Genomic DNA, 134,614 nt, shown 5'->3' on the forward strand with positions numbered 1-134,614 from the left:
CATAATGTGACCGCAGCATGAGTTTTCAGATGATCATGTTGCATTCACCTCTGTTTTGAGAAACTTGTGTCTCCTGACCAAAAGTGATGGTTTCCCCACGAGAAGACGTCAAAAACGTCATAATGTGACCGCAGCATGAGTTTTCAGATGATCATGTTGCATTCACCTCTGTTTTGAGAAAACTGTGTCTCCTGACCAAAAGTGATGGTTTCCCCACGAGAAGACGTCAAAAACGTCATAATGTGACCGCAGCATGAGTTTTCAGATGATCATGTTGCATTCACCTCTGTTTTGAGAAACTGTGTCTCCTGACCAAAAGTGATGGTTTCCCCACGAGAAAACGTCAAAAACGTCATAATGTGACCGCAGCATGAGTTTTCAGATGATCATGTTGCATTCACCTCTGTTTTGAGAAACTTGTGTCTCCTGACCAAAAGTGATGGTTTCCCCACGAGAAGACGTCAAAAACGTCATAATGTGACCGCAGCATGAGTTTTCAGATGATCATGTTGCATTCACCTCTGTTTTGAGAAACTTGTGTCTCCTGACCAAAAGTGATGGTTTCCCCACGAGAAGACGTCAAAAACGTCATAATGTGACCGCAGCATGAGTTTTCAGATGATCATGTTGCATTCACCTCTGTTTTGAGAAACTTGTGTCTCCTGACCAAAAGTGATGGTTTCCCCACGAGAAGACGTCAAAAACGTCATAATGTGACCGCAGCATGAGTTTTCAGATGATCATGTTGCATTCACCTCTGTTTTGAGAAACTTGTGTCTCCTGACCAAAAGTGATGGTTTCCCCACGAGAAGACGTCAAAAACGTCATAATGTGACCGCAGCATGAGTTTTCAGATGATCATGTTGCATTCACCTCTGTTTTGAGAAACTGTGTCTCCTGACCAAAAGTGATGGTTTCCCCACGAGAAGACGTCAAAAACGTCATAATGTGACCGCAGCATGAGTTTTCAGATGATCATGTTGCATTCACCTCTGTTTTGAGAAACTTGTGTCTCCTGACCAAAAGTGATGGTTTCCCCACGAGAAGACGTCAAAAACGTCATAATGTGACCGCAGCATGAGTTTTCAGATGATCATGTTGCATTCACCTCTGTTTTGAGAAACTGTGTCTCCTGACCAAAAGTGATGGTTTCCCCACGAGAAGACGTCAAAAACGTCATAATGTGACCGCAGCATGAGTTTTCAGATGATCATGTTGCATTCACCTCTGTTTTGAGAAACTTGTGTCTCCTGACCAAAAGTGATGGTTTCCCCACGAGAAGACGTCAAAAACGTCATAATGTGACCGCAGCATGAGTTTTCAGATGATCATGTTGCATTCACCTCTGTTTTGAGAAACTTGTGTCTCCTGACCAAAAGTGATGGTTTCCCCACGAGAAGACGTCAAAAACGTCATAATGTGACCGCAGCATGAGTTTTCAGATGATCATGTTGCATTCACCTCTGTTTTGAGAAACTTGTGTCTCCTGACCAAAAGTGATGGTTTCCCCACGAGCAGACGTCAAAAACGTCATAATGTGACCGCAGCATGAGTTTTCAGATGATCATGTTGCATTCACCTCTGTTTTGAGAAACTGGTGTCTCCTGACCAAAAGTGATGGTTTCCCCACGAGAAGACGTCGGAAACGTCATAATGTGACCGCAGCATGAGTTTTCAGATGATCATGTTGCATTCACCTCTGTTTTGAGAAACTTGTGTCTCCTGACCAAAAGTGATGGTTTCCCCACGAGAAGACGTCAAAAACGTCATAATGTGACCGCAGCATGAGTTTTCAGATGATCATGTTGCATTCACCTCTGTTTTGAGAAACTTGTGTCTCCTGACCAAAAGTGATGGTTTCCCCACGAGAAGACGTCAAAAACGTCATAATGTGACCGCAGCATGAGTTTTCAGATGATCATGTTGCATTCACCTCTGTTTTGAGAAAATGTGTCTCCTGACCAAAAGTGATGGTTTCCCCACGAGAAGACGTCAAAAACGTCATAATGTGACCGCAGCATGAGTTTTCAGATGATCATGTTGCATTCACCTCTGTTTTGAGAAACTTGTGTCTCCTGACCAAAAGTGATGGTTTCCCCACGAGAAAATGTCAGAAACGTCATAATGTGACCGCAGCATGAGTTTTCAGATGATCATGTTGCATTCACCTCTGTTTTGAGAAACTTGTGTCTCCTGACCAAAAGTGATGGTTTCCCCACGAGAAGACGTCAAAAACGTCATAATGTGACCGCAGCATGAGTTTTCAGATGATCATGTTGCATTCACCTCTGTTTTGAGAAAACTGTGTCTCCTGACCAAAAGTGATGGTTTCCCCACGAGAAGACGTCAAAAACGTCATAATGTGACCGCAGCATGAGTTTTCAGATGATCATGTTGCATTCACCTCTGTTTTGAGAAACTTGTGTCTCCTGACCAAAAGTGATGGTTTCCCCACGAGAAGACGTCAAAAACGTCATAATGTGACCGCAGCATGAGTTTTCAGATGATCATGTTGCATTCACCTCTGTTTTGAGAAACTTGTGTCTCCTGACCAAAAGTGATGGTTTCCCCACGAGCAGACGTCAAAAACGTCATAATGTGACCGCAGCATGAGTTTTCAGATGATCATGTTGCATTCACCTCTGTTTTGAGAAAACTTGTGTCTCCTGACCAAAAGTGATGGTTTCCCCACGAGAAGACGTCAAAAACGTCATAATGTGACCGCAGCATGAGTTTTCAGATGATCATGTTGCATTCACCTCTGTTTTGAGAAACTTGTGTCTCCTGACCAAAAGTGATGGTTTCCCCACGAGAAGACGTCAAAAACGTCATAATGTGACCGCAGCATGAGTTTTCAGATGATCATGTTGCATTCACCTCTGTTTTGAGAAAACTTGTGTCTCCTGACCAAAAGTGATGGTTTCCCCACGAGAAGACGTCAAAAACGTCATAATGTGACCGCAGCATGAGTTTTCAGATGATCATGTTGCATTCACCTCTGTTTTGAGAAAACTTGTGTCTCCTGACCAAAAGTGATGGTTTCCCCACGAGAAGACGTCAAAAACGTCATAATGTGACCGCAGCATGAGTTTTCAGATGATCATGTTGCATTCACCTCTGTTTTGAGAAACTTGTGTCTCCTGACCAAAAGTGATGGTTTCCCCACGAGAAGACGTCAAAAACGTCATAATGTGACCGCAGCATGAGTTTTCAGATGATCATGTTGCATTCACCTCTGTTTTGAGAAAACTTGTGTCTCCTGACCAAAAGTGATGGTTTCCCCACGAGAAGACGTCAAAAACGTCATAATGTGACCGCAGCATGAGTTTTCAGATGATCATGTTGCATTCACCTCTGTTTTGAGAAAACTTGTGTCTCCTGACCAAAAGTGATGGTTTCCCCACGAGAAGACGTCAAAAACGTCATAATGTGACCGCAGCATGAGTTTTCAGATGATCATGTTGCATTCACCTCTGTTTTGAGAAACTTGTGTCTCCTGACCAAAAGTGATGGTTTCCCCACGAGAAGACGTCAAAAACGTCATAATGTGACCGCAGCATGAGTTTTCAGATGATCATGTTGCATTCACCTCTGTTTTGAGAAAACTTGTGTCTCCTGACCAAAAGTGATGGTTTCCCCACGAGAAGACGTCAAAAACGTCATAATGTGACCGCAGCATGAGTTTTCAGATGATCATGTTGCATTCACCTCTGTTTTGAGAAACTTGTGTCTCCTGACCAAAAGTGATGGTTTCCCCACGAGAAGACGTCAAAAACGTCATAATGTGACCGCAGCATGAGTTTTCAGATGATCATGTTGCATTCACCTCTGTTTTGAGAAACTTGTGTCTCCTGACCAAAAGTGATGGTTTCCCCACGAGAAGACGTCAAAAACGTCATAATGTGACCGCAGCATGAGTTTTCAGATGATCATGTTGCATTCACCTCTGTTTTGAGAAACTTGTGTCTCCTGACCAAAAGTGATGGTTTCCCCACGAGAAGACGTCAAAAACGTCATAATGTGACCGCAGCATGAGTTTTCAGATGATCATGTTGCATTCACCTCTGTTTTGAGAAACTTGTGTCTCCTGACCAAAAGTGATGGTTTCCCCACGAGAAGACGTCAAAAACGTCATAATGTGACCGCAGCATGAGTTTTCAGATGATCATGTTGCATTCACCTCTGTTTTGAGAAACTTGTGTCTCCTGACCAAAAGTGATGGTTTCCCCACGAGAAGACGTCAAAAACGTCATAATGTGACCGCAGCATGAGTTTTCAGATGATCATGTTGCATTCACCTCTGTTTTGAGAAACTTGTGTCTCCTGACCAAAAGTGATGGTTTCCCCACGAGAAGACGTCAAAAACGTCATAATGTGACCGCAGCATGAGTTTTCAGATGATCATGTTGCATTCACCTCTGTTTTGAGAAACTTGTGTCTCCTGACCAAAAGTGATGGTTTCCCCACGAGAAGACGTCAAAAACGTCATAATGTGACCGCAGCATGAGTTTTCAGATGATCATGTTGCATTCACCTCTGTTTTGAGAAAACTTGTGTCTCCTGACCAAAAGTGATGGTTTCCCCACGAGAAGACGTCAAAAACGTCATAATGTGACCGCAGCATGAGTTTTCAGATGATCATGTTGCATTCACCTCTGTTTTGAGAAAAATGTGTCTCCTGACCAAAAGTGATGGTTTCCCCACGAGAAGACGTCAAAAACGTCATAATGTGACCGCAGCATGAGTTTTCAGATGATCATGTTGCATTCACCTCTGTTTTGAGAAACTTGTGTCTCCTGACCAAAAGTGATGGTTTCCCCACGAGAAGACGTCAAAAACGTCATAATGTGACCGCAGCATGAGTTTTCAGATGATCATGTTGCATTCACCTCTGTTTTGAGAAAATGTGTCTCCTGACCAAAAGTGATGGTTTCCCCACGAGAAGACGTCAAAAACGTCATAATGTGACCGCAGCATGAGTTTTCAGATGATCATGTTGCATTCACCTCTGTTTTGAGAAACTTGTGTCTCCTGACCAAAAGTGATGGTTTCCCCACGAGAAGACGTCAAAAACGTCATAATGTGACCGCAGCATGAGTTTTCAGATGATCATGTTGCATTCACCTCTGTTTTGAGAAACTTGTGTCTCCTGACCAAAAGTGATGGTTTCCCCACGAGAAGACGTCAAAAACGTCATAATGTGACCGCAGCATGAGTTTTCAGATGATCATGTTGCATTCACCTCTGTTTTGAGAAACTTGTGTCTCCTGACCAAAAGTGATGGTTTCCCCACGAGAAGACGTCAAAAACGTCATAATGTGACCGCAGCATGAGTTTTCAGATGATCATGTTGCATTCACCTCTGTTTTGAGAAAACTTGTGTCTCCTGACCAAAAGTGATGGTTTCCCCACGAGAAGACGTCAAAAACGTCATAATGTGACCGCAGCATGAGTTTTCAGATGATCATGTTGCATTCACCTCTGTTTTGAGAAAAATGTGTCTCCTGACCAAAAGTGATGGTTTCCCCACGAGAAGACGTCAAAAACGTCATAATGTGACCGCAGCATGAGTTTTCAGATGATCATGTTGCATTCACCTCTGTTTTGAGAAACTTGTGTCTCCTGACCAAAAGTGATGGTTTCCCCACGAGAAGACGTCAAAAACGTCATAATGTGACCGCAGCATGAGTTTTCAGATGATCATGTTGCATTCACCTCTGTTTTGAGAAACTTGTGTCTCCTGACCAAAAGTGATGGTTTCCCCACGAGAAGACGTCAAAAACGTCATAATGTGACCGCAGCATGAGTTTTCAGATGATCATGTTGCATTCACCTCTGTTTTGAGAAACTTGTGTCTCCTGACCAAAAGTGATGGTTTCCCCATGAGAAGACGTCAAAAACGTCATAATGTGACCGCAGCATGAGTTTTCAGATGATCATGTTGCATTCACCTCTGTTTTGAGAAACTTGTGTCTCCTGACCAAAAGTGATGGTTTCCCCACGAGAAGACGTCAAAAACGTCATAATGTGACCGCAGCATGAGTTTTCAGATGATCATGTTGCATTCACCTCTGTTTTGAGAAAACATGTGTCTCCTGACCAAAAGTGATGGTTTCCCCACGAGAAGACGTCAAAAACGTCATAATGTGACCGCAGCATGAGTTTTCAGATGATCATGTTGCATTCACCTCTGTTTTGAGAAACTTGTGTCTCCTGACCAAAAGTGATGGTTTCCCCACGAGAAGACGTCAAAAACGTCATAATGTGACCGCAGCATGAGTTTTCAGATGATCATGTTGCATTCACCTCTGTTTTGAGAAACTTGTGTCTCCTGACCAAAAGTGATGGTTTCCCCACGAGAAGACGTCAAAAACGTCATAATGTGACCGCAGCATGAGTTTTCAGATGATCATGTTGCATTCACATCTGTTTTGAGAAACTTGTGTCTCCTGACCAAAAGTGATGGTTTCCCCACGAGAAGACGTCAAAAACGTCATAATGTGACCGCAGTATGAGTTTTCAGATGATCATGTTGCATTCACCTCTGTTTTGAGAAACTTGTGTCTCCTGACCAAAAGTGATGGTTTCCCCACGAGAAGACGTCAAAAACGTCATAATGTGACCGCAGCATGAGTTTTCAGATGATCATGTTGCATTCACCTCTGTTTTGAGAAACTTGTGTCTCCTGACCAAAAGTGATGGTTTCCCCACGAGAAGACGTCAAAAACGTCATAATGTGACCGCAGCATGAGTTTTCAGATGATCATGTTGCATTCACCTCTGTTTTGAGAAAAAATGTGTCTCCTGACCAAAAGTGATGGTTTCCCCACGAGAAGACGTCAAAAACGTCATAATGTGACCGCAGCATGAGTTTTCAGATGATCATGTTGCATTCACCTCTGTTTTGAGAAACTGTGTCTCCTGACCAAAAGTGATGGTTTCCCCACGAGAAGACGTCAAAAACGTCATAATGTGACCGCAGCATGAGTTTTCAGATGATCATGTTGCATTCACCTCTGTTTTGAGAAACTTGTGTCTCCTGACCAAAAGTGATGGTTTCCCCACGAGAAGACGTCAAAAACGTCATAATGTGACCGCAGCATGAGTTTTCAGATGATCATGTTGCATTCACCTCTGTTTTGAGAAAACTTGTGTCTCCTGACCAAAAGTGATGGTTTCCCCACGAGAAGACGTCAAAAACGTCATAATGTGACCGCAGCATGAGTTTTCAGATGATCATGTTGCATTCACCTCTGTTTTGAGAAACTTGTGTCTCCTGACCAAAAGTGATGGTTTCCCCACGAGAAGACGTCAAAAACGTCATAATGTGACCGCAGTATGAGTTTTCAGATGATCATGTTGCATTCACCTCTGTTTTGAGAAACTTGTGTCTCCTGACCAAAAGTGATGGTTTCCCCACGAGAAGACGTCAAAAACGTCATAATGTGACCGCAGCATGAGTTTTCAGATGATCATGTTGCATTCACCTCTGTTTTGAGAAACTTGTGTCTCCTGACCAAAAGTGATGGTTTCCCCACGAGAAGACGTCAAAAACGTCATAATGTGACCGCAGCATGAGTTTTCAGATGATCATGTTGCATTCACCTCTGTTTTGAGAAACTTGTGTCTCCTGACCAAAAGTGATGGTTTCCCCACGAGAAGACGTCAAAAACGTCATAATGTGACCGCAGCATGAGTTTTCAGATGATCATGTTGCATTCACCTCTGTTTTGAGAAACTTGTGTCTCCTGACCAAAAGTGATGGTTTCCCCACGAGAAGACGTCAAAAACGTCATAATGTGATCGCAGCATAAGTTTTCAGATGATCATGTGGCATTCACCTCTGTTGAAAAAACTTGTGTCTCCTGACTAAAAGTGATGGTTTCCCCACGAGAAGACGTCAAAAACGTCATAATGTGACCGCAGCATGAGTTTTCAGATGATCATGTTGCATTCACCTCTGTTTTGAGAAACATGTGTCTCCTGACCAAAAGTGATGGTTTCCCCACGAGAAGACGTCAAAAACGTCATAATGTGACCGCAGCATGAGTTTTCAGATGATCATGTTGCATTCACCTCTGTTTTGAGAAACTGTGTCTCCTGACCAAAAGTGATGGTTTCCCCACGAGAAGACGTCAAAAACGTCATAATGTGACCGCAGCATGAGTTTTCAGATGATCATGTTGCATTCACCTCTGTTTTGAGAAACTTGTGTCTCCTGACCAAAAGTGATGGTTTCCCCACGAGAAGACGTCAAAAACGTCATAATGTGACCGCAGCATGAGTTTTCAGATGATCATGTTGCATTCACCTCTGTTTTGAGAAAAATGTGTCTCCTGACCAAAAGTGATGGTTTCCCCACGAGAAGACGTCAAAAACGTCATAATGTGACCGCAGCATGAGTTTTCAGATGATCATGTTGCATTCACCTCTGTTTTGAGAAAATGTGTCTCCTGACCAAAAGTGATGGTTTCCCCACGAGAAGACGTCAAAAACGTCATAATGTGACCGCAGCATGAGTTTTCAGATGATCATGTTGCATTCACCTCTGTTTTGAGAAACTTGTGTCTCCTGACCAAAAGTGATGGTTTCCCCACGAGAAGACGTCAAAAACGTCATAATGTGACCGCAGCATGAGTTTTCAGATGATCATGTTGCATTCACCTCTGTTTTGAGAAACTTGTGTCTCCTGACCAAAAGTGATGGTTTCCCCACGAGAAGACGTCAAAAACGTCATAATGTGACCGCAGCATGAGTTTTCAGATGATCATGTTGCATTCACCTCTGTTTTGAGAAACTTGTGTCTCCTGACCAAAAGTGATGGTTTCCCCACGAGAAGACGTCAAAAACGTCATAATGTGACCGCAGCATGAGTTTTCAGATGATCATGTTGCATTCACCTCTGTTTTGAGAAACTTGTGTCTCCTGACCAAAAGTGATGGTTTCCCCACGAGAAGACGTCAAAAACGTCATAATGTGACCGCAGCATGAGTTTTCAGATGATCATGTTGCATTCACCTCTGTTTTGAGAAAATGTGTCTCCTGACCAAAAGTGATGGTTTCCCCACGAGCAGACGTCAAAAACGTCATAATGTGACCGCAGCATGAGTTTTCAGATGATCATGTTGCATTCACCTCTGTTTTGAGAAAATGTGTCTCCTGACCAAAAGTGATGGTTTCCCCACGAGAAGACGTCAAAAACGTCATAATGTGACCGCAGCATGAGTTTTCAGATGATCATGTTGCATTCACCTCTGTTTTGAGAAACTTGTGTCTCCTGACCAAAAGTGATGGTTTCCCCACGAGAAGACGTCAAAAACGTCATAATGTGACCGCAGCATGAGTTTTCAGATGATCATGTTGCATTTACCTCTGTTTTGAGAAACTTGTGTCTCCTGACCAAAAGTGATGGTTTCCCCACGAGAAGACGTCAAAAACGTCATAATGTGACCGCAGCATGAGTTTTCAGATGATCATGTTGCATTCACCTCTGTTTTGAGAAACTTGTGTCTCCTGACCAAAAGTGATGGTTTCCCCACGAGAAGACGTCAAAAACGTCATAATGTGACCGCAGCATGAGTTTTCAGATGATCATGTTGCATTCACCTCTGTTTTGAGAAACTTGTGTCTCCTGACCAAAAGTGATGGTTTCCCCACGAGAAGACGTCAAAAACGTCATAATGTGACCGCAGCATGAGTTTTCAGATGATCATGTTGCATTCACCTCTGTTTTGAGAAACTTGTGTCTCCTGACCAAAAGTGATGGTTTCCCCACGAGAAGACGTCAAAAACGTCATAATGTGACCGCAGCATGAGTTTTCAGATGATCATGTTGCATTCACCTCTGTTTTGAGAAACTGTGTCTCCTGACCAAAAGTGATGGTTTCCCCACGAGAAGACGTCAAAAACGTCATAATGTGACCGCAGCATGAGTTTTCAGATGATCATGTTGCATTCACCTCTGTTTTGAGAAACTTGTGTCTCCTGACCAAAAGTGATGGTTTCCCCACGAGAAGACGTCAAAAACGTCATAATGTGACCGCAGCATGAGTTTTCAGATGATCATGTTGCATTCACCTCTGTTTTGAGAAACTTGTGTCTCCTGACCAAAAGTGATGGTTTCCCCACGAGAAGACGTCAAAAACGTCATAATGTGACCGCAGCATGAGTTTTCAGATGATCATGTTGCATTCACCTCTGTTTTGAGAAACTTGTGTCTCCTGACCAAAAGTGATGGTTTCCCCACGAGAAACGTCAAAAACGTCATAATGTGACCGCAGCATGAGTTTTCAGATGATCATGTTGCATTCACCTCTGTTTTGAGAAAAATGTGTCTCCTGACCAAAAGTGATGGTTTCCCCACGAGAAGACGTCAAAAACGTCATAATGTGACCGCAGCATGAGTTTTCAGATGATCATGTTGCATTCACCTCTGTTTTGAGAAAATGTGTCTCCTGACCAAAAGTGATGGTTTCCCCACGAGAAACGTCAAAAACGTCATAATGTGACCGCAGCATGAGTTTTCAGATGATCATGTTGCATTCACCTCTGTTTTGAGAAAATTGTGTCTCCTGACCAAAAGTGATGGTTTCCCCACGAGAAGACGTCAAAAACGTCATAATGTGACCGCAGCATGAGTTTTCAGATGATCATGTTGCATTCACCTCTGTTTTGAGAAACTTGTGTCTCCTGACCAAAAGTGATGGTTTCCCCACGAGAAGACGTCAAAAACGTCATAATGTGACCGCAGCATGAGTTTTCAGATGATCATGTTGCATTCACCTCTGTTTTGAGAAACTTGTGTCTCCTGACCAAAAGTGATGGTTTCCCCACGAGAAGACGTCAAAAACGTCATAATGTGACCGCAGCATGAGTTTTCAGATGATCATGTTGCATTCACCTCTGTTTTGAGAAAAATGTGTCTCCTGACCAAAAGTGATGGTTTCCCCACGAGAAGACGTCAAAAACGTCATAATGTGACCGCAGCATGAGTTTTCAGATGATCATGTTGCATTCACCTCTGTTTTGAGAAAAATGTGTCTCCTGACCAAAAGTGATGGTTTCCCCACGAGAAGACGTCAAAAACGTCATAATGTGACCGCAGCATGAGTTTTCAGATGATCATGTTGCATTCACCTCTGTTTTGAGAAAACTGTGTCTCCTGACCAAAAGTGATGGTTTCCCCACGAGAAGACGTCAAAAACGTCATAATGTGACCGCAGCATGAGTTTTCAGATGATCATGTTGCATTCACCTCTGTTTTGAGAAACTGTGTCTCCTGACCAAAAGTGATGGTTTCCCCACGAGAAACGTCAAAAACGTCATAATGTGACCGCAGCATGAGTTTTCAGATGATCATGTTGCATTCACCTCTGTTTTGAGAAACTTGTGTCTCCTGACCAAAAGTGATGGTTTCCCCACGAGAAGACGTCAAAAACGTCATAATGTGACCGCAGCATGAGTTTTCAGATGATCATGTTGCATTCACCTCTGTTTTGAGAAACTTGTGTCTCCTGACCAAAAGTGATGGTTTCCCCACGAGAAGACGTCAAAAACGTCATAATGTGACCGCAGCATGAGTTTTCAGATGATCATGTTGCATTCACCTCTGTTTTGAGAAACTTGTGTCTCCTGACCAAAAGTGATGGTTTCCCCACGAGAAGACGTCAAAAACGTCATAATGTGACCGCAGCATGAGTTTTCAGATGATCATGTTGCATTCAGCTCTGTTTTGAGAAACTTGTGTCTCCTGACCAAAAGTGATGGTTTCCCCACGAGAAGACGTCAAAAACGTCATAATGTGACCGCAGCATGACTTTTCAGATGATCATGTTGCATTCACCTCTGTTTTGACAAAAATGTGTCTCCTGACCAAAAGTGATGGTTTCCCCACGAGAAGACGTCAAAAACGTCATAATGTGACCGCAGCATGAGTTTTCAGATGATCATGTTGCATTCACCTCTGTTTTGAGAAACTTGTGTCTCCTGACCAAAAGTGATGGTTTCCCCACGAGAAGACGTCAAAAACGTCATAATGTGACCGCAGCATGAGTTTTCAGATGATCATGTTGCATTCACCTCTGTTTTGAGAAAAATTGTGTCTCCTGACCAAAAGTGATGGTTTCCCCACGAGAAGACGTCAAAAACGTCATAATGTGACCGCAGCATGAGTTTTCAGATGATCATGTTGCATTCACCTCTGTTTTGAGAAACTTGTGTCTCCTGACCAAAAGTGATGGTTTCCCCACGAGAAGACGTCAAAAACGTCATAATGTGACCGCAGCATGAGTTTTCAGATGTTCATGTTGCATTCACCTCTGTTTTGAGAAACTTGTGTCTCCTGACCAAAAGTGATGGTTTCCCCACGAGAAGACGTCAAAAACGTCATAATGTGACCGCAGCATGAGTTTTCAGATGATTCATGTTGCATTCACCTCTGTTTTGAGAAAATGTGTCTCCTGACCAAAAGTGATGGTTTCCCCACGAGAAAACGTCAAAAACGTCATAATGTGACCGCAGCATGAGTTTTCAGATGATCATGTTGCATTCACCTCTGTTTTGAGAAAATGTGTCTCCTGACCAAAAGTGATGGTTTCCCCACGAGAAAACGTCAAAAACGTCATAATGTGACCGCAGCATGAGTTTTCAGATGATCATGTTGCATTCACCTCTGTTTTGAGAAACTTGTGTCTCCTGACCAAAAGTGATGGTTTCCCCACGAGAAGACGTCAAAAACGTCATAATGTGACCGCAGCATGAGTTTTCAGATGATCATGTTGCATTCACCTCTGTTTTGAGAAAACTTGTGTCTCCTGACCAAAAGTGATGGTTTCCCCACGAGAAGACGTCAAAAACGTCATAATGTGACCGCAGCATGAGTTTTCAGATGATCATGTTGCATTCACCTCTGTTTTGAGAAACTTGTGTCTCCTGACCAAAAGTGATGGTTTCCCCACGAGAAGACGTCAAAAACGTCATAATGTGACCGCAGCATGAGTTTTCAGATGATCATGTTGCATTCACCTCTGTTTTGAGAAACTTGTGTCTCCTGACCAAAAGTGATGGTTTCCCCACGAGAAGACGTCAAAAACGTCATAATGTGACCGCAGCATGAGTTTTCAGATGATCATGTTGCATTCACCTCTGTTTTGAGAAACTTGTGTCTCCTGACCAAAAGTGATGGTTTCCCCACGAGAAGACGTCAAAAACGTCATAATGTGACCGCAGCATGAGTTTTCAGATGATCATGTTGCATTCACCTCTGTTTTGAGAAACTTGTGTCTCCTGACCAAAAGTGATGGTTTCCCCACGAGAAGACGTCAAAAACGTCATAATGTGACCGCAGCATGAGTTTTCAGATGATCATGTTGCATTCACCTCTGTTTTGAGAAACTTGTGTCTCCTGACCAAAAGTGATGGTTTCCCCACGAGAAACGTCAAAAACGTCATAATGTGACCGCAGCATGAGTTTTCAGATGATCATGTTGCATTCACCTCTGTTTTGACAAAATGTGTCTCCTGACCAAAAGTGATGGTTTCCCCACGAGAAGACGTCAAAAACGTCATAATGTGACCGCAGCATGAGTTTTCAGATGATCATGTTGCATTCACCTCTGTTTTGAGAAAAATGTGTCTCCTGACCAAAAGTGATGGTTTCCCCACGAGAAGACGTCAAAAACGTCATAATGTGACCGCAGCATGAGTTTTCAGATGATTCATGTTGCATTCACCTCTGTTTTGAGCAAAATGTGTCTCCTGACCAAAAGTGATGGTTTCCCCACGAGAAGACGTCAAAAACGTCATAATGTGACCGCAGCATGAGTTTTCAGATGATCATGTTGCATTCAGCTCTGTTTTGAGCAAAATGTGTCTCCTGACCAAAAGTGATGGTTTCCCCACGAGAAGACGTCAAAAACGTCATAATGTGACCGCAGCATGAGTTTTCAGATGATCATGTTGCATTCACCTCTGTTTTGAGAAACTTGTGTCTCCTGACCAAAAGTGATGGTTTCCCCACGAGAAGACGTCAAAAACGTCATAATGTGACCGCAGCATGAGTTTTCAGATGATCATGTTGCATTCACCTCTGTTTTGAGAAACTTGTGTCTCCTGACCAAAAGTGATGGTTTCCCCACGAGAAGACGTCAAAAACGTCATAATGTGACCGCAGCATGAGTTTTCAGATGATCATGTTGCATTCACCTCTGTTTTGAGAAACTTGTGTCTCCTGACCAAAAGTGATGGTTTCCCCACGAGAAGACGTCAAAAACGTCATAATGTGACCGCAGCATGAGTTTTCAGATGATTCATGTTGCATTCACCTCTGTTTTGAGAAAATTGTGTCTCCTGACCAAAAGTGATGGTTTCCCCACGAGAAACGTCAAAAACGTCATAATGTGACCGCAGCATGACTTTTCAGATGATCATGTTGCATTCACCTCTGTTTTGAGAAAAATGTGTCTCCTGACCAAAAGTGATGGTTTCCCCACGAGAAGACGTCAAAAACGTCATAATGTGACCGCAGCATGAGTTTTCAGATGTTCATGTTGCATTCACCTCTGTTTTGAGAAACTTGTGTCTCCTGACCAAAAGTGATGGTTTCCCCACGAGAAAACGTCAAAAACGTCATAATGTGACCGCAGCATGAGTTTTCAGATGATCATGTTGCATTCACCTCTGTTTTGAGAAAAAATGTGTCTCCTGACCAAAAGTGATGGTTTCCCCACGAGAAGACGTCAAAAACGTCATAATGTGACCGCAGCATGAGTTTTCAGATGATCATGTTGCATTCACCTCTGTTTTGAGAAAACTGTGTCTCCTGACCAAAAGTGATGGTTTCCCCACGAGAAGACGTCAAAAACGTCATAATGTGACCGCAGCATGAGTTTTCAGATGATCATGTTGCATTCAGCTCTGTTTTGAGAAAATGTGTCTCCTGACCAAAAGTGATGGTTTCCCCACGAGAAGACGTCAAAAACGTCATAATGTGACCGCAGCATGAGTTTTCAGATGTTCATGTTGCATTCAGCTCTGTTTTGACAAAAATGTGTCTCCTGACCAAAAGTGATGGTTTCCCCACGAGAAAACGTCAAAAACGTCATAATGTGACCGCAGCATGAGTTTTCAGATGATCATGTTGCATTCACCTCTGTTTTGAGAAACTTGTGTCTCCTGACCAAAAGTGATGGTTTCCCCACGAGAAGACGTCAAAAACGTCATAATGTGACCGCAGCATGAGTTTTCAGATGATCATGTTGCATTCACCTCTGTTTTGAGAAACTTGTGTCTCCTGACCAAAAGTGATGGTTTCCCCACGAGAAGACGTCAAAAACGTCATAATGTGACCGCAGCATGAGTTTTCAGATGATCATGTTGCATTCACCTCTGTTTTGAGAAACTTGTGTCTCCTGACCAAAAGTGATGGTTTCCCCACGAGAAGACGTCAAAAACGTCATAATGTGACCGCAGCATGAGTTTTCAGATGATCATGTTGCATTCACCTCTGTTTTGAGAAAAATGTGTCTCCTGACCAAAAGTGATGGTTTCCCCACGAGAAGACGTCAAAAACGTCATAATGTGACCGCAGCATGAGTTTTCAGATGATCATGTTGCATTCACCTCTGTTTTGAGAAAAATGTGTCTCCTGACCAAAAGTGATGGTTTCCCCACGAGAAAACGTCAAAAACGTCATAATGTGACCGCAGCATGAGTTTTCAGATGATCATGTTGCATTCACCTCTGTTTTGAGAAACTTGTGTCTCCTGACCAAAAGTGATGGTTTCCCCACGAGAAGACGTCAAAAACGTCATAATGTGACCGCAGCATGAGTTTTCAGATGATCATGTTGCATTCACCTCTGTTTTGAGAAACTTGTGTCTCCTGACCAAAAGTGATGGTTTCCCCACGAGAAGACGTCAAAAACGTCATAATGTGACCGCAGCATGAGCTTTCAGATGATCATGTTGCATTCACCTCTGTTTTGAGAAACTTGTGTCTCCTGACCAAAAGTGATGGTTTCCCCACGAGAAACGTCAAAAACGTCATAATGTGACCGCAGCATGAGTTTTCAGATGATCATGTTGCATTCACCTCTGTTTTGAGCAAAATGTGTCTCCTGACCAAAAGTGATGGTTTCCCCACGAGAAGACGTCAAAAACGTCATAATGTGACCGCAGCATGAGTTTTCAGATGATCATGTTGCATTCACCTCTGTTTTGAGAAACTTGTGTCTCCTGACCAAAAGTGATGGTTTCCCCACGAGAAACGTCAAAAACGTCATAATGTGACCGCAGCATGAGTTTTCAGATGATCATGTTGCATTCACCTCTGTTTTGAGAAACTTGTGTCTCCTGACCAAAAGTGATGGTTTCCCCACGAGAAGACGTCAAAAACGTCATAATGTGACCGCAGCATGAGTTTTCAGATGATCATGTTGCATTCACCTCTGTTTTGAGAAACTTGTGTCTCCTGACCAAAAGTGATGGTTTCCCCACGAGAAGACGTCAAAAACGTCATAATGTGACCGCAGCATGAGTTTTCAGATGATCATGTTGCATTCACCTCTGTTTTGAGAAACTTGTGTCTCCTGACCAAAAGTGATGGTTTCCCCACGAGAAGACGTCAAAAACGTCATAATGTGACCGCAGCATGACTTTTCAGATGATCATGTTGCATTCACCTCTGTTTTGAGAAACTTGTGTCTCCTGACCAAAAGTGATGGTTTCCCCACGAGAAGACGTCAAAAACGTCATAATGTGACCGCAGCATGAGTTTTCAGATGATCATGTTGCATTCACCTCTGTTTTGAGAAAAATGTGTCTCCTGACCAAAAGTGATGGTTTCCCCACGAGAAGACGTCAAAAACGTCATAATGTGACCGCAGCATGAGTTTTCAGATGATCATGTTGCATTCAGCTCTGTTTTGAGAAAAATGTGTCTCCTGACCAAAAGTGATGGTTTCCCCACGAGAAGACGTCAAAAACGTCATAATGTGACCGCAGCATGACTTTTCAGATGATCATGTTGCATTCACCTCTGTTTTGAGAAACTTGTGTCTCCTGACCAAAAGTGATGGTTTCCCCACGAGAAGACGTCAAAAACGTCATAATGTGACCGCAGCATGAGTTTTCAGATGATCATGTTGCATTCACCTCTGTTTTGAGAAACTTGTGTCTCCTGACCAAAAGTGATGGTTTCCCCACGAGAAAACGTCAAAACGTCATAATGTGACCGCAGCATGAGTTTTCAGATGATCATGTTGCATTCACCTCTGTTTTGAGAAACTTGTGTCTCCTGACCAAAAGTGATGGTTTCCCCACGAGAAACGTCAAAAACGTCATAATGTGACCGCAGCATGACTTTTCAGATGATCATGTTGCATTCACCTCTGTTTTGAGAAAATGTGTCTCCTGACCAAAAGTGATGGTTTCCCCACGAGAAAACGTCAAAAACGTCATAATGTGACCGCAGCATGACTTTTCAGATGATCATGTTGCATTTACTTCTGTTTTGAGAAACTTGTGTCTCCTGACCAAAAGTGATGGTTTCCCCACGAGAAGACGTCAAAAACGTCATAATGTGACCGCAGCATGACTTTTCAGATGATCATGTTGCATTCACCTCTGTTTTGAGAAACTTGTGTCTCCTGACCAAAAGTGATGGTTTCCCCACGAGAAAACGTCAAAAACGTCATGATGTGACCGCAGCATGACTTTTCAGATGATCATGTTGCATTCACCTCTGTTTTGAGAAACTTGTGTCTCCTGACCAAAAGTGATGGTTTCCCCACGAGAAGACGTCAAAAACGTCATAATGTGACCGCAGCATGAGTTTTCAGATGATCATGTTGCATTTACTTCTGTTTTGAGAAACTTGTGTCTCCTGACCAAAAATGATGGTTTCCACACGAGAAGACGTCAAAAACGTCATGATGTGACCGCAGCATGACTTTTCAGATGATCATGTTGCATTCACCTCTGTTCTGAGAAAAATGTGTCTCCCGACACAAAGTGAAGTTTTCTCCACGCGCAAAGGTCAGAAAACTCATAATCTGACTGCAGCATAAATTTTCATATGATCATGTTGCATTCACTTCTGTTTTGAGAAAAATGTGTCTCCTGAGCCAAAGTGACATTTTCTCCATGAGCAAACATCAAAAAAGTCATAATGTGATACCAGCATAAGTTTTCTTATGATCTTGTTGCATTCTCCTTTGTTCTGAGAGAAATGTGTCTCCTGAGCCATCGTGACATTTTCTCCACGAATAAATGTCAAAAAGTCATAATGTGATTGCAGCATATGTTTTCAAATGATCTTGTTGCATTCACCTTTGTTCTGAGAAAAATGTGTCTCCTGAACCAAAGTGACGTTTTCTCCACAAGCAAACGTCAAAAAAGTCATAATGTAATACCAGCATAAGTTTTCATATGATCTTGTTGCATTCACCTTTGTTCTGAGAAAATGTGTCTCCTGACCTAAAGTGACGTTTTTTCCACAAGCAAACGTCAAAAAAAGAGGCCAAAGTGGGTCTTTGTAAAATTGGTGGCCAAGAAGTGAGTTTCTAAATTAATATTTCACTCTTTAAAACAAATGGCAACAATAATATTGTAATGATTTAACTCTTAAACCAGGATTCTAGAATTGACAGCATAATCACTAGATTAATTTAAATGTTTGACTGAAATAACTTTTACTATTATGATTCTGTGATTCTTCCTGTTTTGTTGTTGCAGTTTGTTTCTCCCATCGGGGGTGTTTCACCTTTTTTCCCTGCAGCGCTGGCTGCTGCAACACCTGTGGCAGATCAGTTTGATTAGGAGTCTTTTTAAGCAGCTTACACCAGCTGATCGGTGTCAGATAGTTTTGCCCGTGTTGTCGGCAATTGAGCGTCTTGAGACTTTAGTACTTACTGTTGGATTAATCCTGTCTTTTCTTCTTCTGTAGTCTCCATGTTGAAGAGCACCCGTGTACCATTGGACTTTGTAAATATTGTAAAACACTTCACTTGGCGATTTCCTGCCTCCTGTATACATTCTGGGTTCAGTCTTTGTAACAGTGACCCTGACATCATAAATCTGTAGAAGTACAATATTTATTTCAAGGCATCAGAAACTGGAAATACACAAGCATAACAGAATTCTACAATATGTATATTCATGCAAATGACACCTTTTCTTTACTAAGGTGGTAATTTTGATTTTCTTTTTTAAAAAAAAAAAAATTCCAGCAGGTCTTTGATAATTGATTCAGCTACCTGTGAAAAGGTCATGAGGTGATGCTCCTGATGAGTCTGGCCCTCTCCCCCCTCTTTTTCCCCCCTTAAAATTACTCAATTTTCAGATTAACAGGTCACCATTTGATTTACTCTTGCAGTGGTATCCTTGTGGAGACACAAGGATTAATCATATGTTATTATTAACGTCGGAGCCAACGACACCCGGCTTCGTCAGTCAGAGGTCACCAAAATTAACTTGGAGTCGGTGTGCAACTACGCAAAAACGATGTCGGACTCCGTAGCATTCTCTGGTCCCCTCCCCAATCTGGCCAGCGATGAGATGTTTAGCCGCATGTTGTCGCTTCGTCGCTGGCAGTCACGGTGGTGCCCTGAAAACCAGGTGGTTTTTATAGACAATTGGAGCACTTTTTGGGGAAAACCTGGTCTGATTTGGAGAGATGGTGTCCATCCCACACAGGATGGTGGCCTCTCTCATTTCTAGTAATTTGGCTAATCTTATTAGACCCAAAGTGACCTGACAATCCAGGGTCCAGACCAGGATGCAGAGTTGTAGTCTTACACACCTCTCTGCTGCTTCCATAGAACCCTCATCCGCCAACAATAACATATTTAACACTATAGAGGTAGTCTCTAGCACAGAGCAGGGGAGCGGTCAATCACCATAATCTTACTAAAATTAATACTTGGAGAAACTAATATCACAATTAAATGTGGACTGTTAAATATTAGATCTCTTTTGTGTGAATCCCTGTTGGTGAACGACCTGATAGCGGATCATCACATTGATTTATTTTGTCTTACTGAGACCTGGCTTGAGGAGGAGGATTATGTTACCTTAAATGAATCTACTCCTCCTACCCATCTTAATTATCATATTCCTCATGTTACTGGTCGAGGAGGGGGAGTGGCAGCAATCTATCACTCCAAGTTATTAATTAATCCTAGACCAAAATATGGTTCCAGTTCATTTGAAAGCCTGACTTGGCATCACCCATCTGAACTGGAAGGCAGAAAAGCCACTTTTGTTTGTCTGCTGGGCCACATTCAGAGTTCCTATCCAAGTTCTCCGATTTCTTATCTGGTCTGATTAGGAGAGACGGTGTCCATCCCACAAGGGATGGTGCCTCTCTCATTTCTAGTAATTTGGCTAATTTTATTAGACCCAAAGTGACCTGACAATCCAGGGTCCAGACCAGGATGCAGAGTTGTAGTCTTACACACCTCTCTGCTGCTTCCATAGAACCCTCATCCACCAAAAATAACATATTTAACATTATAAAGGTAGTCTCTGTTCCACGGTTAAAAGTTCACCAAGCACAGAGCAGGGGAGCGGTCAATCACCATAAACTTATTAAAATTAATACTAAAGCACAAGTTGGAGAAACTAATATCACAATTAAGTGTGGACTGTTAAATATTAGATCTCTTTTGTGTAAATCCCTGTTAGTACATGACCAGATAGCGAATCATCACATTGATCTTATTTTGTCTTACTGAGACCTGGCTTCAGGAGGAGGATTATGTTATCTTAAATGAATCTACTCCTCCTACCCATCTTAATTATCATATTCCTTGTGTTACTGGTCGAGGAGGGGGAGAGGCAGCAATCTATCACTCCAAGTTATTAATTAATCCTAGACCAAAATATGGCTCCAGTTCATTTGAAAGCCTGACTCTTGGCATCACACATCTGAACTGGAAGACAGAAAAGCCACTTCTGTTTGTAGTTGTATATTGGCCCCCTGCTGGGCCACATTCAGAGTTCCTGTCTGAGTTCTCTGATTTCTTATCTGACTTGGTCCTTAGAACGGACAAAGTCATTATCATTGGAGACTTTAATATTCATGTAGATGTTCTAAATGACAGCTTTAGAAATGGCTTCATTTCATTACTTGAGTCAGTTGGTTTCCTCAGCAGATAAACCAACCAACTCATAGCTTCAATCACACCCTAGATCTAGTTCTGAATTATGGTGTTGAGGTAGAACATGTGTCAGTGTTCCCTCAGAACCCACTCCTGTCAGACCATTCTTTGATCACTTTCACATTTATGATTAAGGATTATTCTATGCTCAGAACAAAAGTCTTACTATAGCAGATGTCTTTCAGATAATGCTGTAGCTAAATTTAAGGAAGTGATCCCTGTGCTAATCCCAGGACCACTGTGCATTTCCCCAGGGATAAATCATTATAATCTTAGCCCTGCTGAGGTTGACTCTATTGCTGAAGGTGCAGCAACCTTACTGAGAATTCTGTTGCCCCCCAGAAAAAGAAAATGGTAAATCAGAGGAGGTGTGCCCCCTGGTATAATTCACATATCAGGACCCTCAAGCAGAAAGTGCGAAGACTGACCCGCTGTATAGTGTATTTTTGTGTGTGTTTCTGTGCTCTGTGCCTCTCCTCTCCTCTCTTCTCCTCTCCTCTCCTCTCCTCTCCTCTCCTCTCCTCTTCATCTTCCTCCCCTCTCCTCTCCCCTCTCCTCTTCATCTTCCTCTCCTCTCCTCTCCTCTCCTCTTCTCTCTCTCCTCTCTCTCTACCCAGCCGGACATCAGCAGGAGGGTCCCCCTACAAGCAGCTCTTTATAATTAATCCCAGATTGTGACTTGACAACCTAAATATGTCCAAATTGTAACGTGAGTGTAAATCTGTCTTTGTGCTTGAACTTGGACTTGCAGGAGTGATAGCAAGTGCAGGTGTTTACAGAAAAAGTGGAAAAATCTGACCAATTTCCATGTTGCTCTGACTGCACCGTGGCTGACTCATCTCACTCCGTCTCCTGCAATCCTAAACCAAATTTGCTCTGGGACTAAAAGCATTTGTCCCTGCCATCACGGTACTCCTAAACATCATACAACATGTCCTCACTTGCTGTAGTACTGACAACTGCAGGTATAATGATCCACTACAGACTTTCTGCATTATCGTGTATCCATGGTGTTCATTGATAATGGACACTGCTGTCTGCGGAAACATATGCTCCACTTTTTGTAAGAGAGATAGTTTGATCATTTTCACTGATTCTCATTCAGTTTGTGGAAAGGTTTATTGTAGTTTTTTGCTCTTGGTGTGTCAATGCCAATGAGTACACTGTCTCTACATATAAGAAGGGAAAAATAATATATATCAAAGTCATGGTAATTAAAATTCAGAAGGGCAATAACAGAATGTCAGGGTCATCTAATGTATAGGTTTAAATCTTAGTTATGCTGCTATAAGCATATCACCTGACAGGATTCTGTCACCCTGCTGGTTCATGGCTGCCTATCCTCTCCTGTTTAATTTGAGTTTTTTTCCTTGCCACTGTTTGTTGGGGGTCAGGCCATGGGTTTCTGTAAAGCACCTATAGACAATTTTGATTGTAAGAGATGCCATATAAATAAAGATAAAATGAAATTAAATCAGTTGAAAACCAAATTAAGTATTCATAATATAATTATCACTAGTACTGAAGAAATAGCACAATAACCAAAAATAAGACGATGCTTGCAAAATATAGATGTCTGTCTTCTTTTCATTCGCTGTACGTATTTATTTTTCCCTTCCTCCCCACATAAAATATTGTTTGATTTATTTTTATAATACTGTGTTTTTAATTCGGCTTTCAGAAAACTACGTTACCTGGTGCTCACTAAAACTGTCACACCCTGCTCCAGCCCATGGACTCAGTTCTTTTCCACTCCCCTGCTCACACCACACCCTCTGATCACACACCTGCCCTCACTCACTGATCACACACCTGCCCTCACTCACTGATCACACACCTGCCCTCACTCATCAATCACTTCACCTACCAGTATATATTCTCCAGCCTCACACTCACTTGGTGCCAGATTGTCTCTGCTATGCATGACCTTCCAGCATTTACCTGCCTGTCTTCCCGGAATCGACCCTGCCTGTTTACGACCTGCCTGTTCTACCTAACCCCCGGTAAATTAACTCTGTCTTTTGTTTTGACCACGAGCTCAGCCAGTCTCCCTCTGGATTGTTTGCCTGATTCTGCCTGCCTCCCGGTTACTGACTTTTTGCCTGCCTCGACCAAGTCCGCTGCCCCGCCCTTGAACTGTTCTTTGTTTGCCAGATTGCAGTTAATAAACCTGTTAACTGATCATCAGTTTATTGCCTGTTTTGTATTGCACTTGGGTCCATACCATACCCGTCACAAAAACAAAACAAGTCTGAAATAAGGACAACCCTCTGACTGCAGTATGCACATCTGGGCCGCACCTCAACACAGCCTAGGCAGCCTCATGACTTATATACACTCCAAATGTCTGTTTTGTTTTAAAATATAATTTAGAAGGTTCTACATCTTCTGGGTGATCAGATTTTTTATTTAATCTCGAATGGGGGGGGGGGGGGGAAATCTATTTCCTGAACTATGCCATATTTTGCAAAGCGTCTCCGGCTATTATATTTGCGCAAATTTTCCACAAGATCTCGTGAGAATTTATTTTAGTTGTAGATGTACAGAAATAATTCTGTTCCTGTTACTTAGCAACAAGCATTTTTTTGCTGACACACAAATAATACATTAAAATGGGACTAAAGATATATAAGAATAACATTTAAGTTATTAACATTTAAGCTTTTGCAAGTAAATTAATTTATAACGTTCTAAGCAGAGGAGCTCCTCCACGTTGAGAGGAGCCAGATGAGGTGGCTTGGGCATCTAGTTAGGATGCCTCCTGGACGCCTCCCTGGTGAGGTGTTCAGGGCATGTCCCTCTGGTAGGAGGCCCCCGGGAAGACCCAGGACACGTTGGAGACTATGTCTCTCGACTGGTCTGGGGACGCCTGGGGATCCCCCCGAACGAGCTGGAAGAAGTAGCTGGGGAGAGGGAAGTCTGGGCCTCTGCTTAGGCTGCTGCCCCCGCGACCCGACCCCGGATAAGCGGTAGAGGATGGTATGGTACGTTCTAAGTATATATATATATATATATATATATATATATATATATATATATATTACTTTCAGATGAGTCAGATGAGTTTTTTTTTTCCAGATGAGTCAAGATCATATCGACAACAGAAAATGTAAAATAGTGCAATACACACATCTCCCACTAGATGTCAGGAGAGATTAATGTGAGGATTTAATTCAAATTTGAGAGAATTTCCCCAGAATCTACCCACTCTGTCTAAAATGACGTCAGTTCTCCTCCCATCGCTCCAGTAGAGGCAAAGCTCGTTTATGATATGGATGATGAAACATTAATTCCCAAAACTTAAATAGCAGCTCAAATATTAAACTACTTTGTACTTTACATTCAGTAAACGGACATCCAATAGGGTTAAACAAATGTGACACTTTTTGAGATATAAAATATATTACAATTATATGAAAACCGTAGAAATTTTTTAAAGAAGTGATTAATCCACTGTTCTCGCACAATGTGAGGGAAATATACCGGTTTTAGTGCAATCAAAATATTTACTGTTATTACTGTAGATAAAATACAGGGTCTATAGAATTGAACACAATGATCGCTCACTTAAAATCACGTTATCGACCTGAACAAATAATAGATTTTGACACATATATGTGAGTCCTCTTGTGTTTTGCAACGGTTGACAAAGAGTGGCCCACCCCTTACTCCGCCATATTCGATTCCTGTTATCTGATTGGACAAGAGGAGCCGTCACTCAAAGGATTAGCCATGCTGGGTTAGGTTGTTTAGTGTGCGACGCTACGCTCAGAGTGGGTCTGTTGGTGGAGACGCGACATTCACTGGGCCAGTTTTCTTTTTAACAGCCTCCCTCCTTGCTCGCCGCTATCCCGGTTCACGATGCCTTAGCTGAGAGGAGCGTAGCTCATGTTCGCCCGAGGAAGTGATTTCTTTTAATCCCGCCCACAGCACTTAACTCGCTTGACAATTTTTGTGACGATTTAGGGTGATCGGGCCCTATTGGACCGTGGAGGGCTTGTGTCAGCGAAAGAGTTTTAATCGTAAAAGAAGAAAAATCAAAGGTTGTACATGCAAATTCTCTTCCCCGGCCCAGTGTTTACATGTCATAATTGGATTTTGCATCAATCCGAGGCAGCGGAACGGCCATAAGTGGCGGAACCACCAGCAGCACTAGAAAAACCTCGGACTTCCATCGCAGCTGCATTCGATTCCCCCCTCTCTCCTTTGGAGTGTGTTTGTGCAGCAGCTGATGCTGGTGTGGGTGGTTCTGGAGGTGTGAACGAAAATGGGGTTACCTGCGCTGGAGTTCAGCGACTGCTACCTGGACAGCCCCCAGTTCAGGGACAGGCTCAAATCCCATGAAGTGGAACTGGAAAAGACCAACAAGTTCATCAAGGAGCTCATTAAAGACGGAAAGGCGTTGATCCAGGCTTTAAAATGTAAGTAGAACCCTCATACTATGTTTATAATATTTAAGATCGCTGTGCTTTCGCCAGCAGGCCTTCATGTCTGTATCCTATGGAAGACTAATCAGAATTGTGCACTTGCCTCTGTTTGTCTGGGTCCTCCTGATAAGGCACGAAGTCTTGATTGTTAATAAGAGTCAAGAAGAGAGGTTTATGTTACACTGCAGTTTTGAACAGAAACATGGTTACACATGTGGGTGGTGAGGCCAGATGTTGGTGTGTTTAGGTGACATTTTAATGAGCCAGTCAGGATAAGAGATGGGCCAGGTGTTAAAATTCTACATTCATACACTGCTATCAATCTTAAAGAAATAAGACATTAAAATCTTTATGCAACTGAACTCTTAGATATAAAAGACAGAAACCAAAAAGGGGACTCTGAACTACTATTGGCAACACTCTTGTCCCAATGGGCACATCCTGAAAAGTCCAGGACCAGACCAGCCTCCCATGTCACCTGAATATTCTACCCCTGTAGGAACATTCCGGCTCTGTCACCACAATTTTTTTTAGCTGATGCATGAATGTAAAGACAATTCTGTTTTTGCCTGTTGGTGAGATCTAGAAAGCAAACCTGATTGTCTCTCTTGAATACTGCTGCTCTGTAACTGGTTTTTGCTGCATCTTTCATTGTAACTCTGCCTCCCCTAGCTTTTCTTGTGGTCCAGGGAGGATTTAAACCCAGTAATTGCTGATGGAGAAGGAGACCCAAAATCTTCTTAGAGCTTTTACATCTGTATTTGTTTCCTTTTCATGATCAAATCCATGTTAGACCAGACACAGAAAATGATGAGCCACCATGTGTCACTTTATTTGGGACTTATTTCTGCCCCTACCAGCGATGCATGCATGAAGGAGCTTCTCTCGTGCAACAACTCAGGGCGAAAGCCTGATTTTTGTTCCCTCTCCAGACAGCTCGCACACTAGTTTCAGACAGGTGACTGTTTTAGAAATGTGATTAGGTAGAAAAGCGAGTGGACAGAGGAATTGAAATCAGAACAATGAAGGGCAAAGCTGTGTTTGCTTATTGGTTGGTTTTAAAAATAAAATCCAAATAAGTGACCAATGATTGTGGCTCAGTCTGCATGTGAGTGGTTTTAGCACAACTGCCTCTTGAGTTTGAAGAAATGACACCTTCTGCATCTTTAGCTTGTCTTGCTTATTCAATGATGACATATCTGCCTGCTTGATCAAAGAGCAAATTGTAAGTGTGTTTTGTAGAACTGTTAGAACTGTGAGCCCTTCCAAAGTTTCAAGAATACGATGATTTTGTCTCTATTGAAGATGGAATAAAATAATGTTTTTGCAGTGGAGCTTCTTGTTTCAGCAGTGTGTTTTGCTGCCTTTTTAAAAGCAGAAATTTGCTTTGTATAATCTTAAACTATGACTAAACTCAATGATGTCTGAATTTTTCACAAAAGGTCTCTCTGCTCTTTCACCATAGCTATCTGAGGTCTACTGTTCGGCCATAAAGGCAACATTTCATGACAAGAACGCTCTGCTTCTAAACTCAAGCCACATTCACTTAAAAGCTAGTGGTTTCTGATGCAGATTGTTTATTTTGAGCTTGTCTTATGTGAAACATCACCCAGCAGTAACAAAGCAGACTTTTACTATTTCTAAGAATGTTCCTAGCCCACAGGGTGCATTCAGCTGTCAGTCAAATTTCCAAAGTTGTAGGGGCCTACAGTAGAGAAAAGCTGTGGCTCTGCAGAAAATAAACCTCACAGAACAGCTGTCTATCTGTCCAGACATGCAGCAGGTGTCAAATTAGCAGAAACATTTTAGCTGGGGTAGCGTGAACAGTTGCACTCATGGGATATGTGAATATTAAGAAAAACACTCTGATCTAAATGCAAATTTACCTTTACTTTCTTATAAGAGACATTAGATTTAATGTTGGTGCAAAAGTGAGAACAGGTTGTAGAGGAGAATTTTAGCTCTGTAGAGAATGCTTTCTGTTTGCTGGGTTTGGATGCCATGCATGAGTGTTTACTTTAAAGGTTCTGCAGATGTGAAAATTGGGCTCTGTTCTCACTTCCACGCAGGCCGGAAAGACTCTTGGTTTTGTCATGACCCCTAGGTTTAACAATTACAATCACAACTGCAGTGTGTATGTAAGGCAGTTATGGATAGTTATTACAAATAATATTTAACTTTCATGTTTATTTGAAGGACAGGCAGATTCTGACCTAACTGAGTTCTAAATTTGGGTTTTGCTCCACTTATAAACACTTCTTCGATCCTTGTTAAGCTTAAAATGTATTTCTTTGAACTCATTTGCTCGAAGGCCCGAAGTCTTTTCAATTTATATCAAGGTGAGTGAAGAGACAATGCTTGAAAACCTTTTTAGAATCACAAAGGTTGTTAAGTTTTTGTATTCAAATTCTCCATGCTTGGAATATTTGCCCATCTGCCATTAGTTATCTCTCATTTTGATAAAGAATCAAAACCAGGCAGAAATTAACTTGTGAAATGGTGTGTCCATGTGTTATATAATATTTATAATAGCCCCAATTGATAGATATTGATGATAGATAATGACAGTTATTGATGCTAATGATCATGACACACATTAAAAGGTATATTTTCTAATGGCTGTGACCTTCAGTCAGACATTTACCATTTAAGTTATGGTAATCTAGTTCTGAGAAAGCTGCAGTGGAACAGATGCATTTGATTATTGAAAACGGAGAGAAACCTGCAGACCTAGTTTAATCAAGCCTGCTGAAAAGCTGACAGAATGTGTGTTCATCTTTGTCCTTTTAAGAGTGCTTTTTGGAAACCACAATCGAAGACACCCAGCTAGCATGTACAGAACACTCTGACCATGGGCTGATGCCAGATAGCATCAAATTATAAACCATACATGCAATTTAGAGTGAAGGCACAAATTGTGCCGTACAGCCTCGTCTTTGATATTGAAATATATTGGTTTCGTGAAATCAATGACTGACTAAATTATCTGGGAGAAAGAGGTAACGCGTAACACTATTGCCCGATGGCTGCAAGACCTACAGACTGAACACAGCCAACTCCCAGAACAAGACCCAGTAGTCATCACCTTAGCAGACATCCAAACAAGAGTGTCCAAAATGAAGAGCTTGACGGCACCAGGTCCTGATAAGATCCACGCCTATTGTACCCCAGAAGGGCACAATACCGTCCAACTACCGGCCCATAACCTGCCTCAGCACCACATGGAAGCTCCTATCAGGCATCATAGCGGCTAAGATCAGCAGGCACATGGATCAATACATAAGCAGAGCACAGAAAGGCATAGGGAACAACAACAGAGGTGCCAAGCACCAGCTACTGGTTGACAGGGCAATCGCCCAGGACTGTAGGATGCGGCACACCAACTTGTGCACTGCCTGGATTGATTACAAGAAAGCCTATGACTCAAAGCCAATTGCGCAGGTGAGCATCAGATGTGGCATATATCAAGGAGATGCTCTGCCCCCCCTGCTGTTCTGCATAGGCCTAAACCCCCTCAGCCAGATCATCACCAAGAGTGGCTATGGGTACCAGTTTCAAAGTGGAACCATCATCAGCCACCTCCTCTACATGGATGACATCAAGCTGTATGCCAAGAATGAGCATGACATTGACTCCCTGATTCACCTCCTAGGATCTACAGCAAAGACATCGGGATGTCATTCGGGCTAGACAAATGTGGGCGGATGATATCTAGAAGGGGAAAGGTGATCGCAACTGACGGGGTTGAACTACCTGAAGGGAACATCACAGATGTGCAGGACAGTTACAAATACCTGGGGATCCCACAGGCAAATGGTAACCAAGAGGAGGCAGCTAGGAGGTCAGCCACAGCCAAATACCTGCAGAGGTTAAGACAGGTCCTGAAAAGTCAGCTGAATGGTGAGCACAAGATCCAGGCCATAAACACCTACGCCCTGCCAGTAATCAGATACCCTGCTGGCATAATACCCTGGCCACTGGAAGAGATACAAGCCACTGACATCAAGACAAGGAAGCTCCTCACCATGCACGGAGGGTTTCACCCTAAGTCCAGTGTCCTGAGGCTGTACACAAAGCGAAAGGAAGGGGGCCGAGGACTAGTAAGTGTCGGAACTACTGTCCAGGAGGAAACAACAAGCCTCCAAGAATACATCAAGACGATGGCCCCCACTGACCCACTGCTGAGTGAATGCCTCAGGCAACAAAAGCCCACCAAGGAGGAGGAACCTGAGGGGGCTATCATGGAAGGACAAGCCCATGCATGGAATGTACCACCGACAAATTGAGGAAGTGGCTGATATTGAGAAAACATACCAGTGGCTGACAAAGGCCGGGCTGAAAGACAGCACAGAGGCACTAACAGGCCCTGAGCACCAGAGCAATAGAGGCCAGGGTCTGCCATACCAGACAAGACCCCAGGTGCAGACTGTGTGGAGATGCCCCTGAGACAGTCCAGCACATCACAGCAGGTTGCAAGATGCTGGCAGGCAAGGCATACATGGAACGGCATAACCAGGTGGCTGGCATAGTGTACAGGAACATCTGCACTGAGTATGGGCTGGAGGTCCCAGGGACCAGGTGGGAGACACCCCCGAAAGTGGTGGAGAACGAGCAGGCCAAGATCCTGTGGGACTTCCAGATCCAGACTGACAAGATGGTGGTGGCCAACCAGCCTGACATAGTGGTGGTGGATAAACACCAGAAGACAGTGGTGGTGATAGATGTAGCAATCCCGAGTGATAGCAACATAAGGAAGAAGGAACACGAGAAGCTGCAGAAGTACCCAGGGCTGAAGGAGGAGATGGAGAGAATGTGGGGCATGAAGGCAACAGTGGTCCCAGTAGTGATTGGACACTAGGGGCAGTAACACAGTAGAGGGGCAGTAGATGGCTCCAATAGATACCAGGAACCACACCAGAGATCTCTGTCCAGAAGAGCGCAGTCCTAGGAACAGCTAAGATCCTGCGCAGAACCCTCAGACTCCCTGGCCTCTGGTAGAGGACCCGAGTCTGAAGGAAGAAGGCACCGAGAGAGAGAGAGAGAGATCTTCCTCGCCCTCCTGGGCGGTGCCTCCTTCCTCCATGAGAGCCCCTCAGGTTCCTCCTCCTTGGTGGGCTTTTGTTGCCTGAGGCATTCACTCAGCAGTGGGTCAGTGGGGGCCATCTTCTTGATGTACTCTTTGAGGCTTGTTGTTTCCTCCTGGACAGTAGTTCGGACACTTACTAGTCCTCGACCCCCTTACTTTCGCTTCTTGTACAGCCTCAGGACACTGGACTTAGGGTAAAACCCTCCGTGCATAGGGAGGAGCTTCCTAGTCTTGATGTCAGTGGCTTGTATCAAATCAAATCAATCTTTATTTATATAGCGTCTTAGACAATCAAAATTGTTTCAAGGCGCTTTCCAGAATCCCAGGGCCTAACCCCAGACAAGCAACAGTGGCAAAGAAAAATTCCCCTTTAACAGGAAGAAACCTTGAGCAGGACCAGGCTCATGTAGGGGGACCCTCCTGCTGATGGCCGGCTGGGTAAAGAGAGAGGAGAGGAGAAGGAGGGGGAAGAGGAAGGGATGAGGAGGAGAGGAGAGGAAACGAAACGAAACGAAACCATGACCCAGTGGGGTGACAGAGGCCTGTCAGGTGATCATGTTTCCGGACCCCGGCAGCCTTGGCCTATAACAGCATAGCTAAGATGTGACCTAACGTTTAGACGACCCCCTAAGTATGATAATTTGTCTATGATAGTAACTGGAACTACAGAATTAGCAACAATAAGCTCTTTCAAAGAGGTAGGTTTTAAGTCTGATCTTAAAAGTAGCGATGGAGGACAGGGAGCTGGTTCCATAGCAGGGGGGCCTGGTAGCTAAATGCTCAGCCCCCCATTCTACTCCTAGAAACTCTGGGAACCACAAGTAGACTAGCATTCTGAGAGCGGAGCGGTCTATTGGGCTGATAAGGTATCACTAGCTCCTCCAGGTAGGATGGAGCTAGGCCTCTGAGGACCTTGTAGGTCAAAAGAAGGGTTTTAAAAATTATTCTAAATTTAACGGGCAGCCAATAAAGAGACACCATTACAGGAGTTACTGTAACTGGAGTTAACTGGAGGCTTCTTAAAGAGTTGTTTGGACACCCTGATAATAAAGAATTACAATAGTCCAGCCTGGAAGTAACAAAAGCATGAATTAACTTTTCAGCATCATAGCGCGTCAGTAGCTTCCTAATCTTTGTGATGTTCCTCAGGTGAAAAAAGGCACTTCTAGAGACTAATTTAATGTGTGAGTTGAAGGAGAGATTTTGATCAAAAATTACTCCTAGATTCCTCACAGAGAGACTAGATGTTAATGAGATACCATCTAGAGTGATCATATGATCTAATCTATCCCTGAGAGGTTCAGGACCAAACACCATGACCTCAGTTTTTCCTGGGTTAAGGAGGAGGAAATTTGAAGACATCCAGGACTTTATGTCTTTAAGACAGGTCTAGAGCTTCACTAACTTCTATGTTTCCTCTGGTTTCATGGATAAATAAAGCTGACTGTCATCAGCATAACAATGAAAATTGATCCCATGCTGCCGAATAATGTTCCCTAAGGGAAGCATGTACAAGGCGAAGAGGATTGGTCCAAGTACAGAACCTTGAGGAACTCCATGGCTAACCCTACTGTATGAGGAGGGAACACCATGGACATGAGCAAACGGGTATCTATCAGATAAATATGATCTAAACCAGTCTAGTGCTGTCCCTTTAATCCCAATCACATGTTCCAGTCTATGTAACAGGATGCTGTGATCAACTGTATCAAAAACAGCACTGAGACCCAGCAGAACCACCACAGAGACCAGTCCATGATCTGAAGCTATGAGAAGATCATTAGTAACTTTAAGAAGTGCTGTTTCTGTGCTGTGATGAGCTCTAAAGCCTGACTGAAACATCTCAAACAGGCTGTTCCTCTGCAGGTGCTCCAGTAACTGAGTCACCACCACCTTCTCAAGAACTTTAGAGATAAAAGGAAGGTTGGATATTGGCCTATAATTTGCTAATACGTCAGGATCCGGTGATGGTTTTTTAAGCAACGGCTTAATCACTGCCACCTTGTAGGACCGGGGTACATAACCTGACACTAAAGAACCATTGATCTGGTCCATGATAGAACTGCCTATCAATGGTAAAACATCCTTCAACAGGTGTGTTGGGATGGGATGTATCCAGTGGCCAGGATATTATGTCAGCAGGGTATCTGGTTACTGGCAGGGCGTAGATGTTAACGGCCAGGAGTTTATTCTTACATTCAGCTGACTTTTCATGGCCTGCCTTAACCTCTGTAGTTATTTGGCTGTGGCTGACCTCCTAGCTGCCTCCTCATGGTTACCATTTGCCTGTGGGATTCCCAGGTATTTGTAACTGAATTGCAGATGTGTTATGTTCCCTTCATGTAGTTCAACCCCATCATTTGCGATCACCTCTCTTCTTCTAGATGTCATCTGCCCACATTTATCTAGTCCGAATGCCATCCCGATGTCTTTGCTGTAGATCCTAGTGAAGTGAATCAGGGAGTCAATGTCATGCTCATTCTTGGCCTACAGCTTGATGTCATCCATGTAGAGGAGGTGGCTGATGATGGTTCCACTTCGGAACTGGTACCCATAGCGATTCTTAGTGATGATCTGGTTGAGGGGGTTTAGGCCTCTGCAGAACAGCAGGACGGACAGGGCATCTCCTTGATATATGCCGCATCTGATGTTAACCCACGCAATTGGCTTTAAGATGGCATCCAGAGTTCCACAGCTTCATTGTGTTCTGGATGAACTCTCTTAGTGCCCTGTTGATGTTATACAGCTTAAGGCTCTTCAGTATCCATGTGTGTGGAATTGAGTCATAGGCTTTATTGTAATCAATCCAGGCAGTGCACAGGTTAGTGTGCCGTGTCCTACAGTCATGGGCGATTGCCTTGTCGACCAGAAGCTAGTGCTGGGCACTTCTGGTGTTGTTGCCAATGCCTTTCTGTGCTCTGCTCATGTATTGATCCATGTGCCTAATGATCTTAGCTGCTATGATGCCTGATAGGAGCTTTATTGTGGTGCTGAGGCAGGTTATGGGTCAGTAGTTGGATGGTATTGTAATCTTTGGGGGGTCCTTCCTTATGACGACTGTCCGGCCCTGGGTTAGCCACTCTGGGTGGTTCCCCGATGTTAACAGCTGGTTCATCTGTGCTGTCAGGCGTTCATGCAGTGCAGACAGCTTCTTAAGCCAATAGGCGTGAATCCTATCAGGCCCTGGTGCTGTCCAGCTCTTCATTTAGGACATTCTTGTTCTGGAAGTTGGCTGGAAAATATTTGCTTGACATGATATATGTGGCTCTCCATGGCGAGGCTTGTCTGTATTTGTTTTGTGAATACCATCGAGGTAGATGTTTTTGAGACGGAGCACTTGCCCGGGCAGAAAAGAGTGACATGCAACAGCTCGAAGGGAAATTATATAATAATTTCATGGCCTTACATTTGGTAGTTTATTTATGATGGTTGTTTTTTCTGTCCTGTTTTTCTCATCTGGCTGTTTGTCTGTGTCACACTGATTCAAACAGACAGACCTCTGAGCAGCAGCCGGCCTGGCTGTGCATCCCCCAGGCTGTTCTTATCCAGTGTGACAAAGAAAGGGAGAATTAGGTTGACTGTAAAGCGGGATAAAAGGGACAGGGAGGCAAAGAGGGTAATAGCACCAACACTGAGAGCTAAAATCTGACACACTTTGGCCCTTGGAGGAAAATTTGTGTGAGCTCTCAGTAAGCTCTCAAATTAATAGAATTGTCCTGCTAACCTGATAATATGCTGACCACACACACGAGGCAGAGAAGGAGGGATTATTGAGGGAAGATGAGAGGCACAAGGATGAGGAAAGGGAGATTATAACCTGCAGATACACCTACTGTGTGAGGTCTGTCTGGATGAAGGTTGAGGTTTCAGTGCTCTGGGTAGCATGTATGTTGGCGGTGGGTACTGGTGGAATGCTCAGATAATTTTGATTTGAATGCATATATGTCCTGCCTCTAGAAAGAAAGGACAGAAGGAGGGAGAATTAGCTGGCTGGAGGGAGATGTTCAGAGCCAGACTAAAGCCATTTCTTCTGCTTTAGAAGGTGGATGACTTTAAGCATCAATACAATAAAATTATTTTCTGCTGCAGATGCACTTTAAGCCATCACCATCAACACAAGTAACCATGTGTTGCTTCCTCCTCACTTTGTGGGTTTAAGATTGGGATTCTGCAAAGCACCTGGAGACATTTTTAATTGTAACAGACGCTATATAAATAAAGATTGATTTATTAATTGAACAGGAATAATATTGATACTACATGTTGATGTTTCCTTTCTCATTTAAAATTACTATAAAGTATTGTTTTAAATATAACACAGAGGAGCAAGCTCTATTTTAAAAAACATAACCTCATATAAAAACCTAATTATAATTAATCATCAAATAAAAACCTGTAAATACAATGACAAAAATACATATCCTGAATGAGGAGCATGGCAAAGAGCCCAAGCCTTTGACCCTGCCTTCAAACCCAAATCCCCATTAAGCAAACATTTGTATGACAATGAAAAGACCGGTTCTCCCACTGTTGAAATTTATTTTTGAAAACATTCATTTTTATCATGTGTACTTTAAATCTGTTGACCTCCTATGACACATTCCAGTCTTGTCCTCCAGTAAAAGCTGAGATGTGTGAAGCAATCAATTCAGCATTTATTTGAAAATCCGAAACACAGAATATGAGGCAAGCATTGAACTGGCCAGAACTCATATGTCATCTTCCTGTTTTTGTTTGGCACTTCCTTTTGCAAATTTCCTTGAATTTCTATGTTTATATATATAAATATATAAACATAAGGTAAAAAGGAACCAGACAACATTAAGATGCTATATGTTTTACAAATGAGCATGTAGCACTCAGCTAAGAGAGAGTGCCTTCTCCTTGCTAAACACCTCACAGAGGTCGTGGTATTGCTCGGGCACCCCTGAGAGGTCTGGGGGTGTTGGTGGGGAGCATGGAGCGGCTGAATGCCCTCCGGGAGTCAGTGAGTCAGAGAGTGACAGTGTGAGCTCCAACTCACCACCTTACCCTGTATCCAGTCCATTTGGGGGTTGTGGCGGCGCAACTGGGGTAACTCAGGAACATCAGGAAGCCGGCATCACCAAGAAGATCGGTGCCGAGTGGTTCTCCGAAGTAACGAGCGTGACAGGAAACGTCTTGTGGGTGACCCAGGCGATGATCCTGCCATCCAAGGCCGTGGCGGTGAATGGCGATTGCAGGATTTCCAGCACACAGCCCGCCTGCATCGCCAATTCCTGATCTAGCAGACTGTCCTGGGCTCCAGAATCGACCAGGGCCTGGAGAGGGAGAACTCGACCTCCAACACACAGGGGCAACAGTTGATCCAAGGGCGAGGGTTTGTCCACACTTGACTTCTGGCCCATCAGTACCCCCACAGCTACTGACAGGCCTGCCCTTTTGGCCGAACCGGACAACCCGAAATGACTTGACCAGGTTGGCCGCAATACGAGCACCCCCACCGATCCTGTGGTGGCGCTCCTCTGGTATTAGCCTGGTACACCCAAGCTGCATTGGCTGCTCTGCATCAATCAGCATGCCTGAGGGCACAGTGTAGCCAACCTGGACCAGGCTGGAAGGCCCCAGGTGGGCAAGGGAAAGAACTGGGGCCGCAGATGGAAAGGCAGGATGGTTTGGAGTGGGGGAATCTCGCATCTGGCGTCTCGCCCTCAGGTGATTGTCCAAAGAAATGGCCATGAGACGAGGGAGTGCAGGTCCTGGGATTGCTGCCGGAGCAGGATTTAGTCCTGCAGGCGTTCGCTCAGCCTTTGCAGGAAGACTCCCCGAAGCGGTGGCTTCTGCCACCAAGTCTGCCACCAGAGTCTGCCACCAAGGTCCAGAACTCCACCGAGAAGTCCTCTACGGCGCGGTTTCCCTGGCAGAGGGACAGGAAGCGGGTGATCGCGTCCCCGAAGTGGTCTAGGTGGTTGAAGACCGCCTTCAAGCTTCCCTCCAACTCGACTTAGGACATGGTTTCCAGGCGGCTGTGGGAACTGACAGCCTCCGCCCATGCCAGCGCCTTGCCTCGTAACAGGCCCACTAGATTAGACACTTTGGGGAAATTGTTTGTGAAAAAAATGTGCCTTCTGTTGAAACACTAACTGGCACTGGAGAAACCCCTGACATTTGTTCAGGTCCCCATGGAACAGTTTCGGGTTGCAGATGTGAATGCTGGGAATCCGCGGGGATGTGCCAGTGGCACAACGAGGGAGAATCTGGAAGCCGCTCAGCCCAGCCTGGAAATAAACAGACAAGGGAAACGCAGGTGAGACACAGACAGGGAGGGAGAGAGGGAAACATTCAGGAACTCCTAACAATCTGCACATTAATGCGACAAGACAACAAAATGGTTAAAACAGTCAGGTTCAATGAAATTATCTTTAGGGTTTCAAAACTATTTTCCAAAGTAAATCAATTCCAAGATTCAAAACAGCTAATCAGAGATTAATTAAACAAATGTTCCTGACTCCTTTGTAGTTTTTTTTTAAATGATAGCACTCTTAAACACATAACAATTATAAATATCTCGGCACCATTGCTGTCCTGACAGCTCAGCAAAGAAGGCTGGCATTCAGTCAGAGGCCTGGAACCCACACAGCATTTTATCTAAGGGTTCATGTGAGACACAAGATGGGTTGGTACACTGTGGAGCTGGCACCCAAAATCTAGCTATTAACCATGTAATGTGCTGTAAGATTGACACAGTGGACATAAGAACTGTGTATATGTCTGCCATCAGGGCTGTTTTCCTCCTTGATTTGATTGGTTTGACAAAAGTATCTGGATGGCTTTTAAAGAATAGTTCATGGAAGATCTTGTTAAATTAGTAGAAGCCCAACCAGCCCAACCATTTGAGGACATGTAAAATAACTTAAGTGAGTTGTCATCATCTACATGATGTTATAGGAAATAATCAGCACCTTTTGTTACACTTGGCCTATTTTATTTTTACATTTGGCCTACAGGTAAATCATAAAATTTAATAAAGAACTAGATTTAGTATAATGACAACAAAAGAAAGAAAAGACAAATAGAATGTAATTATTTTATTCACAGCATAGATGGTGTAGTGGTCCAAAGAGGGTCTTAATTTCAGTCCAATCTTTAAATAAGGTGAGAATTTCTAAGTTTTTCATTTGCAGGACAGGTCTTCTTTTCTGTGCTGTTGTATGAAGGTCAGAGTTATGTCAGTTAGGGCTGGGGAAATTTGTTGATTTAATTTACACTGTATTTAGATTTATACAAGAAATGCGCAGTGGTGTGACTGAATGAAATAATCTCTAGATTAATCAACAAAAAATATTGTTATATGCAGCCCTAGTGTAAGGTTATGAGGAATAGCTGGAATAAGAATGACGGTAATGTCATCAGTATGTAGCTAGTCATGTGCACAGAAGGGTTTTCTATTTCTGCTTGGTAATACCAAAAGTGAACTCCCGTGGCAGAGTCAGCTCTCTGTTTTGTCTTTGATATTGACTCATGAGAAATTAAAAATGAGTGTTGCATCAACAAGATCTTCCGGACATCAATAAAACTGGTATTTCTGCAGTTTCTGTTAGAATGTACCCGAATTCTTGTTCAAGCAATGATGGAGATTAGAATATGAAAACACACAGGATACTTGGGTTCTTTGGTTCTCTGGTGCATCTCTGGTGCATACCATAAATTTGGAATCTAACCGATGTTTATAGGGAGGCCCAGGTGGTACTCTACCTTTCCCAGATCCTCACACATGTGTCGAACTCAGTCCTCGAGGGCCACGATCCTGCCGGGTTTTCTGTCCTACCAGGCTGAAAATGCATTCAGTGGGATAGAAAACCCGGCAGGATCGTGGCCTTCGAGGACTGAGTTTGACATGCCTGCTCCAGGAGATCACCAAAATGTTCCAGGGTTCATTTTAATTGCCAGTGTTTTAAACATTATTAGACAGAAACCTGAACAATCATGACACTAAAGTACTGCATTACACAGAGTGAGTAGTTCGCAAAGGTTGACCCATCTGTATTGTGAAGCACCACAGAGCTCAGCTAAATAAAAATTGTTTTGCAAGTCCCAACAGACTGAGATGGACAGAGTTCCAGTAAAGCTTCCACTTTGATGAACAGAAAGGTATTTAAAATCCATCCTTTTGATTCATTGTTTGTGTATCACAACCCCAAGATCCCCGAACAACAACTTTATTTTAAATGATACTGGAGACATGGAGATTTTTGTGGCTTACATTCACTTGCTATAGTGAAAGAATTCAGCATTTTTCTCCAAATTCTGAAGTCTTATTCAGCCGAAGCTGCCTGGCTCTGGCCCTGGGTGCTTCACTCCAAGTCAGATTGTCCCGGATTCCTGTTGTGGTTCTTTGCTGAGGCAGCCAAAAGTTTGCAGAATGATTTCACAGAAGGAAAACCTCCCTAATTGTCAGGTTTGGCTGTGTCATCAGCAGGTGTGATTGAGTGCAATAATAGCAGCAAGAAGAGGGCAAGAGGGGGTTCAAAAGGAAGGGTGAATGAGTGGCGTGAAATTAAGGTCCAAAAAAAATAGTTCAGCCTTCCGTCAGAGGCTGTGACATCTTGATTTTCCTGTTTCTGCAGTTGTTTATTAACCCATTTCCTTCTGTCTCTGGAGAGCTGTTTTCCCCCGAGCTCTTTCCCAAAAGTCATCGCTCATTCTCCATAACCGTCCTCTTGATAGTCAGGACTTTGCACTTTTTTCCTGGACTTTATTTAGCTGTTGGTAATCACTTTATTGCACCCTGACCACAATTCACCCAGTTTCTGATGATCAAATTGGTTTTAAAAGTCCACAAAAAGCCATGATATATATTATTCTCTGCTTTATAATCTGTGTTGAGTCTGGTTAAAATTGTTAATACTGTTTTTTAATTCCTTCCATTAGCTCTGGCCTTTTGATCAACACTCTGTATCTCCACTGGCATGGAAGATCAGGTCCAATTTAATGATGGTTCAGTCCTTTCTCTTGTATTTATAGTCAACATTTACAATACACATACACACACACTGTCTAGCTTAGTTTTCTTCAATTATAAATAAGAGGACCGTTTTTGTGTGTAAAAGATTCAGTGTGCGTGTTTAGGTCTATTTTTTTTTTTTTAAATCCAATGCTGTGTCATTCCTTAGCTCATGCTTGTGTTTGTGGATCCAAATGTTGGCCAGTGACCATCCCCAGTTCCTGTGTGGATGCTTCATTGCAGCTAATGTTTACAGTCCAAAGAGATGATGGTAGCAAAATCACCAAGATCTTCCCAACATTATAATGTAAATATGAACACATAAGCTTGTCCCCTGTCGCTTATGATGCCCTGCATTCAACACGAGTGCAAATGTTTATGACAGTTAAAGCTATTGGACGCCAATGAGGCCCCGAGGTTTGTCACTTCCTTGAAAAAACAAATGAGATATCTGTCTTGATAGGTAAGTGGCAGGTGTAAGTCTTCACCCACTGTTTAATAATCCGGGAAAATGTTTTTTTTAAATCTGCCCCCCTAGAGGACAAAATTATGATTTCAATATTACTTCATTTTCTCCCACACTGCCTTGTGTGGTTCAGCATGTGTTAAAGATAAATGTGCCCGTAAACATCAATTGACTCAAGGTATGGCTTAGCTGTCTTATCCCTGTTCATCCACTAGAAATATTTATACAAGTGGATGTAATTACAGCATCTTACATTCAGAGGCTGTGGCAGTAGTTGTAGACATTTTGATGCAATTGGCAACATGTGGAGGGTACCTTCCAACCTCGTTCCAACCCTTCTCCATTCCCTTCCAAAAGCATAACAACATATGGATAGTTGGACTGATTGTATCGATGGTTTTCCACTGTTCTCCAGCTGTGATGGTGAATCATGTTACATGTAAATGATGGACCTAAAATGTATGTTAGTAACAAGATCTATGTCCATGTCCAGATTGCTTCATCCATTCACGTTTCATTCCAGACATAAAGTTGATACTATAAAATATACACTGCTCAAAAAAATTAGAGGAACACTTTTTAATCAGAGTATAGCAACCATTAGTCAAACTTCTGGGATATTGATCTGGTCAGTTAAGTAGCAGAGGGGGTTGTTAATCAGTTTCTGCTGCTTTGTTGTTAATGAAATCAACAACAGGTGCATCAGGGGGGCAACAATGAGATGGCCCCCAAAACAGGAATGGCTTTCCAGGTTGAGACCACTGATACTTTTTTTCCTCCTCATCTCTTTTGGCTTATTTTTTACTGACTGGCTTTCTACTGCTGTAGTTATCCATTTGGCTTTGATCAGCATCTCTGTTGATAGCATGGTGCGGTACCTGGACGCTATAGAGCAGGGGTCACCAACCTTTTTGAAACCGAGAGCTACTTCCTGGGTACTGAATAATGTGAAGAGCTACCAGTTTGATACACACTTCTGAAATAGCCAATTTGCCCAATTTATCTTTAACTAAATGTCATTATTAATAGTGAATGATATTCATCTCTGCAAAGACACTGATTATGTTAATGATTTCTCACAATGAATATCAACAATGATTTAACAAGATCGGGAACAGATCAATATCAATATGCAACCCTTAATTTCTATATTTTGTCTTAGTGCAAGTGTTTTTCAAATTGAAAAAAAATGTTCAAAAACATTTTAAAATGATCACTTCTACAACAGTCCTAGGAAATCACAATGTCCCATTTTTACTAGCCACTAACATTTTTTAACAAATCATGAATTACTTTGCACCACATTTGTACAAATAATAAATCATGTAAAATACAAAAATAAACTTTTAAAATAAATCTGATTACGTTTTGAACTTCACACTTAAGTCTGCAGAATTTTTTACATTAACATTTTAACATAAACAATTGTTACTTTTTACAAACACATTTAACAAATTATGAACTAGACACCAAATCTGGTATCCATTCCTTTGCCAGTTGGTGGGAAGCCTGGCATTGCATGCTGTTTACCAGTGTGTTGTACTCTGGTGGGGAACTTGACAGTGCAACTCTGAGTGAGTCTGGCAGATGTGCATCAGTGAGGCGTGTTCTGTGTTTGTTCTTGATGAAGTTCATGTCAGAAAAGGCTGATTCACAAAGATAGGTTGAACCAAAAAGGCTTGCAACCTTCATAGCTGCTGTACATACACCACTGTACTTTTCTGTGTCAACAAGGCACTAAAAGTTTGGTGCAGCCTGATAGGCTTTGAGGTGCAGGTCATTTTGCAATGTTACAATTTCAATTTGCACCTGACCTGACAGTACTTTTCTATGCTTTTGTCAAAAGCCTCACATGCAGAAGCATTGTCTTTCAGCACCATCTGCACAGAGGGAAAGTGCAGCACCTTTTTTGTCTGTAAATGCATAGAGAAAATGTTCATCTTGGCTTTAAATGCATTTACAGCACTTATCATATCAGCAACAGTCTTACCTTTGCCTTGCAGCTCGCAGTTCAAACTGTTCAGTTTCCCAGTAATGTCCATTAAAAATGCAAGGTCAAGTGTCCAGTCAGTGTCCTCCAGCAGCGTGGTGTCTTCCCCTCTGGACTGCATGAACTCTTTTATTTCACTCAAAAGTGACAAAAAACGAAGCAAAATCCGTCCCCTGCTGAGCCATCGGATTTCTGTGTGTAGTAGCAGGTCACCATATTCAGTTGACAGCTCCTCCAACAGTACCTTGAATGTTCTGTGTTGTTTAGCTCTGGAGCGGATGCTGTTTATGATCTTCACCACAGGAGTCATCACGTGCTCAAAGCCGATCACTTTTGCACATAAGGCCTGCTGGTGAATGATGCAGTGGTAATGCAGAAAGTTTGGGAACTCTGTGTCACCTTTACAATGAACAATGGATCCTGTGTGTCGGCCGCTCATAGCAGGAGCCCCGTCTGTAGTCACTGATACCAGCTTTTCCAGCGGCACTTTTTTCTCCACCAAAAACTCCTTCACCGCGTTATATATGTCAACTCCCCTCGTAGTTGTCTTTAGGGGCAGTAGTGTGAGAAGTTCTTCTTTTGTGGAGAAATCATCAAACACCTTCCTCATAAAGATCATCAGCTGCGCCGTACTGCTGCTGTCCACCGACTCGTCACACTGGATGCTAAACCACCTGCACCTCGCCAGATCACGGTCCAGCTGGTCGGCCAAGTTCCCGGACATCGCAGATACTCTTCTTACCGTAGCTGCCCCCAGTTGAACATCGGAGAGATTGGAGATCACGTCGGTTCCGTATTTCTCGTTTTCAAGTACAGTTTTAGCAATTAACATCATTGCTTCTTTAACTACCTCCCCGTCTGAAAATGCCTTCTTCTTTTTAATCAAGAATTGCGTAGCTCTAAATGAGGCTTCGGTTGATTTTTGGGAGGCTTTAACTGGCCTTGTGAAAAAAGCTTGCTGTTTGCACAAAGCTGCCTTTAACTCTCGGGCTTTTTCTGCTCGCAGTTTACTGCCCTGTGGATATTTAGCATGGTAGCTTGTGTGACACGTCGTGAAATGTCTCTCCACATTGTGCCGCTTTTGGTGCCTTTGCCGTCGACCTCCCATTCGTTGTGAAAATGATGTCTTTTTTTTTTCTGCCATCTTTTTATGGGCCAGTCTCCTCGTTTTCGCTGCGCCCGCTAGGTTGTTTGGTCGTAGCAATCTGCGAAGACGCTACATTTTGGTCACGCGCATCATACTGACCTTTGAACAATTTTTTAATTTTTAAAAATATATATATTGTTATTTCCAGTTTATGTGTAAGTGTGATTTAAACAAGAATAGCATACAAAATAAATTAGATGCAGCTCATTGGTAAGTGGTGCTATTTGAGCTATTTTTAGAACAGGCCGGAGGGCGACTCATGTGGTTCTTACGGGTGACCGGGTGCCCGCGGGCAACGTGTTGGTGACCCCTGCTATAGAGGTTGCACAAGTAGTCCAACTCCTCCAGGATGGCACATCAATATGTGCCGTTGCAAGGTTTGCTGTGTCTCCCAGCACAGTCTCAAGAGCATGGAGGAGATTCCAAGAGACAGGTAGTTACTCCAGGAGAGCTGGACAGGGTCGTAGAAGGTCCTTAAACCCTCAGCAGGATTGGTATCTGCTCCTTTGTGCAAGGAGGAACAGAATGAGCACTGCCAGAGCCCTACAAAATAACCTCCAGCAGGCCGCTGGTGGTGTTTTTGACCAAACAACCAGAAACAGGCTCCATGAGGGTGGCCTGAGGGCCCGACATCCTGTAGTGGGCCCTGTGCTCACTGCCCGGCACCGTAGAGCTCGATTGGCAATTGCCATAGACCATCACAATTGACAACTATGCCACTGGTGCCCTGTGCTCTTCACCGATGAGAGCAGGTTAAACCTGAGCACATGCGACAGACGTGAAAGGGTCTGGAGATGCCATGGAGAACGTTATGCTGCCTGCAACATCATTCAGCATGACTGGTTTGGTGGTGGGTCAGTGATGGTCTGGGGAGGCATATCCCTGGAAGGACGCGCAGACTTCTACAAGTTAGATAATGGCACCCTGACTGCTATTAGGTATCGGGATGAAATCATTGGATCCATTGTCAGAACCTACGCTGGTGCAGTGGGACCTGGGTTCCTCCTGATCCACGACAATGCCCGACTGCATGTGGTTAGAGTATGCAGGCAGTTCCTGTAGGATGAAGGAATTGATACCATTGACTGGCCCCCACGTTCACCTGACCTAAACCCAATAGAACACCTCTGGGACATTATGTTTAGGTCCATCCGGCACCGCCAGGTTGATCCTCAGACTGTCCAGGAGCTCAGTGATGCCCTGGTCCAGATCTGGGAGGAGATCCCCCAGGACACCATTCGTCGTCTCATTAGGAGCATGCCCCGACGTTGTCAGGCATGCGTGCAAGCACGTGGGGGCCACACAAACTACTGAGAATCATTTTAAGTTGCTACAATGACATTTTGGCAAAATGGACCAGTCTGCTGCATCATTTTTTTCACTTTCATTTTTTGGGATGTCTTTGATTTCCCCCCTTTTATAGGGTGATCATTTACATTTCTATCAAATTATATGGCATCATTTTGTTACTAATACATCACCTACTTTTTATCAGGAAAAATATTCAAGATCGTTTTCCCCCCGTTTAGATCTGATGTGTTTTCGAAGTGTTCCTCTAATTTTTTTGAGCAGTATATATCAATGTATGCTGATCTGTCTCCTGTAGCGCTGACAGAGCAGAATAAACAGATAAAGCATGACCCTTCACCTCTGCTTCCCTCCAACGTACATTTACCACACCAACACCCAAAACAAGCCACACCTCTCTGTCAGGCTTTCTGTGCTTCGGGGCTCATTGTTGCAGTGAAAGGAGTGTTTCTTCCCCTCAGTGCATCTAACTGCAACTAACCTTGTTCTTTGACCAGCAGAAATTCATGACCATATTATATGTACACACACAGTTTAAAAAAAACTACATCTGGTAAAATATAATGAGGCATTTTTGCAATATGTTGTTTAATCTTAACATTCTGGACCTTCACCAATGTGAATTATGTTATTTGTGGAACTATGCTAACACAAAAAAGTGAAATTTACACACTAGTTTTGTCCAATGTAATTTTACTTGAATACTGATCTTTTACTGTACTTCTGATTCGATAAATTCCTCGCTATTCACTTGCTATGGCTGCTGAGTCCTATAAAGAACTTGATGAGAATACTGAAATCTGTCTTTGTCATCCTGGTTGAATAGTGTACGTGTCTGTCTGTGTGTTGTTTGTTTTTCCTGCTGGATGAATAGGGTTTCTATTCACATGCTTGTGGAACAAAGCAACTGCAGAGTTCCAGCTACTGCTGGATATCCTGCCGATATCACACAGGCCCATTCTTTTGACTGCATGTGTAGCAGTTGTTGTGCAGTGCTTGTGCTTCATTACAAGCTTCAACAGCTTCATGTTGGTGTCCAATTTAATTCCTTTTAGTCATTTTTCTCTTTCACTTGCTCAAGCAGCTCCAACATTTGAGGCAGCGCTGTGCAAATGTCATTATTATATTGCAGATGAGTTCCTGCAACTCAGCCAGTTTTCAATTCAGTCCATTTTTGTTTAACACTTGGGTCCTTTTATTGCATTTGGTGGAATGTATTTATGCTGATAATTATATTTGGTCAGAATGTTGATGATGTAATAGATGGTCACAGCAGAGGGGCGGATGGCTGAAGCATCTCCTCACTTTACTTCTGTTGACCAGAGCTGTAGTTTTCTTTTAATTAGTCCAACTCGTTATTGTCAACTTTGAAAGGAGGTGAATCCTGTATCGGCTCATTTGTATATGGCTGTCACTGACCTCAGATGTCCTTCTCGCCTGAAAGTGGACACGCGAGCAATACTACTTCACAGTAGTATTACTGTACGTTTACTTATGTTGCAACTGGGGAGCCTTTAAATTCTTATTTGATGTTTGTACATGTGTGATGTACATATACGTTCTTGCCAGGAAAATAACACCGTGCCGTGATCCCTGCAGTTGCCAAAATGCAACAAGACATCCTGTAAAGGAAGGAAATCCAAACACAAACAGAGGCATGTTTTGAACTTTTTCTGACAAGAGTGAGGTCATCCCAGTAGTTGCCAAGGTATTTTCTCATCCTACCAGCATAAAAAAAATAAGAGATAAACAATTTCATTGTGGCCGACAAGTTGGATCTCATACAGATATCATATTTATTTGCAGCAATATCACTTATCTTACAATGAATGCTAGATTTATGTTGAAGTGCAAATACGCTATTATATTGTAATCTGCCCAGCCTTTGATTACATCATTTTCTAATTAGAATTTCTAATTTTGTTTGTGTGTCCATCAAAATCTGTTCACAATTTTCTAAACTTTGAATGATTTCCTTGATGAGTAGGCTGCAGTTAATATACCTCAAGGACAAACACTTTCATTTTTTTCTCTTTGGATCGAAGAAACGTTTTTGAATCCTTATTGTAACAGATGTTCTATGTGTAACGAACAGGATTAATAATGTATAGAAGTCAATGTTTTCTCAGGTTTTTAACTTTGGGTTTCTCACTGACGAAAGCTTCAACATGTTTTTGGCACCTGATGGAGTCATCGATTAAAAAGTTGAAATAGGAGGAATGTCCAGGTAGACAAATTTTGAAACTTGAAAAAGTCTGAAAACGTGGAGCTTCTTTTCAGGATGGGTCTAATACTTCAACACCAGGAACTGCTTCTGGAAGAGCTTCTATTGACATTCATTGTTGGATGTTTGGAGGGAGAAATTAAGCTTGGACCAATTTCTCTGCTTGCAGTGAAGAATTCCATATTTCTGCCCCATGAGAACAACAATTATTGCAGAAGTTCCTGGTAACTGGTTTCTTTTCTGTTTTTATTCCTAAACTGAAATTGTTTAAAACCTCCATCCTCGGACTTGGTGGCAATTGTAAGATTAAATAATTTCTTGCAGTTGGGGAAATCATTGTTCTGTTAGCTATTAAAATATAATATCTATAAATATAAATAAGTGTTTTTTGAAAATGTTGAAGATATTACAATATGCCAAAATATACTCTAGGGATGTTGCAGCTCTTTTTTTTTTAACTTAAATTTATTAATATTAGTAAATCTGATACAAACATCCAGGCTGACACCGAAATTTAAAAACAGGCTACAAACATTGTCTACATACTTGCTTCATCTATCAACGGCACGCTGCCAAGAGTAACTTACTTAAAATATGTAAGCAATGGCTTACAGATCATTACCAAAAGGCTTCTGATCTAGAGTAGGGAATACCTGTTAGTCAATACCCTCAGCTGAAGGCTTCTTAAAGAGGAGTTTGGACACCCTGATAATAAAGAATTACAATAGTCCAGCCTGGAAGTAACAAATGCATGGACTAACTTTTCAGCATCATGGTGGGTCAGTAGTTTTCTAATCCTTGTGATGTTCCTCAGGTGAAAAAAGGCACTTCTAGAGACTAATTTAATGTGTGAGTTGAAGGAGAGATTTTGATCAAAAGTTACTTCAAGATTCCTCACACAGAGACTAGATGTTAATGGGATACCATCTAGAGTGATCATGTGATCTAATCTATCGCTGAGAGGTTCAGGACCAAACACCATGACCTCAGTTTTTCCTGAGTTGAGGAGGAGGAAATTTGAAGACATCCAGGACTTTATGTCTTTAAGACAGGTCTGAAGCTTCACTAACTTCTCTGTCTCCTCTGGTTTCATGGATAGATAAAGCTGACTGTCATCAGCATAACAATGAAAATTTATCCCATGCTGCCGAATAATGTTCCCTAAGGGAAGCATGTACAAGGTGAAGAGGATTGGTCCAAGTACAGAACCTTGAGGAACTTCATGGCAAACCCACTGTATGAGGAGGGAACACCATGGACATGAGCAAACTGGTATCTATCAGATAAATATGATCTAAACAGTCTAGTGCTGTCCCTTTAATGCCAATCACATGTTCCAGTCTCTGTAACAGGATGCTGTGATCAACTGTATCAAAAGCAGCACTGAGGTCCAGCTGAACCAGCATAGAGACCAGTCCATGACCAGTCCATGATCTGAACTTTAAGAAGTGCTGTTTCTGTGCTGTGATGAGCTCTAAAGTCTGACTGAAACAACTCAAACAGGCTGTTCCTCTGCAGGTGCTCCAGTAACTGAGTCACCACCACCTTCTCAAGAACTTTAGAGATAAAAGGAAAGTTGGATATTGGCCTATAATTTGCTTATTCGTCAGGATCCAGTGATGTTTTTTTAAGCAACGGCTTAATCACTGCCACCTTGTAGGACCGGGGTACATAACTTGTCACTAAAGAACTATTGATCTGGTCCAGGACAGAACTGCCTATCAATGGTAAAACATCCTTCAACAGGTGTGTTGGGATGGGATCTAAAAGACACGTGGTCTTGGATTTCTGAATTAGCGAAGACGCCTCAGAAAATGATATAGGGCTGAAGGAGTTTAAGGGCTCTTTGGAGAACCTGTATGTTCCCACAGTCAGCACTGGTGATGGTCCAGTTGTTGGGATGGCCTGGTTAGCTTTTTCTCTGATAGCTAGAACTTTATCAGTGCAGAAGCTCATGAAGTCCTCACCACTAAGGGAAGAAGGGATATGTGGATCTAAAACACTGTGACTCTTGGTTAATTTGGCCACAGTGCTGAAAAGAAACCTGGGGTTGTTCTTATTTTCCTCAATTAAAGAAGAAAAATAAGCTGTTCTAACCTTACGGAGGGCCTTTTTGTAAACTTACAGACTGTCTTTCCAGGCTGCATGATAGCTATCTATTTTACAAGAATGCAACTTCCTCTCTAGTCTGTGCGCTTTCTGCTTGAGGGTCCTGATATGTGAATTATACCAGGGGGCACACCTCCTCTGACTTACTATTTTCTTTTTCAGGGGGGCAACAGAATCAAGCGTGATTCTCAGTGAGGTTGCTGCACCTTCAGCAATAGAGTCAACCTCAGCAGGGCTAAGATTATAATGACTGATCCCTGGGGAAACGCACAGTGGTCCTGAGATTAGCACAGGGATCACTTCCTTAAACTTAGCTACAGCATTATCTGAAAGACATCTGCTATAGTAAGACTGTGCTCTGAGCATAGAAGAATCCATAATCATAAATGTAAAAGTGATCAAAGAATGATCTGACAGGAGTGGGTTCTGAGGGAATACTGACACATGTTCTACCTCAACACCATAAGTCAAAACTAGATCTAGGGTGTGGTTGAAGCTATGAGTTGGTTGGTTTATCTGCTGGAGGAAACCAACTGACTCAAGTAATGAAATGAAGCCATTTCTAAAGCTGTCATTTACAAAGTCTACATGGATATTAAACTCTCCAATGATAATGACTTTGTCCGTTCTAAGGACCAAGTCAGATAAGAAATCGGAGAACTTGGATAGGAACTCTGAATGTGGCCCAGCAGACAAACAAAAGTGGCTTTTCTGCTTTCCAGTTCAGATGGGTGATGCCAAGTCAGGCTTTCAAATGAACTGGAACCATATTTTGGTCTAGGATTAATTAATAACTTGGAGTGATAGATTGCTGCCACTCCCCCTCCTCGACCAGTAACATGAGGAATATGATAATTAAGATGGGTAGGAGGAGTAGATTCATTTAAGCTAACATAATCCTCCTCCTGAAGCCAGGTCTCAGTAAGACAAAATAAATCAATGTGATGATCCGCTATCAGGTCGTTCACCAACAGGGATTCACACAAAAGAGATCTAATATTTAACAGTCCACATTTAATTGTGATATTAGTTTCTCCAAGTATTAATTTTAGTAAGATTATGGTGATTGACCGCTCCCCTGCTCTGTGCTAGAGACTACCTCTATAGTGTTAAATATGTTATTGTTGGCGGATGAGGGTTCTATGGAAGCAGCAGAGAGGTGTGTAAGACTACAACTCTGCATCCTGGTCTGGACCCTGGATTGTCAGGTCACTTTGGGTCTAATAAGATTAGCCAAATTACTAGAAATGAGAGAGGCCACCATCCTGTGTGGGATGGACACCATCTCTCCAAATCAGACCAGGTTTTCCCCAAAAAGTGCTCCAATTGTCTATAAAGGCCATCTGGTTTTCAGGGCACCACCATGACAACCAGCGACAAAGCGATTACATGCAGCTTAACATTTCATCGCTGGCCAGATTGGGGAGGGGACCAGAGAATGCTACGGAGTCCGACCTCGTTTTTGCATAGCTGCACACCGACTCTATGTTAATTTCGGTGACCTCCGACTTACGAAGCTGGGTGTCGTTTGCTCCGACTTTACCAAATTTACGTTTACGTCTTGCCAGCAGCTTTAAATTGGCTTCTATGTTGCCCGCTCTGGCCCCCGGAATGCACTTGACTATGGTCGCTGGAGTCGGCTTCACATAGTGCAAAACAGAGTCGCCAATTACCAGGGTCGGTTTCTCAGCGGGTGTGTCGCCAAGTGGGGAAAAGCGGTTAGCCACGGGAAGCGGTTGGTGGTGCACCGTGGGTCTTTGGTCTGGGCTACGCTTCTTGCGAACCGCCGCCCTGGCTAGCCGGCTGCTCGGCTGCTGCCGGGGGACCTTTAGCTGTAGCTACGCTAGGCAGCTCCGCAGCAGCTAGCTTCCCTTGGCTACCTGACGCAACTCTAGCTAACTCCAACCTGCGGAACCGCGTCTCAAGCTCGCCAAGCCTCGCCTCCATAGCCGTAAATAAACTACACTTTCTGCACCTATTCCCTTCACTAAAGGAGGCAGAGGAGTAACTAAACATTTCACACACTGAACAGACAAAGACACCGGGGGAAACAGATGGTTAGGCCATGCTAATGCTAATAGTCGGCGGAGCCCAGTATTTGTTTAATATGGGTTGTTTCGCACTGTTGTTATCAGGTGACTAGAATATCCCAAGTGTTCAAATTTTAAGTAAAGTGAATACAACACACCAAGTGTTCAATTTTAAGTAAAGTGAATACAACACACCGTGCACAGTGCAACCAACGAACGACGAAGACAGGAATTGACGCAATACGTTATCAGAACCAATTGGAGAGAGGAGATGGAATTCGGAAAGAAGCCAAATATAGAGTTGAAAAGCAGAGAGTAAGGTCAGTGTACATGCAGGCTTGGAGCCATAATAGGCCGCTCTGAGGCCACGGCTGCAAATAATCCATCTCCTAAAAGCAAAATTTTAATCAGGTCATATGTTAAAGTTAGAGACACAGCAGACAACAGATTTGTTCTCAACGCTGAATATGTTGAGATTAAGGCATCACCTGTGCTCAGAAACATGAAAATGATACTTCCAGCAGGGTTCCTGCATTGAATTGGGAACTAAAATAGTACACACTCATGTAATCCAGGAGTTTTTGTAGTTACTGGGGTTATTTTTCTGTTATTAGCAGGTAGCACAACTGTTTTAAACTCCAGCACACTCCTAAAAGGCGCTACTACCACTATGCACAGCACACTTTATGCTTAAGGTCAGTACAAGGCATCTGTTTGGACATGCTCAAGTCAGTTTGATGCTGCTGATTTGTTGCTGACTGATTAGCTAGTTCTTGGACCCACAAAAAAGATTGGTCCAAGAACTGAGGGAGTGTGACATGTAATGGCTGCCATGTCTGTGTTTTATATCTTCAGCCTGTGCACAATGTGTACACGTATTCATTTACGAGAATGAACTGCACTGTTTTCAAAAACAGTGACTCTGTCCAGTCCAACTGGATTGGAAGTAAATGTTCTGAAGGTGACCCTTTTTTGAGTTTAAATTGGAGGAAGAAGCCAATCTGGCCATTTGAATATGTCTCTCAGGAGCTCTCAGAAGCTCCTGTTATGTGAAAATCATCACATTTCTGAAGGTATTTCTGCACAAATGTTCGAGGCCATGAACCCACTTCGTTAAGGTTTCTGGTGATGTTCTCATACTTTACAAGACTGCATGTAGTATCACATAGCCCACAACTGGGCTATGTTCCTGCTATCACCACGATGAGGCGAACATATCATCTTCAGTTCCCATTTTTCTTTCTTGTTTTTTTTTCAGGTCTATCAACAGCCAAGAGGAAGTTTGCTGAGTCTCTTAATGAGTTTAAGTTTCAGTGTATCGGCGATGCTGAGACGGATGATGAGATATGCATAGGTGAGTAATATACCGTATTTTCACGACCATAAGGCGCACTGTATTAAAAGGCACAGTCTCAGTTATGGGTGCTATTTCTGTATTTAAAACATACATAAGGCGCACCGTATTTTTAGGCGCATGCTAAAACAAACAGTAAAAAATGACAACGGAAGTAAAACGGTGAGTTTCGACACATTTATTGAACAAAATATTCATTCTTCCGCCACAAAACCATCGAAGTTTTCATCTTCTGTATCTGAATTAAACAGCTGCACTATTTCAATGTCCAACATCCGGAATTCCTCTTCATCATCTGAATCAGACTCACCGACCGGTTCTGCTTCAGCGTTGATGCCGACTTTTGTGAAAGCTCTTCCAATACATGAAGACGGTATCATAGCCCATGCGTCTGCAATCCACCCGCATATAGTGGCATAACTTGCCCGCCGCTGCCTCATAGTCTTTGTGAAGGAGTGTTCGCCTTCCGCCATCCAGCGCTCTGTCTGTTTCCGTGGCAGCCGAGAACCACGGTGAACGACGACTTCTCGTGCCCCGTTGTGCGTATCGCCACCGTGCCGGTCCCTTTTTCTCCACTTTGTGAGTCAAAGGAATGTTAAAAGTCGGAGGGATCTCATCCATGTTGGTGAGGTGGCTGGGTGCGGTTATCTTGTCGTGGCAGTAGGTGCGGAAGATGGCCACCCTCTCCTGGTAATCGCAGCAACAGTTGTCCTCGCGCATATGGAGAGATGCCGCCGCCTCATAAAGCGAAAACACTGTGATTGCTCGATTGCCATTTTCAGCTGCATATTCGATGGCCTGCAGTTTAAAGTAAGCCTCATTCATACACGTCTCGCTTGACCGGCGCCATTTTAGGGGATCCTTACGCGTAGGTGTGCCGCTAATCGATTGGCGGAGCGTTTACCATAGTGCACCCACCAAAGGCGCACAGCAGATTTTGGAACTCAGTCCACACACAAGGCGCTCCATATTATAAGGCGCACCATCAATTTTTGAGAAAATCTCAGTGTTTTAGGTGCGCCTTATAGTCGTGAAAATACGGTACTGTATCTTCTGAGAGGCTGAATGGCTGAAAATAGGTCATTGCCCTGAATCCATAAATAGTCTCAGATTATGCAGCTATCATGATTTGTGTCATAGTAGATTTTAATGGGTTAAATGTCGGGCAATTTCCTGTCCAAACGAACAAGTGAAGATGAACAAGTGGAGGACAAAATAACTTCCTGCTAATCCTTCTCATCATTTTTACTGATCTTCAGTGACCAGTGCTGCTAAATTCTGAACTGTGTATTGACCTGAAACTCATTGGATGAGCTTTGCAGTACAGTAGAAGATAAACTGTTAAAACTTTGTGTTATTCTGTGCGTTGTCCAAACGAGAACGAGAACCATGTCACCACACCCTCTGGCGCTGCCCTGGCTGTTTGTGCACAGGCTGTAGATCCTCACTGTGCTGACCCACCCTCAGCTGTTTGACTTTCTCTTTAGCTTTGTGCTTAGCTCTGAAAGCCCTTTTTTGGGAGAATTTTCTTGTCGTACTTGTGTCAGAACTGTATAAATGAACATCTAGGTATGCATGTTCTCTCTTTTAAGAATATAAATGATGCACAAGTGACTTTTTAGCTGTACACTAGGTGCTACAGTATTGAAGCTGATAGTTCAACCTTATTTGTCATAAGATAAACATTAAATAAAACAATAATGTTATGGATGGACAGCCTGGGTCAATGTGTCAAGTGTGAACATGGACTGAGGTTATTCAAATGGAAACTCTGACCCAAAACCATTTAAGCCCTCCTTTCCATCAATGGGCTCAGTGCCCAACTGTGCTTGATGTGAAAGCACCATAGAAACATACAACAAAGATTAAGATCACAATGATCCCTGATCGAGATGTTTGTGATTATAATTATAATGTGACAAATTATGTAAATTTATCTTTGATATATCTCCTCTCTGCAAATGTGGGTGGCTTTAGCCAAGTCCCTGCAGGAATTTGCAGCAGTCTTACAGAACCTGGAGGATGAACGAACACGTATGGTGAGTTCCAAACTGAAAAGCAACACAAATACATTCCTAACTGGGCTCAATTTCCCATTCATCCACTTACAAGTAGAGACCTGACATTAATCCTAAAATTTCCATTAGCAGAAAGTGTGTGTGTGTGTGTGTGTGTGTGATTCCAGATTGAAAATGCCAATGATGTGCTGATTATGCCCCTGGAGCGGTTCAGGAAAGAGCAGATCAGTGCCGCCAAGGTAAGGAAATGCCTGTGCACCGATTAATCCAAAAGGACACATGCAGTTTGTGCCTGTCATACTACGTGTAAGTGATTTTATTTAATGTAAATCTGGTACACACTTTGACAGAAAATGTTAGTCATTGTATTGCTAAAAAAGCAGTTTAACCACATATTTAGACTATTGTTTAGTGGGGGCCTCTTCCTCACCATTGATGGTTCAGGAATATCTGTCAAGAATTTGGACTATAACACCACAACCTCAATCACAGATTAGGCGGATACATAATCCTGTTGGGGATCTTGGGGCTCCTTCATGACACGGCCAGTGTTGTTTCTGTCTGTCAGACTGAGTAAATATTAAATATATAAAAAAGTCTAAAGTGAAGAGATGCACATTGTGACATGCTAAAATAAATCCTAAATATTAATCTGGTTTTGGGTAGTCCCTTGTCTGGTGTACAAAATATTTCATGTTCTAGTGATAAAATCTAATTCTCTGCCATTAGCCATCGGACCTAGATGACCTAGGGATTCTCCTAATACGTCTGGTATTAAACATGCTATCGGCATGCATATTGCTAATCCCTTCTGTATTATGGCATGGTTTAATTGTGACATGGTGGTCGGATTAAGAAGTAGACACATAATCTGTGCACTCAGGTCACCGTGCAGCGATGCTCTAATCCCAGTTTAGCCCTAAAAATCCTAACAGCATCTTCTACTGGCAAAGTCTGACCAGATCAGTCCAAGTGCAGTAAAACACTGAGTTAAAGAATGATTTTCTATAACCGATAACTCCTCAGTTATGTGTTATGCCTTCCAAAAACAGCATCTTTTCTTGGCAAAGTCTGACCAGATCAGTCCAAGTGCAGTAAAACACTGAGTTAAAGAATGATTTTCTATAACCGATAACTCCTCAGTTATGTGTTATGCCCTCCAAAAATGTACCCCTGTGCAGAACAGATGTTCCTTCAATGCCGATGCTGTTGTATAAATTAATGTTTTTATGCCATATTATTGTGGCCTCACACCTCATGGACATTTATGTGTGATTATTCTTCTGTGAAACATTAAACTTTATTGAAAAAACAAAAGGTAATGGGATCATTTTTTAAAAAGAAATCTGGCACGATGGACAGTGCCACCAATTGGCTGAAAGTGAGCGTAATTTTCAGGAACCTGCTGAACCTGCTGAATGTGCTAATTACGTTTGTTTGAATACTTTATTGCTTTAAAATGTAATATATAATTTACCTTAGAAGGGACATACAGGGAGGTTGTGGCAGTGGTTATTTCATAACACAGTTTCTTCAGAGGCGACACAAAGGTCAAAGGAACAGACATTTAGAATAGGTCTTGTTGTTTAGAAGGCCATTATCATCTGGAATACACAGCTGTGTTCTATTCCTCCGTTGGCCAAGAAGCCTCTTCTCACTGTTCAGCCTCTGCAATAAAAAACCTGCATCATGTGACTGCAGCGGTAATGACATCATGATGAAGCATTGTTTTGTTTCCCTCTCTGACATGGAGACAAATTCACAAAGACATAAATAACACGATGAAAAAAATAGCAAATCCAGTCAAATAATACGTTAACTTGTAAATTGAAATTGGACTCAATACACGTATCATTGTCTCCTTAGTGTACGTTTAAAGAACAGCTCCCTATTTTTTATTTAATGTAATGATGAATGTTGCAGTATTTATATTATTTCATTTAATTTTATATAAATCAGAGTGGGCTACCCATTTTAATAACTGGAGCCAGTCTGTCTCTGACTTGATGAGATGTTTGTTAAAGTTAAATCCTGTTTGATGAATATTCTGTCAGTACAAAGAGAAGAGTGGGAGCTAAAGAGCTGCAGGACTGCTAAGCGTGAGAGGCAGATGTCCAGCAATGCCTCATAGGCCATTATGAGAGAGGAAGACCCACCCTTGTCTGCCTCTCCTTTGTTTGTGTGGTCATTTCTCTCTTTTTTTCCTTCTCAAATTTACTCTTTTTAACCAAATATTCACCTACTAAAGTGATGACCAATCAAAATGAAATTATGCTTAAATAATTGATATTAATCTATGGATATTTTTAAACTATAAATGAAAACCTTTTTTGTGTGTGTTCTAGACAGTTTTATTTGTTTATTTTTTTAGTACTTTCAGTATATTCCTTTAAAAGGTTTTTGCCTTTATCTTAAAAAGGAGGCCAAGAAAAAATATGACAAGGAGACAGAGAAGTATTGTGCAGTGTTGGAGAAACACCTCAGTCTGTCCGCGAGGAAGAAGGAGGCACACCTCCATGAGGTCAGATGTTGCTCATGGTATTTCTCAGCATTTATTATCAGCATCAGTCCTTCAGCTTTTACTGTCTGCCTTCTGTGTCACAGGCGGACAATCAGGTTGATAACGTGCGGCAGCATTTCTACGAAGTTTCTCTGGAGTACGTCTTCAAGGTGCAGGAGGTCCAAGAGAGGAAGATGTTTGATTTTGTGGAGCCTGTGAGTAAACGGAAAAAATACTTGAACCTTTTTATCCTGTCAGCCACATCCCTGCATAGTTTATCTATGTTTATTTTAATTCTTTTTGGCCCTCGTCTTGCTTCTGTTACCGTTTATGATTCCTTCAGCTGTTGGCATTTCTCCAAGGCCTGTTCACCTATTATCACCATGGCTATGAGCTGGCAAAGGACTTCAACCACTTCAAGACTGAGCTGACCATCAGCATTCAGAATGTAATGGTGCTCCCTCACACATAAATACACATGCACACACAGACCCATAGTACTGATTCTTCATCAATTCTGGAGATGAGATGCATGTTGGTGCAGTTTCAGTTTAATATTAATGATATAACTGATTTTTCCATGGATATACATATGTATAATGTTTCTCTACAACAACACTAATATAAAGGCAAACAACTTTGTGTGTAAACTTTGCACTTATGCTTTAGTGTTTTGCTAAACTAAAGGTAATTAGTGACTTTCACAAGTGGTGTTTCTATACTATGATTAAGTAAATCCTTATTGAAAGTCCTCAAAAAGGTTGTTGCTTTGGAGGTAGTCATATAATGGCCTAGAAACCACTTTCTTGAGGATCTTAGACAAAAAGGGAAGTTTGGAGATAGAGTTGACTTAGAGTTGCCCTGTAGAGTTCTGAAGAATTATTCAGAGTTGGTTTCCTGGCAAGCAATCAATCTTCATTTATATAGCACCTGTTACAATCAAATTTGTTTCTAGGTGCTTTACAGAGTCCCAGGGACTGACCCCTAACAAGCAACAGTGGCAAGGAAAAACTCCCCTTTAACAGGAAGAAACCTTGAGCAGGACCAGGCTCATATAGGGGGACCCTCCTGATGATGGCCACCTGGGTAGAGAGAGAGGAGAAGGGGAGAAGACGGGTAGAAGAGAGACTAGGCAGAGATCATAGAAATACATTAATTATAATAAAGTGACGGTAGAGTTGAGTGGGTCAGCAGGGTTGGAGGTCAGTAGGTCAGCATACAGCTATGAAGGCGGCAATACCTGTAGATGATCACATTTAATCTTTTAATGGTTACTTATCTAAAGATGAGTTAGATAGTTTGCAATTTGAGTTGGCAGAGGTCAGATCCTGGCAGATCTTTTCCCTCTAATGTTAAAAAATGTTAACAGAGAAGCTTATGAAATAATTATTATTTATTGTTAAGGGTTCCTAAAACTGTTATTTATGATGTCTATGTGAATATTAAGGTCACCTACAATAATGACTCAATCTGTTCTGAGCACTAAGTCAGACAGAAACTGAATGTGGACCAGCAGGTACACAAAACTACAAACAGAACTGGATTTTCCGTCCTCCAGGAATGATAGATTGCTGCCACTCTCCCCCCCTGAACAGTGCCACGAGCAATATGATTAAGATGAGTAGGAGGGTTAGGCTTAGGAGTATTTCATTTGAGCTAAAATTCTTCTCCTTCTGAAGCCAGGTTTCAGAAAGATATAACGCACAAAGATTTCTTCTGGAGCGCACATCTGATTTGGTTAACTGATCCAGATTTTCTTCATCTTTGTTAACAGACAAGGAACCGTTTTGAGAGCACACGGTCGGAGGTGGAGTCTTTGATGAGGAAAATGAAGGAGAACCCACATGAACACAAGAGCGTCAGCCATCACACTATGGAGGGTTATCTGTTTGTACAGGAGAAGCGTAAGTACATAGAGTACCTCTCACACAGATGGATATTTACTTAAAGAAAAACTGAATCTGACTGAAGGGTGCATTTATCAAGGAAAATTCTAGCACTAGATTTGTGGTTTGTGTTTTTTCTCTTCCTGCTGCATCTAAACTCTTTTTTTTCTTTCATCGAATATAATCTTTAATTTCTTTTTCTCTCTCAGGCTCATTCGTATCTACCTGGGTGAAGTACTACTGCATGTACCATCGAGAGCCCAAGAGGGTCACCATGGTCCTGTTTGACCCCAAATCTGGAGGAAAAATGGTGAGCAGGTGTGGACGTTAAAACTGAACAACAAATTTAGGTGTTTGGCAAAAATGACCTGCAGAAAGCTCCTTACTGTATATCAGATGGAGTCTGGCTTTGTCACTTTAGGCCATTTGATATCTGTACAATCAGAGTGAACTCATCTAAATTGCTGTCTGACCTGTTTTCAGTGAGAGCTGGTCTCTGACAATGCTGTCCTTTATCACTGTTGATGATTTCTATGGACAGAATTTCGAGGTACAGACCAAGTTGTGGAAGGTGCCATTGTCGGGGAACATTCGGTCTCTCTTTGGTGTAGATAACATAGTGCTGATGGTTTCATTGATGCCATGACCTTCAGCTCGTTCTGGAGCGGATCAGAATCTTTAAATCTGAAGCAATGGCCCTCTGTGAGAAAAAAATGGATTTCTTTACATCAGCTTAGCAGAGAGTTGGTATCTCAAGGAGTACAATTATCTCCTGGTTGTGTACTCAAGTAATGGGGTAAAGAAACTCAAGAGGTCTGTTAACTTTTAGTTTTGGAATTGATTTGAGGGTCCAATGATCAACTGTTGTACTGCTGCTTCAGTACCAGTGCATATTTGCCTTCATAGTATTATAAAAAAAAAAATAAGGTAAACTTTAGCCTTTTCACATTTTTACCATATTTGGCATCTCATGAGACATCAGGTTTAAATTTCTCTTTCTAGGGAGAAGAGGAGAGCTTCATCCTGAAGTCATGCACAAGAAGGAAGACCGACTCAATAGAAAAGAGGTTTTGTTTTGACATTGAGGCTGTAGACAGGTCAGTTTCTGTAGTTTTCCAGCACAGGCCTCCTTCAATCTTTTATTTAACCTTTATGCTAATGTAAAGATTTTAAACATTTATTATTATTATTATTATTGTTGTTGTTGTTGTTATTAATGTTATTAATACTACTACTACTACTACTACTACTACTACTACTACTACTACTACTAATTATTATTATATTACTTGTGTAATGACAACAGATAACCACAAGAGGGCACTCGGGGCTTTTTGAATAGAAACGCTATCGGTCGTCAAAGCTGTTCTGAACCCAGCCCTCTGTGGTGCCTCACTTCCTATCACTTTTCTGTATTCCAACTGCACACACCCTATGCTTCTGTCTTTATGTGGATAACCATAGACGTGATACAATTATCAGCCTTTTACCCTAATGCCACCCAATCTTGAACTAAATAATAATCTTAATTCCAATTTAAAATTAAGTCTTAACCCATAAACAGAATATTAAAGCCATGACTACCAGCCAGATTTCCTCACTTCCTAAATACATTGGCTAAGGAAAGCATTCACCCACCTCTTAAACGTTTCAGTATTTCTAACAGTGAAGCCTCATGTCAGAATCCTAAAAAGTCAATTTTTTCCCTACTTAGTCTATGCTCAGTACCTCAAGACTGTCCAAACTGAAAAGTATAGAAATTTTCACAAATTTATAAAAAGCAAAAACTGAAATATCACATGAGGCCAAAAGGCCAAAAGAACTGCCCAAAGAGCTCCGATACAGAGCAGTAGCAAGACACACATCTGGACTAGGAAAAAAACAACCACCAATCAAAATACACATTCTGCTGTATTTATTGTTCCTAAGAGGATGGAAGTCTCCCTCATTCTCACATGAAAGAAGATTAGGTCAACCAAGAATCAAGTTAATACTTCCTGTATTGCACATCTGCTGGAAGGAAATATGATGCAAGCACAGTAATTTCCTGTGCTAGTCTCTCATGCATTCAAGTACAGTTTGGCAGAAATACATTTTATTTTACATCTGTCTTTGTACAGAATTGTGACGAAATGGTGATGGTGAAGAATAATGTGTAGACATTTGTTATGTGGGTATGGTTTAGGTTGTTGTTTTGTAGAACAAGATAAGAATGTCCTGTTTGTGTGAAGTGACAAGTCTGGAAATATATGTATGTATATGCGTGTGTGTCTGTGCGCTGGCACACATAGATCCGGAGTTATAACCATGCAGGCTCTCTCAGAAGAAGACCGCAGATTATGGATGGAGGCCATGGATGGGAAAGAACCGGTGGGTTGCCACATTTACAATTTAAAAAAAAAAAAAAAAAAAAAGCTCACATGTTTGTTCAGGAACAAATGCACCCTCATCAATTCAAGTTCTCATTAAAAGTACAGAATAATTTTAGCCACCTAAAAGACAGCCAACCCAGACACCACTTATCTGTCACTGTTTATTCTAGTGGGTGGCTGCTGCATCACTGGCTGTTACACAGCTGTGATCAGTTAGGACATAAACTGTGTATTCTTTCCATAGCTAGTGCATAACAAACTATTGAGAAATCCATCTTAAAGCAATTTAGCATAAAAGTAACCCTTTGGGATGCAGCTTTCTGTTTCCGTCCCAGAGAACATATTACACTGTATTAATCATGATAAATGGATTATTCAAAGTGAATGAACATTAAACTCTTTCAGTTTGCCATGAGTGTTTTCGTCAATGTATGAGCCTCATTGCACCCTTGCGTTCAATTGCTGAGGGGGTTTTATTGTTTGCAGGTGTATAATCTCAATAAAGACAACCAGGCTGAAGGAAGTAAGTGGTTTTCTTGTTCAGAGATTCTATCATTGATCATGTATTATATGTATATAATATTTTTGTTTCTGAAAGATATAAATGTCTCAGTTTTACAGTGACATTAATACCAATAAATGTATTTTCTCTGCGTTGTCAGTGATCCAGCTGGATGTGACGGGGTTCAACGTCATGAAAAAATTCATTTATGCAGTCGAGACTCGAGGTTCAGAGCTCATTTATGTTGTTGTAATTTTAACTAAATTAAGAAGTTTAAAGAAATTTAAGAAGCTAAAGTGCAAGTATACATTTTTATTGTTAAGTTTTTTTTCCTCTCTGTTTTCTGCCTGCAGGCATTGATGAGCAGGGCTTGTACAGAATAGCTGGTGTGAACTCCAGAGTACAGAAACTCTTGAACCTTGCTATGGGTGCACAAAAATACTATGATCGTTACAAATTAAAATAGAGCTGTTTGTATTTTTGTATTCAACTTTGTGGCGTTCTCCATCAGATCCAAAGACGTGTGCTGACGTGGAGCTGGAAAACCACGAGTGGGAGATCAAGACCATCACAAGTGCTATCAAGCACTATCTGAGGTGCGATTGAAAATAAAATAAAAATGTGCTTGCAGCAAAAGTCCTATTACTGTAAATGATACCCCCCTCAGTGAATAAATGCCCCTTTTCATGACAGCCAGTGTTTGATTGATAGCAAATACACTCAAAAAGTTTTAATGGATATTAATTAAATTTTATGAAAATGCTGATAACAGGCCATGGAAGAGTTGGTTAAATGTTGGTGATGTTCTGGATTCTGGAGGGAATTCGACCTTTTATCTTCCAAAGAGCAAAACTGATTATAAAGCAACCTACTATGTCACATATCCTTGTATTGTAATTGTACTGTATTCTATACTATAGGTGTAAGAGCTGCTTCTTATTGAAACTATTGAAAATGGAAAAATAGGCAAACATTGTCATCCAAAATGTGCAGTATTTAGTGGTTGGTTTCTTGGCAAAAAAAAAAAAAAATCTGTGAACTATACATGCCAAGTGTCCACTAAATGCACGGGGGACATATAAACAGAAAGCAGACTTAAACAGAAAACACAGATTACCCAAGTTTAAAATTCCCTGGCAAACATTGATGGCTTAATGAAAGAGTCTTATAGCTTTACATGTGTCATCACTGTCCAGAGATCAGTTATTAAACAACTTGAACTGTCCAACTTTACTTGCTTTTACCTGCATCCATCCTGTCTCTAGAATGCTGCCTGCACCCCTCATGACTTACCAATACCAGAGGACCTTCATCAAGGCTGCCAGTGAGTCTTTCACTCGTCTGCCTCATTTATCTCTCAGTAGTGAGACTATGCTGCCTTATTGATTACAGCTGAAATCCCTGTTTTTGTGTTCGGCCCTACTGAAGCACACTTTATTAATGGACTATAGAATGAAAACATTAGAAGACATTAGAAGACCCATCCTATTGAGACCCATTCTGCTGAGATTCTAGAACAGTCTTCAACCATCAGTCACAGCACAATATTGACCTCCTGTGTTTTCTCTCTGTAAGTGTAGTTTACAGGGAAAGGTTGGCAGGAAATGACTATGTGTGTCTTGCAATTCTGCCATTAAAAAGCCCTAAAAGTGAAGCCAACAGGAAAAGAAATGAGAAGTGTGTTAAGCGGGGCTTGTGGTGGGGGTGTGAGCAGAACATGGCAGTTGAGAAAGCAAAAAAAAGGTTGTTCTGCCTCCAGCTCGGGCCACCCTTTCATACAGCTGCTTTTACGTATTTATAATATCCTTGTATGTGTGTGAGTCGTCACTTGGTGGTGGTGAAACAGAGTTTTTATTTTTGAAGAATTCTTTCTTTTTGTCTGTGCCTAGACTTGTCTCAGCAATACCTCATCCTCCTGTTCTTGACTAATGAGCTATTGTGGTTTATAATATCTGCTCTACTGCTCTAGAAGAAACTGTCAAAATGTATAACATCATCTGTGAAAAACGATGGCCAAGTTTGATTTGATAGCTTCATCTTGATCTTTAGTCTCTGCTGAAACTAGTTGGACTTTGTGCAGGCTTTGAGCTTAATTTGAAAATATTCCTCAATGGGCATCTGAGCTCCACATCTGCAGTGCTCTGATGATTTAGTGATTCAACGGCACCTGATGGGTGTGGTGTTTTGGGTCTGGCTGATTTGTCAAACTTTAATAGCACCCAACTGTTTTAAAGATAAATCGCTTAAAATCTGACTGATTTAGAAAGGGAGGAGATGAGGACACGTGAGAATGAATGACATTTTGTCTTTGAAATTAATTGGAAACATTTTGCACTTTAAATACAGCTTCCAGGATTTTTTTCTTAAATTCACTCAATTTGCTCACTGAAAGTTGTTCAGAACATGAGCACTAATACAAGTTTCTATGACCTATCTTACAAAAATTATTTTGTAAGTCTTTTACTTGCCTGATAAAAGACAGCTTTAAGAGTCAACATCAGAGCAGGAAACATTCCCAAGACAACATTAAACATATTTTCGTATGGATTTCTAAATAAGCCTGCTATAAACCTAACTAGCTGCTGAAGTAGGGTGCGTTGTTTGCTGTTAAATATGATGCGTTGATGCCTTGGATGCAGGCATTATTTTCTGAGTTTTTCTCAGCACGGTTCTGTAGAGCCCCATCTCTTACACACTCTTTGGAAAATCTCCTGAGGCTTTCTGCATCCATTCATTCAAATGGGCAATAAACAGCAGGTGAATATTTTCACCAGGTGTGCACCCAAAGGTAGAGGAGAGCGGAGTTGTTTGGCTGCAGAGTTTGGGCTGTAGGCGGAAACAAAGACATCCCATAAATGAATGACAGCCATGCCAGCCATCACTGGGATCTGCCAGACTGTTTTAGCTAAAGAGAAAAACAATTATTTATGATAACTATTAAACATAAGGCATGCAAACACTTGTCAGGAGTGGGCATTTGCCTGGATGATGGATACTTGATGTGAAGGAGGCCATGATGATGAATAACCTCCACCTGATTTAATCTCTGGTGATTTGACAATGTTCTGCTCACAGTTTTGCATGAGTGTGAGATGTTTTTTCTTCATCACTTCTTATGCAGCACAGTGAAGGTGGAAAGAGTGTTTCACCTATTAAAAATTTTTAAAATACTTTATGATTTAACCACTTCCCCCATCCCACTTAAAAAGTGGGATATGGGGTATTTATTTAGGAATTCCCTCCTGCATCATCAAAATTCAAATTTCTATATGTACTAAACTTGGTCAACGAGTGAGTGAGTGAGGTGAGTGAGTGAGTGAATGAGGTGAGTGAGTGAGTTGCGTTAAAAGGAGACAATAAATGGATCTAAAGTGGTGAAGACATCAGCATGAATAATGTGTAGCCTTTACTGTCATTCCTTACATAAGCATGTTTATATTTGCAGCAATGTGGCAAGGCAGTGAATGTGCCTTTTCTATTACAAATCTCTGTACATTTATAGCGTCAGAGCTCCTTTTCTGCCTCTATGTGTAGGTCTCCTCTGTAGTTCTCACGTAAGCTTTAGTTTATGAGTTAAGAAACGGGCATCTTTCTGTTGTCTGGAGGTTTTGTGGACTGTACTGTATTGCCTGATGCTGACAGTGGGGTTCTGAGCTGGCTCATCTAGTGCAAGACCGCCGCTGTCACCTCACCATCTAGATACCTTTCACTAGAGTCAAAGCCATTTTTTTCTTGATGATATTAACTCTCATCCTGTAACATTTGTCTAATGCATGTTGGTAATTTTTAGATGATCTTTTTATCAGTAGCGACACAATTTGTTTAGGAAATGGCTTGAATGATGGTTCTCTGTCACTCAAGAGTTGGACAACCCAGATGCCAGGGTGACGGAAATCCATGCTCTGGTTCACCGACTCCCTGAGAAGAACAGACAGATGCTGGAGCTGCTGATGAAACACTTGGCTAAGTAGGAAAATGTTACTGTCAAAATGAATGTGATTATGGCTTTGTGTTCTTAAGAAGTAGCACAGTTTTGCAGAAATGTGAGTTTTAGTGACCCTTGCAGCCTATGTAATCTAACCCTCCTGATCACATCCACTCTTTCCATAATGCAGTCACCCCATCAAATGTGTTTCTCAAATTATTCATCCTGCAGAATGATTTGGAGATAAAATTCAGCAACAAGAAAAATAAATTGATCTATATACATATGTATATGTATATTTTTAAAATCTGAATATTTAAAAGTAATAACACATGTCTTAATGTTCTTATTCTATAAAAAATTGTGCTGTAATGAACAGTGGGTATATAAGTAACATTATCACTGCAGCTATGTTAATAAAACATGGATGAATATGAATTACTAACATACAAACTTTTATGAGGCAGTGTTGGATCACTGCCCTGCAAAAACTGGGAGCAGAGTTGTGATGCTTTGAGCATCTTGTCAGTTTTCATTCTCACTTCATAAAATAAACATCCTTCTGTGTTTACTGATGATTTTAAAAGCTGTTTTGACTCCCTTAGTGTCAGCAGTTAGCAGAGAAGTAATTTGGTAGAACAGTTGTTAATTTGCTTTTGTCTAGATTTTTGTCCTGGGTGAATATGGGCCCATTTTCATCAATCTCAATCTTTATTTATATAGCGTCTTATACAATCAAAATTGTTTCAAGGCGCTTTCCAGAATCCCAGGGCCTGACCCCAGACAAGCAACAGTGGCAAGGAAAAACTCCCCTTTAACAGGAAGAAACCTTGAGCAGGACCAGGTTCATGAGATTCATGACTTCTTTTGGTTCATAATTAAATTTTGGTCATGGTGTGAAAAGTGCAGCAAGAGTGTAACATTTTAAAAAATGCTGTGGAGATGTGAAGAGTTAACAGGCGGATTAGTATGGGCACTTATTTGATCCAATGTTGACGTAAAACTTTAAAAATGTCGGCTCATACATCATTCCCATCTCCAACAGCGTGGCCAGTCACAATCAACACAATCTGATGACAGTCGCCAACCTGGGCGTGGTTTTCGGACCAACTCTGCTCCGACCACAGGAGGAGACAGTGGCCGCCATCATGGATATTAAGTTTCAGAACATTGTGGTAGAGATTCTCATCGAACATCATGAAAAGGTAAGAATGAAGTCACACAAATGGATTATTGTGGGGTCAAAAATTATATTAAAATCTTTGCTTTTTGTAAATTTACCTGAAATAGCAGTTCAATAATGTTGGTAGCACTACCATCTTGATCTTACAGATATTCAGGGATGTTCCAAGTTCAGCAACTAGTCCTACCAACCTGCTGCTTGACCTGACCCGAAGGAGAAGCATCGCGAGTAAAGCTCCTTCCTGCAGCGAGAGACCTCTCACGCTCTTTCACACTCCGACAAATTCCCAGAAAGGTGAACACAACCAGTCATTTGCATCAAAAGTAGCCACATTATAGGTATCATATATATTTTTAAATATTAAAGGGATTTGTGTAGGACACCAACAGACATGTTTTAAATATAAAATGAAAAGTTAAGCCTGGAGATGAGCATAAGAAGAGGGCCCTTAATGGTATTTTTTACTTTGCCCTTGTAGGTGAAAAGACGGACAGTGTGGCCAATACAGCGTTTGCCGAACTGCTTTCGGCCAACTGCAACAGCAGCAGTCAAGGTTGCACCATGAGACACAGCCTGAACAGCAGCAACGGAGAGCAGGACGCCCAGCCGAACCGGCCCAGCTCACTGTGAGTGGGAGCAATCCAAGGATTTATCCTGTGCTGGTGCACGGAATTTCAGATTTATCTGATGACAACGTGAAGAGACACATACCACATTCACAAATGCGCACACGTGAAGAGACACATGCACGCACAGTCACGTGCTAAAAACTGTCAGGTTTTCTGTTGAATTCCCTATAGCACCAATCAAGCATGGTTACATCAGTTTACACCAACAATACAGCTGATGTGAAGTACTGTATATGTTTGTGTGTTTCTGCATTTGTGTACAGGCAAATACATACTTGTGCAGAAACACGCTGATTGCCTGCCCATAATTACATGACTAGTTCAACCATAACCATACAAACGACTTTGTTGAATTCTACTTAAAAAGAGAGGCACTACCAATCATCTCAACCTCTGATATGATGGAAACACATTTGTGACCAGCCTGCCGTCACCTTGACAACTGCACAATCTTTGATTGTTTTCCAGCCTCTTTCTCAAAACTCACAAGTATTTCTGAGCTGTAGGTATTGATTATTTGCTTCAGTAAGATTTCTATATTATCGTTTCTCTGGGGGAGACGTTTCCTGTCACATACACAGGTGAACCTGTAACAATGGAGGCAGAGCAAACCCGTTTAGAAAACCTTTGTTTTCAAATCAAGCATGCACCTTAAAAGAGCTCCCAAGGCCAGATTAGATGGATCAATATAGGCAAAACACAGAGAAAACATAATGTATTTTCATGTCAGGATGCTTGTAAAAATGGTCTTGACAAGATATATGACAGATGTCCCAAACTTAAACACTTTAAGGTAATACACTTTATTTCATATAGCTATACTCATGTATGTATGTGTATATATGTGTGTGTGTGTGTGTGTGTGTGTGTGTGTGTATGTATGTATATATATATATTATACAAAGTACATTACATTTTAATTAGCAGACACCAAGGTAACTTACAGTGAGACATAATCAAGCAACTATTTGAGACCAATGTGAATAAACTACTAGCTTAAAGTCCTGAACTACCTGGTACAACTACAACTACCAAATAGCAGACCGGGGCTATGGAGATGGAGTGAAGATTGATATAAAGATGAGAGAGGAATAGTAAGAGAAGAGCCTTTAGCACAGGAGGAGCTCTCAGAAGGGCTTTTTAAAGGACGAGAGGGTTGCCCCTGCTCTGGCAGAGCTTTAGAGGTCGTTCCTCCATCTGGGAACAAGGGATGAGAAGTTTCGATTGTCATGCTTGAACAGATTCTTTGCCGGACTACGCTCATGTAAGGAACGCAGCAGACGAGGGGTAGATGGACTCCAGGGAGACTGTGTCAGTAGGAAGAGCAGATCCAGCCGGTACATTGTAGGTCAGAATAAGGGACTGCCTTATGCAGGCAGCCAGTGGTGCTCCATCAGCAGTGGAGTGACGTGGGCCACCTTTGGTTGGTTGAAGACCGGACGCGCCACCATATTCTGGACCATCTGAAGTAGTTTTGCTACACACATCGGCATGATGGGTTAGGAACAGCCTGATTATTCTGATTTAAATACACAGAACTTTAATGAAGCTCTATCCTGGGTGATCACTGAATGATGGCGTGATTGTGCACTTTGTTGAAATTAGCTCACTTCTGAGGATTGAAATTAGAAAATGTTTGACTTAATTAATGATTGTTTTTCTGAAAATCAGACCTGTTTACACAAACCATGACAAATGCATCTCAACAAATGATAATGGAGCACCTAGAATTGTGCTTCCTGTCCTTCCAAGGAAGGGCAGCCAGTGGGTTCATAGCAACCCAAAAGTAGTGAGGGACGTCAAAGGTTAACAAAGGCGGTTCAGAAGCTCTGAATTCCATTTAGGTCGAGTTCTTTTTTTCGTGAGTGGTTATTACTTCATTTGATTCATTTGGTCTTCATATACTTATATTTTAAAGATGTGTGTTTGACTAGCGCTAGCAGCTTTGTTTTATCCTTTCTATATGTCCATAAATTGTTACAGAGATTAATACTATTATAATTCTCATGTCAACTTTGCTGATGTGCAATGCAACATGAAATTCAATGGATTTTTTGTTTACTTCATTTTTATGCATCCCCAGTGTTTGGTGAGATATGATACCACTTAAAACTAAAATTGGAGTCTGTTGCTTCTTCACTTTCCTTCTTTCCCCAGGACGCACCCCACAATATTGATGGCTGCTTTTTCATTACTGTGAGGTTTATCAAGCGCACAAGTGTATGATGAAAGAAGCTGAATCAGATGCTGATGCAGTTGTGGGAGTGGCTCAGGGACAAACATGTGACTGAGGCACCCTTTACACTCCTAATGTAATAAGCCATTATGTTGAGATCCTGCCCTCTTCGATTAGTTTGTTCTCTTCATTTTATTAGTTGTTTGAGGATTGCTTAATTTCTATAGCAGAGCAAGTATGAAGGAGTGTCAGAGATCAAAAGACAGCTGTGCTCTCTCATGTTACGCCTCTTCATCACTCATTGTGAAATCTGACACCAGGGCTGTCAGTCTCCCCCAGGAAATTTTGTCTGTTGTCACCAAATGCAGCTTGGATGCTGATTAGCTCATCAAATGTTTGTGTCCATTTTTCATATGTCAGTTTAAATGCTTTCCTTCTTGAGCAAAATATTGAAGCATTATGCAATCCACAATAGGCAGCTAAATGATGTAATAAATCAAATCAATCTTTATTAATATAGCGTCTTATATAATCAAAATTGGTTGGAGAGGAGAGGAGAGGAGAGGAGAGGAGAGGAGAGGAGAGGAGAGGAGAGGAGAGGAGAGGAGAGGAGAGGAGAGGAGAGGAGAGGAGAGGCGAGGCGAGGCGAGGCGAGGCTAATAGGCAGCTAAATGATGAGTGAAGAGGTTTCTTTGCCTGAGAGTTGCTGACTCGTTCATTATTTTAGAGGCTAAATTAAAGTTAGAATGTGAATAAAATTCTTTATACTTAGGTCATTTTATCAATTTTGTTTCCTTCAGGCGGAACCCTAAAAGCTGCAGCAGCATACCAAGCAGGTGAAAAGACTATCATGAAGTGATTGAACATGTGTTAGAATACCTGCTTACATTGCTGACTTTCCTGCCCTTCAGCGCACCCTCTCCAAGTCCCAACTCGCCACGCTCTCCCTCCTGGCCCATGTTCTCGGCCCCATCGAGCCCTCAGCGGATCTCCTCTGCCTCCAGCAACTCGTCACCTTTCAGGTGTTTAAACTCGGCATGTATCCTCCGCTGTCTGCTGGAATCTAAATCAACCCACAAGTGCCCTTCTCCAGTTCTTAAACTGAAAGAATTATTCCTCACACAAGACTGTGACCTTTGGCCTCTAATAAGTGTTTAGGTTCAGTTGTATGTTTTCTCAAAGGTCAGGGAACATTTTTATAGCAGCCTTAGTTAAATTGTAGCTGCTCAGCTGGACCTGGATAAAGCCCCAGCAGCATCTTTACATTGTAATGTTGTAGGCAGTCTGTTGAAGAAACCATCGTCATCCTCATTTAAAAACACCAGCTGTGTTGGCACACATGACCCACAGCATGGTCTTCAGCAGAATGTCCAGTAAAATGGCTCAGGATATTAGAATGATTGTAGTTTTAAACAGGGCTCAAGTGCTACCTACCACATTTGACATGTCTTGTGTCTTTTGAGTTTAGTTCCAGTTTGACCTAAATGGTACATTAGGTTGTTGTTTCATTCTTCCATGTAAACTCACAGTACTTTTGTTTGTCTTCTTGTTACAGCATCGTGGGGAAGAAGGCTCGAGCTTTGTATGCCTGTAAGGCAGAGCACAACTCTGAGCTGTCTTTCATAGCCGGGAACATCTTTGAGAACGGTAAGTGAGGCTCTTTGTTCTCCAGCAGACAGGAAATGGTAAAAGTATGTTATGAAATGGTTCACATTTGAAGAGGGTTAACCTCTGCCTTCATTCCTAATTTTGGGGATTTGTTCATCCAAGTCCTCAGAACATTTAATTCATTTCTTTTTTTCTTCACTTCACTAGTTAAGAGTTCCACCCTCTCCTGCATCTACAGTATGAACTCTCATATGTGTCCCTCTTCTTTCAGTTCACACATCCAGGGAGCCTGGGTGGCTGGAGGGGACTCTGGATGGCCAGACAGGACTGATACCAGAAAACTACGTGGAGATTCTTTAACCTAGGACCAAAAAAGAAGATTAAGTGGGACAAAGTAGTGTTATGTTGACTCCAGATAACCATGTTCAACCACACAAGTCTGAATAGATCCCATTAGAACAAAGATCAGTTTAGGCCACTTCATTAGTGTTACTACTAGACTAGGAATATGAACTGGATCAAGCAGCATTGGTTGAAAGGACATGACATCTAAGCAAATTAATTGCACTGGGAAAAAAGTTGCACTGTGGGTCTGGCTGTTATTGGATTAGAGTGGAGGAAGATTTTCCACGTGAAGTCGATGTCATAGTGAGCCTGGAATGTGTGTTGGAGTGTGCGTGTGTCTGTCTGGGGGTGTGGGCTTAGTATCACTTTCATAATTTAGCTGATGGTTGCTGAGCACTGGGGCTGTTAATTTGCTGCCTCCTGCACAGCACCGGGAACTCCTAGGGCCAGTAGAGAACAACTCACTTAAAGGTCAGCAGAGGTATCTCATTTCTAACTCCAAATGCCTCTCAGAAAAATGTAAAGTAGAAATTTGGTTTTCAGAGCAGCGTAGAAGACAACTGATCCCTGCTGCCTAAAGTAAGCCCACCTGTAAGGCCTCGCTGCGATAATGCTCCCGTTGGCAATAATTGAGTCCACTCTTGGCTGTGGTGCTGAGATTTCAACCAAGGTTGTTTTAGAAAGGATTTCATGAGTGCAAATGTGTTTTCCAGGGAGGCTCAGGAAGCTAAACTGTCATGCTTGAAACACTTATCTCAACTTTTTTATCTCTGAATTTTCCTTTTAAATGCATCTCAAGTCAAAAAAAAAAGTGAAACAACACAATTTTCTTCAAACCCAAACTTCTTATTTGTGACTCTTAAAGATGCAATCCTGAATTGTATTTGAGGTATTATTTTCAATAGTGTAAATAATGATGCACCATTTGATAATTTTTTAAGTCTGGAATTTTATATTTTGCATTTCTAGCATGCTAACTTAATTGCTTTGATTTCCTGCCCAGTTGTTTGTATCTTGAGCCTCTCTACAGCCTTATGTTGTACCTGGTGGTTTGGTAAATTGAAGAAATTTTGCTGAATTAAAGTGTTGAACAGCCATTCATCCACATCTACCTGTCTTTTTGTTCATTCTCTGACAAGTGTTGATGAGCACTGTTGTCAACTGGAGTGCACAGGGGTTTTTGTACTCTGGGTTCCTACTTTTGCACCATTTGGTTGTGGCTAATTGCTAATCCACTAGCAATGAAGCTTAACTTTACTGGTGGCTATGGCAGTTTGGAATTCTTCAGGTTGCTGGGGAATACGTACTATAGAGGCCTTACACCCAATTCAAAACCAATTTTTCATTGATCCTCTCGGCTCATTGTAGTCACTTTCCTCAACTGAAGGGTAAATTCCCAGTCACCGGTTGTAGCAGACAGAAAAACCAGCAAACACTTTAAAAAAAAAAAAAAAAAACACCAACTATTTTAAAGCGTAACATCATGACGTATTTCAACATTTAATCAAGTAGGTGAAAATATTGACACTGACTACAGAAAATGACATAATACAGAAGTAAAACAAATTTCTATAAACCAACATTTCTTCAAACATTTGATTACATTTACATAACTGAAATACTTTGAAAGCCATAGCCTTGTGTACCAGTTAGATGCAGTCTGCCCTTTATCTCTGAAGATATTTGCATTTCATTCATATAAAACAGACTTGATTATCCTGTAATGAGGGTAGTGCAATTTCATCAGGCTCTGGTAGATTTTTTTTCTTTACTTTTTAAAAGATATATTTGTGACCACTATGTTTTCACAGCAATGTAGAACAGATCCACAACCCATCCAATACGAGATATCTTTTTAAATGAAATAACAGTTTTTGCCTTGCTAATGGTTGCTACTCAAAAGTAACAGCCTGAATACTTCTTTCCTATGCTCTCTCCCTCCTCCCACACTTTGGTCACTCCTATAACAAAACTGAAAGCCTCCAGTTCAGTTCCGCCTTCTGTCCACCCACCAACATTTCCTTAGAAATTGAAAACAGTGACTTTCCCAAAGAATATTCACTTTACGTCACGAGACACTTGCTAATGTATTTAGCGCACCTATGTTTATCAAACACGAACTGCTGGGCAAAAAAGGGGGGTGTATACATTTGTGAATAATTAAAAGGTGGAAACAATCACGCTGACATGTCCAAAATGGAAAAAAAGTTGAGTTAGTGTCCTGAATTTAAATCTATGGCTCTGTTTCTTGGCCTTTAGTCACACAATGGAAAGTATAAGAGGGAATAAAAACAGTTTATTGTAAAATATTTTGCAATAATAGACTCTCTTAAGTTTATCTTTCACTGGATATGTCAGCGCTGCTATATACATCTATGGCATTTATATATGAGCGGGGAAAATGGTTACACCTACATCGGGAACCTGGTCATCTTAAAGGCCACCATCTATAATACTGAATTAAGATTAAGATGTACTTTATTCATCCCCGTGGGGAAATTGAATATGAATGCAAAGGTCACAAGCAGATGGATCAGTTGCACCTTCCGCAGAGCGATGCCTGCTGAGTTGACTAGATGGAGATACCAGGTGAAGCTTACACTGCATGTGTAGACCACCCTCTAAACCCCTCCTACGAGTGACTGTACTTTGGCAGAAAAGTAGATTAGAAATCCGATGGCTGTTATCAAATAATGGCTTATATTCATCAAAGCCTACAGTGCTGTTGGGTCTATGAGGCCACATGGCCGTTCCACTGTGATAACACTAAGAATAAAGTGTAAGAAATCTGTACAGTCATATTTTAGGCAGTAAGTACAAGAAATAGTGAGGAAAACACATCTGCTTCTGCACTGTGCTTGAACATCCTGATCAAGTTGGCGCCCAGCACTGTCTTTGGCCATCACCTATGCTGCTGGAACCTCTTTTTTATTTTTTTATTTTTTTTATTTTTTTTTTTAAATGGTACATGTGTATGAAATTGTAATTTTCAAAAATACAATAAAAGTGAATCTCCAAAAAATATGTACCGGTATAGCATACACTTACTTATTTGATACCACTGAGGTGGCAGAATTTCACTTTGTTAAATGGAAATATTCCATGATATTTATTTGTAAAGTAAAGGAATTATTGAAAAAATAGAGATTTACAAAAGTGGATGGAACTAAGCTAAACCAATATTTACTTCCTATAGGGCAGATGTGGCCACACCCCCTGCCTTCCTCTGCTGTACAGCAGAATCAGGGAAAATACCACTGCAGAGGAAACCTGTTTAAATTTGCTCATTACTGTGATGCATGTATCTTCAGCCTTTTTATTTACTATGCCAAATGTGCTCTACATCCACAATATTCCAATTATTCCAATGTGTCAGTTTTCCAAATGATATCTACTTCTCATGGAAAATTTCCAAAAACTTACTAGAATTTAATGCCACTCTGCAACCTTAATAATAATCTACACATTGAACCTGGTGTTGACAGACTCGCAATAAAAGAGCAAGTCATCAAAGCTCAACTGAACAGTTGGTTCTTGATGCATCAAAAAATAAGGATGCACTATAACGTAACGATTTGGGCACAAATTAAACAAATCCAGGTGACTTCAGGGCTGTTTTCACAACATCTGAACATGCAACTTGTTACGCTGTTTGTTGTGAAGACCAGTGTGGTGATCATAAGTCTATGAAAAAACATATTGCCAGCTGATCCCAAACTGTGATCATCACATTGTCTGTGTACACTGAAAAGTTGCAGCCTTGAATGAAAAGAGGGTCTGGGTGTTTTTTTTCATTTGTTTAACAGTGAATACTCATATTTTGGATTTTAAGAGTGTGAAAACAGCCCCATTTTCACTTTTTGCATGAGCACTGTCGAGTTGTTCAAAGCAAACTTCAGCTTCAGAAATGAAAACTATGTCGAATACAGAATTCTGTTGCTTGATTCCGGTATACCGTACTGTATCCAAATACTAATTTGGCTTTTCTGATTGAGATTAAGCTCATTAAAGGCTTTTCTGAGTGCACTCTGTCAGCCCTGCAGTTTCTTTTTTCACAACTCTAGAGTGATACATTCTTTCAGTGAATTCCAAAACTTTATATCAATGAAACCAGGTTCCACTAATTATTTACTAAGGCTGAGTATCTGTGCAAACTCTTAATTTACACACTTGCATGGGATCTTTTCCAAAAACCTGATTCGTGTGACTGCAACATGATGCTGCAGAAGTCATCCAGTCTGTGCCAAAACATTGAGAACACCTTGTTTGAATTCTACTGAGTCCATTTATCACAGCTGTTACAGACTTAGTAAAACATTTAGATCGATCATTAACATTTGCTGAGAGTCTGACAGCTTCCAGCACAAGATTTGTTCATCCAAGATACTTGGCATGAATGGCAGTACAATCGCAACTTTTCAGTGTTATTTTCTTAGCTTTCAAGACTACAAGCTCAGAAGGAAAGCAGAAATTGATAGAAATTTTTAAATTGAAAGCAGAAATTGAAACATTTAAAGACAATAAAAATGGGGGATGGGTGTGAAGGTTATATTTTTGTGTTTTTAACAAAGATGCAGAGAAGAAGGCTATAAAGAGCTTCAAAAAGGCACTGTTTTTCCCTTCTCAAATACATTGTAAACATCTTGCTGAGGGAGCATGTTTCCACATATGCTCTTTGGCTTCTTCTAAGCGCAGTCAGAGATGCACAACTGCATACAACAAAAAGCTTGAAATAAAACAAAACTTCCTGTGAGTTGTTTTTTTGATCTACAAGGTTATGTGAATCTGATTTGTATCATTTCAAAAATAAATGTAGCCAGGTCACATCTCAAAGACAGAAAATTCAGAGCTTTTAAGTTCTTGGGGGAAACCATGATGAGTCAACACTGACTACATTCTCAACGTACAGGGAGGAGGACGAGTTGAGTCGACGGTGGTCATCCGATTGAAGGAGGAAAGGCCGTTTCCCTTCAGCAGCTAGATGGTTAAAACAGTAGGGGGGAGGGAGTTAGGGGGAGGGAGAGAGAGAGAGAGAGAGAGCATAAAATGCAGGCAGAAACCTGAGCAGAGACAGCTTTGCACAGGAGATGGGGCTGGATAAAATAAAGTAGACTTCCCGAGATATGTCCGAAAGACATTCCCTGACATATTTCACCTCGCATACAAACTCTTCTTGGTTGATTGACAGGTAGGGCTACAAGTCGTGGTTTCTCCAGTCTTGCCAAATCTGAGGCCCCGTTAAAGAGTGCAAGGGCTACTGAGATTGGGCCTTAATGGCTGAGTTCATGAGATGGAATGTCAAAATTCCCAGTTCAGGCTCTCAGAAAATCCACTGATGATGATCAACACAAGCGAAAGAGGTCAGGAGTGCAGTATGAAAGGTCAGGATGGAGGTCACGGGTGGGACAGGATTTTAAGGCATTGCTTCACAGTTCAAGGTGGTCATTTCTGGTGGAAAAGTAGAGGTTTGATGCTTCCGTCTTTGAATTTTGGTATCTGGTCTGTGATGATCTCCACCAGCATCTCCGGGAATTCTATGCTGAGGGTTTTATTCACAAAGGTGTAGAAACAGAATTGGAGAAGACCCTCTACCATCTGGAAGAGAGACAACTGCATTAGCAAAAAAGGTGAATTTAGATCAATTTTAACACAATGTTGTGGCGTTCCCACAGAACACTGGCACCCCCCCCCCCCCAATTTCCACATATAGCATCACACCAGGAATCTGGAGTGACTGACGGTTCGTATTCTCGCCCAGAGGAACTACAGCTACTCCCGCAATATCATTCACATTAGAAAGTAGCTGAACTTATAAATCACCCGGCAGTTTTAGACCACGTCCTCTTCTTCTTGCTTGTATCCATAGAGAAAGGATGAGTGGTGCTAAATATTTCCACTGAAATGATCCATTTCGTCTTGTCCACCTTTCCTCTGAACCTTGTTTTCATCATGCGTAAGATAATATGATTTAAAAGAGTTGAAATGTACAGGATATAGTCTATGTTTCCAATTCCAATCTGAGCAACATGGGTTGATGTGTCACAGAAGCACTGGTGCTTCTGGGACGCTCCAGAGACAGAGCAGTGCTCGCTGTGGAAATGCAGAGATTCACTAAAACAGGAATGTATTTGCCACACAGTGCATTGGGCTGCGTTGATGCTTTATGTGATGTGATAATGATGGGTGTGATAAATATCCTTGTTAATTCTGAACATGTGAACGTGATTGTCTGACCTCCTGCATGGAGTCCAGTAATTTGGTCAGCTTGTAGAAACGCCTCCAGTTCTGGCTGGCATTCTCCTCTCTCTTGACAATGGCTTTTCCCAGCTCCTTGATGTACATCATCCTGATCTCATCGAACACCGTCTGGCTCTTCAGACCATCTTTTGGTACTACACACAAACACAAACATGGTGACTCAATACTGTGAACATCGTACTATAAAAGCACTGTGGTAACAACAACACAATAACTTCCACCCAGCTTTCCTAGTACTGGGCCCAGGCTATTTCCCAATTACTGACCTGGTGATTATGTAAAGCCAGAAAGGCCGACATCAGGGAAAAAAAACAGCCTGCATACATAATCAAATAAATAGGGCACACTGCTGAACCCAGCATACACAGGCTATTCATCCTTATGCATATTCAGGCCAAGAGAAAAAACAGATGGCACTTCCTGTTTTAGGCTCACATGTCGTTTTTATGCACCTTCACTCACTCTTAGCCTATAACAGCATAGCGATTAGACGACCCCCTAAGTATGATAATTTGTTTGTCTATAATAGTAACTAGTAATAGTGACAGAATTAATAACAATAAGCTTTTTCAAAGAGGTAGGTTTTAAGTCTGATCTTAAAAGTAGAGATGGAGTCAGCCTCCCGTACCTGGACAGGGAGCTGGTTCCATAGCAGACGGGCCTGGTAGCTAAATGCTCGGCCCCCCATTCTACTCCTAGAGACTCTGGGAACCACAAGTAGACCAGCATTCTGAGAGCGGAGCGGTCTATTGGGCTGGTAAGGCGTCACTAGCTCCTCCAGGTAGGATGGAGCTAGGCCTCTGAGGACCTTGTAGGTCAAAAGAAAGGTTTTAAAGATTATTCTAAATTTAACGGGCAGCCAATGAAGAGACGCCAGTACAGAAGTTATGTGATCTCTTTTGTCAATACCTGTCAGAACTCTGGCTGCAGCATTTTGGATCAGCTGGAGGCTTCTTAAAGAGTTGTTTGGGCACCCTGATAATAAAGAATTACAAATAGTCCAGCCTGGAAGTAACAAATGCATGGACTAACTTTTCAGCATCATGCCGCGTCAGTAGCTTCCTGATCTTTGTGATGTTTCTCAAGTGAAAAAAGGCACTTCTAGAGACTGTTTTAATGTGTGAGTTGAAGGAGAGATTATGGTCAAAAGTTACTCCTAGATTCCTCACAGAGAGACTAGATGTTAATGAGATACCATCTAGAGTGATCATGTGATCTAATCTATCCCTGAGAGGTTCAGGACCAAACACCATGACCTCCGTTTTTCCTGAGTTGAGGAGGAGGAAATTTGAAGACATCCAGGACTTTATGTCTTTAAGACAGGTCTGAAGCTTCACTAACTTCTCTGTCTCCTCTGGTTTCATGGATAAATAAAGCTTAGTGTCATCAGCATAACAACGAAAATTTATCCCATGCTGCCGAATAATGTTCCCTGAGGGAAGCATGTACAAGGTGAAAAGGATTGGTTCAAGTACAGAACCTTGAGGAACTCCATGGCTAACCCTACTGTATGAGGAGGGAACACCATGGACATGAGCAAACTGGTATCTATCAGATAAATATGATCTAAACCAGTCTAGTGGTGTCCCTTTAATGCCAATCACATGTTCCAGTCTCTGTAACAGGATGCTGTGATCAACTGTATCAAAAGCAGCACTGAGGTCCAGCAGAACCAGCATAGAGACCAGTCCATGATCTGAAGCTATAAGAAGATCATTAGTAACTTTAAGGAGTGCTGTTTCTGTGCTGTGATGAGCTCTAAAGCCTGACTGAAACATCTCAAACAGGCTGTTTCTCTGCAGGTGCTCCAGTAACTCAGTCACCACCACCTCAAGAATTTTAGAGATAAAAGAAAGGTTGGATATCGGCCTGTAATTTGCTAAGACATCAGGATCCACTGATTGTTTTTTAAGCAACGGCTTAATCACTGCCACCTTGTAGGACCGGGCTACATAACCTGTCACTAAAGAACAATTGATCTAAAGAACAATTGTTAGATCAATTGATCCGACAATTAACCACAGCAAATCCAACAATCACAGCCAGAGTTCAAGACGATTTCATCAGGTAAACACAGGAAAAGAGAAAATGGCCACACGACAGCTAAAGAATTATGAACAAAAGAATGTGGTTCCCCACTGTGAGCCCCATACGTTAATGTATCCCATGTTTCAGGAGGCAGCTTTTGTTTCCAATCATGATAAATGATTAAAAGGTTAAACTGTTAAACTTAATAGTTTTTTAATCCCCGAAGTGATCAGATGGAAATGGTTGGAAAATGCCATCGAGGCTCTGAATTGAAATGTCACTTCCTCTGCAATAATACATCTAAAGAGCATCCAATCCCACCAGAATGTGAGGTGCTAAAAATGATTTCTCATAGATCATAATGGTGATAATTAAATAGATTGAATGGAAAGTTGCTGTTGTTTTAACCATGTCCATTATTTTGCCTTCTTCAAAAAGAAAATAAAAGAGAAGCATATTTTTACCTTTCAGTAAAATGGTAAATGTCAAATTCTATATAATAGGGTTCAGATTGGACAAAGATCATTTGTTAATATCAGTGGACCTTTTTATTGCTGACTCAGGGGAGCTGTTTACCACAACTGACCACTAGGTGAAAGTAAATTTAAGGTTAAACTCTTACACTGTATCCAGTTCACTGATTATTTCAATAAATCATTATCGACATTTTTACTACTATCTTGGTCAATTAGAGCCTGCACACTAGATCAAGCCATCAGCCTGGTGGCACGCAGAGCACAGGTGACATTCATGATTAGCCTTTCCGTTTACAGTGTCACTTCGTTAAGCCTAAAGTAATGAAAAAAATTTGAGCTACTGAAAATGATAACACTAAAAAAATAAATGACACTGCTTTCACTTTGCTGGGGCAACCAAATAATAATATAACACAATAGTAGTTAGTAGAATTGTGGAGGCCTGAGGGTCACCACTGTTCAAAAGCTGTACTGTAATACCTGTGCTGAGCAGTAAAAGGACCTTCATGCAGAGGTACTCCTCATAGGACACCTGCAACCTCACAAACTCGTCACAGATCTTCAGCATTTGCTCACACTGGTCATTCATGAAGGGCAGCTTCATGCGTTCCCTGATGAGAGGGCAGGAGGGGTAATCATGAGAGGGGGAGAGACAGAGAGAGGGAGAGGGAGAGAGAGAGAGAGAGAGAGAGGGGGGCAAAGATCAGTTCAAATAGGTTTATCACTCATTATCTTTCTCAATCTTGAATCAACAGCTGCAGCAGATGAACAACTGCAGCTGCACAGGAGAAAAACCTAAACAGTGTGAAATCAGCAGTAATGGGATATCACACCTTATCCCCACACCTGCCACCTCAGGAGATGATGAAGTTTCATGCTATAGAAGCACAATTTTCTACCAGAGAGGAAATCTCTGCAGCTTAGACATTTAGTTTTATTCATTTCCAATAAAAATGACAAACCATTTGCAGGATGTTCACTGAGAGCTTACAGCCACAATGAAAAACCACCTCAAACCAATCTACAGTGAAAAAATATACTTTTTGATTATTCAAGCTCCATTTAGCTAAGCCAGGAACTTGCTGCTGTATGCATTTAGCTGTGTTTCGACTGCAGGAATGTTCATGTTGGAATGTCAGCCACAGGCTTCATCCACGCTAACTCCAACACATTTTAGTTTAGGAAGAATGACGGCAGCCCTGAAATCAGCAGCTGTCTTCCCCTCGTTCAACTGAGCCACGATTCAGGTGAAAGCAACGCCTGCTGTACTCACTTGTTGATGACCAGGTCGGGAGCGAAGCAGAGCATGCTGCCGTTGCACTGTTCATACGAGCGCCAACCAAGACCGAAGGACATGAGAAAGAGCCAGGAGCACTGCAGCAAAGTCATCTGGTCATCCAGATCAAGGTTGCGGAAACCTGTAAAAGAACATTTTACAAAGATATGAGTCTATAAGGGATAAATCAGAAGCATTTTTACATTTGGATGTTTTGAACAGACAGTAGAATCTTCAACATAGCTAAAACTAGAAAAAAAGGATTTGTGTCTTTCTGTAAAGGTCTGAAAACAGAAGAGACAAAAATTCTCTTATATAACAGCGTGTCATCACTATTGTCTTGGAAGGCTCACAGTAGTGAATGCTGGAGCCATATTTTCTCTTGATTATACTTTTGCCCATTAAATAAAGCTGTTATTATACAGTTTCATTAATAGGTTTTAATGCCATCCTAAATACTTCAGGAGGAACAATACAGTTGTTGGAATGAGAAGAGAGGCGGTCTGAGCACATCTAGTCAGATGCCTCCCCCTGATTTATGTGGGTTGTTGAAAACTCCTTTCACATCCCGTGGCGACAAACATGCTGGCATTCAAACATTTGTGTGAAAAAAACAAAGCAGTTGTTTGCCATCACACCCAGTATGGAGGTCACACTTTGACACCATTGCTCAGTATTTTGTGTTCTTGGCACTTCAGACACAAAGAACATTAAGGAAAATATTTGTTTATCATTTTTAGAGAAAGATCCCAACTGATTATTTAATCTGCCAAATGGGACATAAATAAATATTGCAAGTTCCTGTTTAGCCCCTAGGACAGGTTAAATGATGCTGCAGACTTCAAAACACTGAAGCTGAATATATTTATCGTGCACAAGGGAATATAATTGTTTGACAACTAATCCCAAAATGCTCCTGTATCCACCTACTTCTTGTTCATTCACAGGTAGGAGGACAATCCCTGGAGTAATGGCATCAAATTGAATCGCAGCAGAGCGAACATGCATTACCTGGCAGTGCCTTGGCCCACTTGACAGCAGAGATGACCTGTTGCCCCCCTAATCTATTCAGGGTGCTCATGAGCCGCGACGAGGTATCTGGCAGCGTGCTGTCGTAGCCCGAGTAGATGATCTCAGGCTCGATGGCCTTGAGTACAGACAGCATGGTGGGCACAAGCTGGGACATGCTCCTGGGGATGACTGGAACAGGCATGTTGATGTTGGTGGGATGCTGCATTTTCATCTTTATTATCTTCTTGTTTTTTCTCGCTGGGGTGTGGAGTACAGAGCAGAGGGTGGGGGTTAAAGCATCTATGAGACCATAGACTTAATCCATACTGTATCTATATCACACATATGCAAAGTTTTTCGATGGAAGGAGGACAGAGGCAATCAAATTTCATGCTCCGATAAAAGCAAAGGGTGGCAGATGACCACAAGATGCTACGTGACCGATGTTACTTACATGTGTATTAAAGATCATACACAGCTTCAGAGGAAAGGAAAAAGGTTTAAGGGACCTTCTCTGTCTTAACGACAGCATTCCACATGCTCAGAGGTTACCTAAAATATGAGGTTTTTCCCTACTCTACCTTTTTAATTTCTTTAGTGATGTTTCTATGGCAACTAATAGCCTTTCTGGTGGTTGTGTATCTCTGTGATGAAGTGTTGCTGTCCATTGCATCCCCCTCTCTGCTTCCTTCTCTCCCTTGCTTTCTCTGTAAAGCCAATTTCATCCCAATCTGACAAACACCGGGGTGGTTCAGACAAAATGTCAGCAGCACAAACTACAGTAAGACCACCAGCTGCCGATGCCATGCATCACTTCCTGTCGCAACCTTATTAGGGGACTGATGACATAAGACCCCTGTGCAACATAATTTGCTTTGATAGGTACTTGTTCCTATAGTTTTCTTGCCACCAAACATCTCTTAATGTTTGAATCGCCATCCATTTCTCAACCTGGCTGCAATAAAAGATAAAGCCTGCAGCCATTGTGTTGTTTGTGGCAGGAAGCTTTAAAGTGGATTGCTTACCATCCAAGTTCATCCCAGCCCGAAGGCACTTCCTGAAGCGACAGGCTGGGCAGTTCTTCCTCCGGATCTTATCGATGATGCAGTCATTCCTCCCAGCGCACAGGTAGTTGTGCTGTCCTGTGGAGTGAAAAGGCAAAAAGACACAGAGGAAGAAGATGGTGAAGAAGCAACCTTTTGATGTCACATGAAATAGCGGATCAACACCGGTTCATTTTCAGAGACCAAGAGTTTCCAAATGCAAAAGCAAGGGTTAGGGTTAGGTTAAGAAAGACAGATCTCAGTTTTGGAATTGGAGGTGTCTTTTAGAGCTGCTTTTCCAGAGAAATGAAAATCAACATGAGCGTTCCAACTGTTCTCTGGTTTTCATTATATTTCAGAAGTGGCAAGTGGCACAGCTTCATGCCAGCAATTTGAAAAATGCTGCATTTGACTTCATGACAAGTTGCAATCCAGTTCTTGCAACCCGGAGATTAGAGGAGATAACAGCTTCATAATGTTGGAGGAGACTCACCAATAGAGATTATATCAATGTCACAGGAGATAAAGTCACATGGTCTTATACATTTTAATCAGTAGTGAAAAAGAAAACTTTACCGATAAGGTCAGATATAGGACAGATTAGTAGCACTCAACACCACTGAGGCTAAAACCATCCTTTTTCTGCCAATGGAAACAAATCAGATTAACATCCCGTCTGTTACAGCAGTGATCTCTGCAGCACAGGCTGTTGTCATCGTCAACCATGTCTGTGCTTCCCTTCACCACTAGTATGGTGGCCTACAGTGAAATGGTGGCTTCAGGCACGTACACGTAAACTTTGACGAGGGAGCGGGATAATGCTGTCTTTGAGTTGACAGCATTGTCCCACTTTTTAAAAAGAATCAGACTTAGTATATGAGAGCTGGCTGTAGTCGATTTGCTTAGGTGGCGTAATACAAACAGAACGTGAGGGCCACACAATTATTTACAGGAAGGTTGACCCAGTGGGAGCATCAGCATGCAGAACAAGCTGTACATGTAAAGGTGAAAGGCTGTATATCAGCACTAGAGGATTACAGTAAATCACAAAATTGTACTATCAAAATTATGGAAATAGTGGCTGTTATTAAAGGTGCATTTATTTACCATCTGTGTTTTGTCGTGCTCTCCATCCTTCACCATACAGACAAGAAGCGAAGAACGGAGATGGGGAGGAAAAACAAAAATAAAAACAACTTTTTCAGTATGCAGTTATTGTCAAATAAGACTCACACATCTTCCAATTCAATTCAAATTTGGTCAATTCAATAGTCTGAGTACACTTAGCATGTAGCGTTATACCAAATTCTTACTACGTCATCCCTCCTACTGAGGTGTCTTCTTGTATTAGCTTACTTCACACCAGGATTCATCAAGTTTGACTCTACAGGTTAATTCATAAGCAAACTTGTCAGGACCAGCTGAAATCACACAAAGCTTGTCAGCTGCAGGCTGATGCCAGAGAATCTTTTCAAACTAATTAGGTATCTGTACACAGACTCGCACAACAAAGTAGAGAGAAGCAGTTGGAGCGGGAATGTCTGCCAGAAACTTTTCAGCACACATGACTTTTTGTCAGGTTCATTCAGGTTCCTCCCAGTCCTTCAGCCAATCAGGGCTCCAACTACTTTGCCTGGAAATAAGGAACATTGGACTAAAATTTAGAAAAAAAACACTTGTGAAATGGAGAAAAAAACGAGCTGGCGTGTAAGCACAGAAAATACTCAATTGAAATGGTCGAAATCTCTGAAATAGACCGATCATTCACTATTAATACACTTTGTTATTTTTGTCTGAATACAGATGAGATGGTCAAGAAGCTGTTGAAATGGAGGCAGTGACATGCAGGGCGATAAGCCAGCGGAGGTATCTGTAATTACATCACTGCTACGCCGGAGGTTCATAGATCTGATGTAAATAGACTAAACCCGACATAAGGTTGTGGCTGCATAATGGATTATACATGCATATGCAAGCGTGAGTCAACTTTGCCGAATTTTTTTTAAGGATTTCTTCAAGAAGAATATCTAATTAGGGGTCATATCTGTGCTTCCACTGGATCTGAAACTGCAGGTATGTCACACAGACCTTCTACGGCCCTCTTGAAGAACACCTTGCAGCTCCCACAGGTAACGACTCCATAGTGGCATCCCGAGGCCTCATCGGAGCACACCAGACAGATCTTGTGGGTCTGCCCGCTGGGCTTGGGCTGGCTCAGGACCGGTGACCCAACAGTATCTGCAGTTCTGGGTGACGAGCTGAAGAAAGAAAGAGGAGGAAATTATGTGAAGTGAAACTGTGATGACATGGTTGATAAAGAAGGATGTGTTGTTCTGGTGCCGAGAGATGTGCCTGCATGTATGCAACATTGGTAGTTAAATATTCGGTTAAGGCTGAGCAGGAGCCGCTGCACAGCAATAATATTTCATGTAATAAATTATTGACTGAGTCATACTTTAATCACTGCATTTGCACTTATCCATATGTTGGCTACTGGGTCAAGACGCCAACATCAGCTACAAAAATACAACATAAGACAATATATGTCCAGATGAGGACAGACCAGTGCTGTTCCACCCAGTGAGCAGTTGGTGATGTCACAGTGGACATGTCAGATGTACTCTGGGTGCTTTTACACAAATATAAAGCTTTGCCCCTTCTGTCCTCAATTGGCTGATCCAACCATCAGTCACAGTTTAATCCATCACAATTTTATCAGTCCCCAGTTTGGTGTGTTGAATCTAATAACAAATCTGATCAGCACAGTCCAGTCAGCAGGGGTTAGAGTCCTTAGTGGGCGTATCCATCCATCCATCCATCCATCCATTCTCTACCGCTTATCCGGGTCGGGTCGCGGGGGCAGCAGCCTAAGGAGAGAAGCCCAGACTTCCCTCTCCCCAGCTACCTCCTCCAGCTCATCCGGAGGGATCCCCAGGCGTTCCCAGGCCAGCCGAGAGACATAGTCTCTCCAACGTGTCCTGGGTCTCCCCGGGGGTCTCCTACCGGAGGGACATGCCCTGAACACCTCACCAGGGAGGCGTCCAGGGGGCATCCTGACTAGATGCCCAAGCCACCCCATCTGGCTCCTCTCAACGCGGAGGAGCAGCGACTCTACTCCGAGCTCCTCCCGGATGGCAGAGCTTCTCACCCTATCTCTAAGGGAGAGCCCAGCCACCCTACGGAGGAAGCTCATTTCAGCCGCTTGTACCCGTGATCTTGTTCTTTCGGTCATTACCCAAAGCTCATGACCATAGGTGAGGGTAGGAACGAAGATCGACCGGTAAATCGAGAGCTTCGCCTTTCGGCTCAGCTCTCTCTTCACCACAACGGACCGGTGCAGAGTCCGCATTACTGTGGACGCCGCACCGATCCGCCTGTCGATCTCCCGCTCCATTCTTCCCTCACTCGTGAACAAGACCCCGAGGTACTTAAACTCCTCCACTTGGGGCAGGATCTCCTCCTTTACCCGGAGAAGGCACTCCACCTTTTTCCGGTCGAGAACCATGGCCTCGGATTTGGAGGTGCTGATTCTCATCCCAGCCGCTTCACATGCGGCGGCGAACCGATCCAGTGATAGTTGGAGGTCACGGGCCGATGAAGCCAACAGGACCACATCATCCGCAAAAAGCAGAGACGCGATCCTGAGGTCACCAAACCGGATCCCCTCAACACCATGACTGCACCTAGAAATTCTGTCCATAAAAATTATGAACAGAATCGGTGACAAAGGGCAACCCTGGCGGAGACCAACCCTCACCGGAAACGAGTTCGACTTACTGCCAGCAATTCGGACCAAACTCTGGCACCGATCGTACAGGGAGCGGACAGCCCATATCAGCGGGCCCGACACCCCATACTCTCGGAGGACCCCCCACAGGACCCCTCGAGGGACAAGGTCGAATGCCTTCTCCAAGTCCACAAAACACATGTGGACTGGTTGGGCAAACTCCCATGCACCCTCGAAGACCCTGCGGAGGGTGTAGAGCTGGTCCACTGTTCCACGGCCAGGACGAAAACCACATTGCTCCTCCTGAATCCGAGGTTCGACTATCCGGCGGACCCTCCTCTCCAGTACCCCTGAATAGACCTTACCAGGGAGGCTGAGGAGTGTGATCCCCCTATAGTTGGAACACACCCTCCGGTCCCCCTTCTTAAAAAGAGGGACTACCACCCCGGTCTGCCAATCCAGCGGCACTGCCCCCGATGTCCACGCGATGTTGCAGAGTCGAGTCAACCACGACAGCCCTACAACATCCAGAGCCTTAAGGGACTCTGGGCGGATCTCATCCAGCCTTGCCACCGAGGAGTTTTTTAACTACCTCGGCAACTTCAGCCCCGGAGATACGAGAGCCCATCTCCAGGTCCCCAGGCCCTACTTCCTCACTGGAAGGCGTGTTGGTGGGATTGAGGAGGTCCTCGAAGTATTCCTTCCACCGATCCACAACATCCCGAGTTGAGGTCAGCAGCACACCATCACCACTATACACAGCGTTGACAGTGCACTGCTTCCCCCTCCTCAGACGCCGGATGGTGGTCCAGAACCTTTTCGAGGCCGTCCGAAAGTCGTTCTCCATGGCCTCACCGAACTCTTCCCATGCCCGAGTCTTTGCCTCGGCAACCGCCGTAGCTGCACTCCGCTTGGCACGCCGGTACCCATCTGCTGCCTCAGGAGTCCCACAGGCCAGTAAGGCCCGATACGACTCCTTCTTCAGCTTGACGGCATCCCTCACCGCTGGTGTCCACCAGCGGGTTCGGGCATTGCCGCCACGACAGGCACCAACCACCTTGCGGCCACAGCACCGGTCAGCTGCCTCAACAATGGAGGCACGGAACACGGTCCACTCGGACTCAATGTCCCCCGCCTCCCCCGGGACATGGTCAAAGCTCTCCCGGAGGCGTGAGTTGAAGCTCCTTCTGACAGGGGACTCTGCCAGGCGTTCCCAGCAGACCCTCACAACACGTTTGGGCCTGCCAGGTCTGTCCGGCATCCTTCCCCACCATCGGAGCCAACTCACCACCAGGTGGTGATCAGTTGACAGCTCCGCCCCTCTCTTCACCCGAGTGTCCAGAACATGCGGCCGCAAATCCGATGACACAACCACAAAGTCGATCATCGATCTGCGGCCTAAGGCGTCCTGGTGCCAAGTGCACATGTGGACGCCTTTATGTCTGAACAAGGTGTTCGTTATGGACAATCTGAGATGAGCACAGAAGTCCAATAACAAAACACCACTCGGGTTCAGATCAGGGGGGCCGTTCTTCCCAATCACACCTCTCCAGGTCACACTGTCATTGCCAACGTGAGCATTGAAGTCACCCAGGAGGATGAGGGAGCCCCCAGAAGGGGCACTCTCCAGCACTCCCTCTAAGGACTCCAAAAAGGGTGGATACGCTGAACTGCTGTTTGGACCATAGGCACAAACAACAGTCCGTCGGCAGGAACAATTGCGTTAAAGATTTTCTGGGGAATTCTCACTCGTGAGTTTGACCCCTGATCCTCTGAGTGCTCTAGCATTGTGTACGGACAAACAGACTCACTCATCTTTTCCCACCTGAGAAGACAAGCTCACCTGCCTGAGAAGACAAGCTTACTCAAAATACATTCAAGATTAAAACTAAGCATCCTAAGTTATCTTTGAATCAGCATCCCACCATCAGACAGGAACGGGATCTGAAACTGATATGAAAACCCTACAAGTGTCATGTTTTAAGTAATCCTGGTGTTTGCCGTTAAATTTCCAATCACTCATTCTGAAACTGATGAAACCCGAAACTGTTGCACAGCTGCCCTCAATAAAACAGTATCAGAATCAGTAATCACATCTGCTAGTATTACTGCCTGTACTGTAAACAGCAAGTACAGCAGGTTCACCAAACTAATGTCAGGCTTTTCCTACCGTCATTACAAAGCAACGCTTTATTGGAAACACCGCCCACTACAAGGCTGTAGTGGGCTATTAATAGTTTCCTCCTGCTATCTGCACATCTTCAAGAATCCCTCATTACTTGTCAACTCAAAGTGCCAAAAAGCCAAACTTGACTAAAGACAAGGTTCATATTAATTAGCTGCCAGCACTGAACCATTGACTACCTCAGTGCTGGTCACATAACACCAGGAGAAGTAAAGGTATGTGTGTCTGCTGGAAGAACAGGGTCAGATTCAGATTTAAATCGTTGCTCCTCAATCACAATTTGTTTCCATTCATCATTAACTGGGTTCATTTTGTTGGAGACAGAAGGCAAAAACTGAAATTTAAAATGTGGTTTATCCAAATTATTCTGTATGTTGAGGTTATTGCAACTTGCTTTGTGGGTCATAGAGCTTGTTGGGAGTAGATTATTTTTGTGAGTCTGCGTGTGAAGGTGGTATAGTCTGAACCAGACATGATTGGTGTCTCTGATTGCGTGTAATGTGTTGCTGAACTATTAGAAGTACTTTAATGAATATTAAAAACTCCTGGAAACTAATTATTGTGGTTATTTATTCTTTCTTGAGACAGGGGCTAATATGTTGCAAATTGTAGTCCTGATAAGTGAGCTCTGCCAACAAGTAGCATTGTAGCACCAATGCTGGGTGCGCACACACACACACACACACACACACACACACACACACACACACACACACACACACACACACACACACACACACACACACACACACACGCACACACACACACACCCCTCCAGCTCACTCTAGTTCTGAGGCATGCAGCAGAGATTCATGTTTTTTTGGAACAAACATGAGTTCCTCCAATGTGCAATCATGGTTGTGGAATCATGGTCATGACACAAATATAACACAGATCCTAAATCACATAAGTCAGAGTCAAGGCCAGCGGGCCATATCAGGCCCGCGAAAGGGTATTCTATGGCTCCCGGGATGATATTGATTTATTATTAGAACCAACCCGCAGGCCGCAGCAAGCCAGCAGCCCGCAGATGTTTTACATGCACAAATACATTTCCCACAATGCAACAGTGACGCACCGAGCGGGAGGCGGCTTCAATTTATTATTTATCATCAGTCATTAGCATAACAGCAAAAGTTAACAGATACCCATAAAAATGGCAAAACAGAAGATAGACACTAAGAACTGGGGGTTTCAAACAAGGTGGGAGTCGGAGTACATGTTCACGGAGGTAGCTGGAAAACCTGTGTGTCTTCTGTGTGGAGAAAGTGTGGTGGTAATGAAAGAGTATAATCAGAGACGGTATCATGAAACAAAACACGCAGACAGAGACAAGAATATGGACATGGAACAAAGGCTATAGAAGGTTGAGGAAATTTAAACGAGGCCTCATATCTTGACAGGTTCTGTTCAGAAAAGCTGCTGGTTTTGAATCTTCTATTTGTTGGTGGTGTACAATAAATTAGAACGTAGACAGAATCAACTAGATCCATTACAATGTTCAACGTTTAGGAAATTGGACTCAGAGCGGTTTTGAGGTTGTTCATAGCCAACTGTCGGCTACTTCCCTTATGGCATTCCAGAACAGGATCGCAGTGGATATGTTGTTAGCTGAGAAAGGTGGTGTGTGTGCTGTGTTCGGAGATCAATGTTGCACCTTCATTCCTAACAACACTGCGTCGGATGGTCGTCTCACACTGGCCATAGAAGGCCTTCGCACCCTGAATAGCAAAATGAAAGAGCACTCAGGAGTAAATACCGCGATGTGGGATGAATGGATGAATGTGTTTGGGAAGTATAAGACATTGGTTACATCTATCCTGATTTTTGTCGCTGTTTTTGCTGCAATCCTTACCTTGTGTGGATGTTGTTGTATTCCCTGCCTGTGTTCTCTTATTAACCGCCTTATCACTACAGCTATCGCTCCCATGGAAAACCGTATGGCCGAGTTGTATCCCTTAATCAGCAGACAAGAGCTGGATTTGACTACAGACTCTGAAGACTACAAGTGAATTGAACTAATTTTCCCCTGAGTGTAAATGTATTTGTGTTCATAAACATGACTTTGAAAATCTACTGGAAGACATTGTTAAATGACTATGAGAATTTGAAGCAAATATGTGATAAACATGAGGGAAATGTTAGATCCATTATATAAAAGTTATCTCTTATTTGCTTTTACCTTGTTATATTCTTTATTCTTGTTATATTGTTTCTCATTACTTAATGTTTCTTTTTATTTGCTAATGCTTAATGTTCATGATGCTTGCCATTATGATTTACAGTCTTTTGCTTTGCTTGGGACCTGTTATCTTGTGTTTTCCCCCTCCCTTTAGGCACATTTGAATTCTGTGTAACTAGGGACCTCCTAATTTCAATAAAAGAAGGATGGCGGAAGTTATGCGTCAGAACGTGTTGGAGATCTGTAACTGAGCACATCTCTCCGTTCTCCTTACAAGTAAAATTCAAAACTGTTGTCTTTGCCTCATTTGTTTTTCTCATGTTTCAAGTCGTTTGAACCTAACACAAATCACAAAGCGAGGCTGCTGTCAAGGCCAGTTTTATTTTGGCAGAAGAGAACGCTAAATCACAATAAATGAATTACATGAATATAAAATTAAGCTGAAGCAATAAAAAGCAAGAGTGTCTGCAGCGGTTGTGTTGGGGAGTGTAACATGAGAGATGAAGGCAGTGGGAGAACAGGGACTGATTCATTCACTTCACAAACGTAAGGAAGAGAATATTCACAGAGCAAATATGGAAAATAACTGACATCTCCAGACCATTCAGAAGAAGGTGTGTCCGATCTGATTGTACGTCACACCTAATGACAGCTGCAGCTACTGAGGAAGGTTTGATGCTGTTTATGTTGAATAGCTGCTTTTGTCCATTCTTGCCCTTGACAAGAAGGTTTTTGCTGGAATCACAGTCTACTCTGTTAGGGCTGCATCATAAAAGAACACAATGTTGGGAGTTAAATCACGTCTGGTTTCAAGAATGTTGTGGAACCAGCACCAGAATAAGACCATGAACAATTTTAGATGAAGGGTAAATTACCTTGGACCCAAAATGTCACCTTGAAGATGTGTTTGATATTTAGTATGTTTTGGCTCTGTACGAGTGACTTTTTTATTTTTAAATTTTTATAATTTACAGATGGATCTTCTGAAAATATTCTGTCTGACTTTTTCCTCTTTATTGTGTAATTTCTGTATTTTACTTTTTACCCATCCTGCCCTTCCCTACCCTCATTTCCTCCCTCTCAGTAATTACATACTTCCTTCTTCTCCAACTCTCGCTTCTACCGTCTTTCCCCTCCCACTGCCTCATCTGCTGAGGTTATATAATCAGTGCATCGCCACTGCTTGGGCCAATGTCTCTACCCACCTTCTCTCTCCCTCCCTTCCCTTCAGCCATCTCCTATCCAATCCAGCAGTAGCGAGGAGGTCAGGCGAGTCGTGGGATTATCTAACTCACCTACCCAGAGACAAGTGCACACACAGTGTGCACACACACGTGTTTGTCACTTCTAAACACCACTTGGGTGTGTTATTCTATTCTAGTCTTTGTTCATTAGAGAGGACCGTGGTCATACATTTACCCTTGTTCAAGAAATTGTGTGAGTTGGAGTTATTAATTATGGAGATATCGCTCCATATCACTGGTCTTTTCTCGGAGTTGTGACACAAATGACAACTTGCAGCACTGGCAGTTTGAATTCTAAAGTAAAGCAAATAAATTCCAGGTTGTTTAAGCTGTGGCTTCACTGTGAGCCACACTTTTCTTATCCAGTGAGCAATTGGGAAAAGGGGGGGCCTTGCCCATCTCCCAGAGAGACCAGGCTCACTTGAGGGAGTGTGAAATTTTCAAGAAGGAAAACCAATTGAATAGAAGACTTTGGATTGCTCTTGTTTGCATGCTGACAGTTGATGCTTGAGCAATCCCACTCTTTTCATAGCATCTCTCCCCCTTTGATTTTTAACACAATTATCAGAGCCATCAAACTGATAATGAAATACAATCATGATATTCAATCATGAAATTCAATCATGTTTACAGGCTTAGATCGCTATGCTACATACAAATCAGGATGGTGGAAGCAACTGGCATATGGCCTTGTACTCAAACAACATATCAGTGTGATGTTCAGCTACAAAGGAAAGCTTATTAGTGTGCTTATTTCAAACATTTCCAAATGATAATATTGTTTATAACACATGAGTTAAACCTCAGAGTTCCACAATGATTAAATATTTCTGTTTCCTCTAAGGCAGGGGTGTCAAACATCCGGCCCATGGGCCGGATCCGGCCCGCCTGGGGGTCCGGTACAGGCCCGGGGAACAAATCTGCATTATTTTTTAAAAAAAAACAATCTTAAAAATGCGTGATTCGTGTATTGTCCGCTAGGGGGCGCCGTATTTTAGTACGCGCAGACAACATGAAAGCATGACTGCGGCGGAACTAGGAGATGGTAGCATTGTACGTCTGTTCAGCGTCTGTTGGCGGCAATTGCATTATCCACTTTTCTGTTGGCCTCGCACCCTCATCAGCGAAATGTCTTTGTCAAAAAGGAGAAAAGTGGACACAGAGTGTCGGATTTCTCAAGAAAAATGGACATATTCTTATATGTTCACGGAGGTGAATGGGAAACCCATATGCCTAGATTCAGATTCAGGTCCTTTATTGTCCCACATGGGGAAATTTACAGTGCAACAACAGCAAGAGCACACGGAGAAAAATAAGATAAAATAGAATAGAATAGGATTTGGAATATACAAAGAGGATGTATATTTACAATAATCCAGGTAAATGGATACTCGGCCCCTGTATACCTGTACATAGTACAAAAGGTGAATACAATATACTGTGTGTTAGCGGGGATTATGTTTATTGTGCAGTCTGACAGCAGCCGGCAGGAAAGATCTGCGATACCTCTCCTTCACACAGTGAGGGTGGAGCAGCCGCTCACTGAATGAGCTGCCCAGTGCTGTCAGGGTGTCCTGTAGGGGTGGGACGTGTTGTTCAACATGGATGACAGCTTAGCCATCATCCTCCCATTTCCCACCAGCTCCACCGAGTCCAGGGGACATCCCAGGACAGAGCTGGCCCTCCTCACCAGTCTGTCCATCCTCTTCCTGTCCCTGTCCGTGATGCTACTGGACCAGCAGACTATCCCATAGAAGATGGCTGATCCCACCACAGAGTCATAGAAAGTCCTCAGGAGTGGTCCCTGCACTCCAAAAGACCTCAGCCTCCTGAGCAGGAACAGTCTGCTATTGCCCTTCTTGACAAGGGCACCTGTGTTGTGTGTCCAGTCCAGGTTATTGTTTAGGTGAACCCTTAGGTACTTGTAGGACTCCACCACGTCAACATCAGTTCCCAGGATGTTCACTGCTGCAGGCGGGGGGTTATTACGTCTGCGTAAATCCACCACCAGCTCCTTGGTTTTGCCAGCGTTGATCTGGAGGTTGTTCCGCAGGCTCCAGTCCACAAAGTCCTGAATAAGTTCTCTGTACTCCGTATCGTCCCCATCAGTGATGAGGCCGACAGCAGCAGAGTCGTCAGAGAACTTCTGGAGGTGACATGAAGATGTACTGTGTGAAAAGTCCGCGGTGTAGAGGGTGAACAGGAAAGGAGCCAGAACTGTTCCCTGCGGGACACCAGTGCTGCAGAGAAGCCGATCTGACTCGGAGCCCTTCACCCTCACAAACTTTGTGTGAGGTAGTCCAAAATCCATGTCGTGAGGTGGTGATCCACCCCAGCTACCTGCAGCTTGTCCCCCAGCAGCCTGGGCTGGATGGTGCTGAATGCACTGGAGAAATCAAAAAACATGATCCTCACAGTGCTTCCAGCCCTCTCCAGGTGAGTGAGGGAGGTGTGGAGGAGGTAGATGACGGCATCGTCTACCCTGATGCTCGGCTGGTAGGTGAACTGCAACGGGTCCATGAAGGAGCTCACCAGTGAGCGCAGGTAATCGAGGATGAGTCTCTCCAGCGTCTAGCGTGTAGCTGTTGAGCTCCTTAGGGTGCGGTGTCTTCGGCACTGGGACGATGCAGGATGTCTTCCACAGCTGTGGCACTCTCCCCAGCTTCAGGTTCAGGTTGAACGTGTGACTGAAGATCCCACACAGCTGGTCTGCGCAGGACTTCAGGAGCCTGGAGCTGATGCCATCCGGACCCGTCGCTTTCCTGGCCCTGTTCTTCTTCAGGGCCTTCCTCATCTGGTGTGGTGTGAGGGACAGGCTGGGGCAGGGGGGTGTTGGTGGGGGGGATGGGCATGGGTCAGAGTGTGAAGTGTCGGGAATGTGTGGGCTGAAGTTCATGAGAGAGGGGGAGGGGGGACAGGAGGAACAGTCTATTGGGGGCACAGACAGTGGCGGGGGTAGCAGCAGAGGAGACTGGGCTGGGCGGGGGGGGGTACCTGATCAAATCTATTGAAAAACAAGTTCGGGTCGTTAGCCCAACCCCGGTCACCCACAGGTTGGGACTTCTGCTCCTTGAAGCCCGAGATGGTCTTCAGTCCCTTCCATACGCCACAGATGTTGTTCTGTTGCAGCAACAGCATTTCTTAAAGTTACTAATGATCTTCTCATAGCTTCAGATCATGGACTGGTCTCTATGCTGGTTCTGCTGGACCTCAGTGCTGCTTTTGATACAGTTGATCACAGCATCCTGTTACATAGACTGGAACATGTGATTGGGATTAAAGGGACAGCACTAGTTCCCGTGGGCTCACCACCTGCAGGAGAGGCCAAGGGGGTCGGGTGCATTGTGTTTTGGGTAGCAGCCAGAAGCAAGGGACCTTGGCGGTCTGATCCCCGGCTGCATAAACTGGCTCTAGGGACATGGAATGTCACCTCTCTGGTGGAAAAGGAGCCTGAGTTGGTGCGCAAGGTTCCGACTAGATATAGTTGGCCTCACCTCGACGCACAGCAAGGGCTTTGGAACCAGTCGTCTCGAGAGGGGCTGGACTCTCTACCACTCTGGAGTTGCTGTTGGTGAGAGGCGACGGGCAGGGGTGGCAATTCTCGTTGCTCCCCAGCTCAGTGCCTGTATATTGGAGTTTACCCCGGTGGATGAGAGGGTAGCCTCCCTTCGCCTTCGGGTGGGGGGATGGATCCTGACTGTTGTATGTGCCTATGGTCCAAACAGCAGTTCAGTGTATCCACCCTTTTTGGAGTCCTTAGAGGGAGTGCTGGAGAGTGCTCCTTCTGGGGGCTCCCTCGTCCTCCTGGCTGACTTCAATGCTCACGTTGGCAATGACAGTGTGACCTGGAGAGGTGTGATTGGGAAGAACGGCCCCCCTGATCTGAACCCGAGTGGTGTTTTGTGATTGGACTTATGTGCTCGTCTCAGATTGTCCATAACAAACACTTTGTTCAGACATAAAGGCATCCACATGTGCACTTGGCACCAGGACGCCCTAGGCCGCAGATCGATGATCGACTTTGTGGTTGTGTCATCGGATTTGCAGCCACATGTTCTGGACACCCGGGTGAAGAGAGGGGCGGAGCTGTCAACTGATCACCACCTGGTGGTGAGTTGGCTCCGATGGTGGGGAAGGATGCCGGACAGACCTGGCAGGCCCAAACGTGTTGTGAGGGTCTGCTGGGAACGCCTGGCAGAGTCCCCTGTCAGAAGGAGCTTCAACTCACGCCTCCGGGAGAGCTTTGACCATGTCCCAGGGGAGGCGGGGGACATTGAGTCCGAGTGGACCATGTTCCGTGCCTCCATTATTGAGGCGGCTGACCGATGCTGTGGCCGCAAGGTGGTTGGTGCCTGTCGTGGCGGCAATGCCCGAACCAGATGGTGGACACCAGCAGTGAGGGATGCCGTCAAGCTGAAGAAGGAGTCGTATCGGGCCTTACTGGCCTGTGGGACTCCTGGGGCAGCAGATAGGTACCGGTGTGCCAAGCGGAGTGCAGCTACGGCTGTTGCCGAGGCAAAGACCCGGGCATGGGAAGAGTTCGGTGAGGCCATGGAGAACGACTTTCGGACGGCCTCGAAAAGGTTCTGGACCACCATCCGGCGTCTGAGGAGGGGGAAGCAGTGCACTGTCAACACTGTGTATAGTGGTGATGGTGTGCTGCTGACCTCAACTCAGGATGTTGTGGATCGGTAAAAGGAATACTTCGAGGACCTCCTCAATCCCACCAACACGCCTTCCAGTGAGGAAGTAGGGCCTGGGGACCTGGAGATGGGCTCTCATATCTCCGGGACTGAAGTTGCCGAGGTAGTCAAAAAACTCCTCGGTGGCAAGGACCCGGGGGTGGATGAGATCCACCCAGAGTTCCTTAAGGCTCTGGATGTTGTAGGGCTGTCGTGGTTGACTCGACTCTGCAACATCGCGTGGATATCAGGGGCAGTGCTGCTGGAATGGCAGACCAGGGTGGTAGTCCCTCGTTTTAAGAAGGGGGACCGGAGGGTGTGTTCCAACTATAGGGGGATCACACTCCTCAGCCTCCCTGGTAAGGTCTATTCAGGGGTACTGGAGAGGAGGGTTCGCCGGATAGTCGAACCTCGGATTCAGGAGGAGCAATGTGGTTTTCGTCCTGGGCGTGGAACAGTGGACCAGCTCTACACCCTCCGCAGGGTCTTCGAGGGTGCATGGGAGTTTGCCCAACCAGTCCACATGTGTTTTGTGGACTTGGAGAAGGCATTCGACAGTGTCCCTCGGGGGGTCCTGTGCGGGGTTCTCCGAGTGTATGGGGTGTCGGGCCCGCTGATATGGGCCATCCGCTCCCTGTACGATCGGTGCCAGAGTTTGGTCCGCATTACTGGCAGTAAGTCGAACTCGTTTCCGGTGAGGGTTGGTCTCCGCCAGGGCTGCCCTTTGTCACCGATTCTGTTCATAATTTTTATGGACAGAATTTCTAGGTGCAGTCATGGTGCAGAGGGGGTCCAGTTTGGTGACCTCAGGATCGGGTCTCTGCTTTTTGCGGATGATGTGGTCCTGTTGGCGTCATCGGCCCGTGACCTCCAACTATCACTGGATCGGTTCGTCGCCGCATGTGAAGCGGCTGGGATGAAAATCAGCACCTCCAAATCCGAGGCCATGGTTCTCAACCGGAAAAAGGTGGAGTGCCTTCTCCGGGTCAAGGAGGAGATCCTGCCCCAAGTGGAGGAGTTCAAGTACCTCGGGGTCTTGTTCACGAGTGAGGGAAAAATGGAGCGGGAGATCGACAGGCGGATCGGTGCGGCATCCGCAGTAATGTGGACTCTGGACCGGTCCGTAGTGGTGAAGAGAGCTGAGCCGAAAGGCGAAGCTCTCGATTTACCAGTCGATCTTCGTTCCTACCCTCACCTATGGTCATGAGCTTTGGGTAATGACCGAAAGAACAAGATCACGGGTACAAGCGGCCGAAATGAGCTTCCTCCGTAGAGTGGCTGGGCTCTCCCTTAGAGATAGGGTGAGAAGCTCTGCCATCCGGGAGGAGCTCGGAGTAGAGCCGCTGCTCCTCCGCGTTGAGAGGAGCCAGATGAGGTGGCTTGGGCATCTAGTTAGGATGCCCCCTGGACGCCTCCCTGGTGAGGTGTTCAGGGCATGTCCCTCCGGTAGGAGACCCCCGGGAAGACCCAGGACACATTGGAGAGACTATGTCTCTCGACCGGTCTGGGAACGCCTGGGGATCCCTCCGGATGAGCTGGAAGAAGTAGCTGGGGAGAGGGAAGTCTGGGCTTCTCTCCTTAGGCTGCTGCCCCCGCGACCCAACCCCGGATAAGCGGTAGAGGATGGATGGATGGATGGGACAGCACTAGACTGGTTTAGATCATATTTATCTGATAGATACCAGTTTGCTCATGTCCCCGGTCTTCCCTCCTCATACAGTAGGGTTAGCCATGGGGTTCCTCAAGGTTCTGTACTTGGACCAATCCTCTTCACCTTGTACATGCTTCCCTCAGGGAACATTATTCGGCAGCATGGGATAAATTTTCATTGTTATGCTGATGACACTAAGCTTTATTTATCCATGAAGCCAGAGGAGACAGAGAAGTTAACGAAGCTTCAGACCTGTCTTAAAGACATAAAGTCCTGGATGTCTTCAAATTTCCTCCTCCTTAACTCAGGAAAAACTGAGGTCATGGTGTTTGGTCCTGAACCTCTCAGGGATAGATTAGATCATATGATCACTCTAGATGGTATATCATTAACATCTAGTCTCTCTGTGAGGAATCTAGGAGTAACTTTTGATCAAAATCTCTCCTTCAACTCACACATTAAATTAGTCTCTAGAAGTGCCTTTTTTCACCTGAGGAACATCACAGAGATCAGGAAGCTACTGACGCAGCATGATGCTGAAAAGTTTTTTTAATGCTTTTGTTACTTCCAGGCTGGACTACTGTAATTCTAATCAGTGTGTCCAAACAACTCTTGAAGAAGCCTCCAGTTGATCCAAAATTCTGCAGCCAGAGTTCTGACAGGTATTGACAAAAGAGATCACATAACTCCTGTAATGGCGTCCCTTCATTGGCTGCCCGTTAAATTTAGAATCATTTTTAAAATCCTTCTTTTGACCTACAAGGTCCTCAGAGGCCTCGCTCCATCCTACCTGGAGGAGCTAGTGACGCCTTACCAGCCCAATAGACCGCTCCGCTCTCAGAATGCTGGTCTACTTGTGGTTCCCAGAGTTTCTAGGAGTAGAATGGGGGGCCGAGCATTTAGCTACCAGGCCCGTCTGCTATGGAACCAGCTCCCTGTCCAGGTACGGGAGGCTGACTCCATCTTAAAACCTACCTCTTTGAAAAAGCTTATTGTTACTAATTCTGTAGTTCCAGTTACTATCATAGGCAGACAGATTATCATACCTAGGGGGTCGTCTAATCCTTAGGTCACATCTTAGTTATGCTGTTATAGGCCAAGGCTGCCGGGGTCCTGAAACATGATCACCTGACAGGCCTCTGTCACCCCACTGGGTCATGGTTTCCTCTCCTCTCCTCTCCTTTCCTCCTCCTCATCAAGCAGACTAGTTATGCTGATTCTTGTGTAGTTTTTCTGCTCCCCCCCCCCCCCCCTCCCCTCTCTATTTATTTACAGGTATCGCCGCCTTCGGAGCTGCATAATGACCTCCGGCCCCGCTGAAGTGATTGTATATCGTCTTTTTGTGTGTTTTTCTGTGCTCTGTGCCTCTCCTCTCCATCTCCTCTCCTCTTTCCCCTCTTCCTCCTTCTCCTTCTCCTCTCCTCTACCTCCCCTTCACTCTACTTCTCCTCTCCTCTCCTCTACCCCTCTCCTCTCCTCTTCTCTCCTCTCCTCTCCTACCTATTCTATCCTTTACCTGTCCTCCCTCTTCTCCTCTCTCTTTACCCAGCCGGCCATCAGCAGGAGGGTCCCCCTACATGAGCCTGGTCCTGCTCAAGGTTTCTTCCTGTTAAAGGGGAGTTTTTCCTTGCCACTGTTGCTTGTCTGGGGTTAGGCCCTGGGATTCTGGAAAGCGCCTTGAAACAATTTTGATTGTATAAGACGCTATATAAATAAAGATTGATTTGATTTGATGTAAAAAAAAAAATAAAAAAATGAATGTAAAAAAATAAACGTGTAAATCTGTGCTCTGAAACCGGTCTCTCTTATTTTTTCTTTTTGAAGTGAATCAAGACTGTTAGACTGAAATTGTGACAGTAATGCATTTTATTCACAAACGGGAAATTAATTGCGCTCTAACATGAACCGCGTAACTGCAGCCTGGCCCCATAAATAAATAAATAAATAAATAAATAAATAAATAAATAAATATGACAGAAATATCATTGTAATTTTATTGCATTTTATTGAACTGCACAAGAGAAGAACACAACCATGCCAACATGTCGGGACTGAAATGTGCGTAAGAGTACTCCTGAGTGTTCGTAGGATTTGTTCTTACCTACGCATAAATCCAGGATAAGAAGAAAATCGTGAATGCCACAATCTTCATAAAATATTCGTAAATGGGACTTAAGAACAAATTTGTTCGTAAGAACGGTTCGTGAATGAGGCCGAGTGTTTTTAAGTTCCACAAGGCTGTGACTAAATGTTTTGCAACATTGTTACTATCACTGTGATCAGTTTTATGCATCACGCACTTAAATAAATGTTAAGACTTATTTAGTTACTCAGTAAAAGTGTTGTTAAAATTACGTTTTAAAGTTCTTAGGTTGTTCATAATGTATTTAGTAAAAGGAAAATTCATTTAATAAAGATTTTTTATAATTGACTTCTTCTTTGCACTAATTATTAGTATTAGTGACTAATACAAAGAAAAAATTGTGCTTATTGTTAGTTCGATGTAATTTTGCAATGAGTTTACTGGCCCGGTCCGCTTGAGATCAGATTAAGCTGTATTCGGCCCCCAGACCAAAATGAGTTTGACACCCCTGCTCTAAGGGGAATCATGCTGGGAAGATCCGGCCTATTGCAGATGCTGACCTGTTTTGATCCAAATATGCCAGGAGTTCTCTTCTGAGACGGCTTCCGTTTGGTAACGTATTGCATCACTCCCTGTCTTCTCAATAGAGTTCGTTGGTGCACTGTGCACAGTGTGTGTTGGATTCACTTTATTTAAAATCAAATACTCGGGAAATTCTAGTTATTTGCCGACAACAAGGAGAAATAATTCATACTAAACAAATACAGGACTCTACTGATCATTAGCACTAGCATGGCCTCACCATCGGTTTCACCCGGTGTCTTGCCTGGGTCTGTTCAGTGTGTGAAATAATTAGTTACTCTTCTGCCTCCTTTAGTGAAGGGAATAGGTGCAGAAAGTGCAGTTTATTAATTGCTCTGGAGGCGAGACTTGGCGAGCTTGAGACACGGTTCCACAGCTTGGAGTTGTCTGGAATTGCGTCAGGTAGCCAGGAGAAGGTAGCTGCTGTGGAGCTGCCTAGCGTAGCTACAGCTAGCTGTCCTCCGGCAGCAGCTGAGCAGCCGGCTAGCCAGGGCGGCTGGGTGACGGTTCGCAGGAAGTGTAGCCCAAACCAAAGGCCCACTGGTGCACCACCAACCACTTCCTGTGGCTAACCGCTTTTCCTCACTCGGCGACACACCCGCTGAGAAACCGACTCTGGTCATTGGCGACTTTCTTTTATGCTACGTGAAGCCAACTCCAGCGACCATAGTTAAGTGCATTCCGGGGGCCAGAGCGGGCAACATAGAAGCCAATCTAAAGCTGCTGGCGAGAAGTAAATGTAAATTCGGTAAAGTTATTATTCACATCGGAGCAAACGATATCCGGCTTCGTAAGTCAGAGGCCAAAATTAACATACGTAGAGTCGGTGTGCAATTACGCAAAAACAATGTCGGACTCCGTAGCATTCTCTGGTTCCCTCCCCAATCTGGCCAGCGATGAAATGTTTAGTCGCATGTCGTCACTTTGCTGCTGGCTGTCACAGTGGTGCACCAAAAACCAGGTGTCCTTTGTAGACAATTAGAACAGTTTTTGGGGAAAACCTGGTCTGATTAGGAGAGACGGTGTGCATCCCACCCGGGATGGTGCCTCTCTCATTTCTAGTAATTTGGCCAAATTATTAGACCCAAAGTGACCTGAAAAACCAGGGTCCAGACCAGGATGCAGAGTTGTAGTCTTACACACTTCTCATGTTTCCATAGAACCCTCATCCACCAACAATAACATATTTATCACTACAGAAGTAGACTCTGTTCCACGGTTAAAAGTTCACCAAGCACAGTGCAAGGGAGCGGTCAATCACCATAATCTTATTCAAATTAATACCAAAGCACAAATAGAAGAAACTAACAGCACAATTAAATGTGGACTATTAAATATTAGATCTCTTTTGTGTAAATCTCTGTTGGTGCACGACCCGATAGCCGATCACCACATTGATTTATTCTGTCTTACTGAGGCCTGGCTCCAGGAGGAGGAGTATGTTAGCTTAAATGAATCTATTCCTCCTTCCCATCATAATTATCATATTCCTCATGGTACTGGTCGAGGAGGGGGAGTGGCAGCAATCTATCACTCCAAGTTATTAATTAATCCTAGACCCAAACACAGCACCAGTTCATTTGAAAACCTGACTCTTGTCATCACCCATCTGAACCGGAGGACAGAAAAGCCACTTTTGTTTGTAGTTGTATATCAGCCCCCTACTGGGCCACATTCAGAGTTCCTGTCTGAGTTCTCCGACTTCTTATCCGACGTGGTCCTCAGAACAGATAAAGCCATTATTATTGGAGACTATAACATACATGTAGACATTGTAAATGACAGCTTTAGCAATGGCTTCATTTCATTACTTGAGTCAGTTAGTTTCCTTCAACTGATAAATCAACCAACTCATAGCTTCAACCACACCCTCGATCTAGTTCTGATCACCCTCGATCTTATGGTGTTGAGGTAGAACATGTGTCAGTGTTCGGTCAGAACCCACTCCCATCAGATCAATCTTTGATCACTTTTACATTGATGATTAATGATTCTACTATGCTCAGAACCCAATTTTACTATAGCAGATGTCTTTCAGATAATGCTGTAGCTAAGTTTAAGGAAGTGGTCCCTGTGCTAATCCAAGGACCACCCTGTGCTTCTCCAGGGATCAATCATTATAATCTTAGCCCTGCCAAGGTTGACTCTATTGCTGAAGGTGGAGCAGCCTCACTGAGAATCACGCTTGATTCTATTGCCCCCCTGAAAAAGAAAATAATAAATCAGAGGGGTGTTTCTTGTCAGGCTGATGTTTGCAAAAGCCTGTTGCTTTTCAGGGCACACAATCTCCGCTGCCTTCACCATGCAGGTTTTTACGAATTCGCCCTCACTAAATGGTTTTGAAGCCACCGCGATTTCTTTAGCAACAAGATAACTAGCTTTGACCGCAGCGTCACTGATGTCTCGGCTGTGAGTAAAAACAGACTGCTGTTTCTTCAGACTAGACAACAGTTCATCCACCTTCTCTTTTCTCCACTGTCCTTGAAAGTTATATGTGGGCATGAAAACAATAGGAGGATGACTATTTTTCTTGAAATACTCTGCACTTGGTGTCTACTTTTCTCTTTTTTGACAGCGACATTTTGGGGCAGTGAGGGCGAAATGCTAAAAGTAGAAACGTAATAAATCGCGCGGGCAAAACACAAAAGAGCTCATCCAATTGGCTCTTGTTTGACCTACTTGCTCTGCCCCTGTATAAACAGCTTGGTTGCTTAACACAATTGCTATTGCACCACCCACTGGAAGCATTTAGAACAGCAATTTATTGAAAAATTGCAGTTTATTTCTATACTTTACATAATCATCTCTTGGGCCGGATTAAACCCTTCTGCAGGCCTGATCCAGCCAGTGGGCCGTACGTTTGACATCTCTGGCCTAGACAGACAAATGATCATACTTAGGGGGTCGTCTAATTATTAGGTTCACATCTTAGTTATGCTGCTATAGGCCGAGGCTGCCGGGGTCCAGAAACATGATCACCTGAAAGACCTCACCCCACTGGATCATGGCTTCCTCTCCTCTCCTCTCCTCTCCGAATAGATCATTGATGATGTTCTTTCTTGTATAGTTTCGCTGCTTCTCTCCCCCTCCCCCTCTGTATCAACAGGTCTAGCCGCCATTATAGCTGTAGGCTGGCCTCCCAACCTCCGACCCTGCTGACCCACTCTACTCTTATACCAGCAGCTTGTACTGTTAATGCAGCGCTTCTGAAATAGTGGGGCGCGCCCCCCTGGGGGGACAGCATGAAAAAATACTTAACAGTGATGAAAAGAAAGGCGGAGAGAGACGGAGATAATGAGACATACGAAAGTCTCCCGAAAGCTAAGACGAGGAAATATGACGAAGCATATATAGCGCTTGGCTTCACTGCGACTACGGTGGGAGACGAGGAAAGACCGGTGTGTTTACTGTCTAAAAATGTTGGCAGGACAGCATGAAGCCAAATAAATGAAGGCGTCACTTAAAGACATTACACCCCATTCACGCTGATCAGCCGCTTGAGTTTTTTCGGCAAAAACGTGCCGAATATTGGCAACAATCATCCCGCTTTGGTCTATATTTCTTTCTTTTTTTGTTTTCTTTAATATTAATAAGGATACAATGTTATGCAGAGGTGTACTTATAGCAATTTAATAGACAAATTATACTAATTATAGTCACGGCGGGGGGGGGGGGGGCGCAAAATGTTTTCTTCTTCCTAGGGGGGGCGTAACAGAAAATAATTGAGAAGCACTGTGTTAATGTATCTCTATGATCTCTGCTTATTCTCTCCTCTACCTGTCCTCCCCCTTCTCCTCTCTCTCTACCCAGCCAGCCATCAGCAGGAGGGTCCCCCTACATGAGCCTGTTCCTGCTCAATGTTTCTTCCTTTTAAAAGGGGTTTTTCAGTCAGTAGCAGTAAGCAGCTGGCCGATTGGGCTAAAATTGTGTACCGTGAACAGTACAGTAGGTGATGATTTCTGAAAATTTGTTTGCATGAGGGAACAAGGACATGGAAACAGCTACATAGGACAGACATTAATTCCTGCGATGCATGTTTTAGTCACTAGCTGCCAAATCTTATATACTGGACTTCCAGCTAAATTCAGTGCCACTGCTAAGTGAAAAGGCTGAAGTGTTAGAGAATATGCTTGGTCACATCAGTGAGGGCAGAGTAAATGTTCAGTGCAACAGCCGTGCTGGCGAAGGAAACGGATGAAGGCTGCTAACCAAGGAAGGCTTAAATTTGCATACACCCACCGTCTCTGTCTGCAAAAAGATTAATGAAGATGAGGACGGAAATGGAAGAGGCAACCAGGAGTGATGGGCTAAGGTGATGAGGTGGATTTATAGTCACAAAGGCATGTGAGAAGAAGAGGAGAATTTACAGAATTCAACAGGAGACTTTGTTGTTTAAATTGGTGGGATACTTCTGCTTCCCGGGACCATTTCAGAAAGCAGGTTTAACAAGCTAAGTCTAACATGAATTCAAAGTAGTTCAATTCAGGGCCAACATTTTTTCGTTTTAATATTCCTGATCGCTTTAAATTCAGAGGATGCCGGAGGCTATCTCTGCTACATATGGGAAATGGCAGGTCCACCCCTGGATTACTCGCAAGCTCATCGTAGGGCCCTGTGTGGGAATTTGGGAGTTCAGTACCAAGTACCAAGGTACCCGTGGGCAAGGTAGTGCTCTGGCACCTCCCCCCGCTACCAGAACACCTTCCATGTTTTGTCCACACCGGTGCTTGAATAGGGAATCCTTTGCTTCTCCGCCTGAGCTACCACCCTGCCTATGGCAGCAGCAGCAAAAAAAAGGCTTGTGTGGCAGAAAAATGCTGATCGTCAGAGAGTGAGTATTAATTCACTGCAAGATGTGTGCTTTAGCAAGCCAATAAAGGACATACTTTGCTCCCTATTTTTGATAATTCATGTTGGATGATTTTCCTAATCATGAAACAGGTCAGTTCTGACTGTTTCTGCGTGTATGGAATGAGAACCGATGAGACACCGTTATGTTGCCGTTTAAGCGTTGCTACTAGAATGGGCATCTCTGCGCAGTCTGTGTTGCTAAGATACACCTTAGTGTTGTGCAGTGATCACAAAAATGATCACAGAAGTGTAAAAAAAGACGGGAAAATAAACATGAATACAGGATAATATGAAATATGAGAGTACTGAGAAAAATCCAACTGCTCATCTGTCAAAAAAAATGTCTCCATCAGTCAGGAGGAATGACTGAGGTTAACCAGCCCTCAGAGGAGTCAGGGAGGTCTTTCACAGGTTATTGTCCAGCGGGTATCTCCAGAAGCTGCTCCAGCATGTAATCATAATCATATTGATTTTGTTGAACTCTAATCCGGTTAATAGATGGACTTGCAGTCAAAGGAAAAATAATCTGAAAGCATAACTATGTTTTACCTCATGGACTGGGGAATGCTCCAAAAAAAACATTGTATGGTACCGTATTTTCACGACTATAAGGCGCACCTAAAACACTGAGATTTTCTCAAAAATCGACGGTGCGCCTTATAATATGGAGCGCCTTGTGTGTGGACTGAGTTCCAAAATCTGCTGTGCGCCTTTGGTGGGTGCACTACGGTAAATGCTCCGCCAATCGATTAGCTGCACACCTACGCGTAAGGATCCCCTAAAATGGCGCCAGTCAAGCGTGACGCGTATGAATGAGGCTTACTTTAAACTGCAGGCCATCATATATGCGGCTGAAAATGGCAATCGAGCAATCTTAGTGTTTTTGCTTTATGAGGAGGCAGCATCTCTCCATACACGCAAGGACAACTGTTGCACAGCGGCTGCCAGCGGATTACCAGGAGAGGGTGGCCATCTTCCGCACCTACTGCCGCGACAAGATAACCGCGCCCAGCCACATCACCAACATGGATGAGATCCCTCTGACTTTTAACATCCGTTTGACCCACAAAGTGAAGAAAAAGAGACCAGCACGGTGGCGATACGCACAACGAGAAGTCGTCGTTCACCGTGGTTCTCGGCTGCCATGGAAACGGACAGAGCGCTGGATGACGGAAGGCAAACACTCCTTCACAAAGACAGGCAGCGGCGGGCAAATTATGCCACCATATGCGGGTGGATGGGCTATGATACCGTCTTCATGTATTGTAAGAGCTTTCACAAAATCAACACTAAACCGGAACCGGTCGGTGAGTCCGATTCAGATGATTAAGAAGAGGAATTCGCGATGTTGGACATTGAAATAGTGCAGCTGTTTAATTCAGATACAGAAGATGAAAACGTTGATGGTTTTGTGGCGGAAGAATGAATATTTTGTTCAATAAATGTGTCGAAACTCACTGTTTTAGGCATAAAACAGGCATAGCAACACTGGCTAAAATGCGAGAATGGTGTGACTAAGAGTTTCGATGCTGCTGTGGCCACAGAAATACAGCCTGTTTCACAGCCACTTCTCAGTGATGCACAGTTACAGGGCAGCATGTGGCAGACAGTCAGATCACATTTCCACAATGCCACAGATGGACGGCTAGAGAAAGAAACAGAGGAGGGACCAGGGGGTTTGTGGTATAAAATAAATTATTTTTGTTTAGCATAGATCATTTAAACCAGTAAGATCAAGCAAGTTCATCTGATGATGCTTGTGCAGGTGTACGAGGTGTCACGAGTTGTAGAACAAAGACTCCTTAGAAAATGATGAAGATCTGCGAGTCAGCAACCTTCAAAATGCTACAGTTTATCATGCTAACCTTGTGACGATGAAGTAAGTAGATGGAAAAGTACCGAGAAAAAGGCATAGTTGCTAAGCATTATAAAAGGGACATGTTTGTTACATTGGGCAGAGATCTCTCTGCATGCTGTTGTTGCATGTGTTCTGACTGACTTATTAAACTCTTAAAAGCAGCATTTTGACTTTGTGTTAACTGAAGAAAATCCTCGACAGTGGGAAAATCCAGTTCAGATATGATGTTGGGGTTGAGAGAGTAATACACGAGGGAAGGGAGGCAGAAAGGGAACAGCAGGAATCTTATAAAGGCATTCCAGAGAAGGAACCAAACTTGTTTATCCTAAAGAAAAGGTGGCACATATAAAAAGTTTGGTGTCCTCATCACTGCCCAGGTGAAAATTCAAAACCTGTATCAATACTTTTAACCGCCTTAAACTCTGAACTGATCACCAATGAAGTCAGTAAATCATCATTTCCTACCCAAAAGTGAGGTCTGCAGAGGAGACGAGGTGACTTAAATGCAAATAACAATCAATGGCGAGCTTTGTGTGTCAATCTGATATAAAGGTCATAATTGTATCCATGAAAGACATTTCAAATATCATAAAGTGAAAGAATAAATCAATAAAATCAGCTTAAATGCGGCAGGTCTGATAAAGACAAAATTTGAACCAGCTGGATTACTGCCCATTTACATTTGACACCACGGCGCTCCGCTCTGCCGCCTCCTCCTCTTCCCCCTATTTTTCAGCCTCCACAGGAGGAACCAGGAAGAATTTGGCCGCATTTCAGCAGTGACAGCCAGTAAACTCTGACTGCCTGCCAGCATGTATGAGATAGCGCCTGCATGCAGGCAGCAGGTCTGACCTCATCTTTCAACACTTGTGGTCCTCCAGAACAGGAATACTGTCAGACAAGAGAAGCATCATCGTCTCATCTACAGCTAAGCTACTTTAGTCACACTACGTATGCTGATGTCCCACCAAAACCTCAAAATCCATCTTCATTATAGTGGACTTAACGATTTCATTTACTATAAAAACAGGTTTGAATTAAGTTTATCTCTGAGTTGAACGGCTCAGCGTCAGGCCACAGAAGAGGACCGCTAAGGGGCAACTCAGTGGGTGCGGACCCAAAACCACCCCTGCTCTTTTTCAGCTCCAGACCTGACTCACTTTGTTCCTGTCTAAAAGAGGTTCCTCCCAGAGAACTGCAGCAGGATTGGGGTGTCACGATTATCACAGAGCCCAGCCAAAATCTCGTAGGATTTGACCTTTATGAAAATTTAAGGGAAGCAGAAAGATAATATGCCAGGATTTAATTAGCAGCCCTATCAATCAAGATGACCAGATATGACACTGCTGCAATGTGGCCATTCCCTTAAGGAGAGCTGACTGTATTGCTCCACAGTATGTTATAGCCTGCAGGAAAACAGCCTCTCTGTTATGACAGAATGAATAGCAGTAATAGGTCCGTGTTTGTTAGCCACTTCCCCGGGTGTCCCCATGATGATTTACCACTTCCGGTCACTGCTCTTTTAGCCTTTCAAACAGCAGTTACAGCTACCTGAGCACGAAAAGAACATGAAGCTTTATTAACCCATGGTGTAAGACTAGAATCAGCCTCATCCATAATGGGAGTTCTGTCAACACAGAGGTAAAAGTCTTGCAACTCCACTTAGAGAACCTTCTCTGTTTAACAGAATTCCAAAGCTGTTAAAGGGATGAATGAGATCCAATCACTGTCAGATAGCAGTGCAAAAGAAATCCCATAATCCTGCACATCAAAACACATTAACAGTTGTTTTGCTGAATTCAGTTCCTTTAAATGTGGCTGACAGAAAGTGTCACTTAATGCCAGTGGGCATGCAGACGACCTTGAAACAAGCCATGACAAAAATTTGATGGATCTGCAAATTATCAATGGCCAAACTGGTACAGCATTGATGCGATCCATGGGGCCACAGCAGAGGGCACAGGAGGACCTTGGAGCCTTAGTCATGTCAAATGAAGAAAAACAGGTTCTTTCCAAATGAGTGAGTCTGCATCTAAACTCATTTGCAAGATTTTTTTTTTTTAACCCAAGGCTATAAATCAAACTCCTCCAAGTCCTCTTTCTGCCAAAAACAACATAACATAACCAAAAGCAACAATTAACCACTCAAACTCGTTTAACTGCACATGGCAGAAAATGGTTGCATAAATGTAAATTTAGACACAATGCCATGAAAGCTGACTGCGGGGGGGGGGGGGGGTTGCTTCATTCTGAGCTGAGACAGAAACACAGAATAAATATATGGCGGCAATGGGTGTTTGTTGGACTTTCTATTTTCCACGCTGTTGTCACAAAGACCCTTTGCCACAATTAAGATGCTCAGAGAGTGTAAAGAGTTCACAATGTCCATCCTGCTGAAATAGCAGTTTGCACAAAGACTAGTAGCAAGAAGGTTCTGGTTCCCCCACAGTCCAAAAACATTTGTGATTTATGAGTGATAAATCTCCACTTGAGGTTGCTAATCCTTCAAGTTCCATCATTAAAGTCAGTAAAATTCTGCAAATATTCAGGTATTGTTCCACCCATTTAAGGACCAGCGACTTTTAAAGCTACACATCATTTCAGACACCACTGACAAAACAAACAGATACTGTAAATATAGGCTATTGGTCTGAACACAAAATGGAGAGAAAATCTAGTCTCGTGGATAAAATGGGTGGAAAACAGTCCGTCTCTATTAAAACTGCAAATGTGCATCAGACATGAAGTGAACTGGAGTAAGCAGAGATCGGCAAATGGGAACAAGAATCATCCACCCCTGAAACAATCCTCCTCTCCTAAGGAAATATCTGTCCACCTTCTGCAAACATAGACACACATTTGTACATCTACCTTTGTAAGCACTCATAATAGCTCAAAATTCATGTTAAACAGAATTGCAACCATCAAATGGCCCTTTAAAGTTAGGAGGATCAACTAAAATATCAAAAATTGTACTAGATCAACTCTATATTCCCCAATATTGACCTGGAACCACACACAGGCTGCGTTATTAGGTCCTTATCAGACAAAGCCTGACTTGTACGTCCTGCAGTAAACACACCTTCAGAATTAGGTGACCCAGGAGTCATTAACACTGTCCTGACCAGGGTAAAACCAGACCATTATTAAAGAAGTTTTCCCCTAAGCCAGTTAACATGGATAAAAAGGTTACATAAGGTCTGTACTTTGGGGGATGAATGTTTGCCTCCACATGTACAGTGACCTTGGACTGGTTAATTATTCACTTGGTAAAAGGTCTGCGGCAATTAAGATACAGCCGGGACTTTACGTGTGTGTGAGCACACACTCAGACAAAACTGGCCCTTAAATGGGTCCATGGTAATAAAAGTGACATTCATACAAAAAAATAAATAAATACCAAAGTGTTTTAAAACCTTCCTTTAAAGCATTGAAAGAGGTCGGAAAACCACCCAGCAGGCTTCAGAAGCAGCCAGGTCTGTGATATTTTACAAACATCGGCCAAGTGACCCTCAGCAAACCGCTGGATGGACTCCATAAGTGGACCGTGCTGAGAAAGGTTTGATCCTCGTTGAATGAGAGGTTGAAAAGTCTGTCAACAGCCTCCATGGTTACCATGCCACCCTGATGACAATGATCAGATAAAAGCAAAACACTTCAATGGCCCTATCAAGTTCTGCGTGCACCTTTTATGTTGGCTTTAATCGTAAGTTACAGTGCAAAAGCACCTCATGACACGTGTCAGGGAAGGTATGTTGGATGTTGGTTGATCTTTACATTAGGAAACATTCATGTGTCACTCAAAGAAGAGGTTAAGGTCCTTAATCCAGATTCTGGATTAGAATCTGTTTGGACATTGCTCAAGAATAAGAGTAAAAGGCTCATGAAAAAAACATCCTAACCCGTTTAATTGTCTAAGTCAGTACAACGTTTCTCAATCTGAGGAGCTCATGCTTGCAGTACTCTCCTTTATAACTGGTTTCAATTCTGCAAAGCCCTGTGTGGGAGAACTGAGGGAAAGGCCACCACAACTGGACCCAAAGCCTGGAATTTTATTTTAAGAAGCGAGTCATTGTAATTTTGTAAGACTTTCATAATAAAATCCCTGTGCCTTCAGGCTTTGTATTTTATTGTTCTGGACCAAAATGATGTTCAAACCGATACGCAACTGGTGTGAGAGCTGGCCCACTGTCCACTGGCCCGGGCTTAGGGTCAGATGAGCAGTGGTTCAGCAGTAAGCATTGTTAACTCTCATCTGTGTGCGCCGCAGCAGAATGCGGCAGGAAATGCCCTCAATGTGACTCACGAATGAGAAAGCAAGTCATGACACAGCTTAGAATTCTCTCTCTCTCTCAAAATGTTACTGCCTTGTACGTTTTTGCTGCAGTGAAGTCTGAAGCTGTTTACCAGGCAAACCTGTAGTTTTTCATTTCTTCATGGGTTTGAAGCCCCTTGGCTTTGATCATAAACTCCCTCTGGAATCCAGAGTGTCACCAAAATTTAATGTGCTCTTCCTTGGCCCATTATAAAAAATTGGATTCTTTGAAACTTTTAGGGTTATTTCCTAACAATTAAATAAACAAATGCCAACTGTCTCATAATATCTTGGTGGAGGTAAAAAGCCACAGCTTGGTTGCTCCGAGGCCTCACCTCCTGTCAGTCTGCTACATGACACTGAGTTCCGTTAGAGGCCCACACCACAGGATCAGTGCAGTTGGCCCAATAGGGTGGTGTGAGAATAAAAAACAAAGTTGGCCGACAGGGAGCTGACACGTCTTCTACATTAACAGGCTGCACAGCTAAAAGCCTCTTTAATGAAGCCCACCATTCCAGGATTGGTTTGGAGGGACGGCCTTTGTAAAGCAAAACAAAACTCTTCTCGGGAGCATATTTAACAGTTATTTCTGAGAACCGAGAGGTTAAACCTGTTAACCAGCGGCCACTCACACAAACAATGTCAATTAAGAATAGAATAATCTGAGATATTACCAAACTAGGCGGGTTTGACGTAGTTGTCTTAAGATATGATTGACCTGCTACATTACAGGTAGGTGAGAGCAACAAACTGATGTTCAGGATTAAAAACTGACTTTTTAATAATTCACAATTCGTTGAGAAACTAACAAAAGTCCGGTTGAATTCTCTTAACATCAACAGATCCTCATGTGTTTACATTTTTTTTTCTTATTTATCTTTAATTTTGTTCTGCCTGGATGTTTCCATTTTTTTAATCCTAATTTGAGATCATGCTTAACATCTATACTGCCAACTCCAACTCTATGTCAACAGTTTCCAGAACAGCTAAAAAAAGGGTATACATCACATGATAATGCACTACAAATGCCTTTAAATTTTTAAAATATCATCCAATTTAGAGTCACGTTCTCTCTGCAGGGCTAGATGAATGCTTAAATTAATCCGCTCTGATCTAGGTAGTTGCACTCATTAGCTCAGTCATGCTGTCTGTTTTAAGCATATTTCCACTCTGTTTACTGTGAAAAAACAGAATAAACAAATCCAATAAAAATGTGATGCCTTCTGAAGAAAACCAATCTGCAGTTCACATTCTCAGATTTCAAATTGTCTTTTCTTTATTTGAAAAACAACCATTCATTTTGTCTGAAAAAGGAATGGACAGTAGACAACCACACAGTGAGGCATCACAATATCTGTCAAAAATAGGGACACTCTGTTTATCTTGCTCAGTTCGGGTTAGGGTTGGGATTTCTCATCTGGGTCCACTTTGAGTTTGTGTTACTCAGTCAGAATATATTATCCACCAGTGCATAAAAACTTATTCTGATGCTCATGATTGTAGTGACATGATGTACTTTCATAAAAACATTTGTGTAACTGGAGGAAAAACAATCAGATGATGAATTGTTCATTAGGTGACGACAGTGGGTCCAATAACAATAGGTTCATATTGTGTATTTGCTGGCTAATTGATTTGTCCCATCCAGTCAGTTGTCAATCACAGCAAAGATCATACAGCAGTGGGCAAATGTCTCATCTCTGCTGCGTTATTCAAAATGCAGCACCATGCACAGCAGTTACAGTGGTGCATACACATGGGAACGTTCCTCACAAGACTAAAGACATTAAACATGGCACACCTATCCAGTTTACTTGATGAATAACTTCCTCAGATGATTATGCAACTGTGATATCTTTAAAATGATGTCAGTTTGGAAAAACACCTGGATGTTACGTGTGCACATCTCACCAGGGTTTCTTCGTCTTGCACCAATGTGCACACTTGCTCAACTGGAGATAAATCTAATTGGAATTGCCAAAACTACAACACTTAAGAAACATCAGATCATAAATCACTGTGTACTACTAAGGCTTGAGTCATAATATTTCTTTCCATTTTCCCAAAATGGAAAAGCAGGAGCCTTAATGTGGCCAATTATTGCTTCCCACAACAGGGGGATTGTTGGTGCAGCCATTACTTGCTGCTTCCTGCATGTTTGAAATAAATAAAACAGGGGCTGTTTCCGAAACCACACACTCGTTCCCTATTCACTACTCACTACATGGGGGACATGGATTGAGTGAACTATGTAGCGCACTCAATTTAAGGTTAGTATTCGGACAACGGCGTCATTTATGGCTAAAGTGAAAGAATTTGACGCTTTAGTATGAAATGTGAAACAAACAGCGGACAATACATACATTTGTAAGTCATCTCTCCTTGTTTACCCGCCAATGACAGATTGTCACGTGGTACCGTAAAGGCTGATGGAATATATTTTGTGAGTTAGGGTGCATCAGTTGTACACTACTTTTCGCAGTGCATTGTGGGATACGTTGAGTGCACTACATAGGGTACAGCGATGCTCATTAACATTCCGGACACTATTTCAAAATGGCGTCCACACTATGGCGTGCACTATGTAGGGTATAGGGGGTGGTTTCGGAAACAGCCAGGGAGGTGACAACAGATGCAAAATGGTGCTAAAATTACAGGGAGATTTGCGAGGCAAGAACAGACACAGACACCACGGAGTTCCCTGCGGCAAAGAGCCTGAAAGTTCACATTTCTGTGCTCAATCCAATTTCTGTCACAGACATCAGCTGAAGATGGATTACAAATTTGTCCTGCAACTGTGAACAAATAAAAATAATATTTTTTTCTTACCTGGAGAAGCTGCTAGGAAAAGATCCCAGCACTGCGATGGATTGGACACCGTCATCCGCTCTCTGTGTTCCAGCCGATTCCCCATACCTACTCCCAGTGCTCCACCTCTCCCTGGACACAGGCAGGTTGGGATACAAGCTAAAGGGCTTCTGGTCCTGAAGATCCACCACCGAGGCCAAGTTTGCTGTGTAGTTATAGTCAGAACTCGGGCCAAGTCCCACTGGCAGGGAGGCCATGGTGCGGCCTTCGTACCTGGAGCTCACGGCACTCTGGAGACACGCTGCGTCACAGAAAGTATCACCATCCCCTTTCTCCTGCTTGACCACTTCAGGGGTTCGGATGTGAATGAAAGAGGGGACCGGATCCTTTTCTTCCTTGATCGTGACGCTGGAGAGGAGGGGTCCAGGCTGCTGCTGCTGCTGCTGAGACAGTTTCTGAACTGAGTTGTCAGTTCCATTCAAGCTTGGACAGTTGTTTCCCCTATCCAAGGCAGATCTTATGTCGTTGGGAAAAGGGCTTATCGGAGCCCTGCTGCTCCTGCACTGGTGCAGGATGTTATCCAAGTGTGCCACCTCTGTATCCAATTCAAAATCACTGATTTCTGGCAGAGAGCAGGAAAGTTCCAGGTCTTTCCAAATCACTGCGTCCTCCAGCAGGAGATTGCTGTTGCTCTCCAAAACGCTTTGGCCAACAACCGTGTTTGTGTTGTATGTTTCCAGGTCTTTATCCAGAGAAAAAGTCTCCTGCTGCTTGATGTGCTGGGGAAAAAGGTCAGGCAGGGGCAGGTTCCCCAGGACAGAGGTGTCGGAGGTGGTGATGATAGAGTCAGGAATGCTCTGCTTCAACAGGTTGCTCTCCATGCTGAACTGATCAATATCCTGTTGCTTCTGCATCCTCCCTTTGCCCTCCTTCATGTCTGACAAGAAGAAACTTCCAAGCTCCACGGGATCTTTGGACCCACCTTGTTCGGTTGAGGACACCGCAGATGAGGGCAGAGACCCAATGCCGGGCAGGTGCATGTCAGGCTGGAGAAGTGAACCAGCTGGGTCGCCCATGTCACCACCTAATCTTCCTCCCGTTTCCCCAAATGTCAGGCTGCCATCTCGATTTCCGTTGCGTTTCAATCCACCCTGATCCATGTCTTTATACTGACGAGTGGAGAGGATGAATCACAGGTCACATAAGAGAGAGCAGAGATGGTTAGCTTATAAAAGCCCTGCAACAAGACCATGCAATATATTACTTAGTTTTTAACAGATTATTACTTAGTTTTTATCAAATTAACGTGGACAGGCTCAGTATAATACTGACTTATGCCTTTAGAGTGTAATAAATACAGCATGTCACCCTAACCCAGTCTAGATGACATTTCACTGACCAAATATAGAAAATAAAGGGAAATGAAATAACTGGTGCCACGGACATCATCGCTAAATAAGTCACATATATTTGCCCTAGCTATTAATCTCTGTTAAAAAAAATCATTTTAATGTGAAAAAATTATAAATGAAGAACCAGTTATAAATAAACAAGCCGACAGTCAATCCCTTGGTTCAAAGGTCGGTGTGACTAAATATTTGAGATATAAACGCACGAAATAGGATCGATCAGTCAAAAACACAGGAAGGTCGTCCAAATGTAATATTTGAAGCCATTGTATGGTCCATTTCGCCTCCGTTTTGTGGAGCACGGCAAAAACGGAAAAGGCATTATTGCTAAAAACATATTTAAGGCAACAGTCGCAACACTTTCAACGCTCCCAGAAGTCGGTGAGGGCCGTGCCTGTACGCTATTGGGTATATGTAAAGTTCACACTCTCCGTGAAGATTTCTGAGGTCATACGTTTCACCGCCCACAACACGCAGGCCCAAACAGTGCAGAATAAAGCGGAGCACTTCAACACAGAATGTTCTGCATTCAGGTGTAGAACATGAAAACCAACTCAAAGTTTAGTTCCTTGAGACACTGTTACAGCGCTTCCACCGCATTAATGCGACCTGTTGGTCGCCATGGAAAATTACACGCGTGTCACGCACGCAGTCAAGGAAGCTGAAAAGCAGTTCTCATGCAAGATTCTTTGTCTTGCATTACGCATATATATTCGTTTCCTCCACGCGGCGACGTTGGGGCGTTCGGTGCGCATCGTCGGCCTACCTCCAGCACGAAACCAGTTTTCCCACCTTCCCCATGCAAATCAAACTACAGAATCCCAACACCAGCAACAACGTCTTAGGGGTAATCGTACCTGTTGGGAACAAAAAGGAAGCGTTCCGTTGGTTAAACCATCTCCTCATTTTCTCCAGTCTGAGAAAATGACACAAACGTCGCTTGAGCTTTTCGATAAAAGCCTGTTACTTAAACCGGTGCTGTTGGATTTGTTGCCGCCCTTCTCGGAGACCGGCACGAAGAGCAGTCTGGAAAACGAAAAGCCAACTACTTCAAAGTCGCTGGTGGATCTGTAGCGATCCGTGCGCGTCTTTTCGCCGATCTGTCTGAAAACTTTCAAGTCGTCAGCCTCCGAAAAGAAACTAGTCGACGACTGGTTAACTGCTGGTGATTTTGAAAAATAATTCACATTCAAGAAGGGCCAGATCTGCGCCGCCGCGGCTGTACTCGTGCGCCATTAAACCAGTGTTTTTAAGTTATATAAGATAGGCGACCTGCCCCGTCGCACTCAACAAACTCAAGCTAGGTTATGGCGGACAGTTGGTGAAATTAATGTTAATGTCAAAGATTGGAGATGCGCTTCCGTGTTGGCCTTTCACAATAAAGGCTTCTGGTTTTGCGTCTGTAGCTGTAGGAATTCTCAGAGGAAAATGTGTGCGTGGGGGGAAATAAGCAAAAGAACCTATTATGATGACGATTACTTGAGTGATGATGTATATTTTCACGCTAGCTGAAGTATCCAAGGTAGTTTTCTTTGTCAACTGGAAGAAATACAGTCCAGTTGACAAAGAAAACTACCTAGGCTAACTATGACCTGGATGATTGAGTCTACACAGACAGCTAGCTGAAGTAGTTTGACTTCCTGCCGCGGCCAGATCAGGTCGGGCAACTTGACTCGACTGTGAGTTTGACACTTATCAGTGAACGCCCCTTTCTCAACACACTATCCACTGGGTGATCTGTCAAAGTTTGTCCCTCATAGATATTAATAAACGACCGAACTCTCCCTCTCCGAAGTGGAGGGAGCGCGGCGACTGCTGCTTGGAGCGAATGCGGAACTGTAAAGATCGTACTTCTTGATTCGGCCGCTGGAGGCTGGTGTTGATGCAGCGTCGGTTTTGGGACTTCAAAATACATTAAGAGTGAAACGATATGCAATTGATTAAATCCCATCAGAAGTTGCTGCACAGAGCAATGCGCTGAGATGTAAAATAAACTACAGAAAAAGAAGAAAGCTGTGCCTGAGAACATTGAACATATAGCATGGCTTTCCTTGATATTTGTAGTTTATATAATAATGTATGATTGATAACATATCCTTAGCATTAGGCCTTCTATTTTGGAAAATTAACTCGATTCGATATGTAATTTGTAAGTTTCATCCTCCCCAAATCACCTCAATGCACCTTTTTTCAACTTTCACCACAAATAGACCAACTGACCACTTATTGGATGCTCCCATGAATTACCAAGAGTCCATCAGAGGAAAAATAAGCAGTGTACAGTGGACCGTGAGCCACCCCAGTTGCCATGATACAACCATTCGGTGCTGTAAACGCGCCCTGTGACAATATGGGGTTGTAATTACAGCAGCATATTTAGGGTCTAATCAGGGAAAATAAAAAGACCAGGAGGAACAATGGAAACAGAGAGGAAGAGGGCAAACTGTGGTTCAGATCAGAAGAGGAGAGAAAGAAAAGTTGACCACACAGTTGCAGATCTCAATGTTGATCTGTCTGGAAAAGAAAGAAACAATGAGGTGCAAATGTGAACCAGCATGTCAGAAAGCAGAGAAGCAAGGTGGTGGTGGGGGTAAGGTGTGGCTTTCCATGCAAGTCACTCCATTAGCAGTATCGGAGTGTGTTCTGAGCATGTAGATGCATCATTAAAAGTCTAGCAGAGCGAGTGAGTTGGAGGCTCCCAAGAGTCTGAAAAAGAAAAAATAATGCACTGTTCCCAAAACATCACAGATAAACACTGTGAATAGCTAATGCTGCTTAACATGTAATTCAGTTCAATGGTAAATAATGGAAAGGTTGGCTGTGTATGTGTATCTATAGCTGGGAATTGGCCCAGAAGAATGTTGTGTGTGCAGGGTCTTGTAACTTGTGTCCTTGCTCTTCGTGTCAGCGACGACATGCGTCATAGACGTGTCAACAGTCTGATGTCCTGGAGGGAGACATGGATCGAACCACCAAACCCCACTACCATGTTTTAGGGAGCTATGTGATGATATCATATTTGTTAATAATGTGAAAGGGAGGGTTTTATTCCTCGAGTCCAACCACAGTTGAGATGCTGGGGCCTCACCACTGTCACTGTCCCAGTGAGGGATGCTTTCTTTACCGCTGAGCTAACTTTAAAGACACATGCACGGAAAGGTCAAATTGTGGAATTTCTGACTTAAACCATAAAGTGCTGCTAATGCACTCTGTAACCTTTTACTTTAAGATTCTGCGGTTCATGCTGTCATCTTATGTGAAATCCAACACAAGTCATGATTTGAATGGCACCACTATAATGGACAAACATTACTTTGTTTTAACCTGTTTATTACACAAAAATGGTTATGCATTAATATTTACAGTACTGCAACAGCCATTAATGAATAAAAGCATTTTTCTTCACACTTTTCTGTATTCTATTAGAAGATTCACACTCTGGCTTTAGAAGGAATGGTTAGCATACCAAGGGCAGGACTTTCATAACCACACCATTGTTATGTAAGTCACAGCAGTTGCATAAAAGGAAGACTTTAGAGAGAGCAGTCCAGAACGGAAGGAAGGATATTTGCTTAAAGATGAACAAGCAGTTCACACCCTGCACATTTCATCTTCAAACCCAAAGAGAAGGTGGACTCATACAATACACAAAGGAGGAAAAGCCAAAGTAGCAGGCAAGAAAGTGTGAAACTCACACTTAAAAAACACAAATTATCTGGGCTTCTGCAGGAATTCAGCCTGAAAACAGAAGTGAGGTTGTACTTTTACAAAATGCTGCAATGATCACTTGTGCCTGTGTAAATCATGGGAAAATCAAATCATACCAGAGTTTATCCTGCAGGCTGTCAGACAGGAAGCCCACACAAAAACTATTCCCGGTTTAAAAGTGGCACATGACCCCTTTTCAGTTAACACTTAAGTTCTTTCATGCAACCCTGTGGCAGCAGGAAGCACAACCAAAATGTGCTTTTAAAAACTACTGAAGCTAAAATACAGTATCTGTGAGAAGTTGCAGCCCTATGGGACATATGGTGATTCTGGGAACAATTACAGGAAATCTGTTGCAGGTCACAGTAAGTCAAGTTTGGCTAGAGTTGTAACCCATCTGTCCTGTTTGCCTGTAGCAAAGCGCTGAAAGCCACTCCCGAAGCTTTCAGACAGAGCTCCATAATTACCTTCAGTTAACCTTCAACTCAATGGCCCACAGTAACCTGTCAGTTTAATAGTTGGTGAGGCAACATGATCTCCAGACAGTGAAGATGGCTTTAGAGGGGATCAGCCTCAAAAACAGCCTAAAATAAAGTGGATGCAAAAGAAACATAACGGACTTGGCTAAAAAAATCAGTCTGTCATCAGATGATGAAAAACATCACTGTCTGATATTCATGTTTTTACTATTTGCACAGTTGTTTGACTGAGACTTGAGAGAAAATGAATTATGACTCCTAATTCAAATGTTAGCAGTGCTGTCTGATAGCTGCATCTCACATGCAACAAATACTGACTGAATAGTGCTGTGTGCACTGACAATATATATACCGGTTCTACGGTACAAACCACATATCCAGCTTTAGACGTAGGGTCTGCCATTCTGTACCAAATCAAGAATCTGTCTCGTGCTCTGTCTCGTCATCGAGGGTAGCTAGCAATTGTACCAGAAATGACCTAATGTTGAACCCAGTGTTGAAAAGAGGAAATGAGATGATTAGACAGGTCAAAAGAGCTTAAACAGGGATCCTGGGTGAGATTAACCAATACACCTATCTGCCAGGCCATCAGATTATGTAGGGCAGCTCTCAGATCAACTGGTTTTGTGGTAACAGAGAGCTGAGCTAATGATTTTTGATAATGAGCTGTGAAGATTCCCAATCTCCCTGACGTGTTTTCAGTCCAAATTCATTTTATTAATGTTTTGTTGACAAAAAAAAACATTCATTTGAGATTTCCCATTATCAAAAAGGACTCAGACAGCCTGATGCAGACCCACTGGCTGACAGTTTGCTGAACCCAAAGTAACCCGAACAAAAGAAGTTGTTTACAATCCCAAAGCACAAACCATTGGGGGTCATACCCAGTCTGACACCTACAATGTATGGCATAAGAGAATGACCTACAAGTGAGAGGGGGAGAGGAGAGGTTTGATATTCAAATCTCACATATTCACATTAATAACCATAACATAAAACTAGTTGTCCTCACATCTTCGTGGAAATAGAAAAAAATAAATAAACACAAACTCAAGAACAAACCATCAATCAATACCTGAATTAAAAGGAAAAGAGAAGCTGTCCCTACTCCCCTATGCAGCACAACCCCCGCACCCGGGGCCTGTTTATTCATGAAAGCTTCAACATTATCCACTCTCATTTGAGCTTTCAACCTTTTTCTCCAGCATGGCTACTGGTTCCACACCTCCCACACCATTCATTCTATTTCTGCAGGTTAGCCGAATGACTAAATTAGCAGAGGCAGAGAGAAAGTTGATCAGAGTGTGAACTGGCTTTTATTTTAACCTATATTTTAAACCAAAAATACATAAACTGAAAGAAAAAAATCTTCCCTCAACCTTCAACCCTTCTCTTTAAAAGATCAAACAGTGCAGTGAGACGCCTACATTCAACAAAAAGGTGCTCTAAAGATTCCATCTGTGAGCAAATATCACACCCTTCCCCCAGTTCTTTGCCCCAGGATCATGATGTGTTACCTGTTTGTGGCTATTACCCAGTGTATGACCCTCCATGGGAGGTTAGCGCTCCACTTTTCAACAGGCAGCTTATAGAGGCACATCCAGCTACCCTTTGGGGAGACATCAAAAAACTCGGTCCACCTCAATTGCCTGTACCCCAACAGTGAGGCCAGGTTCAAAAGCTTGACACAGACCCAATAGAGAGTTTGTTTCCCAGTGGCCTGGAAAGTGTCCATCCTTGAGGTGGAAAAAGACAGGATCTGTCCTCCTCCCTCTTACCATTCCCTCACAGCTGGAGCAGGGAATGTAGGGAAACTGTACTCTCCTCCATCAAGCCACTGTTCACAGTGAGTCCGATTGTCGGTGAAGGATCTCCAACGGGCCGGCAGAGCAGCACGGATTTTAGCCAATATCCTCTCGAGCAATCTAAATTATCCTTGTTCTCAGTGGGTGCAGCGATGAGTCCCTGGCCCTCAACAGGTGGCCCAACTTAGTGCAGCCAGCCTCACGAAGACAGGTTCTAAGGCTGGAAGACTGCAATTTTGCGAGCTGAGAATGCTGTCAAATAACAATGCCTCTGCGAACACCCAGAGACCAGGAATCGCATCCCCTGTCCGTTTAACATTAAACATCTTCCAGGCCTGCAGCAATGAAGAGTAGAGAGGGTCAAGGCCCATGATCTCACCACCACCTTGATCAAGGAGGAAGAGCTGCTTGTCATAACCTAGCTGGCCACCCCTCTTCAGTAGCAGCCAAGCTGTGTCCAGCCAGCATCGTCATACAGCATCCCCTTGGCCGAGTTCAATCGGAAGGATGCCATCTTTGTCGCGATGTCCACTAGCCCCTGACCTCCCTCCTCCACAGGCAGATAGAGGACTGCAGCTCTCACCCAATGCCGGCCAGACCAGAAAAATGATGTGCTCCTCCACTGACCCAACAGCAGAGCCCCACTTTTAGCCCAGTTAACACGTGTAGAAGACGCTTTTTCATACAATAACAGTGTTTCCTGCAGACACTGATCGTTCTCCGTGCTAGTGATGAAAATGTTAACATCCTCTGTGTATACAGAGACAACTAGAGGATGGTCAAGGCTGCAAGACTGTGAAAAAGTGAACCCCCTAGCCGGCCGCTCAGCCTGTACAGCAGGGGCTCAATGGCTAGACTATACAGCTGACCTGAAATACGGCATCCCTGCCTTATTCCCCGCTGTACAGGGATGGGCCAGCTTAGCCCCGCCCCCATTTTAACTAAACACTGTGCACCCCAATACACCAAGGTAACCCATGAATAAAACCTTTTGCCTTTCGCCACCAAAATCCCTCAACACCGATCACTGGATTGGTCCACCCTGTCACAAGCCTTCTCCTGACCCAGAATCCCCATGTCCACATTAAAATATTTACAAGCTTCAATTATGCCTCTTAATAAGAAAATATTGTCCATCATTGACATCTGTGGGACACAGTATGTCTGGTCAATGTCTAAAATGTTCTCCAGAACTCCCTTTAGTTTGTTGGACAGGGCTCTGGAAAGAACTTCATAGTCTGTACAGAGGAGAGCCACCAGCCTCCTGTTCCTCTGCTGTACCAAGTCCCCCTTCTTTGGCAACAAAGAGAGAACAGCCCGGTGATAGGAGACCAGAAGCAATCCTGACGCCAGAGACTCCAAAAGCACCAAGTGTAAGTCTCGGCTAAGCAGTGGACAAAAATGTTAAAAAATGTCTGTAGAGAGACCATCCCTTGTGCCCGTCCTAAAGCCATCTGATTGACTGCGACTGTCAGTTTCTCTAGGGTCAGTTCACAGTCAAGGGAGGTCTTCTCCTCTGGGCTGAGCTGAGGGAGGCCCTCCAGGAGTTCCTCATGGCTTTGCAGGCTGCAGCGCTCCGTCCCAAAGAGACTGTCATAGAAACTCCTGATGTGGGCTCTCATTTCCTCCAGGACTGTTGTAATTCTGCCCGCTGGGAGATGAAGGCAGGCCATCTGCTTCCTCCTGGCCACCGACCTCTCCAGATTAAAGAAGAAAGAGCTTGGAGCATCTCCTCCAGGTGGAGGAAGCACAATCTTACCAGAGCCCCCTTTACTCGCTCCCTCAGGAAGGTTCTCAGCTCCATACTCTTCTCCTGGAGCCGGTGACCAGAGGTGGGGTCACTGTATGTGCGTACCTAAAAAATTATTGACATCCTCCAGAGTGTAGAGGTTGGATGTGATCCTGGGACTTTGGGACGTGGCCGCTGTAGGTAACGCCGCTGCATGCGCCGCCACAACCAGGTGCTGACCAGCAGCGGCAGCAAGCGGAGCCGCTGGCTGTTTATGGGGACATGCGAGGCGTTTATGCCCAACATCTCCACACTCGAAACACTTCATGTGACCTGAGCTGGCGTACACCATGTACGTGCTGTCACCCTGTCTGACTCAAAAGGACACCTCCAGAATCTGAGACAGTGAGTCCAGGAACATGAACACCTGCCTTGTCAGAGACTGGACGTGAATCAGTATAGGGTATTTACACCCTAAGTTCACCGTTTAAATACGCTGGCCATCTTCCCAAACCTGCGGAGCTCCGTTTCCAGCAGCTCATTAGGGATAAACGGTGTGACACCAGACACGCTGATCCATACAGAGGGCAACAACAGCGTGAAGGTGATCCGAACAAGTGGTTCTGACCTCAGAAAAACAACAACAGGCTTATTCATGTGGGAAGCGAAGGACAGACTACTTTGTCCCACCTGCTCCGCCGCAGCCAGGAGGACCTCCTCCACATTGACGCTCCGCTCTGTAGGGACTATCTGCACACCTTGGCGCATGGAGGTGGCGTCTCAGAGGACGGCATTCATCCCAAATTCCACCCGCACGGTAAAATCTAAATAATCATGAATTTATCCACACTGCAAATAAAACAGAACTAAATAACTTAGCTGATCATGCAGGACAGAAAAGAGATAAGAAAATAGAAATAACACAGCAAAGTAAATTCAGACTACGTACCACTCACGCATCCACCACCACGCTCAGCGAAAAGTGGAAACCACAACAGAAGCTCTTTCGGCCTGTGTTAAGGAGTGCAGGCTATACACCTCATGGGGAGTCTTTCAACAGTGTCGGTCGAACTATTGCCTAATCATGGGAACAAAAGAGTGTGTTGAGTCACCGAGGCGCAGGCCACCCAGACATATGGATGATGGCAAGACAAATTAAAAAACTGAAACCTGCATTTGCAGGCCCGAAGAAATTGCATTGTCCTTTGACGATTGCTCTATTTGTTCCGCAATGGATATGTCAAGTGGTGCATGCCTCTTGGGTGCAGGTCTTAAGATAAAGTTTGCGCCACAGACTTTTAGTGAAGACCTGGAAAGCATAACCGGTAACTATCGCTATTATCCTGTTCCTCCCTAAATAATGGTTCCGGAGTTTCATGTGTCTTTCCCCCTAAATGATGGAAAGTACTGTAGTGTCCGAAGAATGTGTATTTTTCCTAGCAGATCCTGACTTTTGACCTCTGAGGATCTTAGCTTTAGAGATCTTATCTTCTTCTTCAGCCATCCTGGCACCATCTCAACATGTTCCATCTGTGTCCTGTCACCTATGTTTTTCTGTGCTCATGATTTAATGTCTTGTTATCCCCCAAGTGGAATTGATGTGAAGGAGTACAGGGGTCCACAGGCTCTTGGGCTCTCAGACTGGACTCTATACCATTTGGTTGGTTATATTGTGTCATGAGGTCACAAGAAAGGAATGTGTTTACTTGACCATATATAAGGGTCTACCGAACAAAGCACTTCAGAGATCTTCACCATCAGGACCACGAAACCTCCTTCGGACAATCTGCAGTGTTCGATTGATGCCTGACTGTTCTCTCCAACAAACATCTCTCATAACCAAGTCGGTGTCTACGAAGATTCCTTTTTCATCAGCACATCTCAACGATCACCAGAACAAATTTACCGCAGTACAAGGACGATCAGGACTTCATAACCTGCAGACCCACAAAATGGGCATCGAGAGATACTGTCCAGCCGTATTTCCTAGACTTAATAAACCTGGAATTGCATCCACTGTCCGTTTAACATTAAATATCTTCCAGGCCTGCAGCAATGAAGCGTAGAAAGGGTCAAGGCCCATGATCTCACCACCACCTTGATCAAGGAGGAAGAAACCTCACAACCCTAGAGAAAGCAAGGAGCTCATGGGATTACATCACCCTCCTCTGGGACACCATAATAGCTCAGCCACTGGCAGACTACACTCTCCTAGTTCGCAAGGTTTTAGGATGAGCGGACGTGACCAGAAACACAGGATTCTCTTGTGGGACTGTGAGAAAGTAGATGCAGAGCTCCTCAACTGGGACAACTCCACCCTATATACGCCTGTCAAGATTGACAATCACACCATGTTCTTACATCCAAGAACTTCAATAGCCTACGCATCATCTCCTCCTGCCCCAACACACCTTTACATGCTAATTAGAGTTGAATGCTCTTCCTACCTTGGAGCAACGGGGTCTGGTCAGCCTCCAAGCCTTGTCCATTTGCCGAGGAACATCACTATGGTCAAAACACACTCACAGTGTTGTGTAGAGTTCATTGCTGCAGCTGACCAGCTAGCGCTTAGGGCGAGCCATGATGACTACTTTTGAGCAATAAAGTCTCTCTACCCTTACTCTCAGAAGGTCTATCAAAGTGCTCCTTAACGGAAAGCTAGATGACATTGGGGAGATACTACAACCCTACATCCAAGGGTCCCCCCATTCAGAGAGCCTTGTATCTATCCTCGTGCCCAAAGAAAAGGAACTAAAAGTGAAAGGGAGGTTCTTTTCAAAGCAATCACTGCCTGTGTGAGTCTACCAGGTTTTAAGCAAGCTCAACCTCAAACAATCGATTTTACCCTACCTTCCTTTTCAGTCAGTGACTACTGGCTCAACTCGATTATCGCACATTCTGGACAAAAATCTCAAACCAAATAATTGACCATACAGCATTCTTCATCAACCTTGATTATGAAAGCTGGTGCAACACCTTTAGACTAGAATTTCAGGACCCACTGTGTAAAGAACTTGACAAGGATGTTTTCCTCAGGGGTTGGCTCTTATCTTCCACTGGCTACCTGCTTCTTGATACAGGACCATTACAACCTTCCAAAGCAGGGTGAAAACAGGTATCCCGTGGAGGAAGGATCCCTATGCATGCATGGTTCTCTGACCATGGGCGAGGGGATGAGGCAGAATCTTTGGACAATATTAACAGGATGTATGGAGCTCCTAGTCCTTGAGAAAGCAGGCATAAGAGGTGAGGTACTAGGGCAGGGTGACAATCAAACTCTAGTCATCCATACTCACCCAAATTAAGACTGTTAGGGACCCAGTTCTGCTTACTCTTAAAGAGTACTCTGCAGGCTGTGGGCTGGTTTTGAAACCTGACGAGTGCTGGTTGAGCGATGTGCTCTATGAGTATGGAAAGAAGATGTACTTCTGTGGAGGACAGGTCAGTAACTTTCTGAAGATCTTTTCAAGAATTTATGATAACACAGGGGAGCTTTATCCAAACATCTATGCAAGACTATAATGTTTGAGCTCTAGTTGCTTGACTGCGGCACAAGCCAACTACACACCCTGGCCATTTGTTATAGCATGTATACTGGTGTACTGCCTAGAGATTAGAATCCTTCTTCTGCACCGTATATCATCCTTGCCACAGACGGTTGCAAGCCTAGCTCTTGATGGACCTGCCCTTGGCGGCCTTCCTTCTCATGCGACCCTCGCGTCTGTTTTCTTCCGGGGAATGCCTAACCAACTCTCAACTGTCTTTCATCGGGACTGCCATAGATGAGGGGGTAAGCAAGCATTCTGTGAGGAAAATGTGCAAAATCTTCATGCCTGGTTACCCATCACCACAAGCCCTGGTAGTCGACCCAACATGCCTGAACATTGTCCAGATCAGATTCCTGGAACGGATTGTGAGGCAGTGGATCGAAGAAGGCCTAGTGAAGATGACCTCATCTTCAAGATTGCTAAAGTTGTTCTAGCTTAACTTAACCTACTCCGCTGCTGTTCTTGCCCGGGACCTGTACTCAATTGGAGTAGAGGGTGAACAGGAAAGGAGCCAGAACTGTTCCCTGCGGGACACCAGTGATGCAGAGAAGCGGATCTGACTCGGAGCCCTTCACACTCACAAACAGGGTGTCCAGAGGTGGTGATCCACCCCAGCTACCTGCAGCTTGTCCCCCAGCAGCCTGGGCTGGATGGTGTTGAATGTACTGGAGAAATCAAAAAACATGATCCTCACAGTGCTCCCAGCCTTCTCCAGGTGAGTGAGGGAGGTGTGAAGGAGGTAGATGACGGCATCGTCCACCCCGATGCTCGGCTGGTAGGCGAACTGCAGCGGGTCCATGAAGGAGCTCACCAGTGGGCGCAGGTGGGCGAGGATGAGTCTCTCCTGCGTCTTCATCAGATGAGACGTCAGAGCTACCGGCCTGTAGCTGTTGGGCTCCTTGGGGTGCGGTGTCTTCGGCACTGGGACGATGCAGGATGTCTTCCACAGCTGCGGCACTCTCCCCAGCTTCAGGCTCAGGTTGAACATGTGACTGAAGATCCCACACAGTTGGTCTGCGCAGGACCTCAGGAGCCTGGAGCTGATGCCATCCAGACCTGTCGCTTTCCTGGCCCTGTTCTTCTTCAGGGCCATCCTCACCTGGTGTGGTGTGAGGGACAGGCTGGAGCAGGGAGGTGTTGGTGGGGGGGATGGGCATGGGTCAGAGTGTGAAGGGTCAGGTATGTGTGAGCCAGAGTGTGAAGAGTCAGGTGTGAGCTGATGGTCCTGAGAGAGGGGGAGGGGGCCAGGAAGACAGTGGATTGGGGGAACAGACAGTGGCGGGGGTAGCAGCAGAGGAGAGTGGGATGGGGGAGGGGTGGGTGCCTGATCAAATCTATTGAAGAACAAGTTCAGGTCGTTAGCCCACCCCCGGTCACCCACAGGTTGGGACTTCTGCTCTTTGAAGCCCGTGATGGTCTTCAGTCCCTTCCATACCCCACAGATGTTGTTCTGCTGCAGCTGGTTTTCCATCTTCCTCCTGTAGTTGTCCTTCTCCTGTCTGATCTTCCTCCTCAGTTCCCTCTGCACAGTCTTCAGCTCCTCCTTGTCTCCAGACACAAAAGCCCTCTTCTTCTCCTTCAGGAGGGCCTTTATGTCTGGGGTGATCCAGGGCTTGCTGTTGGAGAAACTCCGTACAGTCTTGGTGGGTACGGTGTTCGCCACACAAAAATTAATATAGTCCGTGATGCAGTGGGTGAGATTGTCAGTGTCCTCCCCATGGGCGTCGCTGAATACATCCCACAGGGTTGTGTAAAACAGTCTTTCAGGGCCTCCTCGGCTTCTTCGGACCATTTCTTCACTGTGCGGGTGACAGCAGGCTGTCTCTGCACAAGAGGTTTGTACACAGGCTGGAGGTGTACTAGGTTGTGGTCGGCACGGCCCAGGGGAGGAAGTGGGAGCGAGTGGTATGTGTTGGCATAGAACAGGTCCAGTGTTTTATTGGGCCTCATTCACGAACCGTTCTTACGTACAAATTTGTTCTTAAGTCCCGCTTACGCATATTTTACGAAGACTGTGGCATTCACGATTTTCTTCTTATCCTGGATTTATGCGTAGGTAAGAACAAATCCTACGAACACTCAGGAGTACTCTTACGCACATTTCAGTGCCGACATATTGTCATGGTTGCGTTTTCTTCTCTTGTGCAGTTCAATAAAATTCAATATTACAATGATATTTCTGTCATATTTATTTATGCATTTATTTATTTATTTATGGGGCCAGACTGCAGGCACGCGGTTCACGTTCGAGCGCAATTAATTGCCCGTTTGTGAATAAAATGACAGTGACAGTGTTGCCTCGGGGCCCAGGTCTGTATCCAAACACTCAGCTGATGGTACAACTAAAGAGGTGGGGAAATTAAACAATCAATTAAAATAAATAACATTACAATTACAGTATAAGATTTTCCAACTCGGACAGGCTTTTGGTGTCTGCTGTTCCTCCTCCAGTCCGTTGCGTCTCCCGTCGGAATTTAGCTATGTTTTTTTTTGGTTTCAGATTTAAGATCAAACCATTTTTTTTTTTCACTTCCGCTACTGAGTGTCCTTCTCCTGACACTGCGTCCACTGCACGTGTGATTGCCTCCCATGTTTCCTTTTTATTAGTGCTGGTATAACCAGCACTAACATTACTGAATATAACGGATTTTCTTCGGGTGAGTTCCTGCAGCAGTACCTCCACCTCTGAACGACCAAAGTTTTTTTTCTCCTCACCTGCTGCGCTCCATTCGACTTCTTTTTTGCTTTGGGCATTTTGCTGCTTTTTGCTCTGTCTACAGGGCCCTGCTGCAGTTCCTTTTATGGGCATTAGTGGGCGGTGACTTATGCTAATTGTATGTTAATTAGAATCACCTGGCACGCGCCCTCAACTTACGAGTAGATGGCATTCATCAAGCTAGGAACACAGTTGCGAACAATTCTGAGGCTTACGAACGCGTTGATGAATCTGACATAGGGTTTTCTTAAGAAACGTCTTAAGAACAATTTAAGAAAGAATCTAAGAAGATTCTTAAGAGCATATTGGTGAATGAGGCCCATTGTCCCTGGTGTGGCACGTGACGTACTGGGTGAATTTGGGCAGAGAAGATGATGGAGAGGCATGAGTGAAGTCTCCAGAGATGAGGAGGAGGGCGTCAGTGTGTTTTGTCTGCAGCCTGCTCACTGCTGAGAGCAGGACATCACAGGCTGCATCAGCGTTAGCAGAGGGGGGGATGTACACAACCACAGCGAGGGCATGTGTGAACTCCCTTGGCAGGTAGTGAGGCCTCATGCTAACGGCTAACAGTTCAATGGGCCAGATTCACGAAACGTTCTTACGAACAAATTTGTTCTTAAGTCCCACTTACGAACATTTTACGAAGATTGTGGCATTCACCAATTTCTTCTTATCCTGGATTTATGCGTAGGTAAGAACAAATCCTACGAACACTCAGGAGTACTCTTACGCACATTTCAGTGCCGACATGTTGGCATGGTTGTGTATTCTTCTCTTATGGAGTTCAATAAAATTCAATATTACAATGATAATTATGTCATATTTATTTATTTCCTATTTTTGGTGATTCACAGAGAATTTTAAAATTACGTAAATGTGCCAATGACTTAACTTTAATCAACCAAATTGGAAACCATGCCAAAACTGTCTTTTTATTTGATTTTATCTTGATTTATTTTAAGAAGGACCTCCCGTTCCAGGGGGGGCCGGTCACTGGGTCGGACCTGGTCCCTTCGCCCGAGCCCCCGCCTCCCCCCCAGGTTGTGGATGGGGGGGCTGCCTACAGAGTCCGGCGCATCCTGGATGTCTGGCGACGGGGACGAGAGTTCCAGTTCCTTGTCGACTGGGAGGGGTACGGGCCGACGAGGCGATCGTAGGTCCACCACCTTTTCATCCTGGACAGCGACCTCTCCTATGACTTCTACCGCCCCTACCCGGATAAGCCTGGTAGGGCGCCAGGAGGCACCCGCTGAGGGGGAGGTAATGTTGGGGTCCAGGCTTCCCGGTTGTGTTTTTCCTGCAGGGGGCATGGTGGAGCCATGCTCCGGCCACCGGTTGGCGCACCCGCAGGCCATCAGCGATCAGCTGCCTATTTAAGGCCTACCAGTGTCGGAGGATTTTTGCGTGATTTTGGTGTTTCTGGTGACTTTGTTGGTTTCGGAAGATTTTGGTGATTTTGTGGCTCCACGCTGGAGCTCTTTGTGCGCACCCAAAGTAAGAACTGTTGCTTCTCGGCAGTCCAGGAGGCCCTTTTTGTGTTTGTTAAATAAAACCTACTTTGGACCTTTTTATCACTGCGTCTTGCCTGCGTTCGGGTCCTGTACAACCACGTATCGTAACAGACTCTCTGCCCTACTCCTAGTGGGAGCCAACTAGCTCCACCTCTTAAAGTCTAGAACCACTTCCTGTTCACTTCTGCTAATCAGAGGCTGTGTCTGAAACCACCCCCTATACCCTACATAGTGCACTCAATAGTGTGGACGCCATTTTGAAATAGTGTCCAAATTCTTAGTGAGCATCGCTGGACCCTATGTATTTAATTTTTTGTCAAGAAACAACAACAAGTGGGACACAATCGTGAAGTGGAACGAAATTTATTGAATAATTTAAACTTTTTTAACAAATAAAAAACTGAAAAGTGGGGCGTGCAATATTATTCGGCCCCCTTGCGTTAATACTTTGTAGCGCCACCTTTTGCTCCAATTACAGCTGCAAGTCGCTTGGGGTATGTTTCTATCAGTTTTGCACATCGAGAGACTGAAATTCTTGCCCATTCTTCCTTGCAAAACAGCTCGAGCTCAGTGAGGTTGGATGGAGAGCGTTTGTGAACAGCAGTCTTCAGCTGTTTCCACAGATTCTCGATTGGATTCAGGTCTGGACTTTGACTTGGCCATTCTAACACCTGGATATGTTTATTTGTGAACCATTCCATTGTAGATTTGGCTTTATGTTTTGGATCATTGTCCTGTTGGAAGATACATCTCCATCCCAGTCTCAGGTCTTGTGCAGACTCCAACAGGTTTTCTTCCAGAATGGTCCTGTATTTGGCTCCATCCATCTTCCCATCAATTTTAACCTTCTTCCCTGTCCCTGCTGAAGAAAAGCAGGCCCAAACCATGATGCTGCCACCACCATGTTTGACAGTGGGGATGGTGTGTTCAGGGTGATTAGCTGTGTTGCTTTTACGCCAAACATATCGTTTTGCATTGTGGCCAAAAAGCTCGATTTTGGTTTCATCTGACCAGAGCACCTTCTTCCACATGTTTGGTGTGTCTCCCAGGTGGCTTGTGGCAAACTTTAAACGAGACTTTTTATGGATATCTTTGAGAAATGGCTTTCTTCTTGCCACTCTTCCATAAAGGCCAGATTTGTGCAGTGTACGACTGATTGTTGTCCTATGGACAGACTCTCCCACCTCAGCTGTAGATCTCTGCAGTTCATCCAGAGTGATCATAGGCCTCTTGGCTGCATCTCTGATCAGTTTTCTCCTTGTTCGAGATGAAAGTTTGGAGGGATGGCCGGGTCTTGGTAGATTTTCAGTGGTCTGATACTCCTTCCATTTCAATATGATTGCTTGCACAGTACTCCTTGAGATGTTTAAAGCTTGGGAAATCTTTTTGTATCCAAATCTGGCTTTAAACTTCTCCACAACAGTATCTCGGACCTGCCTGGTGTGTTCCTTGGTCTTCATGATGCTCTCTGCGCTTTAAACAGAACCCTGAGACTGTCACAGAGCAGGTGGATTCTATTTATCATCATCAGTCATTTAGGACAACATTGGATCATTCAGAGATCCTCACTGAACTTCTGGAGTGAGTTTGCTGCGCTGAAAGTAAAGGGGCCGAATAATATTGCACGCCCCACTTTTCAGTTTTTTATTTGTTAAAAAAGTTTAAATTATTCAATAAATTTCGTTCCACTTCATGATTGTGTCCCACTTGTTGTTGTTTCTTGACAAAAAATGTAAATTTTATATCTTTATGTTTGAAGCCTGAAATGTGGCGAAAGGTTACAAGGTTCAAGGGGGCCGAATACTTTCGCAAGGCACTGTAGCTGTATAGTGTGAGCAACACCCTAAGATCCAAAAGGTCCAAAACTAACCAACAACTATAAAACTAATTTTTCAAAATTAATTTAAATAAAGTTCTCCAGAGATATTAGATAGACATGTAAACCTGCAAGGAGAAACTTCTATATTTCTCGGCCTTTCTTTATTCGCCACCACTCCAGCATACATCTATATATGTGTGTGTGT

At 43.4% G+C, this 134,614-nt stretch overlaps 2 protein-coding genes across 5 annotated transcripts; one reads left to right on the plus strand and one right to left on the minus strand.

Moving 5' to 3' along the window:
• Positions 1 to 24,883: 24,883 nt before the first annotated feature.
• Positions 24,884 to 72,532, plus strand: LOC101071901 (rho GTPase-activating protein 26). 2 transcript variants are annotated; one of them, XM_003970760.3, is made up of 24 exons: positions 24,884 to 25,578; positions 52,186 to 52,281; positions 54,259 to 54,320; positions 54,467 to 54,538; positions 56,719 to 56,820; positions 56,904 to 57,014; positions 57,143 to 57,247; positions 58,574 to 58,703; positions 58,895 to 58,995; positions 59,688 to 59,782; positions 60,977 to 61,055; positions 61,544 to 61,580; positions 61,720 to 61,785; positions 61,913 to 61,987; positions 62,071 to 62,155; positions 62,825 to 62,883; positions 65,421 to 65,526; positions 66,530 to 66,689; positions 66,817 to 66,961; positions 67,146 to 67,293; positions 70,273 to 70,308; positions 70,384 to 70,494; positions 71,028 to 71,119; positions 71,352 to 72,532. In XM_003970760.3, exons 1-24 carry the CDS (start codon positions 25,425 to 25,427, stop codon positions 71,438 to 71,440), a joined length of 2,316 nt encoding a protein of 771 aa, XP_003970809.1. In that variant the 5' UTR covers positions 24,884 to 25,424; the 3' UTR covers positions 71,441 to 72,532. The 2 variants fall into 2 exon arrangements, with proteins under 2 accessions (XP_003970809.1, XP_029704641.1); XM_029848781.1 differs by lacking the exons at positions 70,273 to 70,308; positions 70,384 to 70,494 and having other exon boundaries at positions 25,425 to 25,578.
• Positions 72,533 to 72,891: 359 nt separating this feature from the next.
• Positions 72,892 to 118,428, minus strand: LOC101071679 (glucocorticoid receptor-like). 3 transcript variants are annotated; one of them, XM_029848782.1, is made up of 11 exons: positions 117,952 to 118,427; positions 115,959 to 116,854; positions 115,707 to 115,817; positions 85,606 to 85,775; positions 84,625 to 84,651; positions 83,500 to 83,616; positions 82,475 to 82,732; positions 81,461 to 81,605; positions 80,668 to 80,798; positions 77,660 to 77,817; positions 72,892 to 77,020 (listed from the first exon to the last, which is right to left on the minus strand). In XM_029848782.1, exons 2-11 carry the CDS (start codon positions 116,843 to 116,845, stop codon positions 76,868 to 76,870), a joined length of 2,157 nt encoding a protein of 718 aa, XP_029704642.1. In that variant the 5' UTR covers positions 116,846 to 116,854; positions 117,952 to 118,427; the 3' UTR covers positions 72,892 to 76,867. The 3 variants fall into 3 exon arrangements, with proteins under 3 accessions (XP_029704642.1, XP_003970808.2, XP_011609377.2); XM_003970759.3 differs by having other exon boundaries at positions 115,707 to 116,854; XM_011611075.2 differs by lacking the exon at positions 84,625 to 84,651 and having other exon boundaries at positions 115,707 to 116,854; positions 117,952 to 118,428.
• Positions 118,429 to 134,614: the final 16,186 nt, after the last annotated feature.

This window comes from Takifugu rubripes, chromosome 15 (genome assembly GCF_901000725.2).
Source record: "Takifugu rubripes chromosome 15, fTakRub1.2, whole genome shotgun sequence".
Classification (NCBI taxonomy): domain Eukaryota; kingdom Metazoa; phylum Chordata; class Actinopteri; order Tetraodontiformes; family Tetraodontidae; genus Takifugu; species Takifugu rubripes.

Bases quoted from the DNA above. Each gene is read 5' to 3' on its own strand.
- LOC101071901 (XM_003970760.3), top strand. From the start codon at position 25,425: ATGGGGTTACCTGCGCTGGAGTTCAGCGACTGCTACCTGGACAGCCCC. The intron at 52,282-54,258 runs GTGAGTAATATA...GGGTGGCTTTAG, and splicing joins GGATGATGAGATATGCATAG to CCAAGTCCCTGCAGGAATTT. The intron at 71,120-71,351 runs GTAAGTGAGGCT...CTCTTCTTTCAG, and splicing joins CGGGAACATCTTTGAGAACG to TTCACACATCCAGGGAGCCT.
- LOC101071679 (XM_003970759.3), bottom strand. From the start codon at position 116,845: ATGGATCAGGGTGGATTGAAACGCAACGGAAATCGAGATGGCAGCCTG. The intron at 82,733-83,499 runs GTAAGCAATCCA...TCCACACCCCAG, and splicing joins GGCTGGGATGAACTTGGATG to CGAGAAAAAACAAGAAGATA. The intron at 77,818-80,667 runs GTATTACAGTAC...GTTTGTGTGTAG, and splicing joins CCTTTTACTGCTCAGCACAG to TACCAAAAGATGGTCTGAAG.